At 36.9% G+C, this 144,179-nt stretch overlaps 4 protein-coding genes across 10 annotated transcripts; 2 read left to right on the top strand and 2 right to left on the bottom strand.

The window, feature by feature from the left end:
* Positions 1-35,903: 35,903 nt before the first annotated feature.
* On the top strand, positions 35,904-36,652 carry LOC127810182 (uncharacterized). Its single transcript, XM_052349504.1, has one exon. It carries the CDS (start codon positions 35,966-35,968, stop codon positions 36,482-36,484), a length of 519 nt encoding a protein of 172 aa, XP_052205464.1. The 5' UTR covers positions 35,904-35,965; the 3' UTR covers positions 36,485-36,652.
* An 802-nt stretch (positions 36,653-37,454) lies between these two features.
* Positions 37,455-47,383, bottom strand: LOC127810607 (peptidyl-prolyl cis-trans isomerase FKBP16-3, chloroplastic). Of its 2 annotated transcripts, XM_052350169.1 has the most exons (8): positions 46,451-47,225; positions 45,888-46,173; positions 43,066-43,136; positions 41,376-41,459; positions 39,939-39,988; positions 39,267-39,315; positions 38,535-38,609; positions 37,455-37,918 (listed from the first exon to the last, which is right to left on the bottom strand). In XM_052350169.1, exons 2-8 carry the CDS (start codon positions 46,018-46,020, stop codon positions 37,799-37,801), a joined length of 582 nt encoding a protein of 193 aa, XP_052206129.1. In that variant the 5' UTR covers positions 46,021-46,173; positions 46,451-47,225; the 3' UTR covers positions 37,455-37,798. The 2 variants fall into 2 exon arrangements, with proteins under 2 accessions (XP_052206129.1, XP_052206128.1); XM_052350168.1 differs by lacking the exons at positions 43,066-43,136; positions 46,451-47,225 and adding an exon at positions 47,241-47,383 and having other exon boundaries at positions 37,458-37,918; positions 45,893-46,173.
* Positions 47,384-51,117: 3,734 nt separating this feature from the next.
* Positions 51,118-75,751, bottom strand: LOC127810709 (protein FAR1-RELATED SEQUENCE 5). 6 transcript variants are annotated; one of them, XM_052350321.1, is made up of 5 exons: positions 75,582-75,751; positions 75,170-75,243; positions 74,522-74,940; positions 52,290-52,506; positions 51,128-51,553 (listed from the first exon to the last, which is right to left on the bottom strand). In XM_052350321.1, coding segments are annotated over exons 2-4 (624 nt in total). In that variant the 5' UTR covers positions 75,171-75,243; positions 75,582-75,751; the 3' UTR covers positions 51,128-51,553; positions 52,290-52,302. The 6 variants fall into 6 exon arrangements, with proteins under 6 accessions (XP_052206283.1, XP_052206281.1, XP_052206282.1 ...); XM_052350322.1 differs by lacking the exon at positions 75,582-75,751 and adding an exon at positions 75,360-75,423; XM_052350324.1 differs by having other exon boundaries at positions 51,135-51,553; positions 75,092-75,243; positions 75,582-75,750.
* A 59,946-nt stretch (positions 75,752-135,697) lies between these two features.
* LOC127809149 (receptor-like protein CLAVATA2) lies at positions 135,698-138,259 on the top strand. Its single transcript, XM_052347861.1, has one exon. The coding sequence runs from the start codon at positions 135,890-135,892 to the stop codon at positions 138,134-138,136; it is 2,247 nt and encodes a 748-aa protein (XP_052203821.1). The 5' UTR covers positions 135,698-135,889; the 3' UTR covers positions 138,137-138,259.
* The last annotated feature ends 5,920 nt before the right edge of the window (positions 138,260-144,179 follow it).

Raw genomic sequence — 144,179 nt, 5'->3', positions numbered from 1 at the left:
TTAGTGGGGAATAGATTGTCTCCCACTCAATGCTGTCTTTAAGTGCAAGTATAGCTACAAAGGCTGTATGTTTCTAAACATGAGAAGTATGTTTCAAAACCTAAGTGTAAAATTATGATGTTTCGAAACCAATATGCTACGTTTCGAAACCTACTTTTTTGTCTTGTCTTTAACAGTTATAAAATGACTAAATTTTTATCTCTTGATATAAATAGCAAGTGTTTGAAGACAAGAACAAGTAACAACAAGAGAGCACACACAAGAGACACATACACAAGAACAAGTTTTGATCAAATCCTTTATTCAAGCTCTCAAAGAATATCCTCTACAAATCCTATTCTTGTGCATTGTGAGTGAAAATGAGAAGCAAGCAAAAACTGAAGTCTCATCTTGTTCAGCTCTCCTCACCTCAAGTTAAGAGGTTTGTCTAGCCATTGGTAAGATATTTATTGCTATACATTCTATTGGGTTGTTGTAATACCCCAAGAGCCCAGAGAAGTTAGTATATATCGAGGATAGTGTAAGGAAAGGAAACAACACCAGCTGGATACCTTTTGGGCTGAATGTAGGACAAGAACTCCAAGGTTAAGCGTGCTTGACCTGGGGAAATTCAAGGATGGGTGACCCCCCTGGGAAGTTCTCGTAGGCCCATCAGGGTAAGTTGTTCTGGTCCTTCCTATCGCTCGATACGGGATGTTTCAGCTATAAAGATAAAACTCTATTTATCTTGATTGTAGTAAGGTTTGAGTTGAGCCTAAAACTCATTATGGAAAAGGTTTAAGTTGATCCTAAAACTCACTTGTTGTAAGGTTTGAGTTAAGCCTGTAAAAACTCACTTGGTGAAAGGTTTGAGTTGAGTCATAAAAACTCATTGTACAAGGTTTTGGGGTGAACCGTGGTAAAATCCTTATTGTAGTTGATCACTAGTAAAAGTGATTGGGATTGAAAAATCCTTCAACTGGGTAAACTTAAAGGTAGTGGACTAGGCTGGGTGACAACCCACTATATATCTTGTGTGCACGAAATTTATTATTTTGCTTGCTTGTTATTCATTGCTCAAGCTTTTAAAAGAATTGTTTTCAAAAGCTAAAACAAGTTTTCTTTGAAGCACAAGAATTGTCATCAAAGTTTAAAACATATTTTTCTTAAGCATAAGTTTTTTCATATACATAAGTATCTATCTTTGATCTCAAACACCTTTGGTATATTCTTACTTATGTAAATCATCTTTTCAAAATCATTATTTTGAAATACAAGCCAAAAGATTTTGAATCGAGCAAAATAGAAAAGTATATTTCGAAACATACAATCTACATTTCGAAACTAGCAAAACAGTGAGGTATATTTCGAAACATATATAGTAGGTTTCGAAACCTACTTAACAGAAAGGTTTATTTCGAAACATATATCCTATATTTCAAAATATAGTATTCTGCTATCAATCATTGTTTTAATTATCAAAAAATTTATACGAATCCCAATTCACCCCCCCTCCATCATTAGGACCAACATGTTTAAATTAAGCCAATAAGTTGGGCTCTAAAGAAGCCCAATAGAGTTGGGTCCTATATCTAGTCTAATGGTGGACCTAAGGGGTCACACACTTAGATCGAGCCCATTTTATGATTAAAAGAGAGAACTAGCCCAATATGATTAAGGCCCGATCCTAAAACGTTTAGGGTTTTATTTTATGGCATGATTAGGGTTTCTTTCTCTATAAATATGCTATTTCATAAGATAAAAAGATGCAAAAAAATTTCGTGGTCTCTCACTCTAAAACGATATAAGGTTGCTAGCACAATCGGGGTCATTGTGAAAAGGCTGATCATGTGGACTATCTTGGAGGAGGTCGCGCTTGCGTCTTTGTGGATCAGAACAAAATAGTGAAAAGGCGTTGTTAGCATGGTCACGGTTTTCTTACAGTGGTATCAAAGCTTTTAAGTTATCTCGAACTTTGAATAGTTTTGTTATCTATGTTTTTGATTCAGTTGTCATTTCTGCTAGTAACGAATCTGCCACTATTTCAATTCTGCCATTATTTGATGGATTATTTATGTATCGGATCAGTGTGCTATGATGGTTTATAATAAATTTAGTAATTGATTTACAATAAGATTGAAACTGATGCGTATAAACTATTTTGATATTATTTTATTGGGTTATTCATGCATCGAATCAATGTGTTTTCAAGGGATATGATAAGATCTGTAATTGGTTTTTAATAAGATTGAAACTGATGCATATAATGGGGTTGATTTATAAGAACAAAGTGTCTATTCGGACAACAACGTTTGATATGATCAACTCGAAATAATAGTGTCTGTTCAAACAACAACGTATGATATGATCAACTCAAAATAATAGTGTTTGTTCAAACAACAACGTTCGATATGATCAACTCAAAATAACAGTGTCTGTTAAAACAACAATGTTTTATATGATCTAATCGAAATAACAGTGTTTGTTCGAATAACAGCATCTTGATATGATCTAAACCAAACAGCATTTTGTTTGCTAGGTTTTTTATGTGATTTAAGCTCGACCTCGTTAGAGGCGATGCCCCCGAACCCCCGTATCGTATGGTTCATAATTTGTTTAAGGTATTATATTGCAAGAAGTTGTAATTTGATTGTATGCATGCTAATCTATGTTGTATTCAATTATTATGAATGTTGCATGAGTTGGTTTTATGATTTCTAAGATGCATGCTAATTACAAGATAATATCATTATGTATGAGATGCATGCTTTACGATAAATTAAGTTCCTTAATGTGTTAGTTACAAATTGTAATACCCGGGAAATTATTAAGAGTATAAATGATATTAGATAAAGGGTATAAGAGGAATTTGCAGAAAAATAAGACTATGGGGTACACTAATGCAGTTTTGGACGACCGAATTAGTCGGAGGGAGTACCCCGGACCTTAGATAGCTAAAGAAAATTGTACAGTATCGACAAGTGATTTGAATTATGATTTTTAGTGATGAAATAAATTGGATCAGGAACAGTTTTCGGTACAGCTGTTGACTGGGCTGAGAAAACCGAATCGACGTAGGAGACATCCGAAAAATCAATGGAACACGTTAGGGACTAATATTTTATGTATAGAACAACCCTTAAGAGATTTTGGGTTAAATTGAATGGATTTAAGGTCAAATCAATCAGTCGGGCCTAAGTGCAGTTTTTCTAAATTTAACCGAGGGAGGTCAAAACGATAATTTTTCGGAAGTTTCAAGAATGAAATGAATAGTACAAGACTTGTGGTCCTTAGTGGTATATTTGAAAAGATCAGGGGTGTATTGGTAGGGGCTAAAATGTCAAATGAAGAAATCAGGGGGTGAAAATGCAATTTAGCAAAATTTTGCAATGTGAACGCGAGGGAGAAAACGGCCGCCGCACTGCCACCGCACGTGGAGGCCGTTTCCGGCGATGGGACGGCCGAGGCTTGCTTGGGGAAGGTTGTATACGATCGTGGGATTCTTGGGGAGCAAGGGTGGTCGGTAATTGGCTAGATTTTGGTCGGTTTTTGGGTATAAAAGAGAGGCCGAGGGTTTCGACTTTTTGGAGCTCAAATCGGTCGTGTTAGAGGATGAATTGATGAGAATGGATAAGGGGCTTTTGATCCTTATGAAACGGAGAAGATTTTGTGAGTAGTTTGAGGGATTTTGGTGTTCGTTTAAGGCCGTTTGGGGTTTGGCCGATCGAAGGTGGCGGACCGCCTTCCGCCACCTGCAACTGGCCGTTTGGGCCCTTTTCCGGCGAGCTTTCGGCCTAAAAATGGTGCCAATGGGATCGACTCATCGAGGGCTTGAAGGGGGTGTGCTCAGATCGGTCATCGGAGGGGTCGTCGCCGGCGGGTCTTGAGGAAGAAGACGACGCGCGTGGCTGCACGCGCCAGCCTCCACGCGCAGCCACGCGCAGGGCGCGTGAGAGCGCGTGCGAAGGGCTATTTTGGTAATTTTAATTCCAATATTTTTATTTAATTATTCTAGGAATTACTGTGTTGAAATATTTCGGAAAATAATTGAAGAAATAATTATTTTGGAATTAACGAGGAGAAAATTGGGAGAAAATAGAGAAAATTATGGAAAATTGAGGAAAATGGATTTTAATGCTTCCTTATAACTGTTTTATTTTAAAATATTGGTGCATGGCGTGTAAATTTTCATATCATTTGGGGTCAAGTTTAATTGCATCGTTGGATCTGTATGGGGCGGGATGGGGTCTACTTGAGATTGGGATAATGATAATCCAGGTGAACGGATGTCACACTGGGGCACTCGAGGGAATAATGTTAAACCAGGTGAACGAGTGTCACGACGGTGCACTCGAGGGATTAACGTTGGACTAGGTGAACGTGTGCCACAGTAGGGCATTCGAGGGATTAAGTATGTCAAGGTGATATCTCGAGTTAGACATGTCTTGCATATTTACGTTTGTCTGAGTATGCCATGCTCGTGTGTCTCTCATACATTGTATGAACTGTTTTATGTCGTCACTTAGATGTTTATCATCTAACTTGGGCTATGCCCCTGGAACGTTTAATGTTCCAGCCAGGAACTGCTGCGAGGGCAAGGATGTGGCCGGTTGAGGCCCAATGGTGCTTAGTTTGTTAAGTCGTTGTAACGATTGGAGGATTTAATATGCATTTCAGGTTGTAAATGAACAGTTGTATATAGCAATTTTATCATTTGATCTGTATTACGTATTTTGCTATGGAAATAAAATGTAAGAACTACGGTGTTTGGTGTTAGTGTATCCGCTGCGTTGTATTAAGACTCGTTTAGTTTAAGATTATCGATCTTGATAGTTAAACGGGCAAGACTGGGGTTCGCGGGGTTTTGTTTCTGCATGTGAAGATTGTTTTTGAAATACCGCGCGTGTTGAACTTAAAGAGGAAAAAAAAAAGAAATCCCGAGAATACCCTTATAGTGACACGCTTGGCGAGACGGGGTGTTACACAAATCTTGTGTTCTAAATGAAGGGTTAAAAACCCTCACTTAAAATTGTTTTAAGAATATAAATTTTAAGTCAAAAGTGAGAAATTAAAAGAGTTTGATTTCACCATAGTCTCCCATCATTGGTATATAATATGAGGAATTACCATATTTGGTATGCATCGCCAATAATATTTGGGGCATACTAAGTATGGAAACCTATATTATATGTTTTGCATGGTGATGCACATTAGGTGATAAGTAGCAATACTATCGTCAATATTATTTGGGGGTATTTCTATTTGTCACACTGGTGGTTAATGATGGTTGACTTAACATGATTTGCATAAGAGCATCAATAATATTTGAGTTTATGTAAATCTAAGGCCAAATAATTTGAGGGTTACATTGGATGTAATTAGTAAGAGTTACCTACCTTTTAAACTTACTATAAGAGGGTCGATATTATTTGAGTCTATGGTAAGTTTAATTGGATCTCAAACCTACTAGAAAGCTTATGTAATAAATAAAGCTTTCCGAATCTTATCTTGAGGGTGCTAAGATTTGACTAAAATAGTAGGAGTATCACTTATGACAAAAAGTCCTTAATCATATGTGAATGAAATTGAGTGAATGTTTATATGTATGATTATGTTTATCTTTGCAGATTTGTGAAATAAAAAATAGACAAGAATCCAATTGCAGGTTTACTAAACACAAACAAATTGACTAGTTCCAACTATATGAATTGGCTAAGGAATCTCAAAATTGTTTTCAATTATGAGAAAATCACATATGTGTTGGATAAGTCTCCACTTGAAAAGGTTTCAGAGCAATCCACCCCAAAGGAACTGACCACTTGGAAGAAGTGGAAAGATGATGATCTACAGGCCCATTGCTATATGATGGCCTCGATGACTAATGAGCTACAAAAGCTGCACGAGAATATGGTACATGTTGTAGAAATCCATTTGCACCTATAAGAGTTGTATGGTGAACAAACCAAACATGTGAGATATCAGATCTCAAAAGAGCTTTTTAGAGCCCGTATGACGGACTATGATTCAATCAATGATCATGTTTTGAAGATGATCAACTTAATAGAAAAGCTCAAGTATTTGGATGTTGTTATGGATAATGATTTACATGTAGATCTTATGCTAGAATCTTTTCCTAATTCATTTGATCAGTTTGACATGAATTTCAACATGCATAAGCTTTAGACTTCACTTCTTGAGCTTCTTAACATGTTGAAAACTACTGAGATGACAATGAAGAAGGAAAGACTTGTTATGCTCATTGGTTTCTCCCATTCTTCAAAACCAAAGAAAAATTGGTCTAAGCAAGGCAAAGAGAAAGGTTCTCAGAAAGGCAAGATGAAGCCTAAAGGTGGAGTCAAGAAGCCAAAGCCAAGTCCAGTTGAAATGGGAAATTGCTTCTATTGTGGAAAGCTTAGGCATTGGAAAAGGAATCGCAAGACTTATTTTGTATAACTAAAGTAGAAACGTTTTGATTTAGGTATGTACTTTGTTGAAATTAACCTTTCAATTAATGATGTTTCTTGGGTATTAGATACCGGATGTGGTAGTCATATTTGCAATGATTTGCAATTGATGATAAGAAGCAGGAGACTAAATAAAGATGAGGCATCTCTATCGCTTGGGAATGGAGCAAGGGTTGTTATGGTAGCCATAGGGATAGTTTATTTAGTTTTAGAATCTGGAATAAAGTTAGTTTTGAATGATTTTTTTCATGTGCCAAACATTATCAAGAACATTATTTCTATTCCTATTTTAGATAATGAAGGTTTTAATTTTATAGTTTTTAGTGGAGTTTGTTCTATTTTTAAAATAGTGTTTTATATGGTACTGGTGCATTGTCAAATAATTTGTATACTGTTCAAACTAATGATTCCATGATATGTTTACAACAAAGTAACAAAAGAAAGGTTGATGATCAAAATTATGCCTTTTATGTGGCATCTAAGGTTAGGTCATATTTCCAAAGATAGGATAAACAAGTTGGTTAAAGATGGGTTGTTGAACTTATTTGACTTACAGTCACTTCTAACTTGTGAATCATGTCTTAAATGAAAGATGACAAAATCTCCATTTATGGGACTAGTGGAACGTGCATCTAATCTATTGGATTTGATCCATACAGATGTATCTGGACCACTAAATGTTAATGCTAGAGGTGGTTTTTCTTACTTCATTACCTTCATCGATGATGGTATGGCTGTGTGTATCTGATGAAGCACAAGTTAGAAGCCTTTGAAAAGTTCAAGGAGTTTAGGTATGAAGTAGAAAAACAGTCCAGAAAAAGTATTAAGGTCCTTCGATCTTATCGGGGGGGGGGGGGTGGAGAATACTTGAGTACAACATTCATTGATCATCTTAAAGAGAATAGGATTCTCTCCCAGTGGACTCCGCTAGGAACACCACAACTCAACGGTGTTTCTGAACAAATGAATCGAACCTTATTGGATATGGTTAGATCCATGATGAGTTTCGCTGATCTTCCTTTATCCTTTTGGGGCTATACTCTTGAAATAGCTGCCCATCTACTGAATAGAGTTCCCTCTAAATCAGTGCCTAAGACTCCATATGAGATATGGTTTGGTAAGACACCCAGTTACAAATATTTAAGAATATGGGGGTGTCCTACCTATGTCAAGAAAACAGTGGGAGACAAGTTGGATAATAGATCCATTAAGTGTAAGTTTGTGGGATATCCAAAAGAATCATTTGGATATTACTTCTATCATCCCTTTGAGCAAAAGGTGTCTGTTTTAAGGAATGACACTCTTCTACAAAATGAGTTCCTATTAGATGGGAATAATGAGAATATTATAGATCTTGAAGAAATTCAAGAATCACAAACTACTATCCCACAGCAAGTGGAAGTAGAAAATATCATTGAACCTCAAAGTACACAATATCCATGGAGATCCCAAAGGATCTCAAGACCTCCTAAAAAGTATGGTTTCTTAGTTGAGGGTAATGAGGATAACCTTCTCTTGGATGCAGAACCAAGAACCTATAAGGAGGTGATATCTGATATCGACTCGGGAAAATAGATAGAAGCTATGAAATCCGAAATGGATTCTATGTACTCTAACAAAGTGTGGACTTTGGTGGATCCTCCTGAAGGTATTGTACCTATTGGCTGTAAATGGATCTACAAGCGAACTCTTAGAGTTGATGGAAAGATGGATACTTATAAAGCTTGTCTGGTGGCAAAGGGTTACACTCAAAGCCAAGGTATTGACTATGAAGAAACTTTCTCACCAGTAGCAATGCTTAAGTCCATTCAGATTTTACTTGCCATAACTACATATTATGACTATGAGATATGGTAAATGGATGTGAAAATAGCCCTCCTCAATGGTGATATTAAAGAGGATATTTATATGGAACAGCCAAAAGGATTCATATCCAATGGAGATGAGCAGAAAATCTACAAGCTTTAAAGGTCTATTTATGGACTAAAACAAGCTTCCCAGAGTTGGAATATACGTTTTGATGAGACAATCAAATTGTTTGATTTCATCAGGAACATGGATGAACCCTGTGTGCATAAGAAGGTCAATGGGAGTGCAGTCACTTTTCTGGTGCTATATTTTAATGACATACTACTCATTGTGAATGATGTAGGTATGTTGTAAGCAACAAAAGCATGGTTATCTACTAACTTCTCCATGAAAGATTTGGGAAAATCATCTTATATTTTGGGGATTAAGATCTATAGAGATAGATCTAAAAAGATGCTTGGTCTATCCCAATCGATGTACATAGATAAAATGTTAAAAAGATTTAACATGGAAGGATCTAAAAAAGGATTCCTTCCAATACGCCATAGGGTTTCCCTCTCCAAGTCAATGTCTCCAAAGAATCCAGAGGAGAGGAAAATGATGGTATCTATACCCTATGCTTCTGCTATAGGTAGCATAATGTATGCTATACTATGTAATAGACCTGATGCCCCACATGCTCTGAGTGTTACGAGCATATATCAGTCTAATCTAGATGAGGAGCATTAGAAAGCTGTGAAAGGGATTCTTAAGTACTTGAGAAGAACGAATGATACTTTCATGGTTTATGGAAGAGGTGAACTAAAATTGGAATGTTTTACGGATTCTAGTTTTCAGTCTGATGTAGATGACTCAAAATTTGTGTCTGGTTATATATTCACCCTTAATGGTGCAGTAGTTTGTTAGAAGAGTTCCAAACAAGAAACAACTACTAATTCTACCACTGAAGCTGAATATATTGTAGCATCAAATGGTGCAAAGGAAGCGGTTTTGATGAGAAATTTTATCTCAGCATTAGGAGTGGTTCCTACTATTGTTGATCCAATTCTAATGTACTGTGATAACAATGGTGTTATTGCTCAAGAAAAGAAACCAAGGTCTTATCAAAGATCCAAACACATATTGCAGAGATACCATTTAATCCGCGAGATAATTGATCGATGTGACATTCAAATGGAGAAGGTTGCATCAACAGAGAATGTAAGATCCCCTCACAAAACCATTGTCACAACAAGTGTTTGAACGTCATCTTGAGAAGATGGGCTTAAAATACATGGGAAATTGGCGTTAGGGCAAGTAGGAGATTGTTAGTGTTATACCCCAGAAGCCAATTATATTTATGTAATTGATCATATTTTTCATTAGGATTCTTTTCCTCAATCAATTGTTATTGCAAGGCATTATGTTTTATTTGTCGTTGATGATTGTTGTCATTATTTATTGAAGTCTATAATTAACAAAGTCAATAGATCAAATAGGCTCACGGAATATGGTCGTGCATAGAGATAACCATCATGAAACATATTCCTTATAAGCCTTGATATTAAATGTTCCTAGTCATAGAGTTATTAGGAATGAACACTAATAACTCGGATATACTAGCACATATGATGCATGCTCAATCGGGAGAATGTCTTGTTTCATGGGGTTTGGTGTGGGGACACTAGTGCATATATGTGGGTGCTTACTAGAAGAATAAGTACATTGAACTGACCTGTTATAGAATTCCTAATGGTTATTAGTCAATGTTGAATTGGAATTCTTGTGTTGCAATTGTGCAGACTGGTCCTTAGACTTGAGACATCATGGTAGTCTTATATTTGACTAGTTATGCCTTGGTGTTGTTTGGATTCTAAAGGAATCATTGATAGATTGTCACTGTGCATAGCCTTGTCACATATGAAGACTTATGAATGTTAATAAAGGATCCATCACTTATCGTCGAGATAAGAGGATGTGTAATATCCAAATTTTCTAAAGGGCTTAAGAGTAATTTTAACTTGGGCCATATGTGAAATTTTCAAAAGATTAGGGACTTAAGTATAATTTCTTATAGTTATAAGTACCGAATCGACTACAGGGAATATCCCAGAGTGTAAATGTCTAAGGAAAATGATATGGTCTCGATGAGCGTTTTGAGATAGGATTTGTAGTATTAAAAGAAATCAGAATTGAGACGATTTTTAGTATAGTTAAAATACAGCTTCGATTCAAGCTAAAAAATTGAATCATCGTGGGGGACTTTCGAAAAATAAATGGAACCCTAAGAGGACTCCGGTTTCATGTAAGGATCAATCCTGAAATGGTTTAAGGACAAAACAAGGGCCCGGTGAGGACACTGGGGCGAAATAAGTCTTTATCAAATAATTGTCGGTTATTAATTTCGAGGAAATTAATGTTTTGAGTGGCTTGATGATAAATAATTATGGCATTAGAGGGTCAAAGTGCAATTAATAAAACCCTCAAGTAAAATTAATGAGAAATGGAGGGATTAATTGTGTAATATATATATATATTATATATCTAGGGCATGCGGGTGAGGCGTGGGGAACAATTGTGCAGCATTTTGAGCATAATGAGTTGATTCCCCATTGGGCTAAGGAATTTCAAATGGTTGAAAGTTGATTGTCGAGAGAAAGAGTGGTGCCCAAGCTGCATTTGACTATAAATAGAATGCAAAATGAAGAAGAATGGAAGCAAAGCGAGAGATGGTTGAATTCGACCATGGTATAGCAGCTTCAAGCTGTTGTTGCAGTGGCCGAGCATGGCAGAGAGTTCAGAGAGGGAGAGAAATGGCTGAGAGAGTGAGGGTAGGGAGAGAGCTTGGGGCTATAAATGGGATGGGATTCGAGAAGAAGGAGAGAGAGAGCACCCGAAAGCTTAGAAGGAGAAATAGGAAGTGAGAGAAAGATAGATAAATGAGTGGGCAGCCATGGTAGCAGCAGTCGCAGGCAGTGAAGTTGTTGTTGCAACAGCTGGGTGGCACGATGGTAGCGGACTGGCAAAGTAGGGGTGGTCGATGGGCTAAGCAAAGATGACTGGAGGCGCGGGCGAGTAGCGGCCAAGTTGCTGCGTGCAGCGCGACAGGTTGCGGTGGAGCTGGGCCAACGGGGTGTTGGTCGTGGCGGCGGTTGGTGGCAGTGAGCCAGCGACTAGCGGAAGCTAAACAGGGGGTGGCCGACAGCAATGGCTGTGTGCTCATAGGGGCTGCACGCAGGAAGGAAGGAAATCTTAAGCAAAAGATTTTGAATGAAGCACACAAAAGTCATTACATTATTCATCCAAATGTTGCGAAGATGAACCATGACCTAAAGCGATAGTATCAATGTAGCTAAATATGTTTAGCAGTGTTTAGTATGCCAGCAAGTTAAAGCAGAACATCAGAAACCCGTAGATTTATTACTTCCATTGCCTATTTCGGAGTGGAAATGGGATAATGTTACTATGGATTTTGTGATGGGTTTTACCCAGGATGACTAGAGGTTATGATGCTATATGGGTTATTATTGACAGTTTGACTAAATTAACCCATTTTCTGCCTATTAAGGAGACTTACCCATTGAATAGGTTTGCAAGAATTTATATTGAGGAGATCATGAAGTGACAGGGTGTGTTCCATCCAGCATTGTATTAGATCAAGATCCTCATTTTACTTTTTATTTTTGGGGAGCTTTGCATGATGCATTAAGATCTCAGCTGAAGTTTAGTACATAATTTCATCCGCAGACAGATAGTCAATCAAAAAGGACTATTAGGACTCTCGAGAACATGTTGAGAGCTTATGTTCTAGATTTCCAAGGTAGTTGAGATGAGCATCTACCTCTAGTAGAATTTGCCTACAATAATAGTTTCTATTCAAGTATTGGAATGTTCGTATGAGGCTTTGTATGGGCGACCGTCTCGATCGCCGATATGTTGGGAAGAGATTGGTGATAGGGCTTTATTAGGTCCTGAAATTATTGAGTAGGCGTCAGAAAAGATTCGAGTTATCAAAGCTAGAATGAAAACAGTCCAAGACAGACAGAAGAGCTATGCAGATAAGCGATGTCGAGACCTCAAGTTTAAGGTAGGTGACCATGTTTGGTTGAGGGTCATGCCTATTAAAGGAGTTTGCAGATTTGGCATAACAGGGAAGCTTAGTCCTCGTTACATTAGTCTGTTTGAGATTTTGAGACGGATAGGGACTTTGGCATATGAGTTAGCTTTGCCACCTCAGTTGTCCCATGTTCATAACGTGTTTCACATTTCGATGTTGAGGAAGTATGTTCTAGATCCTCAACAAGTAATTGATTTTCAGACTCTTGAAGTTAGAGAATATGTGTCTTATGAAGAGATGTCTATTAATATTTTAGAGCGAAAGGAAAAGATTTTAAGGAACTGATCAATTCCTCTTGTAAAAGTGCAATGACAGCGACACTTGTCAGAAGAGGCGACGTGAGAATTAGAAGAAGAGACGAGGCGTCTTTACCCCTCTTTGTTTGAGTGACCAAGTATGAATTTGGAGAACTAAATTCTTTTGAGGGGAAAAATTGTAACGACCCATTAGAGGGCCTAGTATTTATTCAAGAATTATTTAATTAATTGTTGAAGTATTTGATTAAAAAATTTTGCCAATTAATTATTTATTGTGGCAATTTAGAGATTTTGAAGGAAAAGAATAGCATTTAATTCTATTTAATTTTAGAGTTAAAACAATTTGCCAAGGTGGCAATCTAGTAATTTTACTTGAGATAATAGTATTTAAATAGCATTTAATGGCATTTTTTTTGTAGAAATTAAATGCAAGAGCATGAAGGTAATTTTGGAGTTTTATTATTATTTGAGAGTTTTAATAATAATTTTTGTATTGTTATTAATTAAGTGAGATTATTTATTTAAAGAAGAATGAGAATCCATGTATGAGATGGATTTGGATTGAGAGTCTCCTAGTTAGATTTGGAGAAGGAATCCAAGTTGTAGAAAAAGTGTGATCTAGGGCTTTATGTCTACATATAGAGCCCGTTAGCTTAGCTTTTCTTCACGCCGTGTGAAGAACAGAAAGGCCAAGAGATAGCAAAGGCTTGCTAGAGTTTTCAGGATCTCTCCAGGGTTCAATCAGAGAGTTCTATCAGGCAAGTATCCTTCCTATAAATCCGTCATTTACAGGTTTATATCAGTGTTTCCAGATTAAACAAGTATTCTTGTTGAGTTTCAGTTTACAGATACTTATATATATATGCGTTTACAGTAAGTTCCATGGCAGTTCGGGCATGATTTAATAGCGATTCAGTCAAATATATCAGTGAATCATCCTTAATGTTGTTTCATATCAATTGGGATTTGATTTCCCAAGATTCCTTTCAGAATGGTATAGTTTGTTAAGATTCATTCAAGATCAGAGTCTCTATGAGCGTTCGTTCTAAGTTTAAGAGTTGCAGGTATTCGGATGTGAGCCTTAATATTCAGATAAGTTTTTCCAAGTTTGTGAGGTGATATCCGAATAGGCTAGAGGCTATCTGGATGAGTAAAAAGTTTTATCTGAGTAACATCTGGATGTCCTATGTGCATATCCAGATGGCTTGTTCAAGTTCTGTGAGTGACATCCGGATGAGCCTTCTTCATATCCGGATGGTTTTAGTGATATCCGGATGCTTTGCTTTCGTATCCGGATATGCCAGTATTAAATTGTGAGTGATATCCGGATACATCGTGCCGTATTCGGATGTCTCTATTATAAGTGATATCCGGATACATTGAGTCGTATCCGGATGTGTTTAGTGAGATATCCGGATGCCTCATTTCATATCCGGATCAGTCCTCTAAAGCTTGTGAGTAAAAATCCGAACACCTCAAGTCGTATCCGGATGCGTCCAGTGCTTATCAAGAGTCATATCTGGATGTATTGATTCATATCCAAATGAGCTTCAGTGCCTTACGTATGATATTCGGATGTTTCTTCGAACATCCAGATAACTCATATCCAGATGCCCTTTCTTCTATGCGAATAGGTCTAGTATATCTGAATGCTTCCTTCAGTATCCGAATGCATCTCTCCAAAGTTGATTTTTTCATTCGACTAGTCTCCAGTTATATCTGAATGCATCAGTGAGATATCCGGATGACCATAATCATATCCAGATGTCCTAGTTCATATTCGAATACATCTCAGCATATCCGAATAGTTTCTACTTTGAATGCCAAAGTATCAGGATGAGTCTTCTTCATATCCGGATGTCTTTCATCATATTGAATATCACTTCTGATATCCGGATGACTTTTCCAGAAACCTAATTGAACTTCCAAAATAGTTTAATTCAAGTTTTAATTAAGTTAAATTATTCAATAACTTCCAGTAATGAGTTTATATGCCAAGATATAACAAGTTAATCATGCCCATACCCTAAGTCATAATTCATAGAATCTTTGTATTCCAATATATAGATCAAGATCATATTATGTTCAGCATTATTTTATTATGACATGATCAGCATTATTTTGTGAGATTATGTGCATATATTTTGGTATGAGCATTGAGCATGACTTTATATGGAGCACTACATATCGTGTGCTAGCATTTATGTGAGTATTGCATTGCATTATACCCGCCAGGCAGCTTATTCGCGAGGATCCCATCAGTTTTAGTTTCATCTCAGTTTATGAGTTGCCTGCCTGGGGGCCACCAGGGGGTTAGGGGCTTATTGCCCATAGTATGTGCTTATAGTTTTTTCTGTTTACGGGATTCAGATCAGTCAGGTATGTTTTATCAAATGATGTGGGCCTATGAGCCAAAGTTGCATGCCTGCATTTTATTTACAGTTTATGTGCATTACATTTTTATGAAGGTAATCAAACAGTGATTATTCAGTACAAGTTCAGTGAGTTATTTATCAGTATCGATATTTTTCGATTCAGCTTCAGTATTCTTTCCAGCTTATTACTTGCTAAGCTTTGTAGCTCACCTTGTACTCTTTACCCCTCTAGGTTCTAGCGGGGGAGTACCAGATGTGGGGCCTAACAGCAGTGGTCTATAGTGTGTGTACGTGGAGCCGCTCAAGATAAAAGATGTCTGGGAGTTTGTTAGTTTATAGTGTTTGTCAGTTTAGTATTAATTTTCAACTGAGGGATTTTTCCTTTATACAGAGTTTATGGTTCCAGTTTTTGTTGACTCAGAGTTTTTATTTCAGTTGATTGAGATATTCATTTATGATATCAGATTTCAGTTTATCAGCTAGTTTTATTTTATTTTCCGTAACAGCTCTTCTCGAGCAGTTCTAGGAGAGGGGGGTGTTACAACTAGAGACATCTCCATATCATATGGCAAGTGACTCACCACATTTACCATCAGTAACTCATACTAATCAAGGTAGTAAACTCTATGCTAGTCCATACTCAGCTAATTAGAGTCCTCATCTGATTAATCTAAGGACCAGGAATCATTTAAGAAATCCTTTCACCAGAGAATCTCATCACATATTCTTAACACCTTAAGAATAAGACTCTCATACAAAAGATCTAGGGACTCATTCATATAACAAATTGGAGAATTTGTGAATGAAGATAAACTTTCTTTTTATTAATATATACAAAGATATAACAAATGTATTTATTACAAGCCCATTAGACACCATTTAAATCTAGCATTAGGGCATACTATACTAATAGGGACATAACCTATTGATAGTGATTTTTCACAAGTGTACGGATCGTACAAGTAATAGAGTAGTGAGTAGAGTATCGTCCCCACGAGAATCAGGTGATAATTACCAAAATTATATTAACCCAAATATTATTTAAATAATTGATTAAGGAGAATTAATTTAAGAAAATAAAATAATAACATAAAATGTAAATATGGAGAATTTCAAGATTTGGAGAGCACTAGAGTATTTCGATTTCACCTAATTAATCCAATTTAATTTAAATGGTTGACAATCCAAATTTAATTATTCATGTAATGATAATTAATCACACAAGTCAAATTTTTACTTTTGTTCCAATTATATTCTTGTGGTGTTTATTATTTAGATTAAGTTATAATTTTTTTCTTCCGTCTAAATCTATATCAACATATCAATCAAATATTAGCCAAGTATTTGATAGCATTAAGCACAATAATAAACACTTACATGAATAAAGAAAATCAATCCATGAAAATCAAATTATCATATTTAAGTTACATCAAAACACCCTAGTTAGAGTTTAGTTCATATTACAAATGATAGAATCCATAACAAAACAAATAAACATAAATATAGAATTTAAAGGAAATAGAAGAAGAGAATAAAACTCTTTTGATCTGTAGGATTTCTTCTCCAAGAATGTTGTCGCCAATTCTTGAAGAAATCTTCCACCAAGAGTGCTCCAATTCTCCAATCCTTTAAGCTTTCTCACCTCCAACTCTTCCAATTTTCCAACATTCCTTCTCTATTTATACTCATCCATTTCTTCTTTTTCTTAATTTTCTCCTTAAAACATGGGATACCCTACCTCCATAATTTCCTCCTCCATGTTTTCTTCCTTCATGTTTTCCTCTCCATGTTTCATGCCACCCATGTCCACTCAAAATTTTAGGTCTCATATTCAATACAAAATAATCCCTTAAAATATCAATAATCCCTTAAAATATCAAGATTTACAATTTAGGAATTTTTGTAAGATGTGGGCTTAATTCAATACAACTTTTATTTTAGAATTTTTTGACATTCCAATTCGTACAATTTTTATTTTTAATCGGACCCTTGAGTAGCGAAAAGCCATAACTTTTTCTCTTCTTTCTCACTTTTCCTTCAAATCCTGTTAACATGATAAATTACCTAAAATTAATATAGAAAACATATATAAGCATAAGAATTAAGTTTAAAATCAAGTAAGAATGGTATAGAAAATATGTAGAAAATATTAGCATATCACTGTAACGCCTAAGATTTTTAAACTAAAATATAATATAATACTTGGGATTTTTAGCTTCGAATACTTGAGGAAATATGTCCTTTCAAGGAATTATAAAAGCCTTGAAACAAAGGTTCAGTTTCTGAGCTAGTGGCAAAATCGTAAATATTGAAGTTCGGGTAAAAGTGTAATTTACCTAAAATCTTGGGGTATTAGCGTAATTTATCCTTTCTTCAAGGGCTAAAATGCAATTAAAAAATAGCCCGGGGACTAAGTTGCAAGGGCCTAAATGCAAATTATCCAAAAAGTTTGGGCCAAGGTGTAGTTCTTGAAACTTTAAAATATCTCATCAAAATATCTCAAACTAAGTAGTTAAAGTAATCAAATATAGCTAACTAGTTAAAGGTGTAATGATGGGAAATGTAGAAAAATCAATTAACCGTGTGGGAGTAATGATGGGAAATGTAGAAAATCAATTAACCATGTAGGAGTAATGATTGGAAAAGTAGAAAAATGAATTAAACCACATAAGATGTAATGATGGAAGTGTTGAAAATATAATTAAGCATGTGAGGCTCAAAATATCAAGGACACATGGCAAGCTTCCATTGGTCATTAGAAAGATAAGATAAGATCACATGATGGCTCATAATGACCCCCCTGAGGTGGCATCGCGTGATTGGCCAAGGAAAAGCTTACTTAACCTCCAAGTTTACAAAAGTCTCCAAACCTTATCTTAAGGACATGTGGTAAGCATTTATTGGCCACACATGGAAGGTAATAATGAGGCCTCATGATGATAGGACACGTGGCAAAACATGATTGGTCGAAAATGTCTATAAATAGGCCTTAAGGTAGTTCACAAGTTTTAGGTAGAATTTGGGCAAGGTTGAGATAATCGGAAGAGAGAATTTTGAGATAAAGAGTAAAGGGAAAATTCTGCAAAAGGAAGGAGCAAATTTGGTGTAGAAACAGGAGCAAAACAGCCTCGCCGAAAAAGTTAGATCATTTCCAACCAAGTTAAGGTAAGTATACTATGAACTATCTACGATGTTTAGGTATGCTCAAGAATCATGTTTATGTGGTCCCTTATGTTATGTTTCAAGCAAGTTTCATGTTCTCAAGCGAGTTATGGGACCGGGGTTTAGTAGCGCTACGCACGGAGGTTCTTACCCCTGCAAGTTGGTAGAACCTATCATGTCCCCTTATGTTATATGTTCATGTTGCAAGTTTATGTCATGTTTAAATACGTTTGATAGTTCTCTTGTACTTACTAAGATTTGCGTAATCTCACCCCTTATGTTTTCTCCCCCCAAATGATCATGAATAAGGAGATCGGAACGTGGACGTGGAGCGTGGTGGATCATTGAAAAAGAATTTTTTAAGAATTTAAGTTTTAGTTTCCTTTTTGAAACAAAGTTCTTGGGGTTGAACTCTTATCTTTTCTTATTTATATGCCATAAAGCATGTCTTGGATTTTTATTTAATTTCAAGGAAGTATGAGTTTGGCTTTTACCTCCGGATATTTTTATATATGTTATTGCTATAAAGCATCTTCGCGAAGTCTTCCTTTCTTTTGTTGAAACCATGTTTCCATGTCAAACTTTATATTTACACAAAACGTGCTTTGAATTTTATTATGTTCGAAACTTTACTTAAGTTTATAAAAGTTTGGTTTCTCCAATTTTTCTGCGCTAAACCTTAAAGTTCATTCGAATATTATTATTTATTGTTAAGTACGTAAGTAAGTTACGGGTGTCACATAGTGGTATCAGAGCAAAGTTTACTTTCCTGTAGACTCAAATTGTTTTAAAATAAAATTTTTTGCTTTTAGTAAAATTTGTAAGGAAATTCTTTTAAGGAAACATGAAAATCCACCACATCCCGTTCAAGCTTCTGATCACCGGGTAAGTTATAAGAATTACTATGCTTATTCTTTATGGATACTATGCTCATGCAAGCCATATCCCCCTTAACTATGTAGTTATTCTCTCAAGCTATATTTATGAGCATATGTTGTTATATGTATGCACACGTATGAAGCTCATGTTGGAATAAGTATGTGAGAGATATGATTCTTATTTTCCATTAATTAGTATGCATTTTTTGCTAGTGATATTGCTCCAAACTCAATAGTTCATGATTATAGCGGAAATACTTGTTTAGGAAAGGCTTATTAGAATGAAAACAATTAGGAATCAAGTCCATCAAGAAGAGCTTTCATAATGAATCGTAATTAAACACGAATCTATTGTTGAGTTTATTGATATGTGTGACCGTGCTAAGGGCTTTGTCATAAAGACCTAAACTGTCTAAGGTGAGCTTGGGACTTAAGTGGTCCACGTGACCCCCTCCTTACCTGGAAGCTCTTTAGTTACGTGTTATACATATTGGTAGATGAAATGATGGACTAACAAATCATAGTTAACACGTAGTTCCACAATAGTACTCTTAATCCTGAGGATTTGGGGTCAGCATGGGGAATTGCACGGGGAAGCCATGGACAAGAAGGATCAGGAAGATGGCGCTACGAAATCCGACGCAGAAGATGATGTCATCAACATCAGTTCCGATAAGGAGTCTCGGGAGGATGATGAGGGACCCCCGGTGGAATTTGACAATGATGAGGATCACAGGGATTCATGGATCTGGAGGCCGAAGGACTAACTAGAAGGGGCCGAAGAGATAGCTGAAGGAGGGAGAAATATATAATATAATAAGATGTTATGCTTATTTCCTTTTCTATTGTGTTAAAGTGTTATGTTTTGTGAGATACTGTTAAGAAATAAAATTGTCCCTCCTTGTAAAGAAATGATCTTGTCTTGTGCATATCTCATTTCCACGATTCACTCTAGATGGTGAATACACAACGACTTCGAGATGCAGCCCACGATGGGAATGGGGGAAGGGAGGAAAATAATCCCAGAGATCAGGGTGATCGCAGGAATCACTCAGGAGGAAATAGGAGGTATGTCGGGGAATTGAGCTCTAGCGAGGATCGGTTCAAACGGATGGACCGATTCTTAGAGAACATTCTAACCTACGTGAGTCGAGAGGAACCTACTCCGCACATGACCACAGCATTGAACGATACCGACATTTAAGACCCCTTGTATTCAAAGGTAGGACTTGCGATGATCCTAACTCAGCCGAGTACTGGCTCGAGCAGACGGAAAAATTACTCCAACACGTCCAATGCAGCGGGGAGGAGAAAGTAAGGTGCGCAACCTACATGCTAGAGGAAGAAATGGGACGGTGGTGGTAGTCTATCGAGCGTTTAATGATAAGATCCCAATAAGAGCGCGAGGAAGAAGATGAGGATGTTCCAATCTATACTTGGGCGGGATTCAAGGAAGAGTTTAACGACAAATATTTCCCCAAAAGCTAGAAGAAGGAAAGGATCTGGGAGTTTATAAAGCTCAAGCACATTGATGAAATGTCTGTGAACCAATACGATAACCGATTCACTTAGCTGATTAAATATGTGCCCATATATGAGACTGACGAGAGTCAGAAGGCACATAATTTTGTTTCAAGGTTACAAGTGAGTCTCTAGCAAATTCTGAGCAGGTGGGATATTGATTCCTACAAAGAAGCGTTGCACCGAACCCTAACCATTGAAAGGAACCTGACGTGAGTGAAAATAATCAAGTCTGAGGAAGGGAGCAAAAGCAGTGAGTCAAGAGGTACAATGACCCAACCTAAGGATGAGGGGAAATGCCCTCGATGTAAGAGGAAACACCCTGGGAAGAGATGCGTCGTAAGATGCTATGGATGCGGCGAAGAAGGTCACATCAGGAGAAACTGCCCGAAGAGCAAAGGAACGCCTCAAGTTAGGTACTAGGGAAAGATTGTGTGCTACAACTGCGGATAACCGGGGCACATCTTGCGAGAATGCCCGAAGAGGCAGAAGATGGAGCCACCAAGTGGAGGAGCACAAAATGTTCGTCCAGGCCGAGTGTATAATCTGACTTGTGAGGACGTTGAAGCTGATCCTGTAGTTATTGAAGGTACACTATTCTTTTCGAATATTCCAGTTTATGCTTTAATAAATCCGAGTGCTATGTATTCATTTGTTTCGCATGCATCAGTAGATAGTCTTAAGTTACAACCTAGAGAGTTGGGTTATCAAATGGTAATAGCTACTCCTACGGGTTCAACCCTAGAAATTGCGGTAGGATGTTAGGAATGTATTTTCAATATGGGAGGGGAAAGTCTCAAGATGGACTTAGCAGTACTGGGTATTCAAGACTTTGACATGATCATAGGAATGGATTTCCTATCGGTACATGAGGTTAAGGTAGATTGTAAGAATAAGACAGTGAGCTTACTCAAACCTAGTGGAGAATGGATTACGTTTCAAGGCCAGAATAACGAGAGTAAGAGAAAACACGGCGTGACTTTGCAAGCATTGCAATCAGCCACACCCGAACCAAGTAAGAAAAGTCTCGAGTTGGAATCAGTGAGGGTCGTGAATGAGTACCCTGAGGTTTTTTCCGAAGATTTACTAGGATTACCTCCCATAAAGAGATTGAATTCTCAATAGACCTTGTATTAGGTACGCAGCCTATATCCATACCTCCGTACAAGATGACCCCAGTTGTGATGAGAGAATTGAAAAAGCAATTATAGGACTTGACCGACAAAGGATTCATTAGACCAAGTGTATCACCTTGGGGAGCTCCGATTCTTTTTGTAAAGAAGAAAGATGGTACCTTGCGAATGTGTACTGATTACCGGCAGTTGAATAAGGTAACCATAAAGAATAAGTACCTGCTACCTAGGATTGAGGAACTGTTTGACTAACTTCAAGGAGCTAGGGTATTTTCAAAGATAGACCTCCGGTCAAGGTACTACCAAATGAAGATCAAGCCGGAAGATGTACCTAAAACCGCTTTTTGATCTCGGTATGGTTACTATGAATATTTAATGGTGCCGTTCGGATTGACAAATGCACATGCTGCATTCATGGACTTGATGAACCGAACTTTTAGACCTTATTTGGACAAGTTTGTGATATTGTTCATAGATGATATCCTGATATACTCTACAAGTGAAAGCGAGCATGAAGAACAATTAAGGATAGTAATGTAAACCTTAAAGAGCCATAAGTTGTATGCCAAATTCTCAAAGTGTGAGTTTTAGCTTACTCAGGTAGCATTTCTTGGACATATAATTTCTGTAGAAGGAATAGCTGTTAATCCAGCAAAGATTAAAGCAATTCAGAATTGGTAAGCACCCAAGACTATCGGAGAAATTTGAAGTTTTCTTGGATTAGCTGGATACTACAGAAGATTCGTGGAAGAATTCTCGAAGATATCTGCTCCACTTACCCAATTGATGCAGAAGGAAGTCAAATTGAATAGGACGAAAAGTGTGAGCAAGGCTTTCAAGAGCTTAAGACATAATTGACTACGGCACCGATTCTAGCAATGCCAACAGAGTTCAGAAAGTATGTGGTATACAGTGATGCTTCTGGGATAGGTTTGGGATGTGTTCTAATGCAAAACGAGAAGGTAATCGCTTACGGATCCCGACAACTGAAGAGGCACGAGCAGAACTATCCAACTCACGACTTGGAGTTAGCAGCCATAATTTATGCCTTGAAGTTGTGGAGACACTATCTATATGAAGCATAGTTTAAGATTTTCATGGACCACAAAAGTTTGAAGTACATATTCTCTTAGAAGGAGTTAAATATGCAACAAAAAAGATGGATGGAGAACCTGAAAGATTACGATTTGTTGGAACGGGAGGTGCTATGGCACACACCAAGAGGGGACGTGAATTGGATATTTTAAAATTCTTGATAGAATTTGAAAACTTTTTGACTCAATTGAGGTTTTAGTGATTTAAAATATAAAACATACGAAATGATAAATGTAAAGCAAGAAGAATAAATAACACAAAGGATTTATAGTGGTTCGACTTAAACCAAGCCTAATCCACTACCTTAGCTCCCACTAAGGATTTTAAACCAATTCACTAAAACCTCCTACTTACACAAGTAGGCCCTCTAGCTACACAAGCTAGGAAATACAACCTCCTACTTAAACCAAGTAGGCCCTCTAACTACACAAGCTAGGAAATACAAGAAGTATAACAAAGAGAGGATCTAAGAGATAAATCTCTTAGTTACAATGTCTCTCAAAAATGATATAAGGCTTGAAGTGAATAGTTACAAGTGAAGATCAAAGCCTTGAAGAGAGAAAATTAAAGCACAGAGGATTTTAAATACAAATTAGAATAACAGTAGGCTCAAATCATTTCATTTTCATCCATTAGTCTTTTCTTGATCATTCTTGAGTTGTATTTATAGGCTTCCCAAAAGATTGAAGAGAAATGTAGCTGTTTGTGACCGTTGGAGTTTAAAAAACTAGCCGTTGGAAGCTTTCTGCAAAAGATATAGTCAACAGAAGAAAATGCATAGTTGACTATTTTTACAAGTAAAACAAAACATAGTCGACAAACAAGAAAGCATAGTCGACTATCTTCTAACACAAATTTTCCATAGTCGACAGATGTAACAATATGAAGAAGATTTTGAATTTTATGAACAAAAATAGTCGACAGATGAAAAGCCATAGTCGACTATCCTTACATGATAGTCGACATATCCAAAAATAGTCGACAGATCAAATCAGCATAGTCGACTATCCTTATGCATAGTCAACTATCCTTAACAGCATAGTCGACTATTTTCAGGCATAGTCAACACAATAAACCACATAGTCGACTATCCATTTGAAAAGATTTAAAACTTAACAACTCCTCATTTTGATTCTTTTGAAAGCAAGTTGAGATTATCAAAAATATATTTATTTTGAATCTAAACACGCTCAACCACACTTCAACATTTCTCCTATACAAATTTTCACAACTTTGCTTCAAGGACATTTAAAGATTGATTTTCTCATACATATAATCCATATAGTAGAGATTGATTTTCATATAGTCATTATCAAAACTATTTTATTACCAAGAGTAAAATATCAATCTCCCCCTTTTTGATGATGACAAAAACAAATATGAAAATCAATTCATTCTCCCCCCTTTTGTCATAAATCAAAAAGGATATATTTGAAATAAATTTAACACAAGATTAGGAGGGGATTGGGAAAAACATCAATGGGGTAAGAGTACATTTGAGAAAAGATAAATTTTTACAAACTCCCCCTTAATAACACATATCAAAAAGATTTATTCTCCCCCTTGATCAAAGCATAAAATTTGAGAATCATTTTAACACTAAAACTCCCCCTTAATTTTAGAAACTAATATGATTGAAATTTTGGATATACATTCTTAAGTAAAATCATAAAGGCAATACATGATTCAAAATCATTATAAATATCATAATCATGGAGAGTTTAGGGATAGAAAATATACCACCAAGATTGAGTTTAACAATCTCTCTTACTCTTGGTTGGTAAAATAAGAATCTAATGGAGTTGATTTTCTCCTTCATCCCTCTTTTCTCTTCATGTTTGATACATCCATACAAATTTTACTTTGAGATTCATTTGTATGTCAAGCAACCTGCAAAAAGAGATCATCCACAAGCTTTTGGTGTCCAAACCACTTTGGGGTCACCATAGTTAGCATTGAAAATTCCTTTTGAAACCCATATTTGTTTATATCTTGTAGGATGGTTTCTTATAAAGCATTTGTTTACAAAATGCCCACATTGACCACAATAATGACAAGGGATTTTAGAATGTGAGGCAAAATTTTGTTTTCTTTTCACAAAGCCACCTTGCCTTTTTCTTCTTCTATGACAATCTTTTCTTTGAATCTCAAGAGCATTTTTCAATTCTTCTACCATCTCCTACCATCCAGGAAAGGAAAACGTAGTTGCAAATGCTCTTAGCTGAAGAAGCTCAAGAATTGTGGCTAGCATGATGATCAAGGAATGGAAAATGATTGAGGAATTCAGTAATCTGACAATAAGTGTCAAGCCTAAACCAATCAAAGGGTATCTGGCAAATCTGACAATCCAACCTGATGTGGTAAATCAAATCAAGTCATCTCTCCGGACAGACGCAAGAAGAAGTCAATGGATAGACAAAAATGAACAAGTAAAGGCACCTGAATTTAGTTACCGCGATGGTATACTACAGTTTCAAGGAAGGACCTACGTGCCGAAAGATCAAGACTTGAGGCAAATTATTTTGAGAGAAGCTCACCACACTAGGTACACCGTACATTCAAGGTCCATAAAGATGTATAAGGACCTTAGGGAAATTTATTGGTGGCCTGGAATGAAAAAGGATGTGGCACAGTACATGGTGCAATGCGATACTTGTTAGCGTATAAAAATTGAGCATCAGCACCCAAGAGGAATGTTGCAACCTCTGGACATTCCCGAGTGGAAATGGAATCACATCACTATGGACTTTGTTACCAATCTGCCTCGAAGTCCCAAAGGAAACGATGTTATCTGGGTGATAGTGGATCGATTGACCAAGTCAGCACATTTCTTGCCTATTAAGATAGGGCAGCCGATTCATATCTTGGCTCGGTTGTATATTAAAGAAATAGTTCGACACCCACAATTTACATTAATATTTTGGGACAGTTTCCATAAGTGTATGGGAACACAGTTGAAGGTCAGCATGGCTTATCACCCTCAGACCAACAGACAATCTGATCGAACAATTCAAACACTTGAGGACATGTTGAGGGCATGCATTTTAGATTTTTCAGGAAGTTGGGAGAAACATCAACCACTGGTGGAATTCGCTTACAACAACGGGCACCACAATAGCATTGGAATGGCCCCTTACGAGGCGTTGTATGGGTAAAAATGCAAAACACCACTCTGTTGGGTAGAAACCAGAGAAACGGGATTGATTGAACCCGAGATAGTGCAAGCTACCACTAAAAAGATCAAAAAAATCCAGGAGAAAATGAGAACAAGTCAAAAATCGTCAGAAGTCGTACGCCGACCAACGAAGACAAAACTTGGAATTTATAGTTGGTGATAAGGTATATTTAAATGTCTCTCCATTCAAATAAGTGATTCGAGGGAAAAGAAGAGGGAAACGAAGCCCGAGATATATCAGTCCATATGAGATTCTGGAGAAAATAGGATTGGTGGCTTACAAAATAGCTTTACCTGTGGCATTATCAAACATCCACAACGTGTTTCACGTGTCTCAACTGAGGAAGCACGAGCCAGATCCTACTCAAGTATTTCGAAACGAGACCATCGAGATAGGAAATGATCTAACATACCCTGAAGAGCCAGTTCAAATCTAAGATCAAAGAAATCAAGTCTTAAGAAATAAGGTTATCCCGTTAGTAAAAGTACTATGGAGCAACCATGACGAAGAAGAAGCTACCTGGGAACGCGAAGAAGAGATGAAAATTTCTTATTCGCATTTATTTACTGTTGAGAGTAAGTGATTTCGAGGATGAAATTCCTTTTTAGAGGGGGAGGATGTAATACCTAGTATTTAATATCAAGAGTATTTTAGAAAATTACGGGGTCAAAAAATGGAATTTACAATAGTTTCGGGCCAAGGTGCAATATCCAGAATGTTGAGCCAACTTGCTCATATTAATTATGTTTTGATGATTAACAAAAATATTTTTATGATATAAATGTATTTCTTTCTCATATAAAAAAATAAATTTATTTTGAATTAAAAGTGGGTACAAAGAGTAAATTTATTTTGAATTAAAGGTGGATTGTTTTTAAACATATTTTCTTGTTTTAATCATTTATGTCTCAAAAGCTTATATTTGAATTTTCAAATTTTGAATTAAAGGAGAATTATTTTTAAACATGTTTCTCTTACTTATACAAAAAATAAATTTATTTTGAATTAAAGGAGATTGCTTTTAGACATGTTTTCTTGTTTTAATCATTTATGTCTCAAAAGCTTATATTTGAATTTTCAAATCTTGATTTCTCATGCAAAAAGTAATTTTATTTTGAATTAAAGGTGAGATATGTTTTTTTATTGTTTGAGAAAATCTAAATATTTTTTGAATTTCAAACTTCATATTAATCATTTCTTTAGTGGCTAAAATGCTTATAAATACCCCCCCCCCCAAACTCATATTTTGAGTATCCAAGTACTTCCATTACATATCCAAAGCACCCGAAAGCTCTTAAACGCTCTCAAGCAAAATATCCAAACAATCTGAGACTCTCGAAGCATTATTGCACATCCATCGAAGAGCCACAAGGCAAGAGGAGAAAAGTTCTTCAAGTCTTCTATGGCAAATCCGAACTTCTCCATTTGAGGTTATAAATTTATTTATTTATTTAAATATTATTGCCTTGTATAATTTGTTCTTAATTGCTTATTTGTGTCCAAGTGTGGACAAATTATTTGTAACATTTAAATTATTATTGAGAATTGTATAGGTTTCCTAGATCTATTAAAATCTAGGTAAATCTAGTTTCCAATGTGAGCTAGGGAGAAAATCTTGGTGTAGTGGTTGCTTAGAATCCATTGTAATCTAGGTGTGTATCTAGTTTCCAATGTGAGCTAGTGTAGAAATCTTGGTGATTTTGATTCAGTGGAACCCCAAGGGTGGTTAGACCTTGGGAGACTGGATTAGGTGTATGTGAAGACACCAAACCACTATAAATTGTCTTGTGTCTTATTGTATTTATTTTTGTTATATCTTGTGGCTTACATTTATTATTCATCTCAAATATAATTTATTATATTTATCATATATATATATATTTCAATAAAAACATTAATCAAGAATATTTATTAAAATTGAGAAAAAATTTTAATCAGTCAATTCACGCCCCTAAAAGACCAACACAAAGCATAAACGAAAGGCGAGGGTCGATGTTAAAACAAGACAATGAAGGAAAAATTTCCCAAATAAGTGATATTTGACAAAACCAAGAGATTGGTGAATGTTTGAGATGGAAAACGCGCGATTAGGGGCATCCAGGTAAAAGTGCAGATTTCGTAAATTGTCCGAGGGAGGTCGAATCGACGAGTTTTTCAAAAATTCTTGAGGAAAATGAATAATTTAGAACTTGTGTGCAGTAGTGGAAGTGTTAGAAAATCTAGGGGTAACAAGGATAGGGGTAAAATGTAATTAGAAATAACTTGAGGGGTAAAAGTGCAAAAAAATAAAAATGGTGGTGTGAAACCGACCTGTCGCCTGTGGCCGCCAGCCAGCCACTCTGTGGCATTGGGAAGCTTGGTTGGAGGCTTGGGGATAGCCTCCAGGTGATGATGAAGCAAGTAAGGGTCACCATCGGCCGGAAATGGCTGCGAAGTATTGGTTTTATTGGCGGAGTTGACCAACATTTTGATCAGATTTTTCGAGGCATTTTTCTCATGATTTAGGGCTATTTGATGGGATTAAAGGCTAGATTTGGGCTTAAGGGATAAGAACGAGCAAGATTTGGTGGGAAATAGCGTCAAAAACACTATTACTCCCATTTTGGCTAGAATCGAGCAAAGAGGTTAGAGGGCTTTTGTTCTCTAGGTTGAAAGAAGCATTTCTGGAAAGTTTGGGAGAGAATGGTGTGCATTTGATAGGGTTTTAGCAAGTTGGCTAAAAAACTGAAGGCCGTCGGACCGCGACCTGCAACTGGATTTTAAACCCTTTTTTGGTGACTTTTTTCAACGGGTGAAGGGTCCATCGAGTTCGCCTCAAACAGATCTTCAAGACCTTGTAGTTGTTTTAGCCAAATGAGGTCTTCGAAAACTTGCCATCGCCGGAGAAGACAATCGGAATTGGCTGGGTGTGGGCTTCACTCCCCGAGGCTTAGGGTGGCGCGTGAGGGCACGTGAGGTGATGTTTCCTTTTGAAATTAATTTTATAATTTTGCTAAAATTATTTTAGGAATTTTCATGAAAAAATATTTTGTAAAATTGGGTGTTAGGTATTTTTTATGAATTTTCGAAGATAAGAAATGTTTAAAAATAGAGAAAAAAAAAAAAGAAAAAATTGGGCAAAAATAGAAATATTAATTTCTAAGGTCATAATGGTAAATAGGAGACGGCTAGGTTATCGGAAGAAAGGATTACAAGTTTTTTTAGTCATAGGACGCATTTCGAGGTAAAAACTGATCTTTTTCGAATTGAGGTGAGTGGTCTGATTTTAATCTTATCCTTGCTTGAAAGTGTGTTGGTGTGAGTCCAGTGGATTCAGGTGAACGATTTTACCTTCCCGATCTTAGGTTACACGTGATTGAACCACTTCAAGTGAGCGGTTATACCCTCCAGAACTTGGGATGCTATGCATAGGCGTTTACTTATGCAATTGTGGCATTATATGCATATTAAACATGTGGTATATTGCATCAACTGTTTTTACTTGTAAAACAGTCGATGCATGGCGTGTGATTTTTTATATCATCGGGGCATTGATTTTTGTGTCGTTATTATGTCCGTGAGGGACAGGATGGGGTCTTCTTGAGAACGGGGCAAGATTAATCCTAGTGATCGAGTGACACGGTAGGGAACTCGGGGATTAAGTATGTTGCGGCAAGGTCAACCCCAAAGGTGTGTGGAATGGATTTTTCGAGTATATCAGCGAGATTTCTCAAGTTAAACGTGTTGTATATTGTTGTTGTCTGTATATGCCATGCTCATATGTCTTTCATGCATTCAGTAGTATCATGCCATCACTTAGATGTTTTATCATCTAATCTGGGTTATGCCCTGGAACATTCAACATTCCAGCTAGGGATTGTTGCGAGGGCGAGGACATAGCCGGTTAAGGGCCAATGGTGTTTAGTTTGATAATCGTTGTTGTTGTGCCATGAGAAAATGGAGGAGAAAATGAAAAATTTTAAGGCACACCGCGAAGTGGCCTCGCGGCAAGAGGATGGCCGCAAGACCTGCGGTAGGAAGCTGGCCGCGAGGATGGCTCGCGACAGCCTTGCCGCAAGCCAGGCTTGCGGCAGGAAAATGCCGCGAGGGCTAGCTCAAGGCAGCCTTGCAGCGAGCCAGCCTCGCGGTAAGAGCTGGCCATGAGGTTTCGCTCATGGTCGTGTTTGCTTGCGACAGTCTTGCTGCAAGGCTCGCGATAAGAGCTTGCCGCGAGGCCCATCTCGCGGCAGCTTACTGTAAGCGGCCTAGTAGCAAGCTGGCCGCGAGACCTAGCTCGCGGCAGCCTTGCCACGAGCAGCTCGAGGCATGAGGCTGGCCGTAAGGGCCAGCTTCGTCCCCCCTCAATGAAACCTAAGTCCCATTTACAATTCGCCACATGTTGGCACCAAACACCCTTGGGAATCATGCCCTATAAATACCTAGCTATAGGACATTGATGGGGACTTCCAACTTCGGTAAAATCTAGACACTTTGAATGCACTTTTACTATTTTCGTGAATAGTCATTGGGATCCGAGACTGACTTTGGCATCGGAGGGTCTTCACGGGAAAGATTCCTGCAAGCCTTCTAACCTATTTTTGAGCATCAACAGGGCCAAACCCTTGCGACAAGACCTAGTGGCGAAGGCTAAAGCTTACGGCGAGGCCTTGTGGTAAAGGCAAGAAGCTTGCGGCGAAGGCAAAAGCTTGCGACGAGACCTCGTGGCGAAGGCAAAAAGCTTGCTGCGAAAGCAAAACCTTGTGGCAAGAGCTAATTGCGAAACCTTGTGGCAAGAGCTAGTACTAAAAGCTAGTGGCGACACCTTATGGCCAAAGCTAGTGGCAAGAGCTAGTGGCGACACCTTATGGCAAGAGATAGTGGCGAACACCTTATGGAAAGAGGTAATGGTAAACCCTTGCGGCGAGCATCCTAGTGGCAAACTCCCTTGAGGCGACATCTCTTATGGCAACCTAACTTCACCTGACATCGAGCTCGAGTGGACACTATATCACAAATTTTAATTGTTGTATTTTGGCAACAACAATTTGGCGTCGTCTGTGGGAAAACGCAACAAAAAGCCAATCTTAACACAAGATGCAAAGAGGGACAAGATCAACCGGTTGGGCAAACCTGCTTAACCCTGCCCGAATGAGTGCTCGTACTAGGACGGGAGCAACGAAAGGCCCCCATCAGGTGCACTCTACAGCACTAGAATTTTCAGTAGATCACCCTAACAATGAAGTGTGCTCAGGGAACTTTCCAGTGCTCAAATGCAACCATACCACTGGACTGGGGGGCATGGAGCGTTCAGAACAAGGGGAAGCACACGTAGCTGGATTGAGGAGATATGCGACAGGGCGAGAGAAGCAAGTCCCATATGCAGCACCTGCTAGTCAAGAACAATGCTCATTTGGATAGTCTTCAATTCCAAATGGGAACCTCATGGGGACTTCAAGAATAGCTTCACCCACAGTCTTACTCTCAGATTATGAACTATTGCGGAAGAATTTTGAGGAGATGAAGCAACAAAATGATGAACTCAGGATGAACAATGAAGAGAATATGAGAAAACTGCAGGAAGTCACTGCTTTATTAAGTGAACTAATGCTGGACATTCACATTCCCCACATGGGACAAATCGACACAAGGGCAGAACATCGGAGATCCCAATACAACCCTCCAAGGGCCCCTCGGCAGGGGATAAGAATCAGAACTCCATGGCTAAATAGTGATGTACCGAAAGTAACAGGCTCGAGAAGAAAAAATGGCAAGAGGGCAAGAAAAGCTCCCACGCGTAGAGAGACAGCAGAAAACACCTACTCAGGAGTCCCTTATGACCCATCTCTTTGCTGAAATGAAGCAAAACAGGAAACACTCAGCGTATCTGACATCAAACACCTCATAGAAGAGGTGCTAGAACAAAAGCAAGTAATGATGGTACCAAAGATAACTCCCCCAAAAGGGTTCCCTCTATCGGAGGAACTCCAGAGGCAACTAGGGTTTGAACCGCCACAGCTTTCAGTACACTCAGGAAGGGAGGACCCCGAGAAACATTTACAGCATTTTATCGCAGTGGCCGTGTTACACGGATGGAATGAGGTCACTAGGTGCAGGGCTTTCCCACTTTCCCTAGCAGTACAACCTCAACAGTGGTTCACTGAATTACCAGTAGGACATATACAATCATTCGAACAGTTGAAGAAAGAATTCCTAAATGCATTCTCCATCTATCTCCCGAAGAAGAAGAGTGTCATATATCTAATAAGCTTACAACATAAGTCGAATGAATCCCTAGAGCAGTACATCGAGCGGTTCAGAGCCACGATGCAGGAAGTAAGGGATCTCCCAGTCGAATTGTCAGCGTCAGCCATGCTAAATGGAACTACATATGCCCCGCTTAGAAGATCCTTAACCTTCTTTGAGCCAAATTCTATGACTGAGTTGTTCTGCCGAGCAGAACGATTTATCATCCAAACGAAAATTTTAGAGGCAGGGGAAGGTAATAGAAGAGGAAAGGAAACCCAGCTCGAAGTACGAAGGACCTTACAAAATTCAGAAAATGTTAGGCCCCAACATGTGCATGCTACCGACACAACAAGGTGAGGCGATAGGAAAAGCCTGAAACACCGTGCACCTCGAGAGGTACCTCCCAACTTTAACGCAGGGGAAGGGACGAAGAGCGAGACGTAGAGTTGAGCTTGTCACCAGAAGCGTTATTCGATCCAGCTGGAGGCCGAAATTGTCTTTAATTTTTCATTGTAATAACATTCCTCGATAAATAAAAGAATATACCCCCTGTATTCCCGTGGAGTAGGCAAAACTATAAGTCGAACCACGTAAAATCTCCATGGGCCTAGATTATTTGTATGTGTCATGAAAGTATGGTAACTCAAGCACAACCCGCTTCCAAAGGTTAAGTTGTCTAGTGGCAATCTGGTGCCGATAACCATAGCTTGGCATGGGATTACCAAAACATCCGATGCCTATGCCTGCAAACTCACCCAGATCCCTCGTTTGAGTGTAGTGCTATACCTTTTTTAGCTAGACCCAACTCCTTGGTAGATCTGGCGCCTAGATCTCCCGGCAAACTCGGAAGTCTGGTAGGAATCTTGCGCCGGACCACTGGCCAAACTCAAATTCCCTAAGGTAGACTGGCCTTAGGAAGGCGGAAAAGAAGTGAGGTGATCGCATAATCTCTCTAGCATAAGACCGCTCCCAAAGGTCTCGTCGCCTAGTGGCAATCTGGTATTGATGACCACAAGCTGGCCCGAGATCACCAGAGGATCCCATGCCTATGCCCACAGACTCACCCGGATCCCTCGTTTAAGTTCGGTGCTATACTTTTTTAGCTAGACTCAACTCCTTGGTTGATCTGGCGCCTAGGTCTCCCAGCAAACTCGGATGCCTGGTAGGAATCTCGCGCCTGACCACTGGTCAAACCCAGATTCCTTGAGGTAAACTAACCCTGAAAGACAGACATGGAGAACAAAATAGCCAGTGCGCTATGATCCATCCTAGGATCACTGGACGCTCCGAGGACTATGCCCGTAGGCTCGTCGAGATCCCTTGACTGAGTCCGATGCTATGCTCCCAAGCTAGACCCGACTCCTTGGCTGATCCGACGCCTAAACCTCCCGGCAAGCTCGGAAACCCAGCAAGAATCCCGCAGTGGAACCTATCTCTCAAGGGCATGGTTGCCTAGAAGATAATTTGGTACCTAAGCCCCCGGCTGGCATAAGATCTTCGGGTATTTTGGAACCCCTGGTTGAGTTCAAGTGCTAGATCCGGCTTCTTGGCTGGTATTTTTACTCTTCAATTTTACCTAAAGATAAAACAGAAGAGTGGGGGCCAATTGTTGTGCCATGAGAAAATGGAGGAGAAAATGAAAAATTTTAAGGCACGTCTCGAAGTGGCCTGGCGGCAAGAGAATAGCTGCAAGGCCCGCAGTAGGAAGCTGGCCGTGAGGATGGCTGGCGGTAGCCTTGTCGCAAGCCAGGCTTGCAGTAGGAAAATGCCGCGAGGTCCGGCTCGAGGCAGCCTTACCGTGAGCCAGCCTCGCGACAAGAGCTGGCCCTGAGGTTCCGCTTGCGGCAGTATGGCCGCGAGCTGCCTCGTGGTAATCTTGCCGCCAGACCCAACTCATGGCCAGCTTGTCGCGAGCAACCCAACTCGCGGCACGAGGCTGGCCGTAAGGGTCAGCTTCGTCCCCCCTTAATGAAACCTAAGTCCTATTTAGAATTCGCCACGTGTCGGCACCAGACACTCTTGAGAATCGTGCCCTATAAATACCCAGCTACAGGACATTGATGGGCACTTCCAACTTCGATAAAATCTAGACACTTTGAATGCATTTTTACTATTTTCATGAATAGTCATTGGGATCCGAGACTGACTTTGGCATCGGAAGGTCTTCACGGGGGAAGATTCCCGCAAGCCTTCTAACCCATTTTTGAGCATCAACAGAGCCAAACCCTTGCGATGAGACATAGCGGCGAAGGCTAAAGCTTGCAGTGAGGCCTCGTGGCGAAGGCAAGAAGCTTGAGGACAAGAAAAAAGCTTGTGGCGAGACCTCGTGGCGAAGGCAAAAAGCTTGTGGCGAGACCTAGTGGCGAAGGCAAAAGCTTGTGGCAAGAGCTAGTGGCAAGGGCTAGTGGCGAGAGCTAATGGCGAAACCTTGTGGTCAGAGCTAATGGCAAGAGTTAGTGGTGACACCTTGTGACAAGAGCTAATGGCGAACACCTTGTGGCAAAAGCTAGTGGAGAATCCTTGCGGCGAGCATCCTAGCAGCAAACTCCCTTGAGGCGACATTTCTTACGGCAACCTAATTTTACCCGATATCGAGCTCGAGTGGACCCCAAATCGCAAATTTTAATTGTTGTATTTTGGCAACAACAGTTGTATCATTATAGAGGTGTTAGTATTTATTTTGGTATATGTATGAACGATTGTATGATAATGTTGTTATCATTTGGTAGTCTTGTAATACGTATTTCAGTGTGGAAACACCTTATCTGAAACTCATGGTTAGCCATGGTATTTTGATGTTAATGTATCTGCTACGTTATATTATGTCTCGTTTAGTCTTAAGATTATTGATTTTGTTGTTAAACGGGTAAGACTGGGGTTTTCGAAATCTTATCTGCATGTGACGATTATTCTTGAAATCATCGCGGATACCCGCTTTTGTATGTGTCAGACATGTTTTCTGTATGTGATGATTGTTCTTTGATACACCATGCGTGATGAATTTGAAAAAAAAAAAAATTCTAAAAATTGCCTTATAGTAACACTCCCATGTAAGGCGACCTAGCCTGTGCAACTCCCAAGGTTGAGATCCTAAGAGAGTGTGTTTCTCTTATAACTACAATTTTTGAGATGCCAACCCCAAGACCTGGATCCAAAGGTCAAGATCTCAAGGCAACATATGATGATTAGCCACTGAATCATCTTATTTTTATTATATTATTAGCATGATATATATATATGATTTTTGTTATACATCCTTAGGATTTGAGTGTGGATGTTTTAATATATTATCTATATTTTAATACATCTTTAGGATATGGTTTACTATATCCTTAGGATATAGGAGTCACCTTATCTTGGATTAATGCTAGTCATGGATCCACCACCAAAATATAAGTCGTGATAAAATGGTGTCAATAGCAAATTTTATACAAAGTGATGATGTGTTAGTCGCACCTTCAAGAAATAGGTCCCAAGTTGAAAGAGGTTTATACTGCAAGTCCATCCATCACAAGTCTTGGTGTTGCAACAAAAATGAAGAAGACTTGATTTGGTGGGTGTCAAAACCAAGGATGGGTAAACAAGAGTGTGCACATAATTAATTCATTTTAAAATTTTCCAATAGATTAATATGAAAATAGTTAATTAATTTCACAAAAGTGTGTGTCAATTTCTATTTATGTAATTTTATAAAATTAAGTGATATATATATATATATATATATTGCTCCTGCAAAATATCAACTTTCTTCCCTTGTCGTCACCGGTGAGAAACCCTAGAGAGAGAGGGGGGGACATGGGGTTGTCCTTGTCGGCGTCGAGGCGAGTCTCTAGATGCTTCTCCGACTCGCCGGACTTCAACTCGGCCTGTGACTCGGAGTTCGAAGCCTGCCTCAGCCTGACCCAACACGCCTTCCAAGGGGTTCGCCCCTACCAGCTCCACTCCGCCGCGAACCGCCTTCACCGCTCTCTCCACGGCACCCACCCCCTCGTCAGCCACTGGCTCCCCGCCCCTCCGACTCGCTCCCAGACCGACCGCGCCTACGTCGCCGTCGTGAGCCGCCGCTCAGGCAAGGAACCGTCTGACGACGAGAGCCTGGGGCGGGCCGAGTTCAGGGCCTTCGCGGTGGAGGTTTTCACGGAGGCCGTGGTGGCCAACGCGCGGAAGGCGTTGCTCCGGCGAGTGCCGATCGGCGTTGCGGGGATTGCGGGGATCGGAGTCGTGAGTCGGTCCGGGAAGGATTTGGTTGCGGCGGCGATTGGAATTTACGCGCTGGCTGTTGCGACTAACGTTTATCTCAGTTTGGCTGCATAGTTGAGCAGGTTTCTTGATTGAAGATGGTTCGGTTCAGTTACTTGTATATGAATATGATTTTCTCGTTTTTTATTATTCAGTTAAATTGTATTAGAACTCGTCCCATGCAGTCGGGTCATGTGTAATGAGACGATTATTATATCTTCAAAAATGTTTATGGTTTATGAATTATGTATGTCAATGTATCTATCTATTATGTATTGGAGGAAAAAGTGGAAAGAGTGGAGAGATGATTGAAGGAAAAAGTTCTTCCCAAAATTGTGTTTTTTCTAAATTTCATATATATATATATATATATATATGAAATTATTTATATTTTTGTACAAAATTTTAAAATGGTCGTCACCAACCAATGCTTCTTTATCTCTTTTAGTTTATCTATTTACAGAATTATAATTTTGGACAAAATTAAAAATTTAATAATTTATACATGATAAATTGAGGCCTAAAAATGATTTTTGTTATAAAATATAAAACTAAGGGACCACTTATATTATTTACCTTATTAATAGAATATATGAGTGGCAAGGATCATTCATCTTTGGCAATTTTAAAGGTGTAAAAGACTTTTTGATTTAATTTTTTCTCTTTGATGAATGATGCATGCCTCAATGCATTATATTGTATGGTTATATATATAAGTATAGTTTTGTGCTTTCCCACGTAGTGAACAAACTTGCTCCCACAGTGATGTTGAGAGGGATGATGAACTTTTATATGGCTTGCATGGTTTCTTATTGGTTATTTTCGTTTATCTTTATACACCATCACCAGCTTATATAGAAAGGGACAAAAGTGACCACTAGGTCACCTGGCTAGCTCGAGGAGTTGGCCTAATTTATCAGACTAAATAACAATAACATTATCCTTTGACAATAATAGCAAAGAAGGAGGGCTTCCTTTTGTGATCCATTCTTGGCCTTCCAAAAGATGTTGCAAACAGAATAAACTGTTTTGGCCCCCCAAGTAATAGAATAAACATTTGCTAAGGGGTCTTTTGTATAATTTTTTGAAAATTCTGTCAAATAGTCTCCTCCATTTCTCAAGGGTCCAAAACTTGACTAGCAAGCATGTACGGATCCAAACTGAACAAGCAACTGATGAGGGAGTTTACTCGAGAGATACAGAATGCAGCAACAGTACTGCTTCTCTACAAAGTCAAAAGAATCAACTAATGAAGCGTGTGCATATATATATATATGTATATAGATTACAAGTTTTTGCTTTTCGGCTCTCTGTCTGAGCTCCTGTGATTGGAGCCCAGGACCGACACAGAGGGCGCGCATTTCATCAAGCAACGGCGTGTATCATCCGCTATTCTTCATCTGATTCGAGGCCTGGGATGTACTCCAAACTCACATCGAAAATAACTGGGCTGCTGGGAGGCACTCTTGGTCGTCCGGGAGCTGAAGTAAGCCCTTTTGGGAATGCCAACTATAATCAAAGAATAATGCGGCGGCAGCAGGAAGAAGCAGAAGTTAGAAGTGTGTGATTGATCACAAGTTTGATTTGTTTCCATTAGGGTGCAAGTCTAAAACTGCAGCAGAAGATACGTAAGGGATGCATGTACAGAGAAAGATCATAATGGTTCTCTCAAATAAGTCACTTGAACAATGGGCAGGTGCCAGGAGCAGTGCCAAGACTACCCACTTTGCGAATGTTAAAGAGACGTCATTTTTGTAGCCAGCCTTACTCTGCAAAGAGGCTGTTTTCACGACTGGAACATGTACTCAATCTTCCAGCCACAAAGGACTGAAGGAGCAATCTTAATGTTGCTACTCGCTACCAAGGCTTGCCCTCAAATAAGTCACTTGTACGAGGCAAGGAGCAAGGAATACATAGTTTATATTTGGGAAGAACAAAAGAGAGGACAGCAACTGCAGGCTCACTTTGGGAGGAAACATGATCTGGTAAGAGCCCTAATTTTCTCTATGAGGGTGATTAAGAGCCCTAGTTTAAATGCCTGGAAACATTTTCTATTGTTGATTTTGTGAAGTAATGATATAAACTCAAGGGACACAAAAATGTGGAGATTAGGTGAATAACTTACTGGCCCAGGAATGTAGAGTCGGCGTTTTCCTCCAATTTTCATGCCCAGTATCCCTTCATCAAGTCCCTTGATCACCTATTCTTGCCATTTTATTAGTCAGTGTGGTAGTAAAGGTCAGGTAACACATATTACAGAGTTCATACCCTATGTTGCTAAATTTAGTAGCTTAATCTCACTAATCATGCAAAGTACCTCTTTTTGTTCAGAGGGAATTGGCAAATTATTCTTTCAAGTTTTAGACTTAATCCAAGATTGGATATGTTAAACATTTACTAGTAGAATTATACACTAATGGGATCAATTCATTACTTATTTTAGAACTAAAGGAATTTAAAGAATAGTGTTTTAACTTCTAAGTTCCATACATATTTTTATCAATGAACTTCACATGCAGCCAGACGTTTATAAACTTTAATGAATTTGAAGTTAGAAGAAAAAAATTCCGATGTTCTTCCTTGCACAGCAGTACAATTACAAAAATGATCCAATTTTTTATTACAAGTTGTTGTGATCACTAAGAAGTAAAAGTCTATTTTAGCGATGATTTATTCAGTGATTCCAATGGGAAAATATTACAGCCCAGCAACTAGTTTCATGCAGATCATAAGCAACAGAATTCTGTAAATATGCTTCCCCCACCAAGAAGCTGGATGTAATCCCTTGCATGTACTTATCTCATAATAAAAGAAAATTCTAGTAACTGTGGGTATACTAGGCAGATTTCTAGCTCACCTGACCAGAGCCAACACGGAAGAGATAAGGCAGACCTTTCTCCAGTGAACTGTAGATTGATGAAAAATAACTTCAGTGTCTAGCCAAAAGCAACGTAATTATGCATTAATTGAATCAACTTAGAGACTAATGACAGCTCTGCAGCACCGTTCTTGTGTAAGGACCATCAGAAGAGTTCAACTTTTAAATCATTAGTGCAACATGTCACTCTAATTAGGTCTCTTCCTGTTACACATTAGCCACTATTCATGTGATGCCATCCCATTACACATAAACCACCAATGCATTTCTACTTCCTGGAGACTTGAAGGTGGCAAAGGTGATACTGAATATCAGAAAATTTAATATCATTAAACTGGCCAAAACTGCTGATACACAGTCAGATATCTGTGGGAAACCATATATTTTAAGTCCAGATCATCCAATTTGAAGACATATATAGCAGACAGAAAATAGGAACCACCAGCAGTTGTCATTCCTATGCATACCACAACAACAAGAACAACAGTAACCAAACGCCTTAATTCTCCCACTAGGTGGGGTCAGCTACACGAACACTAACAGTTGTCACTTCTCTTTATGTTGAGAAACATAATAATTATGAAAATTTCCAATATGATTAAAATATGTATCCATACATAGAGTAGACTACAGAGTAATTGACATAATTACCTATCAAATATTTGTCCAGATGGAACCATGGCAACATAATTTGCAGCTACCTGTAATAAATGATAGCATCTTAGGGAGAAATAGAATGAAGAGCTAAATTAACAGCATAATTCATTCAAGTAATAAGCATAGGGATGTAAGCTAAGCACAATAGCCGCTCCTATTTGTTAAGTTCTAAATAGATACTGCTTAAGAAAACAAGAAAGGGAGGATGATGATAACTGTTCTGTTGTTAGTATTCTGCTCTGTGGAAGTGTGTAATTCAAACAACAGACATTCATGACATGCATAAAATTGTTAGTAAGTTAATTCAATAGGTTGGCTGCTCACCGCAATCAAGAAAATGCAGTTTCTCTTAACTGACAACACATAGATCTTTCACCTAGGAATAAATTAAACATATAAATGCAAGCTTTCAAGATCAGGCAGGGGAGAAGAATTAAGGAGACCCCATGTCTCATGTCATAACTCCACTTATTATTTTTCATTTCCAACTGGTTTTGGAAGTCAAAGTTTTAGCCTCCAAATTTGGATTGGAAACGTTTAGAATTAGGATTGAAGAGTATGTAAAAGTCCATATTCTTTCAAGCCATCAGCACATGCATTGGTGAGTCTTACGAAACTGATAAAGCTTTCTTATAATTATGTGATGCATTTTAACCCTCAAGACTGATTCATAGAATTATGCGATGCCTATAAAGAACGTACAGCCATATTAAAATTTTTAGCCTTTTTCTTTAGCTTGAAACTCATTTAAAATCCCAAATTACTTTCCTTCAACTATTTATCTCTAAGAGATAACATAGACCAAAACAATCACTTATAAGTATTCATTTGTACAGTTTCTAGCAACATGGAACTGCCCTTGAATAACCCATAAAACCTTATCTCATTCATTCTTAAATTCCTGCACTTCCTTTCCAAAGCCTTAAATCTTATATCCTTCTATACACACCTTTAGGCAAAAAACTTTTTGATGTCTGACTATAAAACCTAATTTCTCACTCTTATGTATCAAAAAAATTTGCACCAAATCTTGCAGGATAGTATTCCTACCTACATTAAGTATGTAGCATGAACAATTAGTACTTAGCAAGACCATTAATTAATTATTAGCCACAGCAACATTCTGTCAGTGTCACTTGCATTGATTTAGTCACCAAATTCAAGCGAATTGCGGAATTTATTCCAACATCATCAGGAAATTAATCCTAAATATAAAATAAAATAAATTCATATACAAGTTGATAATAGAGAAAGGACTAGAAATATGATCATGAACTAAAACGAGCAAGGTCATGGCTGTCATTTACAATTTTATTGTAGGACAAGATATAGCCCCTTGTTAACAAACAAACTTTCTAGAGATTCACCATTGGAGTTGTGTTTTCTTTGATTGTCAAAAAAAAAAAAAAAAGATAGATCTGTTATTCATACCTGAAAACCAACTGGGGGAGTCGGGCCTTGACCAACTTTAATATCCTTGTACTGCAATCCAGATTCTGTAGTCACCATTGGTACCTTCATCAATGAATTTTTTTTTTAGTAATTACCTGATCTATCAAAATGATTAATTGGTAGAATCAAATCATTTAAAGTGAAACATGTATATTGATGAATCGTTTCTTACAAAGCGTTGCAAAATGATGCACTAACTTATGCATACGAATGCTAATAAGATACGCCAGATTGTCATGGTAGATGGGGTGCAGAAAAGAATTGAAAGACCCTAGAACTAAACTAGTTTTGACCTCCTTAAGATGGTTTCATTCTGTCCCATAATGGTCTTGGATCAGTTTTGGGCTTCAAATGCTTAAAATCAATTGGAAAGGTTCTTAGGTTAGCATGGTTGGAACCAAACCAAGCCAGGACCGAATCTTAGATATATTTCTTATTGTGATTGTTAAAATCTTGAAAGTTTAGCATTTTGTTCAAAAACATTGTTTACACGTTTCCAAATTGAGAATGTTGAGGATATACTGTTAAAGTATTAACCACCTGTCAGTTCCGGGGATCTGACAAAGGGACTCTTCCAGTGTCATGGAAGAAAGAGAAAGAAGAATGGCGAGAGAGAAAGAGAGAGATAATTGTAACAGAATAGAGAGAGGGAAAAGATCAGTGGTATAATCCTCAAATGATCCCCATCCTCCTTGAGTAGCTTTATCTCTCTTTCTGTTAGTAAACTCAACTGCCCATGTGCAACTTAGGTTACTAATTACAATAATGCCCTATGCTGCTAATTACAGTGGTGCCCTTGGGTCGTGACACCACCTCTTATCTAAAAACTTAAGTTGGTAGATAAAGGGTTAATTTTATCTTTTATATTATTATTTTTGCTCTCAACAGGCCCACATAACTGATCCAAACATGTGCAACAATTTTAAATCTTGTGTTAGCATTGAGGTTTGAACTTATAACCTTTGCTTGCATTGATACTGTGTTGACTTGTAAATAAACATTTTATCTAAAAGCTTAAGTTGGTATATAGAGGGTTAACTTTATCTTTTATATTTTTATTTTTATTCTCAACATATACTTTTGAAGATTTTGTACCATAATAAGCACAGTAAATTCTTCCAAATCAAAATAGGTCGTAGTTAAGTTGAATAGTGGTGCTTCAAACGCATCCACCTGCATGCATAAGAACCAAGCTGACCCAACTTGAACTAACTCTTGTTGGTCTGATTTGATCCTATCTTGAGATTGGTGCAATTTTGGGTCCAAGAATCTAGAAGTAACACAGATCAGTTTGATCTAGGTCCATGATGGGCCATCCTAACCCATGCACCACCCATAGTGGGAATTCAAATTAATCAAGAAGAAGCGCTTGGCATACCAATAGATGTATCAATACTTGATGCTCCACTAGTCTCTATATATTATCAAGTTGGGGGTGATTCAAATATTTGAAGTTCAATCCTGGACAAAAAAGTACAGAGAGTTGCTGGAACTCATTTGAAGTGATTAGCACAGAGAGCATTACATGTGCTAAGAATAATGATCGCATTCCATTAAGTGCAGATATAAATACATAGTGATCAGTAAATGTTTATTTAAATTTTAGATTAGTATCTTCATGTTGATAATTGCTATATGACCAGGAAGCTGAAACAATCATGAAAGGCACCTGGAATTTGGAGCGCATGGCATGAAGGGCCAGTTGTCTAAAAGAGAGTAAGTAATATGCTGCTGAAGATCCTAGAAGTAGATTGAACCCATCAATTCATACAGGTTCTCAATAAAATCCAACTAGGATTATCCTTATCAACACTAATGTAAAATCACACAGTATTGATTCCATATTTTTGTAAAACTAGTCAAAGAAATAGAAAGTACAATAAAAAAGGGATGGTAGCAATAAAAAACTAGAATAGAATTATTCCCTCAAGTACACTGAAAAATCGTTTGGTAAACATGAAACAGAATCTTCTAAGCATAGAGAATATAAGTGGTAACGGATTTAATAACTAACTTCTAGAGAGCTAAGATTTCATTATAGTCAAGTTTGGGGAGGGTTAAGGAAAATAAGTAAAGAATCACTATACCTCATGGAATACTTATTGTACACTCCATGTGATAGAGAAGAGTGTCTCACTGGACTGTCACATAGATCCAAAGAGAGAGAGAAGAGAATAACAAAGAAGGAAGAAAACATCGATGAAGAAGAAAAAAAAGAGAGGAAGAGATCGGTAGTAAATTTAATTCAACTAGGAAAGAAAATGAAAGGAATCAAAATTATTAGACAACTAAACTCTGAAAGTAAATTAATAATGTGTTCTGAATATAATATTCCTTAAAATCTTGAATTCTTTCCCTTTTCCTGCAATAGTATGTATGAAATTGCACTTGGTGATCCTCATCAATTCTCTTGAGCTGAGCTAAGAATTTTAGTGAGTAAGGTACTTCTTTGAAGTGCTGGGTCAAGATGAAGTCATCCCTTGTGATCCAAAGAAGCATCTTTTATGGAAATATGTCCCCATCATATAAGAAAGAAATGATGACCTCCATAAAAAATAAATAACAAAATATCAAAGTCATTTTCCATAACCCCTTAAGTATGTTTGCCAACTGGCAGAAGACTAGGAATATATGCTAGAGCTTAAGGAGCGGAAGGGAATTATGTATCCCTTCAGCTCCTTAAGGGAACTGAATATCATGTATCCCTTCAACTCCAATAAAGCCCTAGGATATGGTGATGAATGAAGAAAGTTCCCTTGATTGTTTTTGGTTAAAGTAGGCTTAGGTGGTCAGTGAGTTGGTAAATAAGACCAAAAAATAACCCTACAGTATCCAAAAAACATAGATCCCAATCAATTAGTTTGACCTGAATCATGTTTTAACCCACAGCCCAACCTCAAACAAGCCAAACCTTCTCCATTCCAGAGGCTTCAGTGATCCATTAAACCAGCTCCTTGGAGAACTGAAACTCACCAGCCTCCACCTAACTAACTCCAGCCCAGAAGCAACATTTCCTTCGAGCCCAAATCCCAAATCATTAAATTAAAAACTAAAGGCATTTAATCAGCAAACCTAACTCTGATACCATATTGGCATGAGACCAAAAGAAAGGAAAAGAAAAGAAGAAAGAAAAAAATAGAGGAATGAAAGAGAGACAAAATAGCATTGTAGAGGGGGGGGGGGGGAGATTGATAACAAATCTCTGTATGAAATAAAATAACAGAATCAGAAAACTAGGAAAGAAAATAAATGAAATCAAAATTATTCAGCAAGAATCTAAGGGGAAAAAACTAGATTCTGAGTAATACTAATCCTTAAATTCTTGGATTCTTTCCTGTCTTCTCCTCTAACAGTAACTATGAAATAGCACATGTAGATCCTTTGTCATTTTTGTTCATCCTGTTTTGTGCATTTTGCCAGAAAGCAGTGTATCACCATTGTAGGCATATTCGCTTTGCTGTTGTGCGGCCCTGTCTGCACATAGTTGTATTGTAAATGGAAAGCCCTTGATTTTTTTAGTTGAAAGTCACAAATCAAGCTAATTCAGTGCATTATCAAAGAATCGGTTAGCCCAAAACATGATATGTATTGCAGAGATAATTTAGATTTCATGTAGTAGTGTATGAAAAATTCAATAATTTCACAAAAAAAAAAAAAAAGATCAAAGGGATGAAAGAAATAGAACGTGGAGATCTAACAGTTCAGGTTCTCTTGGGTGGTAGAACTAGGAAGGGAGATAATAAACTAAATATCAATCTTTCTCAAATTACATTAGGAACAATATGATTAATGCTCCCTAGTTATGGAAGCAAATTACTTAATCAATTTATCTACATTCAAGATAATCAAATGGAATTCTTTCATCATTTATATTTCCTGAAAAGGTCATTTCGACTATATTATTTTCAGGCCACTTTTATGTGTTAAGTTCATTTGTTTGCAGTAAGTGCAAGTTTTGCACTGAGCTCTATAACTATTGATCAGGTTTTAATAAATTATGAATCAGCATTGAATGTCAGTAAGAACAAAAGTAGAATTAACAAAAAAAAAAAAGGGGGCAAGTACTTGCATTCATGCGTCAAGTGCATGTCCCAAAAAGAAAAAGGGTGAGTACTTACATACTTGAAAATCTTTGGCATGAGTATGTACCTCATTTGCATGAATCTTAGGCCAAATTCAAGTTGCTTTTATTAAGGATTGTCCTGAGCCAGTATTGGAAACAGCACTCGGAAAATTCAAATTTTCTCCACATTATGATTGGCATTAGATATTAAAGTTTGATCCCAAGTATTGATACCTTCAAAGAGTTCAAGATAATGATTTACAAAGGACCATAAAGCAGAAGCAAAGGCATGACCTAACCAACTCAAATTTGGGAGGGATCCAACAAATATATATTTTCAAGCTCACCATACTTTTATAGGGATGTGATAAAGGAACTGTAAGAAGAACATGATAAATGCTAAAGATAAGGGAGCTATGTAATCTCACCATACATTTTCAAGCTCTTTCTCACAAGTATCATCACATAGTCTTGGCTTTTCTTCTGGAGGCAATCCAGCTCCTTCAGCATCAAACAAATTAATGAAGAGGCTAGAAACACCGAATCCCAACCCAATCGCATCCCTGCGCTTGATGAAGGTCAAGTCTGCATATTTGGGAATCTTTGGAGCTCTCGCTTTAGGTTCCGAACCTCTGCATTGAGGTACAATAGCCCCGATTTTGTTTCCACAAAGGATATGGTTGTTGGTTGCAAAACATTTAGAAAATGTTGAACCTAGGAAAGAACATATCATAAAAAAGATATATATAGTTTGACAATAAAAATCATAGTATATTTTGAATTCATTCTAATAGCTACTAGCAGGGCCTATTATGGGTTGTTTTTGAATAAGTAAGCACAACATAAAACTGGTTCCAAAAGAAGATTGAACTGAAATTCTTATAAAGTTTGACAAGATGTCAAGCCATTTGCTTGATGGAATGTAAAATCCTGGTTTGTAAGAGTGAAAAGCCTAGTTGGCGTGAACCACTTTTTGGCTTTGTTTACGTACCCTCATCCTAGCGCACATCATATGTCTTGCTAGTTGAATCTCCCAGATTCTCCCTTCTGCTTTAGTTTCAATTGTTGCACAAGTAGTAAAGGTTCAGACTACGTAGCCTGAGAATGCTGGTTGAAGCTTAGAACACTGATATTTGTACTGACTTAAATGCAAAAGAAGGGTAAAATTATATTCTCCCTTCTGCTTTAGTTTCAATTGTTGCACAAGTAGTAAAGGTTCAGACTACGTAGCCTGAGAATGCTGGTTGAAGCTTAGAACACTGATATTTGTACTGACTTAAATGCAAAAGAAGGGTAAAATTATAATTTTACTGTGTGGGACACCACAAATTCGGGCTAAGCCTCTGCACAAATATCATTTTCCTTTAGTTTTTCAGAAGCCGCTTCAAGGAAGTAGCACCCCAGGCATCAATTTGAATGCTAAACCCTACAACTATGCTGCTCTGAATCAATCTTCAACCGTAACCTCTCCGTAAACTTGCCCGGAAATGTATCAATTGTAATGGCGAGAATCTGATTCCATGGCTCCTAATTTTTCAATTTTTGTTGAATGGAGCCCATGCAAATGCCAATCCTTGAAACGTAAAGACTGACATAGTTTGCAAAGCGTTTGATGTCTCCCAAATGCAGAATACATGGTGTGTTGAAAATTCCGAGCAAAAGATGAAAAGAAAGAAAGAAACAGGCAACAGAATTTTCATTCAGAAATTTGAGAATTAACATAAGAAAGCAAAGAAAGAAAACGAAAAAGAGAATTGAAATGATTGATTATAGTAATTTACCAACAAGTGGAAGCAGTAGAGATGAAGAAGCCATTGTTGTCTTCCCGTTGGTACGTTGTTTTGGATTTTGGATAACGAAATCAGCTGCAGTGCGTGCACATGTATGTGTGTGTGTAATCGACTCAAAATACCCAAACGGTCCCCCTACCTTCACATGTCATTACAAGCTATTAGGGATGATATTGGCAACAAATTTTGTGGGCAATTTGTTAAAATTTTATCTTAATGAAAAAAAATTACCTATTAAAAAATATTTATGAGAGAGGATATGAGATATGGGTAAGGAACTTAAAATAGTCTCTTTATATGGGTATCTTTATATGGGGGATGGAAGAAATATGGTCCATGCCCATTCACTATTTTGATATGATATGGTCATATATATCTATATATATATATATATACTAATTATACATAATTTATATATTAAAAAATAAATTAAACATACTCTTAAAAAAAACTTAAAACTTAACTTAGTTATAGTTTCTCTTGCCTCTCACCTTACCATTAACAAAGTAATATAATATTTTTTTACTTAATATATTGAAATAATGTAAAATATTATAATAATTTTGTTATGTTATCTGCGTCGAGCAATATAATATTTATTCAACGAGGACAAATTAAGAAGGTGGTGTGGTGGGGCCCACACACAATCTTCCTTACAAGCCTGCATCAATAACATAATATTGTCCGATATAGACAACATAATAAATCTGAATATTATAGTCATTATTTTTTAACTTTTTTATTGCATTAATATTTATTTTTTTGTTCTCAAATTATTGTAAAGTTATTTAAACTATAAATATAAATATGTTAGAATGAAATATATTTGATATACGAATATTCATTGTGTTAGGAGTATAAAATCGAAGGTTAATTAAAACCACCTAAAAGTATAAGTATAAAAATGAGGACAAAAATAGAAATATAAGTACGAAAATAGGTAGAGAAATCTCTTACACATTTCCTCCCCATTAGCCATCCATACCGTAGATACCATCATTGAGCGGATTATCAATAAATTGACTTGACATTTTCTAAACTTTAGCTCTTTACTCAAAGTTTTCTACATTTTAAAAATTACTCAATCAATCATTTTAACATTTTAAAATTAGGTATGACACTCCCTGAATTAGCAATAACACTCCTTGAACATTTTAAACTTTAGCCTTTGTTTGGAAAGTTGATTTTAAAAAAAGTTAAAAGGGTTGTTCTCTTTGTGTTTCAATTTTTAGTTTTTAATTTTGTATTTTGAATATTTGTTTTGAAATTATTGAAAATATATTTTTTTTGTTTGTAACGTTTTTTGCGTTTTAAAAATTTTGAACATGTTTGTGATGAAAACAAACAAAACTGACTTTTTGTTGTTTTGAGTTTTGTTTATAAAAATAAATATATTTTTATTATTTTAAAAAATTAAAAATTAAAAACGACTTGAAAACATAAAAAAAAAACAAGAGCTAAATTGTTGCTCAACTTTACACTTACAGAACCAATGGTTTGAAAAACCTATAAGAGATTAGCTTTTGATTTCTAAAGCTTTAAAACTAATTTTTGACCTAGTAAAAGGCTTTTTTACCCTCAAATAATTTAAAAATTTCCAACCATGTCCAAAATATCTCTAACCCCAAATCTCTTTCTTCTGATCTCATTTCTCCTTTTTTACGTGTTCATCTCTAACATCTCGCAATCTACCACCAATATGTAGATGAAGAAAAAAAAGTAGCAGCAACAATAGTGAAAGAAAAAAGATGGAGCAAGAAAAAGATTAATCAAAGAAAGAAGACAAAATAATGGTTGGTCGTCAATCATATCTTCGTCCCTCTTTTCATGTCTTTCTCTCTTTTAACGTTCTAAATCTACAATGAGTTCCAACAATCTAGAACCTATTATGTCAATAGGTTCTAGTTAGAACCTCTAGTTCCATGAGTGATGGATTCCACTAGCCACTAAATTGAATTACTAGAAAAACTCATTGTTGTTACATTTAATCAATCTCTCTCATTTCCCCCTCCTTTTTAGTTGTGTTTGTTTATCTATCTCTCTATCTTACTTTCCCTTACTCATGATCAATCACCACAGGTGTAATCACTAACAAACAATCCTATCATCGATGGGAATATAGATATGATTATATGTTTATATTTAAAAATATAAAAATTTATGAAATATAATTATATATAATAGATAAATTTATTCATCCAACATAGATTTAAAGCATAATATATATTATTAGTTTTTCTTTGACCAAACACATAATTTTATAATTATCAACTTAAAAGTACATTTTATGAAAGACACTATTAGCATAAAGTACTCTATAATGAAAGTTTTGAAGGACTTTCAAGGTAAGACAACTAAAGTGATATTTAAAAGAACTAGCCAAATAGCCCCTTAAAATACTGAAAATAAGGCATAGATGATATTAATAAAAAGGGTAAAATTTTAACTTTTACCCTTATTTTAATTTTGGAGAGAATTTTTAATTTTTTGAATAGTAATAGCAAACTTTAAATTTGTTTCATTTTTCATTTTTGACGCTCATTTCCTTTATTAGATTATGAGAGAGAAAACCCTAAAGGGAAGAAGATATATTATTATTCAACCCAAAATGAAACTGATTACAATGTTTTGTATTTATACTAAACTAACATGTTAAAGCTAATACTAAAATGACATCACTAATACACACACTCTAATACTCCTCCCTCAAGCTGTACATCTACAGCTTGATATTACATGTATATCAGAAGTACAACAAAAACAAACTAAGAAAAACAAAACAACAACAAGAACTGCAACAGCCATGAACAGTGAAACACTCCAATAAGTAGATCTGATAAACACGCTAGAAACTGAAATTGATAACAATGGGTTGGAATGGACATCAGCAACCAAACAACCTCGACAAGAAAGTAACAGCGATAGATCTTGAAGCGGCAAAAATGACAGCGGCGGCTATTCTTATTTTGAGTAGATCTGGAAATGACGAACAAGGAAGTCGATTTGCAGATCGTCGATAGAAGGAGACCACCATTATAGAAAAAATGGAACTCTGAAATTGATGGACAAAATCGCAAAATCGACGGAGGAAAAAAAAAACGATGGAAGAAACACAGATCAAAAGGAAAAAGAAAAAAATAACAGGAAGTGAGATCTGGAAAAAAAAAAAAGAACATTGAAGGAAATTTACAATGGAACGAAAAAGAAGAACAGAACACTAGACACAAAGAAACACTAAACTGAATGCAAAGAAACAGAGATTGCAAGAAGCAAAATAGCAAGATCACAAAATAGAAACATAAACGAAAGAATAGAAAGTCGAAAAACAGATCATCGAAGAACAAATCGCGAAAAGAAACAAAATCCAAAGAAAAATAGCGATCAAAGCACGAACAGATGTCTCGATCGAAAAGAAACGAAACAGAGAATACCTCCAAACAAAGGAGGAAACACAAGCGAACAGAGTGCCAAAAGACCAACGAAGCAAGAGAAAGCCGATGGAAAGAAGTCGATAGATGGGCAACAAAAGCTAGGGTTACTCTGATACCATATTAGATTTTGAGAGAGAAAACTCTAGGGGGAAGAAGATGTATTATTATTCAACCCAAAATTAAACTGATTACAATGTTTTGTATTTATACTAAACTAAATACTAAAGCTAATACTAAAATGACATCACTAATACACACACTCTAATATCCTTTTTCTTTAATAAAAATTGTAACGCAAGCTAAAGTTGGATGAGGTGACTGTAACATATATATAAACTCAAACTAAATAAATATATATATATATTTTAAACAAAAATATAAACTAAATATATATGTACATATAAACAAACAAAAGATATAAACTATATATACACACAAATATTTGCATAAACATATAAACGATATAAAATATACAAATTTATCTTAAAATTACAAAAAATACACTGGCGGTGCCCCACCATGGTGGTGGATAGGATCACCGCCGGCATACACAGGCACAGGCATGTGACAAATTTGTAGGGTACAAAATAAATTCCGACTTATTAATCGAAATACAGATGCTCAGATTCCAATGCCAAATGGCGTACAGAGATAACAACAAATCACCGATTTGACTACAATTTCCAAAATATATTCCAGCAAACTAAAGACATGGAGACCTTTGCTTGCTTGCTTGCTGCAAATCCTCAACAATGGCAATTGCAGCTGCTGTATCAAAACAAAAGCTACCAGTTCATTCATATATATACACAAACACGTACTCATTAGTCATGCTTTCCTTTCTCTTCTTTCTTCTATTGCTGCAGCTACCACCTTCAAGTATTTGGCAAAAGGATGTGTGGTTTATGCTCAATTCTTATAGACACTACTTGCTTAAATCTACACAAATTTAAACGCATGCGCATGCATATGCATTAAATCCGTTGACATGATAGGAAGGTTCAAGATGGGTGTAGCAGAGATAAAAGATGTTTTGGGGAATAATGTGTGGCCAAACAAGAAAAGATAGAACAAAAAATGAGATTATTCATAATAAAATTGGAGTAACTACTACTAGTAATATTAAAGACAAGATGTATAAGACATGATTAAGATGGTTTAGTCATATGAGAAGAAGATTGATAGCAGCTCATTTGAAAAGAATGGGATGGAATGAAAGAAGTCTTCAGTGAAGAGGTCTCTGTTACAAAAGGTCTTTGTTGAAAATATAGCCATGGATATAAATGATTGACGAGCCAGAACTCATGTAGCTGACCAACCCCACAACGGATTAAGGTTTGATAAGTTGTTTTATAGAAAAGCACAAGGAGCTAAAGATGTCAATTTTTCCACTTCAAGTATTGGAAAGAAAGTGGCCAAACAAACATATGCTAGTTATAAGACATTACTACATTGACTTGTTTTGGAGGAAGCAACTGACGCTTTGCTCACAGTGACTTGGGATTTCCCCAAGAAACAAACAATGATCCGGGTGAAAAAATCCATAACAAGATGTAGAAAAGAATTAAGGTGGCTGTCTATGAAATCCAGAGAAATAATGCTTACTCACCAGCTAGCAGGGGCTATCTATGATGTGAAAGCTCCATCTCTACAGGATCAAATTTCTTTAGGTTGTTCACTACAATTTGCACCTTCTTTGAGAGTTGGTTATTGTGCTCTTCAACTTCTTTCACAAAAGCAGTTAACTGGTCCTGGTATAATGCGCATAAGCGTCTCTTAGTCCGTAGCTCTGATATTAGCTCCTGTATTTTCCTATCCTTTTCATCCTACAAGAGTTTAACCCAAAAAATAACTTAGATGCATTAGATTAATTAAAAAAAAAACAAGTTGTGATAATCACATATAAAAGTTATGCACACAAGATCACAAATGCATCCCAATGCATGTATAACAGGCATAAACACAAACGGAAAACAAAACACCTGCACAAAAACGCGCAAACAAAGGAACATTTCATTTTTCCATACATTTCCACTTCCAAAGGGGGATTGACAGAGTTCCTAGTCTTTTGGGATCAGTGATTCAAAAAAATAGAGAAATTCACGAGGATGTCACACATAGAATTAAGGCAGGTTGACTAAAATGGAGAAATACATCGAGGGTGTTATGTGATGGTAAAATCCCATTAAAACTGAAAAGAAAATTCTATAGAACAGCTATAAGACCAATTTTGTTGTACGGATCAGAATGTTGGGCAGTCAAATACCAACATGAGCAAAAGACGAGCGTAGCGGAGATGAGGATGTTAAGATGAATGTGCGTCCAAGAAAAGATAAAATTAGAAATGAAGTTATTCGTAATAAGGTAGGAGTAGTGCCAATAGAGGAGAAGATGAGAGAGACTAGACTAAAATGGTTTGGTCATGTGAAAAGGAGACCAAGAGACGCTCCTGTGAGAAGAATGGATGAAATGGAACAATTAGTCAAAAAAAAGAGGTAGAGGCAGACCTAAGAAGACTTTGGGAGAAACATTAAAGTTTGATATGAAGTGTATGAACATCAATGAAGATATGACAAAAGACAGAAATACATAAAAGTCTAGAATTCATGTAGCCGACTCCACGTAGTGGGATAAAGGCTGGATATGTTGTTGTTGTTGTTGTTTAAATTTTCACACACCTACCCTCAATGCAACACTCCTTGACCCTTCCACGAGTCACCAGGGATCTACTCCAATGGCATGTAGATTTTTTTAATACCTTACGTGTAAAACCTCAACACCCATGGAAGCGCATTAAACCATCCAAGAGACTTAAAATCTCAGAATTTTAATCTGTAGAGATTTTTCTCCTAACTATCAACAGTATTTTTTTTCATCAGCTTCTGCCTTCTATATACTGTTGATAGATTTCCTCTTTAACTGTCGACCGTTTTCCCATTTCAAGCTCTTCCTGTTGACCGTATCCCATATTCTGTGTACAGTTCCAATTCCTGTACTCAGTTTCTATCCTTTTTACTGCATACTTTGGACAGCCCCTCCCAATCTATTGACAGTTTTGACACTGCTCTGATTATTCAGCAAGCTTACTTTCTATCTCCCTCTAAATGCATGATTTTTACCCCTTATCCCACTGCACTCCAATGCTTGGCTAGCTCACCCTTCACTTAATGGCCATTCCTTAGCTTACAATTTGGTGCAAGCTTATACCTAAGGGTTAATACCTTCTGTTTTTCTTCCAAGATCTAGGCCACACTCAACTCATTTAGCTAATTCAAATAAACTTTTCAGCATGCTTAAGGTTGTCTTACATCTTTTAACCCTTCATTTGTATTCTACCATTCCATATAATTCACTAATGGCTCATGACCTAGGTTCAATTATGCCCTTTATTTCAACATCTCAATTATTTTGCTTAATTCCCCAGCCTCATCAGCTGGTCCATTAGGTTTCATTAGCCAGGAATCAGGCATTTCTGTTGGCTACATATCAATATAAGTGCAATGTCTTATATTGCTTCATTATATCAACAGCTTGCGTGCACAAATCCATTGAACTTCCATGAAGTACATATCTAAATTAGCTATGCCACAAGTATAAAATTCATGCAATCCCCTGGGATACAAATCATATACACTACATCAAGCAACTGTAGCATATACAGGTTTCATGACATTGCTTGCTTTAGCATGTACAGTTCTCTATCAACTGAACTAACATATGCAACACTTGCAAAATTGTGTAACCATATACACATTAAGGGATTCAAAACTCAGCGATTACATGTCAATTCCTGCAAGCAAAATCTTTGCAAAAACACTTCCAAACCAAACCATCTATCAGTCCGACGGGTAAATCCATATGGAGCTCCTTAGCTCAGCAAAAACAAATGCAATGCATCACATACACATGCTACAGGTCATATGCTCATGGACATGCTCAAAAAATCATGCATTTTCAACTATCATGTTCAGCAAACATAATTGCCAACAAAATACATGCCACTTTTCACATATAGGCTGGCCAACAACAAATACAACCGAGGCAATGTCAGCTCCCAAGGAACTGACCAGCACTTCTTCAATCAACAAGAAGGGAAGATCGAGAGAGAAATTAGGGAGAGAAAGAGAGATAGATAGAGAGAGAGGGAGAGAGAGAATATTTAGAATCTGTTAGAATGATTGCATGAGAAATAAGGTGGAAGGAATCAGCTGTATATATAGCTGGATTCCCTTCCCCATGTGGGGTAACTGCTTACAACAGGGAATGTACAACCTGCCCACAGCAGCAACAAACTTTGTACCACCCCTTAATAACATATTCTACTAATTTGCTAATTCTCCCTTCCCATTACATTTAATTACTATACCACCCCCTTTGCTACTCAGATCATGACAGGCAAAACCAGATAAATGCTTGATGCTTGTGATCTTTAGTGCTCATTTACAAGAACATAAATATATATATATATTCAAAGTTGTAAAAATTACAAACAGATCAAACTAATGAGTGATTGTTTGAAACTTCTGGAGAGGGTGGGTGATTGAGTAAAGGTTACAAAAAGAAATCAAGATTTCAAATAACAAATTTAGCTTCATGCTTAGTAGGTCAACAATAGAAGCTTTTGATGGAATGCTTCTACAGATAAATGAAAGGATTTATGTACAGTGTTCATGGACTAGGAGCAAGCCTATGACAGGACTGCTAGAGAAGTCATGTAACGGATTTAAAGGAAGAAGACAGTCTCAGCTAATTATATAAGGTCATTAAAGATGTGCGTGAGGAGAAACATGTGTTACAACTTGTACAAGAGATAAGAGACCTTTCACTTACAATTGAATTACATTTAAGGATCTAGACTAATCATTTACTTCTTTGCACCAGTGATGGGTGAAACCACTAGACAGATCCAAAAAATAGGTCCCCTAGTGTATGTTATTAGTAAATGATAATTTTTTGATGGATGAGACAAAAGAAAGCGCGAATAGTAAGCTCAAATTATAGAAATATATGAATATAAAATCAAGTCAAAACAATTTTATGGCGGGGCATGAATATATGAAATATAAATTTAGTAAAAATAAAAGTATGAAAAATGTTATGGTGGGACTTGAAAATCAAGTCATTCTAAAAAATGAACAGTTCAAATATATCAAATCAATTGTTTAAAACGAAACAGAAATTAGTGAGAATATAAAAAAATCAAGACATGAGTGCTTCTAACGTTTTATGAGACTCAATTTCTTTTTAAACTAAAATAAAACTTTTATCAGATGGCTATAGGACCAACTTTGTTGTAGAACATGAAATGTTGGGCAATCCAGCATGGCTAAGATATGACTGTAACTGAAACAAGAATATTATAGTGAATGTGTTTCCATACAAGAAAAATAGAATTGAAAATAAACTTATTAGTAATAAAGTTAAAGTGGCATCTATTGAAGATAGGATATTGGGAACACAATTAATATCATTAACATGTGAAAGAAGACAAAATGAAAGAAATTTGTAATAAAAGAGGTAAAGAAGAGTACAGAAGATTTGTTAGAAAACTCCCAGGCATGATATATGTTGAATCAGTTGCATGATTCTTTGAATCCGTTGCATGATTCTTGACAGTATTCTCTATGGTTTTGATGCTTAACAAAACAAAATTTGGTCATTGATTGTATTCTAAATTAGTTGTACGGTATATCTTCTAGAAGGTATATGGCTGTGATTGTATCCTAAATTGTACAGGTTTCCAATTCTGGATTTGAAAACTTCCTATTCTGATTTGGAAACTTCATAGTTTGATAGGCAGCTTTGTACATAAATTCAGTAATCCCATCAAGGGAAATAAGATTGAATTCTTATCTTCAGTCATTCTTGACATAGTATCAGAGCCTTAGGACATCGATCACTGCCCTTTTGTGACTTCGATTGTCGTGGCCTTCATCAAAGTTCAATCTTCTTTCATAGGATAGGATGTCCATTACCCACAATACCATGCTGGATTCGGCTGATTACAGCGGTACAACAGAAGTTCTGTTTGCTGAAAGCAATGGTGTAGGCTCAGGAGGAGAGCTATAGAATATCCAAGCATCTTACCGATTGAATGGTGAGAACTACTTAAAGTGGTCCCAGTTGATCCGCACTTTTCTGAAAGGGAAGGGGAAGCTAAGCCACCTATTGGGGACCAGTCCAGAGGAGGGTGATCCCATGTTTGTAGGCTGGGATGAAGAGGACTCTTTAGTCATGTCTTGGCGGTAGAACTCCATGATTCCGGAGATTAGTGACACTTTCATGTTCCTAACACTACAACCAAGGACATTTGGGATACAATGAAGCTGTCATGAACCTAGGGTTAGCCTAGGGTTGGGTTGGAAATTGGAAGAATTTGATAGAAGTAAGACCAAGGACAAAATAATTGGAGAGGGAAATTGGACAAAATTGGGGGGAAGAATTAGAGAGAAATGAGGGAGAGTTACAACGGGAAACCAGAGAGAGATTGGGAGATAATTCTAGAGAGAGAAATGAGAATATTCAATTATCATTCAACATAATTCTTCCATCCTTAGCTGTGGCTTATATATAGCCTAACAGCCTCCCACTTGCACCCATGTGCAATGTAACAAACAGCCCAACTGCCTATTACAAACTAAAGACAAAGCCCTATAACAGAAAATACAAAAAGAAATGTAAACTTCTACTATTATATTTACTAATCTATCCTTGGGAAATCCTTAGAGTCATGACAATTCCCCCCTCCTTGAGAGAGTTCTTGTTCTCAAGAACTTGCAGCAAGTAGCCATTGCTTCATCCAATTTCCGCCTTCTTTATCTGATTTATCTTTTCTTTCTCCTTCTAGGCCTATTCTTCTTCCTCGTTCTTAAGTGTCCAAGATCAATCCCAGTCGTAATTTGGCCTAGAACTTCAATAGGAGCAACCTAATAGAGTTCAAGTTCAATACACTCATCTTCTACAATAGCTATCCAATCAAAGATTGGTCTCCACTTTAAGAACACAATCAGCCATTGGTTCATCCCACCCTGCAGTAGACAGCAACTTGGATTTTCCAGTAGGAGTAAAAACCAACACAATAGCGAGAGTCTTGTTTCCTTCAGCAAAACCTTCAACTTCTTCAGCTATCCCCCTTAGCTTTCCTCCAACTAGTGCTATTTTCACCTTCTCATTGCCTATTTTAACCCAAGTCAAGGGCGACTCAGCTTGCTTCTGAACCAAAGTCCCATTGAAAGAATGTCTTTTCTCAACCTCCAGCTTCTTCCTTAATGCTGGTCCAAGTTCATCAGCCTTAGAATCAGTTTCCATAGAGCCAATATAAGATTGTTCAGATCCTAATTGTTCAATTAGACCTTCTTCGACCATGTGGACCTTCACAAGGATAGATGTTACAAGCATTGCCATTCTCAACTCCAATATGTTTAATTATTAGATTATCTAATGGGTCCATGCTTTGTTCCAAATCTGATTGTTCCTTAGATTTCGATAAGTTCAAAATCTGAGGAAAGGCTCCAACACCATCATCTGCACCAATGATGGTCCTTCAGTCGGATTTGCCTGCTCCCATACTGTTCCATCAGCATCTCTATCCCTCTGTTTCTTCTTCAGTGCTTCCAATGTTAATTCATGGAGCTTGGCACTATCAACAGCGTGTTTGAGAGTCCTGGGCTAAAGCATCATCACTATTGACCTCAACTCTTCGTTCGAGCCAATTATGAAGCTTGAAACGTATTAGGCCTCTATCAAATAAGGGTTATGATTGAGCATCAAAGCCATAAGCTCTTCAAACCTCAATTGGTACTCCATCACTGACCTTACCTGCCTGATTTTGTTAAACTCTTCCACCACATTAGACAAGCCTCGAACTCCAAACCTCTCCTTAGGCTGCCCCATTTTAAAGGACTCCTCTTGGTTAGAACTTTCGTGATAATCCTCGAAGAATTCAGCAAGAAACTTGTAATGATACTTCTTAGTAAGTATCATTGCAAACTCCTACAACTATTCATGTAACATACATCCGAATTCCTTGCACGTTCCATGTATCCCGTTGTTGGTTTTCTTGTCAATTCAGCTAGACTGGTTTTCTTGTCAATTCAGCTAGACTCATTATCCAACCTTTCCCCAGCCTGATTCTTCTGGCTAATCTGTTCATGATTCCTATTATTGCCAACTGAATATGTAACATTCTCCTGCTGCCATTGAGGCTCTAATTGCCTCATGGGTGCACTGCCTCCCCTGGCTTCACGAGCCGGACACCCTATTGAAAATGCAGCATCCCTCTGCTGTAATTGAGACTCCATTGGTCTCATACATGCACTACTCGTCCTAGACAAAATCTCACAGGCAGGAAAAGCAATAGGCCAAGAAACCGCAACTCTTTCCGTCCTAATTCCCACACTTCCCTACTGTGACTACCTCACAACAGTCATATCTGAAATTGATCCAAAAAGTGGCAAATTGCAGTCACCTTTGAAATTAGTGGCTGAGGGTGACTTGTTGGAACTTCCAATTCTGTTGAATATGCCACTAGATCACCTTCGTAAATCATCATTGGAGATTAATACCTCCAAACACCAAACCACCTTCCAGATGTCCGGAGTCGCTGGAAACACTGCCCAACCAAGTCGCCTTCAAGCCTTCTCAATTTGGACCTAATCACTGAAATGGATTTCCTTGCCTTTAACTCAAACCGAAACCACAACCATGCAGCTATCGCCCAATCACCATCAAGCACCACCATCTTTGCTGTCACTCTCTAAGTTCACCTAGATGGCCGAAATCGGCTCTACTTGTGATTGTTGTGGATTCAATGATCGCCTCCCGCCGACTCCTTCTCACCCAATCACTGACCACGGCTGGAGGACTACCGCACTCCTTGAGTTCACCTTGATCAACAAGTCCTTGGAATCCAATCACGATCGTTATAGGCTCCAATTGCTCCAATCTGCTTCTCTTCAATGCCTTAATCTTCGTCTAAATCGCTACTCGACCAACTTCCTAGCCTAACTTTGGGCCTCGCTCTAATCAGAATTGAGAGATCTGCATCTTCCTCCTCACCTTTTCAAATCCAACTTCAATTCCTCCTTGCACTATCTACCCAAATCAGATCACTAGTGGATTTGCCACCCTATCACCATCTATCAGCTCTGTCAACCTTCTGAGAATCGCTCACCTACGAATCCACCGATTTTGAAAATTGCTTGGTCGGATACGATTTAGCTTCGCCTACAATTTGTCACCTATTGTAGTTCGACAAACCTCAATTTTGAGCCGATGCCTTGATCTCAATCACTCAGAATTGGCCTTGGTTAACTTCTAAGGCTTTTAGATCACAGCCGAGAATCATCGGAATTACTTAACAAAGAGAATTGCCGAGGAGCGGTGGCTCTATTATAGTCCTTCAAGTCGCCTCTGAAGTGAGCCTTGTCCTCGCCTTCAGTAACCTGATTCGCCTTCGATACTACTACTTGAATTTGCTAGAAACGATGCGCAAATGGTAGGCCAAGAGCTTCCAAAAACTGGTAGCTCTAATACCAATTGTCATGAACCTAGGGTTTAGCCTATGGTTGGGTTGGAAATCGGAAGAATCCGATAGAAGTAAGACTAAGAACAAAATAATTGGAGAGGGAAATTGGACAAAATTGGGGGGAGGAATTAGAGAGAAATGAGGGAAAGTTACAGAAGGAGATTGGGAGAGAATTCTAGAGAGAGAAATGAGAATATTCAATTATCATTCAACATAATTCTCCCATCCTCAGCTGTGGCTTATATATAGCCTAATAGCCTCCCACTTGCACCCATGTACAATGTAACAAACAACCCAACTGCCTATTACAAACTAAAGACAAAGCCTTACAACAGAAAATATAAAAGAAAATGTAAACTCCTACTATTATATTTACTAATCTATCATTGAGAAATCCTTAGGGTCATGATAGAAGCTTACCTACTCCAAGGTACATGATTCTGCACAGATCTACGAGATCAGGACTAAGGTTGCAGCTACCAAGCAAGGCTCACGATCCATTACAAAGTATGCAAATTTGTTGCAGACTCTACGGCAAGAATTGGACCACTATCAATGCCTTAAAATGAAGAGTAGTGAGGATGCAACCTTACAAAAGAGATTTGTGGAGAAGGAAAGGACATATGACTTTCTTGCAAGCCTTAACATGGAGTTTGATACAATGAGAGTTCAAATCCTCAGTAAGGTAATTTCTATAGTGCATGCAGAGGAAAGAAGATGGGGAGTGATGCTGGACAACTCTTCTATAGAGAGCTCTTTCCTTGTATACTTAAAGGCCTCTACTCAAAATAAGGGGCCTATGGAGGAGAAGAAGACATTGGACAAGGACTCACTATGGTGCACGCATTGCAAAAAGCCCTGGCACGCCATAGAGAAGTGCTGGAAAGAAAGCCATCCAAGGGAGTGTCATGGGTGCGAGATAAGGAGAGGGTGTTAGTGTAATTGGGCTATACTAAGGGTAGTAAGTAGCATATTAGAAAATATGCTTTAAGGAGTTGTAAATGGTTTGTTGTTGCATTAGGGAGCTAGTATATTCCCAGCAATGGTAATCAGTTACCGCACATGGGACGAGTTGGATCAGCTATATATGAGCTGATCCTTTCTCCAATCATCATTAATGAATATTCTCGGAAGTTTCTATTCTCTCTCTTGTCTCATTTCTCTCATATTCTCTCTCTCTCTCTATTCTTCTCGGTTACCATTCTCGATCGTCCAATTGATCGAGTAAACCAGTCAAATCCTTGGGAGCTAACAGGGAGGACAACTAAAAGGCCAAGGACAAGTTTGTGTGGCCAACAAACATCAACAAACTGAGCAAAGGATTCCAAAACAGGGAGAAGCATTAGAACTTAAAAAAGTAGAAATTGAAAAGTTGAGGAGTTTGTTGGAATCCCTTGACAAGAAAGCTGAGAAAGGTACCTGCTCTCTTGCGCTCACAGGCATCTCTTCCTCTTCTTCTCTTACTCTACATGCTTCAGAAAATGCCCATCCTAATACTTGAATCCTAGACTTTGGAGCCACAGATCACATGACCTATTCCTCCAACCAATTCATCTCATATAACCCTTGTTCAAGTTCCAGAAAAATTACAATGGTAGATGGATCCTTAACCATTGTAGCTGGCCAAGGGGATGTTTTTCTTAACAAACATCTCACCCTAGAGAATGTCCTCCATGTCCTTAAACTCTTCATTAACCTAATCTCTATTCAAAAACTCACTTTGGATGCTAACAATAGTGTTGTTTTTCACCCAACCTTCTGTGAGTTTCAGGAGCAAGACATAAAGAAGATGATTGGGCATGCTAGGGCTAAGGCTAGACTTTACTACTTGAGGAATAGAGTGAGGAGGCTAAGAAGGAGAAAGCTTCCCCTGTGTCATTCCTTGCTCAGTCCAATAAGGATCAACTATGGCTTCACCATTACTATCTTGGTCAACCATTTTTTTAGTTCTTAGAATGATGTTTCCATTCTTATTCAAGGGTCTAGATGTTAGAGAATTCCATTATGCTGTGTGTGAATTTGCAAAACATAAGAGAGTATCCTTTCCTCCTCCTAATAAAAGAACTAATCTTCCATTTACTCTAATTTACAGTGATATATGGGGCCCTTCAACTATTCCTAACATCTCTAGGGCACGTTGGTTTATCTCTTTTGTGGATGATTGCACCCAGGTAGATTGATTATATCTATTAAAAAAATAAATCTAAGGTGGGAAACATTTTTCCTACATTCTACAACATGGTTAAAAATCAGTTTAGGGTTGAGATTAAAAGATTTAGATCTAATAAGGCCAAAGATTACTTCAATCAATCCTTATCAGTTTTCTTTCAACAGAAAGGCATTATCCATGAATCTTCCTACCCTTATACCTCTTAGCAAAATGAAGTGGCTAAGAGGAAGAATGGCCACCTCTTGGTTGTTACTAGAGCTCTTCTCTTCCACCATAATGTTCCCAAAAATTATTGGAGAGAAGCAGCCTTAACAATCACCTTTCTTATTAGCAGACTACCTTCTCAAACCCTTGATTCTTAGAGTCCAATCCAACTTCTCACCAAGACCTTTCCTGACTTCCATATCACTTGCTGTTGGAAGCCTAAAGTGTTAGGGTGTGTCACTTTTGTTCATGTTCCTACTCCTAACAAAAGTAAACTAGATCCTCGTGCCCTTGAGTGTATTTTTATTGGATATTCTTCTACTCAAAAAGTTTATAAGTGTTATCATTCTCCTACCAAGAGAATTCTTATTTCAACAGATGTTACATTTGCTGAGAATATCCCTTATTTTGGCCAACCTTATCCTCAAGGGGAGAATCCATTTCTAGAGAATAAGGATCAGTTTTTTGTTCTTCCTGAGCTATCATCCTCTTCTCTCCCATTAATTATCCCAAAGGACTCACAAAGTATGCTACTAAGGAAGCCTTCAGTATCTACTTCCGGTCCATTGGAGGTATACTCAAGGACATTGCCTATGCAGTGTGGTTAGCTAATTCATACACAATCCAAAAGAAATTCATCTAAAGGTAGTGTATAGGATCTTACACTATTTGAAGGGAGCTCCCGGGAGAGGTATTCTATTTAAAAAGAGAGAAAATATGTCTCTTGAAGTTTACACAGATACTGATTATGCTGGATCTATGGTGGATAGGAGGTTAACATCCAATTACTGCACATTTCTAGGGGGTAATCTTGTGACTTGGAGAAGCAAAAAGCAAAGTGTGGTGGCTCGGTCAAGTGCTGAAGTAGAATTCAGGTCAATGGCTTTAGGGATGTGTGAGTTATTACGGCTTATTATACTATTGGATGATCTTAGAATCAAATAGACAGCTCCTATGAGACTCTATTGTGATAATAAATCAGCTATAAGCATTGCTCACAACCCAACATGATCGAACAAAGCATGTTGAAGTAGATAGGCATTTTATTAAAGAAAAATTGGACAGTGGCCTAGTTTGCACCCCATATATATCTTCAAGTGATCAATTAGCAAATGTGTTGACTAAGGGTTTACCTGCAGCTATGTGTCAAGGTTGATAAGCAAGATTGGAATGCATGACATCCACTTACAATCTTGAGAGAGTGTATGAAAGATATGTAATATATCTTGTCCTCATTATCGGGCAAGACATATCACTTCATTGTTTTCCCTTTCTAAAGATGTATGGTATATCTTCTAGAAGGTATATGGCTGTGATTGTATTCTAAATTAGTTGTATCCTAAATTGTATAGTTTCCAATTCTGGATTTGGAAACTTCCTAGTTTGATAGGCAACTTTGTACATAAATTCAGTAATCCCTTCAAGGGGAATAACATTGAATTCTTTTCTTTAGTCATTCTTGACAGTGTTAAACGCAATAGATCAAGTATCAAAGACTAAACAAATGAAATAATCGAGAATCAAGATTCTAGAAAATCATTACTTGAGTATTTGCCCAAGCCAACAAATGTCACTCAACTAACTTAGGCAAATGCTGAGATGAGTGTTAGACGAACAAAGTCTTACATGAGTATTATTCGAGTATTTTACTAAGAAATTGAGAAGCTTGAAACTTTAATCGAGTATCAAAATGTATCACTTGAGTACTATGTAAAAGAACCGAACGTACTTTGGTTAAAGAAAAGTCAATCTTACTCGAGTATCATATTTATTACTCAACTAATTCCTTGAGAAACGGAGAGTTTCAAAATCTTACTTGAGTAACACATAATGTTACTTAACTAATTAGCTTAAAAACTAAGAATAGTTTCTAAGACAGTCTGAATTACTCGGGTACTGAAAAAAGTATTACTCGAGTAATAAACAAAGAAACATATCTCTAAATTTTACTCAAGCAACGATTAGTATTACTCAACAACAACAACATCATATCCAGCCTTTATCTCACTATGTGGGATCGGTTACATGAATTCTAGACTTCCATGTATTTCTGTCTTTTGTCATATCTTTATTTAGGTCCATACACTTCATATCAAACTTTAATATCTCTCCCAAAGTCTTCTTAGATCTGCCTCTACCTCTTTTTTTGACTAATTGTTTCATTTCATCAACTCTCCTCACAGGAGCGTCTCTTGGTCTCCTTCTCACATGACCAAACCATCTTAGTCTAGTCTCTTTAATTTTCTCCTCGATTGGCACTACTCCTACTTTATTACGAATAACTCCATTTCTAATTTTATCTTTTCTTGTATGGCCGCACATCCATCTTAACATCCTCATTTCCGCTAAGCTCGTCTTTTGCTCATGCTGGTATTTGACTGCCCAACATTCTGAGCCATACAACAAGATTTGTCTTATAGCTGTCCTATAGAATTTTCCTTTCAGTTTTAATGGGATTTTACCATCACATAACATCCCTGATGCATTTCTCCATTTTAGCCAACCTGCCTTAATTCTATGTGTGACATCCTCGTGAATTTCTCTATCTTTTTGAATCACTAATCCCAAATATCGAAAATGGTCTTTTCTTTGTAAGATTTGATCTTCCAATTTTATTATAACATCCTCCACTCTTGCATTCTTACTAAATTTACATTCCAGATATTCTATTTTATTTCTACTTAATTTAAATCCCTTAGATTCTAAAGGAGATAAAAGCAAAATTCGGGAGGACCTAGAGGAACTCGTACAAATGATACCAAGATGAGAGAAAGTAATTATAGGAGGTGACTTAAATGGTCACATGGGTAGAGACGGAAATGGCTATAGAGAGGTACATGGAGGGCATGGATTCGGGGAAATTAATAATGAGGGTAGGTCTATTCTAGATTTTGCTATGGCATATGGGGCTCATCATAACCAAATATACTAGGTTCAAAAAACGGGACGAACACTTAATCACATATAAAAATATCACATCAAGCACCCAAATAGGTTACTTCCTCATGAGACAAGAGGATCGGTTATGTTGTAAGGATTGTAAGGTGATATTGAGAGAGTGTTTGACTACTCAACATAGACTTTTGGTTTTGACATCCAAGTAAGAAATTAGAAGAGAAAAAATCACATAAAACAAAATTCAAGAATTAGGTGGTGGGATTTAAAAGGGGAGAAACAACTAATCTTCAAAGAAAAATTAAGAAATAGAAGAGAATGGAATGAAGAATGACAGACAAACCAAATGTGGAGAGAAATGGCTACTGCCTTGAGAAGCACGACAAAAGTAGTCCTTGGAGAGACAAATGGTAGAGCCCCAAATCTTAAGGAGTTTTAGTGGTGGAATGAAAAGGTACAATTAAAAATTAGAAATAAAAAAACTTACTATAAGGTTGTATATTAGTGCAACAATGAAGAAAACCTAAAAAATTATAAAGAAACAAAAAGAGCTGTTAGTGAAGCAAGGTCAAAAACATATGAGAATCTATATAAACGACTTGATACAAAAGAAGGAGAAATGGATATATATAAATTAGCTAAAACAAGAGAAAGAAAAACAAGGGATCTAAACCAAGTGAAATGCATAAAAGATGAAAACCAAAATGTATTAGTGAATGAGAGAGCGATTAAGGAGAGATGGAAGAAGTATTTTACAAAATTATTCAACGATGGTGGGGACGCAAGAGTTAGGTTGAGACATCTTAGTAACTCCGAACGAGCTATACATTTTATCGACCCATAAGTTCAAATGAAATAAGGCAAGCATTAAAAAAGATGAAAAATCATAAGGCGGTGGGACTAGATAATATACCAATAGAAGTATGGAAATGCATGGGAGAAGAGGGCATCTCCTGACTAACGAAATTATTTAACGCGATCCTTAAATAAAAAAAAAATATCAGATAAGTGAAGGAAGAGTACTTTGGTTCATATATACAAGAACAAATGAAATGTTTAAAACTGTGAAAATTACAAAAGAATTAAGTTAATGAGCCATACCATGAAACTCTGGGAGAGAATAATAGAGTAAAGGCTCAGAAAAGAAACACATGTCTCGAAAAATCAGTTTGGTTTAATGCCTGGTAGGTCAACAATGGAAGCTATATATCTATTGAGACGCCTAATGGAGAAGTATCAGGATCAGCAGAAGGACCTGCATATAGTGTTTATAGATCTAAAAAAGGCCTATGATAGGGTCCCTAGAGAAAAACAGAATATATGGAATGTAAATTTAGTAAAAATGTAAAAGTGGAAGATGTTATAATAAAATTGAAAGATCAAATCTTACAAAGAAAATACCATTTTCGATATTTGGGATCAGTCATTCAAAAAGATGGAGAAATTCATGAGGATGTCACGCATAGAATTAAGGCAGGTTGGCTAAAATGGAGAAATGCATCGGAGGTATTATGTGATGATAAAATCCCATTAAAACTGAAAGGAAAATTCTATAGGACAGCTATAAGACCAGTTTTATTGTATGGCTCAAAATGTTGGGCAATCAAATACCAGCATAAGCAAAAGACAAGCGTAGCGGAGATGAGGATGTTAAAATGGATGTGCGGCCATACAAGAAAAGATAAAATTAGAAATGAGGTTATTCATAATAAGGTAAGAGTAATGCCAATCGAGGAGAAGATGAGAGAGACTGGACTAAGATGGTTTAGTCATGTGAGTAGGAGATCAAGAGACGCTCATGTGAGGAGAGTTGATAAAATGGAATAATTTGTCAAAAAAAGATATAGAGGAAGACCCAATAAGATTTTGGGAGAGACATTAAAGTTTGATATGAAGTGTATGGGTCTAAATGAAGATATGAAAAAAGACAAAAATACATGGAAGTCTAGAATTCATGTAGCTGACCCCACATAGTGGGATAAAGGCTGAATATGTTGTTGCTGTTATTGTTGTTGTTTTGTTATAGATCCTTGGCTATAGGCAGTTATGCTCATTGTTGTACTGCACATGGGTGTATGTGGGAGGCTGTTAGGCTGTATATGTGCCACAACTAGAGGATGGGAAGGCATGTTTTGGAATGATAATTAAATTCTCTCATGAATTCTCTCTCAATTTCCCTCTGACCTTTCTCCCAATCCCTCTGATTTCTCTCTAATCTCCCCCTCTTTGTTGTTTTGTTTGTAATCCTTCCCCATTTCTTACTATATTACCCTATCCAAATAAGACACATTAAATAGTAATTGCTAAATTCCATTCCTTTTGCTGCCCCTTCCCAACTCTTAGGCTATATATAAGCCACAACTAGGGGATGGGAAGGCATGTTTTGGAATGATAATTAAATTCTCTCATTTCCCTCTCATGAATTCTCTCTCAATTTCCCTCTGACCTCTCTCCCAATCCCTCTGATTTCTCTCTAATCTCCCCCTCTTTGTTGTTTCATCTGTAATCCTTCCCCATTTCTTGCTACATTACCCTCCCTTTCCCTATCAAATCCCTAAGTACATGACACCTATCCAAATAAGCCACCTTAAATAGTAACTACTAAATTCCATTCCTTTTGTTGCACCTTCCCAACTCTTAGGCTATATATAAGCCACGACTAGGGGATGGGAAGGCATGTTTTGGAATGATAATTAAATTCTCTTATTTCCCTCTCATGAATTCTCCCTCGATTTCCCTCAGACCTCTCTCCCAATCCCTCTTATTTCTCTCTAATCTCCCCCTCTTTGTTGTTTTGTCTGTAATCCTTCCCCATTTCTTGTTGCATTACCCTCCCTTTCAGTCTAATTCCCCCTCGATTTCTTCCGATTCCCTATCAAATCCCTAGGTACATGACACCTATCCAAATAAGCCACCTTAAATAGTAACTGCTAAATTCCATTCCTTTTCCTGCCCCTTCACAACTCTTCCACCCCACTAATTTCATGAGGTGTTGGAGATATGGCTTGCAAATAACAATATCTGGGATCTAGCTTAAAAGGTCAGTCTTTTGTGGTCTATCCAATAAGCCACCCCAAACAGTAACTACCAAATTCCATTCCTTTTGTTGCCCCTTCCCAACTCTTCCACCCCACTAGTTTCCTGAGGTGTTTGAGATTTGCCTTGCAAACATAGGCATTGACTTCCCACCTTGTTGGCCTAAGATGAGGGTGCCAAGATGAAAGTAGAGGGACAAACGATCCCCTACCTTAGTCTTCTCTAAGACTTAAAGAATTAGATAAACTCAATTTCCATCTTCATTTAATATAATTACCATCACCATTATGGGTAATTAACTTCCCACTACTTCACTTAAGGTAGTACATGTTTAGCACTAGTTATTACCAAGGTAGCTATTTGACTGAGGAAATGAGAAATACCAACTCCTAACTACTAACAGTAAATAAGAAGAAAACCCAAATTAATCAACACATGAGCTAATATGTATGTATGCGACTATGCACCCTTTACTCTTCATAATTTAAGTATATTGGATGAACCTCCATTAGTTTTCACTAGTCATGTTGGGGTTCTATGTGGCCCATATTTTTAACATGGCATTAGAATAGTTAATATATGATTTAGGTCAATTGTATGAGCACTCCCATGTGGATTAATTTTGTTATTTGGGTTCCTATGATTTTTTTTCTTTTTTTTTTTTCGATCAACCCCATTTGGTAGTTTAGCACCCAGTGGCATTACCAAACTTTCCTAAAGGACCTAAACAATATCATTTTAATAAACACTATTTGCTCTCTTTATCTTTTCACCATCATCATTTTTTCACTCCCTACTTTCTTAGCAACTTCTATACATTTTGCATGGTAAAAACCTTCATTTCCAAAAGCAAAACAACTCACAACATTATGCTTATTGGTTTTGACTAAGAGGATTATATTCTGGAGTCTGGTAAAATTTGAGATGGTCAGAGAGAGAGAGAGAGAGATTGGTTCTAAGGATGTAAAGGAGACTACTCAACTGAGATCCTCCACACACAAGGACTATGTATAAACATTATTAAGCCTTGGATAAACAACCAACAAAGTTCAAAGTCCAACCTTCCCCCACTAGCAACCAAATACAAAAATCAGACAACTCCAAGTCACCACCCACCTTTGTGCAATGTATATCATCATATGTTTCATCACATAAAAAACTTCTCTACTTCATTTGGGTGGCTGTTAAAAGAAAACTTCTTCTCTAATTGCTGATTCTCCCGCTATATTGAGAAAATCTTGTTGTAAGTTTATTTTCCATTCAATTGTCTATATTTTGCTTTTAATTAGTAAAGATTTTGCTGATTGGTAAAGTTTTTGTTGTGAGTTTTTTCCATGTGATTTCCCAATTCTCTCTCTCCCCCCCCCCCCCCCCCAACATATCCCAGTCATCAACCCCATTGGTAATTGGGATTCGATGACTCTGTTACAGAAACGGTAGAAATGAGCGTGAAAGTTGAAGAAAAGGAAGAAATAACCGAGTTTGTTTCTACATGGAAACAAAGACCTTCGAGAACAAATATCAAAAAGGACAGAAAAAATAAAAAGAGAGAAAGTAGAAAAGAAGTTGTAGAGCAAGTAGAGAGATAAAGAAACAATGATGGAAAAAGTAGAGAGATAAAATAGAGTTTGTTAAACTACCGAACTACCAAACCAGTTTAGCAACAACATTTAGGAAAGTTTAGTAACGGCATTGGACTCAAAACTGCCAAATGAGTTGATTAAAAAACAAACCACAGGACATGAGGGGATTGTTCATAAAGTTGACCAAAACCATGAGGGGTTTAGGTTGTAATTTACCCAAAATATATACAGATGTATGCATATTTGGTGATCCAACCTCATTGCCTTGGCCCAATTGTAGAGAAAGATTATTATTTCAATATAATATAAAATACATTAGTAAAATATATATTTGTAACTGATATAAAATATTAGCGATGAATGCAATTATCAAATGATATGGTATAATTGTGACACATATTATAATATATTTGCAATTAAAATTACATATCCATAAAATATTAAATTTTTATATGGCCTAAGTGCAATATAATAATTTAATCATAATATCAATATAAATTTATAAGACATTAATATACATAGTATACTATAATATATTAAGTTGCCAAAATGGCAAAAGAGGGAGAGGAAGACTAAAAGAAAAAAATGGTGCAAGACACTTAAAACATGACATAAATATAGTGGCCTTATAGAGCATATGACTATGAATACAGATGGTTGGAGATCTAAAATTCATGTAACCTAGGATTAAGGCTTGTGATTGTTGCTAAGTCCTTGTTATTGAAAGTTGTTAAAATGGGGGTAACCATGACCCGTTCATCCCTAGACTATCAAAGGGTATATGGTATACCACTAATTTCTCCCTAGGGGAGATATATCATCCAGGAATCTGTTCTCTAAATTTCTGGGGCTGAGGGATTATATCTCCAACCCCCTTCTCCACATTCCACAAACAAACACAGCCTTATAGAAATATTCAAATGCTCCATCATAAAAGCATTATATAAATATGCATTACAAAACACTAACTTCATCAAAGAAATGATATATAAGTTAGACCATGGGTGTAGAGCATTGAAGCCACTGGTGAATTCAAAATGCTAAAACAATCAAAAAGCATTCCATTGGCAATCAAGAGAAGACCATAATCATATAGCCAGGTTAGGGCTCACTAGGAAGGTAAGCCTGCTCAAACACTAATTGATGAGAACAACTATATACATATACATGTGTATGTATATATATATAAGGGAGGGAGGTCTAACACATCCTCAAGCATGCATAGTATGCTGCACTTAATATTATAATCATGGAGAATTAATTTCCTCATAATAACTCTTTGTCAAACTTATAGTCAGCCTGCGACATAATACATAGATAAATAAAACAAAGTACAAAGAGTAAGCCATATGAGTTTTTAGAGAACAAATCCGAAAAACTGAAGTGGTAATCCCTATGAGTAATTTAATTATCTTACATGTAAGAACCAGAATGCATAAAAAAAGATGAAAAATCATAAGGTGGTGGGACCACCGGATAATATACCAATAGAAGCATGAAAATGCATGGGAGAAGAGGGCATCTCCTGGCTAACGAAATTATTTAACACAATCCTTAAATCAAAAAAGATGTTAGATGAATGGAGGAAGAGTACTTTGGTTCCTATATACAAGAACAAAGAAGATGTTCAAAACTGTGAGAATTACAGAGGAATTAAGTTAATGAGCCATACCATAAAACTTTGGGAGAGAGTAATAGAGCAAAGGCTCAGAAAAGAAACATATGTCTCGGAAAATCAGTTTGGTTTCATGCCCGGTAGGTCAACAATGGAAGCTATATACCTATTGAGGTGCCTAATGGAAAGGTCTTGAGATCATTAGAAGGACCTATATATGGTGTTTATAGATCTAGAAAAGGCCTATGATAGGGTCCCTAGAGAAGTAATATGAAGGGTTTTAGAGAAGAAAGGAGTCTGAATAGCCTATATACAAGCCCTTAAGGACATGTATCACGATGCAAAGACAAGGGTTAGAACATGCGAAGGGGATACTAAACCGTTTAAAATTACAATGGGACTGCATCAAGATTCTGCACTAAGTCCATACTGTTAGAGTTATGCCCTACAAGTCAATTATATTTACATGTAATTGATCGTACTTTACATTTTTTATTCTTTAGGAACAATCAATTATTATTGCAAGGCATTTATGTTTTTGTTTGTCATTGATGGTTGTCATTATTTATTGTAATTCATTCTTGACAAAGTCCATGGATCAAATAGGCTCATGGAATATGATCGTGCATTGAGATGACGATCATGAAACATATTCCTTACAAGCTTTGATCTTAAATGTTCCTAGTCATAGAGTTATTAGAATTTGACACTAATAACTCGAATAGACTAGCACATATGATGCATGCTCAATTGGGAAAATATCTCATTTCATGGACATTGGTGTGGAGACACTAGTGCATATATGTGGGTGCTTATTATAAGAATAAGTACACTGAACTGACCCGCTATAGAATTCTTAATGGTTATTTTTAATGTCGAATTGGAATTTCTATGTTGCAATAGTGCAGATTGATCCTTAGACTTGAGACATCATGGTAGTCTTATATTTGACTGGTTACGCTTTGGTTCTTTTTTGGATTCCAATGGAGTCATTAACAAATTATCACTGGGCGTAACCTTATCACATATGAAGGCTTATGAATGTCGAAATAGGATTCATCACTTATCAATAAGATGAGAAGATGTCCTATGTATTCCGATGATTTCATGATTGAGGAAATCCTTGGCCAAGGTGAGGTGAAAATTAAAAGATGTTTTGATTTCACCTATCAAGTCATAAATTTGGAATGGATACATAGTTATTGAATGATTAGGGTTTCGTCATAAAATCATACCCTAAATTCAATCGGGACATAGATTGATAAAAGGATTTTACTGCACGGTATTTGCAATTGAAAAAGTCCGTATTTTTTCATCGTTGGCTAGGTATTCATGGCATGTTGCTTGACGTTAACCATGATATGTAGGATTTTAGAATTAATTTGATTAATTCTAAAACTATTAATTAAAAAGTTTAATTAAAAACCCCATAAGATGTGCTAATTAAGAAGGTCATAAGTTTAATTAATCTAATGAGCTGGGCCTTCATATAGCCCAATAGAGTTGGCCTACATCTAGCCCAATGGTGAACCTAAGGGGTCACACACTTAGGTCGAGCCCGTTCCACAATTTAAAAGAGAGATTCGGCCCAATATGATTATGGGCCGGGCCTAAATCGTTTAGGAGTTTTCCAAAGACACAATTAGGGTTTTTAACTCTATAAATAAGCCACTTAAGAAGCTGGAAAAGATAGGAAAATTTCGAATCTCTCAAAGGCGCCTAGGGTTACTAGCATTACTCGAGGTGTTCATGGAAACGGTCGATCGTGTGGACCGACTTGGAGGAGTTCGTGTTTGCGATTCTACGGATCAAACAAGGCATAATCAAAGCTTCACGATTTCCCGGTTCCTAACACATACTTATTTGCTTTAGTAATGGATAAACTAGCTAAACACATTCAGACAGAGGTGCCATAGTGTATGCTATTTGCAGATGACATAGTGTTGGTGGATGAAACAAAAGAGGGAGTGAACACTAAACTTGAGTTGTGAAGAAGCAATTTAGAATTTGAGGGATTTAAATTAAGTAAAAGGAAAACATAATATATGGAATGTAAATTTAGTAAAAATATAAAAGTGGAGGATGTTACAATAAAATTGGAAGACCAAATCATATAAAGAAAATACCATTTTCGATATTTAGGATCAGTCATTCAAAAAGATGGAGAAATTCACGAGGATGTCATGCATAGAATTAAGGTAGGTTGGCTAAAATGGAGAAATGCATCAGGGGTGTTATGTGATGGTAAAATCCCATTAAAACTGAAAGAAAAATTCTATAGGACAGCTATAAGACCAATTTTGTTGTATGGCTCAGAATGTTGGGCAGTCAAATACTAGCATGAGCAAAAGACGAGCGTAGCGGAGACGAAGATGCTAAGATGGATGTGTGGCCATATAAAAAAAGATAAAATTAAAAATGAGGTTATTCATAATAAGGCAAGAATAATGCCAATCAAGGAGAAGATAAAAGAGACTAGACTAAAATAGTTTTGTCATGTAAGAAGAAGACCAAGAGATGCTCCTACTAGAAGAATTGATGAAATGGAACAATTAGTCAAAAAAAAGGTAGAAACAGACCCAAGAAGACTTTGGAGGAGACATTAAAGTTTGATATGAAGTGTATGAACCTAAATGAAAATATGACAAAAGACAGAAATACATGGAAGTCTAGAATTCATGTAGTCGACCCTACATAGTGGAATAAAGGTTGGATATATTTATGTTGTTGTTGTTGTAAGAACCAGAATGATAAACTTAAAAATAAGAAAGATACTCCAATTAGCAGTTATCAAGAAGTCAAGAAAACTCACCATAGTAGGGCGCACTTCACGAGGAGAAACCACAAGTGGATGATTATGGTCCTTCACAAATCTGGTGACAATCCATTTTCCAAATTTATCGCACTTTACTAGGATCATGGCTTTACATCCTTCTCTTGTACTTTGCCTTGGCTTCCTAACAGAAGCGGATTTACCCCTGCAATAACCCTCCTTATTGCATCCAAGTCGGCGGGCAAGAATTCTTCCATCAATATCTGATCGGCGGCAGCCCATCACACGCATGACAAAACCTGTTCGCCTGGAATACTCATCGTAAAATACCTTTGCAGCTTCTTCAGATTCAAACTCCATACCCTGATATGGTTCTGGAATTGCTTGTACTTCACAAGGAACCAACTCCCCTCCTTCCGGACAACTCTCCGTAGGCCCAGCCCCCTCCTTAGAATCCACTGCAGATAACATCATGTAGCACGGAGAAACTCATCAAATCTATGGGACAAGAAACATTTTTTTAACAAGAAAACAGAACACAAACTAGTCCAACTGCCGATGAGAAGATACAAAGAATGTTCAAAGCAAACTAGAAATGTTGAAAGCAACCTTTTATTAACTATATTTCAGCTTATGATTTTGTTTTTTTCTTTTTCTTTTGCTCTTTTCCTCGTGTTAGCAACCTACTGTGTAGCGTTTCAGCAAAATTTCTTTCCACTGGACAATTTATCCAACAGTCGTTGAGCAGGAACGATCACATGCTACAAGAAGGAAATAACAACTTAGGTTTTGCACAAACCCCTCGCAATATCAATGAATAACATGTACATATTCGCATAAAAGAGGTTGAGTTCATGAAATCTGCAAAATCTATTACATTTAACATCATAGAAGGTCACCAGAAATTGCAAACATTGAAAAACGCAGACCCAACAAATCAAATTCACGACGATAAACCTCGTTCTTTCTATCAAATGTATGACTAAAGGACCATTATAGCTTGTGAGTTCCAGAACCACAGAACAATTCCGTTAACGGCTGTAGATGTAGACATACATATTACATCCATACACAAGAAGAAACGAGAAACCTAACTTACTTTAACTTTTTATCGAAGCGTAAGGAATGCAATAGATCTTTCTACGGAACCGATGTACAGAGAGAGAGAGAGAGAGAGAAATCATAATACTGAAGGAGATTTTGTTTCTGGGTCTATTATCAGTATATAAATAAGACTCGTGATTACGATTTACATAAGATACGCCTCCTCGAGCGGCAGTTCTGTTTCGGCCCTTTTATGGTTTTTAATTTGTTAAACATCAAAATTGTTTTCTATTCTTAAAATACACAGAACGAGGTTCCGTTTTGATAATTAAAATTGAAAATTTTAATTTTTATAAAATAATATTTATATAAAGATGAGTGTGAGTGTTGTATTATGAGTATGAGGTAGTTCCTAAAAAAGACTTTGGAAAGAATTCTCGGAAGAGGGTGATTATTCCTGGAAAAATAATTTCTCTCGAAATAGGTTTTTGGGCTTAGTCCCCCAGAGATTTGTCATGTATGTATTACACTACTCGGTTAAGCAATTCTTCTGGATAAGTTTTTAGGAAGACCCGTCTCCAACATTGCTTTATCCCACATTATTTCACACAAACATGGCCTACCTCGCTTCAAGCATTCTTCCTTCGAGGGATCATTTCTTGGGGAATGGGAAAAGGGAGAGAATTTCTCACCAGTGTTTTTTCTAGCTTAACCATGGGACAATCGTGTGTGACCGAGAGAGTCGTGCATCCCCCTCACATACATGCCATGTGCCCTAGTCGTGCCTATAAATACCCCTTGACCCTTCATGGTTAAGATTCCAATTTTGATTTCTTAATTCTAAGCCCAATACTTCTTGGCTTTTCAGGTGACTTGAACGACTCTTCGACATAATTCTTCAGGAAAATACTCATATAACTAGACCACCAACTGCATAGAGCATCAAACGCACTCTCTTTACTATAAAAGTCTTTAACTTAAGCATCGAAAAACCCGCACAAGAGAAATCCTCACTGCCTTATAACTGTTTTTTGCCTTGTAGATTGCTCCTTTGAAACAATCTCTTCGAATGACCTCTTCGAGGACATTTCTCTACTCTCTCAAACAACGGATTGAGGACCCTTACGGCTATGTTGGATTCTTTTGGACATGCCCTTGTATCCTCGCTCGGATTTATCGACTGTTTGCTGAGTTTTCCTGAAATAAATAAATGTTAATTGTTGGCACTATTTGTGGGAAATAAGCAAAAAGTCAAACTCAATGGCATATGAAAGGTGCACCCAAACTAAGGAACCTTTGTAGCTAGCCCCTGGAACTCGAAGACTTTCCTTCAAATGCTTTATAAAGTCCCCCGAAGACCTCTTCTGCACTCCCTATTTGAGGCTTCCTTTTTCTAGCTAGATTCCATTTTTATTTAAAGAGGTGCTTCAAGGCCCCGAAGAGCATCCTAGGACCCTTATAGGTGACAACTTCTTCGAGCAAGTCTTTTGGTCGTCCAGTCATCGACACATGGGTCCTCTCATGCAATCATTTTTTTTGCAAAATGCAAAGAACAAAGGAAGAGTCATATAGTGATGAAGAAAAGATAGAAGGAAAGCTTAAGGATGCCCGAAGACATCTCACACCCCTTCGCATGACTCCTCCAATGATACATAAGCCTGAAAGTGGAGCATGATCGCTACGGGGCAAACAACGTAGTTCAAAATTTTTGAACTTACCCCGATCCCGACGATTGGATCAACGTCGAAATTAAATCATTCACAAACAAATAAATAAATCTAACCTTTAGATTATCGAGTCATTCGCGGATTCGAGCCGTCCAAGTGTCCGGCCTCTAACTCGTGATATGCGGCACGCGTCCATTGGCAAGGAGAGCGGAATATGAGTGCTAGCTCCTTCTCCTTTGCGGGGCTTGTGTATGGACGGTAAAAGAACATCCACGTTTTAAATCGATGCCAAAAGAAACGGGGAAGAGTGAACGGCAATATGTTTTTCAACTCTTGAAAAACGACACCAAAAACCCTCTTCAATTTTGGGCAACCCATAAAGGGATATTTATAGTGAAATATCCTAAGGTTTCTAAAACCCTAATGGATTGGGCTAGCCCATTAATTCTAATTTAATTAGAATCTTAAGTGGGCTTATTCTAGTCCAACTAGAAATATAATTAAATGGCCCAATCCTTTTATAGGTTAAATAAAATATTATGGCCCAAAACTAATTCAAGCCCAAATATATTTTATTTAATATTTGGCCCAAATCTAATTTGGTCCAAATATAATATTTAATATTTGGCCCAAATCTAATTTGGTCCAAATATAATATTTATTTTAATATTTGGCCCAAATCCAATTTAGTCCAAATATAATATTTAATTTAATATTTGGCCCAAATCTAATTTAGTCCAAATATTAATTTAAGCCCAAATATATTTTATTTCCTATTTGCCACTCCAACAAATAGAAAATTATTAAATTAGAAACTCCTTCCTAATTTAATTAATTGCCATTTTTAGAAAACTCTTTCTATTATGACGACTCCTCGTCATATCGACGTCATTACGTCTATTTGTTCTTTTTCCGTGAGAACCTACGACGGCAAAACTTCTTGCCGAAGTGTCCCACTTAACCATAAGTCCACTCTCCTGGTTTAAGCCAGGGACCGTGCCTATTGCGTATGACTCATTAGGCTTCCGAATATGTTGGCAATGTGTCGGTACGAACACATAAGACAAGATTGGCCTCTAGCAAGGCATCATGCCTACCCAATTATTCAGAATGATTCATAATCCGCAAATAACATTTCACGAGCATGGTTACCGTGTAATTCGATCCTCTTGTCAATGTATCTTATGTGATCTCAAGTATGGCGATGTGTTGCTTGATAACGATCACATGAGTTTTCTTCGGTCTTCTGGATATCTTCACTTAATAGAAAGTAAATCAATAACTCCTTATTGATCTCTTTTACCATGGCCATGGATTTAAAGTGAATATCCACCGAAGGCGCCTTAGATACATCATCCTCTATCAAGGGATAGACGAGTCTCATCTTGGTTATGCACCCATCTCCATAAGTCTCACGAGATGCCCAACGATCGCCCACGTGCAGCCTTTATCTAGGCCCATCGAAACGATGTCAAAGCATATCAGTCTTCTTATGAGATGACCGTGACAACCTCAGGTCCAAGGATTAGTTACACCCATCTCGTATAAGAATTCCATCAACATATAACCAAAATGGATTCTCATGGCGAGTCATGTCCAGTGACACGTTCTCCAACATTGGTCACCTATGTACTTGTCTAGGCATCCCCATGCCTATGGGTGTGAGACCCCCATTGCTATCACATAGCAAAAACATAGCACATACAAGTCTTACTGCAATTGTCAATGTCCATTCTTGACATTGCTATGATTTGGGACGTTTAATGATATCTAGAAACTGTGATGCATCATCTCACATCTTTATAGATTATTCACAGTATACATCATATGGACTTCTATCTAGTTTCATTCGGTTATTACAATAATAACAAGAAACTAATAGAATGACTTCTTGTGAATTTGAACAACTCCTTATTCAAATAATAACATGATTACAATTGTCAGTGTACAACATGCCCAATCTGATTGGGTCTAGAGCACCTACACTAACAAAGCCTATATGTTGGATTAGATCAGATCATAAGTAACGAAAAAAATTAATTTTAGGTATCACATTTTTTTGATTTTACAATTTACTAAACGAGGAAGAAAACAGATAAATACCTTTTTGCTGTAATCCAATTGTAGCGTATGTTCACCCACTGTATAATCCTCCACGTGTAGGATGCCAAGTCCGTTCACCCAAAATCACATTGATCCAAGAGAGGTTTAAAAAGGAAGAAGAGTGGTAAAAACTTTTCTCAAAAGTTTCTATATGATTTTTTTTTATATGATTAGGGTTATGTGTTATGTTCCTATTTATAAGGAACCCATACAAAACCCTATGGCCCATTTGGTTTAGAATTTAATGTGCTAGCATCCAACTTTGAATAATATTAGTAATTTTATTCATAATAAAATTACTATGTTATTCTTATTTCCCTTTTAAAATAAGCACTTCAAAATTAATAATTTTTCTCATCTTGTAAATTGATTTCTTTTGCGTGGGACTTTCTAGGTTCACCATTAAATTGGCAATGAAAATAATCTCCTATTAATTCTCCTAAGTCATGAGTGGCATCTAGCAATATGTCATAACTATCTAATTTAATGTGAAACGATTATAGTGAACCTTTTTACTACGACTCCATGCAATATGATCCTTCTATTATCCTATATCCAGACAAAGTATGAGATCATAGACAACAGGTTAAATCTCTAAATCTTATCATATGACCAAATCCAAAATCTTTCTTAACTAATATAACACAACTCATGGAATACCTCAGCCAAGGATTTATCATCAAATGATTATTGAATTGCATAGGATATCCTCATCGTAAACCCCAAAGTGATAGATTTCATATCTGATGTACACATATCTCATGCACCACTAGATTAAGCACATAGATACATATAATTGTTCTTGATTAGAACAATTATACAGCATCATTGATTTCCTAATCCACCAATGCATAGACATCTATGTTATCTCAGGTTTAAAGACTAGTTTCACATACACAACTAACATGGAATCATTAATCTATAAGTAAGGACCCACGTGATTCGATGTTAATAGTCTTATTCAGTGAATTCATTCATGTAACGAACACCCACTCATCTTCCTTCCATATCTCATATAGCATGGCATGAGACTCACCAACCTTTATCTTCAGCATCTCATACTTAACAAGGAGAAAGATGATGTGCTAGCCTTTGCGAGTTGCTATTATCCACATTAGGAACTTTATAGCTAGGAACTTGTTTATAGCATAATGAACCATGGATTAACCGTCACTCATATCCTTAACTCTTAAAGATGGTATCCATCCCTTATTATACTTATTGTGCCATAGAATTCCCGAGCATTCACCTAAGGGTATTTCAATCATTAGGCGCTTAAGGGTATTTCAGTCATTAAGCCCAAAGTGAGCAGACCTTAGAGGTGGTCCCAAGCTTGGACATGTTTTCCAAGGAGAAATTGCGATTGGCCAACAAAAGGATTAATAGTAATGGGCGTGGGGTGAATATCCAAAGTTTTGGGGGCAAAAGCGGCATAAGGCAAAAAAGGGAGGTCCCCCTATAAAGGGAATAGTCAAAGGGGCAAGAAGGAGCTTCCCTAAATGCTCTCTACAACTCTCTCTCCGAGAGAGGTGGAGTCTCTCGGAGTTGGCTTCTTCTCTTGGAGAGCTAACTCTTCTCTGCAGCATCTCTCCGAGAGGCTTAACCCTCTCGGAGAGAATTCCCTCTCGACAGTCTCCTAGCGGGAAGCCCCCATCGCGGCAGCTCACTCTCGGTAAGGTAGGGCCGCCCTTCGGTGGCCATGGCATCTTTCTCGACGAGAGCTGCCTCTTGTTAGCAAAGCAACAACCCTCTTGGAGAGGGCTGTAGGTCTCTCGATGATGGCTCTCTGTGGCCATGGCATTGCTCTGGTAAGGTAGCAATTCTCTCTCGGTGATAGAGCGCATATTTTCATATTATTTAGCCCTCATATTTAGTCTTTTTGCACGTTAGTTGTGTCATTTTATTTATCTTGATTTTGTTTTATTTCATTTTATAGGAATTGGGCTTCACACTATTTTATTTTATTTTGGGCAGAAGAGAAACAAGGAGATTGGAGACAATGTGCTGACAGATTTGATCTTCTGTGCTTCTTTTAAATTTTTGGCCAAGTTATAATCCCACAACGTGAATGATGTCTTCAGAGATATTGTAGAGGACTTCTTGGACTTTTTGTAATGGTATGGTTTGTCCAAATCCAAGTTCGTTTAGGCCTCCAAACATTGCTTCAAAGTCGGGACCAGATAGCTGGGTTAAATTAGGAAAGCTACACTGGACACTGATTCTTTAAAAGGCCATAACTTGGGCGTCCGATATCCAAATCAAGTGATTAAAAAGCCCAAATTCATTTACTCTTCCTGATCTACAATTTTTATGAAGGGGCCAAAGCCCAAAACGCACGTTATCATATTCGGAATCAGCTGTGAAGTTTCGGTAACCTAGGGTTTCCTCCCTAAGCTCTATTTAAGCACATTAAGAGGCCATTAGTGATAATTCCTTTCTCATGTGAACAGTAGCCGATTTTCCTTTTTCTCCATTGTTCTTGTCAAGATGGAAGGCTAAGGATTTTGTAACCGGTTGCATGCCATACTCCTTATCTGGTTTGAATCTTTGGACGTTTTTGTATATATGTTTTCATCTTTAATCTTATGGTTTTGTTTCTTTGCTTCTTCTCAAGTGTGTATGTATTTTATGAAATCGTATGAATGCATGCATGATGCTTGGGCAGATTTGACTAATAGGCCCAATTGGGGTATTGGTTTGCAAGAAACAACATAAACTTAGTGGGCGATTGTTCATGTCGGTTTCAGATCTGTGTGCTAAAAAAAAATTGAAACTTGTATATTGATTAAGAAGATCTTCTGTGATTTTTATATTTGTTTCGATTTAGTCTTCGGCGATTGTCAAGCATTTTTTTTAGATCTAGGGATTAAAGATAAATAGGTTCTTTATATGGTGGATGATGATACCCAGGTAGGGAGGAAAGGTTGCAACCGGTTGCATCTCGGTTTACTATGTTCTCGTTTATTTTGTTTTTTGTTTTTTTTTTTCATCAAAGAAACAACCCCCCGTTTAGTCTTGTTTTGACAGATCCGTTTGAGGTTTGTTGGGAGACGACTTTGGGTTGCACCCTTGCTGAAAATCCGAATCATTATTCATCTAATCTATCGGTGTTCGACAGCCCGACCACTCGGCCATGACTGTCGTTCCCCCTCGGTGAGCTCCCTCACGACGAGGTCTCTCGGAGAGACCTTTGGCCGTGTGGTCTCTCGGGAAGAGCTACTCTCAGCCACCTCTCTCTTTTTCTCTTCCCTCTGTAACTAACATATAATATATATATATATACATCTAGCATATATGTGCATCATGTATAAACGTGGGAGGCAGCCAAATAGAGAGGCCATGGGTTATGATATGGTGTTGGTATGCCACACTCTTATAATGCACCCTCGGGCCTCCATATCCCATTATATTCACCCACCAGTATATATATATATATAATGCTTAATGACTCCCTACGTGATATGCCTATAGGAGGTAATACAATATGTTTGCGTCCGTGGAATGTAATGTGTCGTTTAAGGGAGTAGTGGTCAAGTAAGCATCACCTCGAGGCATCTCTCACTAAGCTCAGAGTTGTGCCCGGACGAGCCCTCTAGGGGCTAAGACCCTACCTCGGTAGCCCACCATGAGGCCGACCTTATCCCGGAGGGCCCCCTAGGTTGATCGACCCTCCAGGGGGGATTCTTCTTAAGCTCATCTGATTGCTACTAATGTGCAAGTACCTTCTCGGTTTCCTGTAACAGTACCGTGATCAACCCTCTTTAATTGGGAAAGGTATAACTGTTCTATATTCAATGATAGCATGCTTTACTTGTCTATTGTACTATTTCCTTGCACGTATTAACTTAAGCATTAGAGGGCATACGCGGGTGAGGAATCCCCGCTTGCCTTCTAACTTGTTCCTGTGAGTGCAGATATGCCCCAAGCACACATGAAGCCACTTCCAGGTGCTCCCGAGGATGCCCTCAGAGGTCCACCTATGACCCAGTCAGTACATTGAGGACCGAAGCTACCCAACGCCTATCTCCACCAGTAGGCTCTTGCCAGCTATCAACCTCGCTCTGCCTCGGCTTCAGCTTTCCCTCACTATAAATTCTATTGTCGTAGTTTTCGGGCTACAACAATTGGCCTCGTCTGTGGGAAACGGACAAGAAGCTAAAATCTACGAGGAAGACAACCAAGTCTGCCAGCATCAGATATCAGTTGGGTAATACAAGAAGAACCGACATACCTCGTCTAGGGGCCTTGCTCGTCAATTGGGTTTCCTAGTATGAAGCTGTCAGAGATCGTGTATGGGCTTCCAAGAACCTTCAACAGCCCCAAGACAAGGTCCTCCAGTGATTGCAGTTGCCCCATAATCCATGATCGGGCATTAGCAACTGTTTTTCTCATAACTTGTTTTAGCACGAGTGTAGAACTTATTACATGTCTACTAATACAATCACATCTCAATAATCCTCTTTTTTTCCCCACTGTTTGTCTCACCTGGAACGTTGAATATTCTATGGACAAAGTTCAAATTAGAAAATGAATCTTCTAAATGAGGGTTAAAAATATTTTTTATGAATGTATGATGCATGGATATAAATCAACTGACACCCTAGGGTAGCTTTTGTTAGAATTCTAGTTCTGACACGGAAACCTCGACAGTCATCCTGGTAATCCCACATGGCATGGGATACTTTTACGGTTATTCTGACAAAACTCACTTGGGAAAATGTAGGTTACGCTATTAGGGCATCATCCCATCCCACCATGGTCAGCATGGATGACACAATTATCAATATGTCAATAATTTCATATCCAATGAAATATCCCAATTATCGAGATAATATAACATGTACATGTATGACAAGATGCACATAAATCACATATATTTTGGCAACCCTCGTGAAATTCACGCTTAATTTAGGTAAATCATTTCACGTATAAATTTTTAGAAAAAATCACTCACCTCGATCTAGCTATTTAAGCTTCCTCGAAATTCGTGCCCTACCTCGAGATTCGTGCCCTAATATTTTTTATGACCAAAATTTAGAGAAAATTAATAAAATTAAATTCCCTAATTTTTCAAAATGTTTCCATCATTTTTCCCATTTTTGTTCTCTATTTTTCTTTTTTTTTTCTTTTTTTTCTTACATTCGCTCATTTACACGCGCACCCACGTGCCTTGTGCGTGCTTTTCATGCATTTTCTTCAGTTTTCTTCTTCGACCTTCCTCTTGTCGGCCGACCACTAGTTTTGTTTGTTTTCCTTGCTTTTCTTCCTTTTTCTTGCTCTATTCTTCATTCCGAACACGATGGACCCTCCGGTGGCTTGAAAATCCGGCCAAAACCTCCTCGATTTGGCCAATTAATCCTCGACTCCAGTGAGTACTCAATTTTTCGGTGAGGCTTCAAAACACCCTCAAAACTACTCCAAAATTCCTGAAACTCCCCAGAAATTCTCTCCCTTATTGGGAGAACAAAAGCCCTCTATCCATTTTCCTCAATTTCTCCCCAAATGATTGGATTTTTCAACTAAAAATTTGATGAAACCCTTGGCCAAAATCCAGCTATTTATAAGCATTCTGGCCATTCCTTTGGCCAATTAGGTTGCCTCCTTGAATCGAGCGACCTTACCTTAGGCCATAATGGCCTTAAACCCCTTCCCCGACGTCGATTTGACATCTATTGCTGGCGGTAACAATGCGGTTGCCGACAATTTGTAATGTGTTCACACTGCTTATTGTAATTCAACCTCTTTAGCTTTTTCCCTCTTTCACTTTAGCCCCTTGCCCTCAAGTCCTTAAGTTTAAAAAATTACACTTAGTCCCCACAACTTTGAAAAATTACACTTTTACCCCTAAATTTTTTGAAAAATTACACTTTTGCCCCAATACAAATTACACTAAAGTACAAATTTTTTTGGGTATTATAGATGGAATACACGTAAAGTGGTGTAGGTAAAATTTAAAAATTTCTGCATATCAAACATGCACAACATAAGTCATTAATACACACACTGTCCACAACTTAGGTATTTAGACAACACGATATTTTCTCCTATGAAATAATTTAAATAACATACCTATAGCCTGATGTCAAGTGGGTGTAGAAGGCCTAGTCCGTCCACACCTAGCAAGTTACTTTGTACCAAAATATGGTTCTCATCTAGTGTTAGTTTGAGGACTTTGATTCACTTGCACCCTTCCATCTCCCCAAACTATTCAAAATTTCCCCAGCGTAACAATTATGTAGCTATAATATTTTTTTTTTTACAAAAGTAGAAGTAGAAGAAGATAGAGAGAAAAAGCTAAGTCTAACCTTTGTAATTCCTCCTAATTTTTCTACCTCATAAAGCTAATTAGAAACTTCTCAATTTTGCCACCTCACTCTTTAATTATGTGCCACATGTAAGGCACTACATTTGGCTAAGGCGGTATTGGGAGTCAACTATCTTCCTCAAGTTAAATTGAGCCAATCGATTCTCAGTGTTGTTTTCGAAGAAACCACAACCAGTTCATCAACTTTTAACGAGCTGAGTCGTTAACACTTAATGACATATTAAAAATCACCATTAACTATTAATGATGTCTGAGACATAACAGATGCATAGTGCTGATACTAGATGCTATGCTATATGGTGTGTGACTTTTTAGGTTCATTGTCTAATAGCAATCAAATAATGCTAAAACCCTTTTTGACACCAGCAAAATCACCTCGACCCACCACGAGAATCTCTTTATATTTTGGTGAGGTTCTAAGAAGTCCTGGGAAAAGCCTAGTAACGGTTCAGCACAATATATAAGGCAATGAAGTCAAACTTCAAGTGAACTTATTACCATTGATGATTACCATGTAATACAATCCTTCTGTCACTCAATGTCTCGATCGAACGAGAGTCATGGTGTGATAAACTCACAAACTCAGTAACTATGTGTCAGATCTTATCAATGCGACTAAATGACACCTTAGAAAACACTTTCTTAATTAATCATACTGCCCTAGCCAAGGACTTTCCCGTCACACTAACAATAGACCACATTGGACGTTCGCCACACCGAAGTGAGGGTGATAAATCCTATCCCTGAGCACCTACCCCTATGCATCAGCAATACAAAACCACATAGATGAACGTCCCCACCTCACAATTGGATGGTTTGGCGCATTAGCAAATCCTGCTCACTAATACACAAAATAATTATGTCAGTTCAAGTCTAAGGATCAATTATACAATTGCAACTTAATAACAAGATCATTATCCATAATACCATGTGATTTGTGTCACATTCAGTGCGTTGTTCTCCAACAACACCTACGAGTTTACTAGAGACATTCTCATGTCATCTGACATATGACTCACCACCCTTAACCATTAGTATCTCATACTAATCAAGGTAGTAAACATCGTGCCAATCCATAATCGATAATTAGAGTCCCTATCCAATTATTCCAAGGACCAAGAATATTTAAGAAATCCCGTCACCAGAGAATCTTGTCACATATTCTTAATAGCTTAAGAATAAGACTCTCAAACAGAAAATCTAGGAACTCATTCATACAACAAACTGGAGAGTTAATGAATTATGATAAAGCTTGCCTTTTATAAAGATATACAAAGATACATCATATGTATTTTACACACACATTATACGTCATCTAAATCTAGTATTAGGGCACATCACTAACAAAAATATCCATGTATGCAAGCATCCATGGATGTAGGCAAATAAAAATTATCATTGGTCTCATCATCATTTTTTTCATTATATATGCTCTTATTACAGGTATAGTTGAGACTTGTCAAACCATGTTAACAAAAGTATTTACTTGCAAAAAAGAAGGATCTGAGTGGCATATACCCTCTTGAATGTCTGCATGAACACTTACATATGGCAGCCTTATAGTAATCACCTCAGATATTGTGGCGCGAGTGATCCCCCAAGCATTCGTACATACTCCAACATCTCCTAAACAAAAATACCTGCTTATGGGAATCTTCTCAAGCATATATGGCATTCCAGAACTCTGATCGTGGATGTAGACAATGTCAAACAACAAAAACAAAATATTCATGTAGATATTCCTTAGTTGCGGATATAGGCAAAAAACGTCGAACAACCTAGACAAAATCTTGGCACGCCGGTATTTTGGCATTCTGGTATTCTGACATCTGAACACATTTTTGTCATGGATGTAGGCAAGCCGAATCGCGTAAACAAAATTATGGGCTTTTTACTATGATATCTTCATTGTGGATGTAGGAGAAATGAATCTGAACCGCATAAACAAAACCTTGATATTATATTATAGAAGTAGGCATGACACATCGAACCACGTCAAACAAAATCCCAACATTATTCCTATTATCAGGCTTTTCTTCGTGAAAAATGATTCAATTTCTTAGCGACGCCCTATGAATCCAACTACGAGATCAAAAGCTAACATCATTATAATTGGGCTTTCATTCACCAAAGATGTTCCGCTCTCTCGATGGGGTTTCATGGATCCAACCGTAAAACCAAAAGCTAACATTTCATTCACTAAAGATGATCCGCTCTAATGGTGGCATCCTGTGGATCCCAACTGCAAAACCAAAAGTGTGAACAAAACAAAAAAAATTTTTATCGGCAGATCCCCATAAGTGGACTGCGCCCAAATGCGCACCAAATAAAAAAGATGCTCCACCTAGCGACAGTACACCCATCTCAGTGCAACCTCACAATTCACTCCATATTAAGATAAGCCTTCCCATAGATGTAGGTAACCCTGAACTATGCCACCAAAAGCGTGGACGTAGGTAGGCTTCGTTAAACTGAATTACCAAAATTGCCCCCCTAAGATGTAGAGTTGGGGTCACGAACCGTATAACAAAATCACCTATTGAGAAATTTGTTATAACGGCTCGCTTCTCGAAGCATCTGCTAGCATAGATGATCCGTGAAATAGTCGTCACAAGATAGATACAGAAACAAAATTCAGCAAATTAAACCTCGACAACTTATATATATACACAAACATCATTACATACATTTTCTCCGTCTTGGGCTTATTCACCCATATAATACAAGCTATAAAATAAGCAAGACAAGTTACATCAAAATAACAATCATTACTTGCTCTCAAAATAACCCTCGAGGATCTTCAAGTTTGGGGATAACTTTGTACACCACTCTAACCCGACTCAAGCACGGCTAGACTCACCACCCTCATTTGCTTTTCCCTTGTCTTTACCTAGAATGACACAAAGAAGTAATATGAGCCACAAGGCTTAACAAGTTCATATAGCAAATAAAGGCATAATGAGTGAAGCATGATAAACAAAACATGATATCACAATCGCAAGCATAAGAGACTCTTATACCACGAGGGACTAATAATGGGAACAAGATAAACAAGATTAGGTTGAGAAGTTTCCACCATAGCTAATTATTAATCATCATGCCTAATGCCATGTCCTATGTCAATGTATATGTAAGCCCATGTAAGATGCATAAATGATGTGGATCTTCGTCCACCCATGCTCTGGTTCATACTAAATGACATTCCATATTCTTGTTGATCATCATCCACCCACACGTTGGTTTAACACCAGGCGACATTATGGGCCGAAGCCCTCACAATCAGGCACAAGCCTACGAGCATTACTGGGATATCCTTTGTTCACATGCATAATTAATGCCATACAAAATAATTCAAAGTTCACACATGTATGCCACCATATACTATGTATCCTTACTACCGACCACATGGAATAATGCATTCTTAAAATGTTATTAACCCCCATCGTAGCCAAAGATAATTCCATGATAGAACCCCCCCTAACATGCTTTGATATGTTCAAGACACCCTAAAGTTCCCCATGCATAAAAACATCAACAAATGCCCAAGCGTTGGTTAAAAACAACTAGACCTGTTTTGGAAACAAGATTAGACCACCCAAATCTTGGCCAAATGGGTTTATGCAGCTTCTTCGTTCTTCCTCTTATTACCGTATTGCTTCACTTTAATAAATTAATTCTCTAATTTTTTCTTGTAGCTTTCCCAATTAATTTGATTTTTTTTTCTATTGGTTTGTGGATTTCAGCCCATCTAGACATGCACTTGACTTGGATGCCAACTCGTAGATTTTGATCCGGATCTGCCACTTGGATCCGCTCTATATTCGAATTGTTTGTAGTTTGCAGGTCATATCAACTGTCAAAATAATCGAGTATTAAGATGTTTCAATCAACATCATAAAAACATAGTCGAATATGTTCCTATAAAAGTTATGTTTTTTAAAGCCATAATCGAGTATAGTATTTTGTATAATCAAGTATTATTTCTTCACCACTCGAGTAATCTTCTTAAGAAAATCAAGTATTGAAACCTAAGCTTATGTTTTCAATCAAGTAATGCTCGATGAGATTTTCAAAACTAATTGATTATGTGTTTTAGCAAAATCTTTTGCAATTGACTATTAATGTTCTTCTACTCAAGTATATTATATAGACTCTTTGTATTTCTAAAACTAGTTAAGTAAGGAGGTATTTTTAATCGAGTATCTTTTTAGTATAAAAATTCTAAATATCTCCTCAATCCAGTATATCATCCTCATCAATTGACTAATCTATTTTTATAATCGAGTATCTAAGTATAATTGAGTAACCAATGTTAGTACTCGAGTAAATGCTTTTGCTAGTCGAGTGCTTAATGCAAAGTCTCAATGGCTTCTAAGTCAGTCGAGTAATGACTTGGTCATACTCGAGTGAGGCTTCTATATAATCGATTACCTAATATATCTAATCAAGTATGCCTTTATATTAGTTGAGTAAGTCTGTGAGTTAGTCAAGTAACTAGTGCCTGAATTTAAAAATTATAACCATTACTCAGAGATGAAAAAGAGGACAGTTTTGACTTTTAGAGCTTTAATTCTTTATTCTATGAAGTCTAACTGTGTTCTCTTATAAAAGATTGATAAATATCATTTTTCATTGTGTGCTAAACAATTTTATTCATATATTATGCATATGATTTTAACAAATTTGACTGTTAACATAGCCATGGGTGCTGATGTTCGAGCAACATAGAGAAAATCTAATCACAACAAGCCTATTTATTTTCGAGCCAATGTCAAATGCTTGAGTGAGTGTTCTCCATGTTTATTCTTATTCACTCTAAGCTATCATCTGGTAAGGTTTCTTGTAAATCTTCTTAAACCAAATATGATTAAGAGAGTTGAGTGTTTTATTCTGTAGCGGCCCTCTCCCGGATCATCCCGCTAGCATAGAAAATCCAAAAGGAGGTCGTCACAAAATGGATACAAGAACAATAATCACCATATTAATTTTTTTTTTTTTACTTGCTCACTAATCATCAAGAACCAAAATAAAACATCTCCACTTTTGCTCACTATCAATAGGAGCTCAAAATAAATATTACATACCCTCTACATTATCATCTTGGGCTTACCGCCCATACATTTTTCAAATAAAAGGGCACTAAGGTTTTAACAACAATTGAACCCTCTATTTCCTGCCCTCAACATTACACCCATAGATCTTGAGGCTGGGACATCCCTGTACACAACTAAACCCGAGCTCTAGCCTCCTTGGACTCGCCCTTAGCAATAGCTTATCCCTTACCTAGAATGACAGGAATAAGCAAGGTGAGCCACAAGGCTTAGCAAGTATATATATATTGCAACAAATAAAGACAATAGAGTCAAGGCATGGATAAACCCAAAATGGAATAGACCCGACTCCCCAAGTACGAGTAACGTTTCCCATTAGATCCCATTATTTTTATCATTCCCATGCCATTGTCATTATGCATTTTATGCATCATTTCATTTCTTAATCATTATGATCATTTCCATGCCATTGGCATTATGCATTTCATGCATCATTTCATTTCTCAATCATTATGATCATTTTCATGCTATTGGCATTATGCAATTCATGCATCATTTCATTTCTCAATCATTATGATCATTTCCATGCCATTGGCATTATGCATTTTATGCATCATTTCATGCAGCATATCGGCCCTCAAGGCCTTTCATTCACAAGCATGCATACATATACATAGAAAAATCATTTAGCCATTCATTTGGCTTGAGCATCGCCGACCGGGTCTATGGCCACCTTTCCCGCGTCAGGCGCTCTTTAGGATATCCTTTTCTCAACCCGCAGTACGTAACCGTCGCGTAAAATAATAAGTGTGCAAATAATAATACCATGCAATGCTCATGTAGGTTTCAAGTAAGCATATCAAACATGCTACATTATTAGCAATGTTCTCCTCATAATCATCATACGCATCTAGACATTTCAAAATTATCTCCTCACATGAGCCAATGATATTTTCATCATATGATTTGGCATCATTCATTGAGATTCATTTCCATACCATAAATAATAATACCATGCAATGCTCATGAGGGTTTTCAAGTAAACATATCGACATGCTTCATTATTGGAAATGTTCTCATTATGATCATCATGTACACATAGACACTTCAAGATTTCATCCTCACATGAGCTAATGGTATTTTCATCACATGATTTAGCATTATTTATTGGGATTCATTTTCATACCATTTCTCAAGATCAAACAAGTTGATTACATGAATTCACCATTTAAAAACTCATGATTTTCATCTTTAATTCCCACCGTTAATTAACTTCCCTATTTTTGGAACACTTACATATCCACGAGATGATTTTTGAAGCCAACTAAGACATCACAAGAGCTTTGGGGAAGAATTTCAAGCATTAGAAAAGAATCGGACCAAAAAGAAAGAATCATTGCATTCTGTTGGTTGACCGAATAAAAGAGTTAGTTAACCGACTGAGGACTTAGTCAACCGATGAAGGAGAGTTGGTCGAGTAAATAGGGACTTGGTTGACCGAGTAAAAACACTTGGTCGACTAACAGAAGCTTAAATTATCACTTGGTCGACCGACTGAAACACTTGGTCGACTAACAGAGGCTTATATTATCACTTGGTCGACTGACTGAAATCACTTGGTCGACTAACAGCCCACTTGGTCAACCGACTAAAACACTTGGTCGACCGACTGAAATACTTGGTCGACTAATACAGGCTTATATTATCACTTGGTCGACTAACAGCCCACTTGGTCAACCGACTAAAACACTTGGTCGACCGACTGAAATACTTGATCGACCAATCAGAGAACAAAACACTTACTTGGTCGACCGATAAAAATGCTTGGTCAACCAACTGAAGAACAAAACACATACTTGGTCGACCAATAGAAAAACTTGGTTGACCAACAGAGGCCTGAAACTTAAAAATCATTACAACAACCCACAAAAATCAACATCCCAAGCAAGATACACCAAATCTTGCTCCTCTAACATTCCTAATCAATCAAGTGTCATTCCTTTGAGAATTTAGGGTGAACTAAACCCTAATGAAAACTCACAAAAAGACCCATCAATGATAAAACACAAGAGTTAAAGAAATGAGAAAATAATCCATCAATCAATATAGACTCATGATTTGATCTTCTAATAAAATAGAAGATTTGAAGACAAGGAACCCAAGAAAGAAACCAACTTGACCCATGAGAAAAAGAACCAAAGTTTGCATTATCAAGGAGAATCAACGGGAACTTGCAATGTAAAAGGAAATAGAAGATAAACTTGCATAACCAAAAAGAGATGCAAGAAGAACTTGCCTTTGATGAAGAGAAACCCAATGAAGAAGAATGCACCCACCTGCAACTTCACTTCAAGCTTCCATAGACATCAAAATGGAGAAGAAGAAGAAGAAGAAGATGAAGGAGATGGCCGATCGGGAGGATAGAGAAGGAAGGAAAGAAAAAGACAAGGAAAAGAAGAAGGCATGGAGGAAGGGATGGCCGCCCACCAACCTTCCAACCACTCCCTTGGCAATTTACCATTTTGCCCATCTCTTTTAAACACAATCCACAACTCATTAAACCCCTTTTGGTCATTTACCTCTTTTTTCTTTTCTTTTTCATTTTCCTTTCTACTCCACAATATCCATAAATTCATTTATAATAATAACCATTTATGAAATTCCCTAATTGCCCTTACCTTTTTCAATAAAGCAAGGACCATTTGGTCACTTTGCATTTTACAATTCTTTTCTTGTTTTCTTTTAATCCACAAAATACAATTATATATATATATATATAATTTCATTTATTAAATTCCATCTCTCATATTTTACACATGGGCTTAAGCCCAATTCAAAAATCCACTCATACACTTACATGGGTCCAAGCCCAACTCATTGGCTCAATTAATTATAATGGCCCATTTCCAGTAGCCCACCAAAAAGGGCCTCAACATAACATTAAGCCCAATGGGCTTCACAACCATACTACTTGCAATATACAAAATCTCCCATTGGGCTCAACCCAAGTTTCCAAAGACTAATCCATTAATTTAATACATCATTTATTTATATAAATTTTGCCACATCAAGATATGCACACACATATATATATATATATAATGTCCATGCCCACTTTACTAATTGCCTAATTCATTTTAGCCCCATGGGATTTCTCTAAACCCATCACATTCATGGACCTTAAACACTTGGCCCAAATAGGCAACCCAATTCATGAATTTAAATACATAAATTTGGACACTAAAAAAATATTTTCCAACGTTCAATTTATTAGGGCAAATCTCCAAATCTTCACAATTAAAATATTAATAAACTTATAGACCCACTAACGGGTCGTTACAGTTTTATTCATTCATTCTTTCACACTCTCTTTTGTTTAAGAGAATACTGAATGTCATTGTATTATCATAAATTTTTCCCTTGAGAAATCTTTTCGCATATTGTGTGAAACTTGTAAAAGGTTATGCTTGAGCCTTGAAAGGTAGTGTCTTAGTTGTAGCTTAGCCAAGTGTGAAAAAGGCTCATGTAAAGGTTACAGTTGCTCCTGTAAAAGCTGGGGTTCCTACTTAACCCATTAAAAGTGGAGGTTATAGTTGAACCTATAAAAATTATGTATGGGTTATAGTTAAGCCCTAAAAACTAAAATCCCATAGTGGATGAACCACTAGTGAAGAGTTAATGTAGTAGATTAGACATGTTGATCGAACCACTCTAAATTTGTTGTGTTTATGTTGCTTGCCTTTTATTCTTTTTACAACATAATTCTTCATCTTCCATGCAAATATTTTCATACATAAATACAGTTCATAGCATTGTCTTTTCAACTATCATTAAAATGTTTTCTTGGTTGGAATCATCTTAAAAACATATTTGTTTCAATCTTTATTTCTAACATAAATAACTTATCTTCTACCTGCATATATACATTCATCTTACATGAGAATTGAAAATTATAATTTAGATAAACCAGCACGAGCACTTTGTATCTTCATAACTGTTTTTACTTATTCTTGTTTTTAAATGCTGCTCTTCATCTTATACATAAATACTATATGATTGACATGAGTTTTTGTTTTGGTTTTTATAAAACATTCATTTCATGCTATACAATGAATTCTTATTTTATCTCAATGCTTATTAATCATTCTTTCATTAGTTTTCATTGCATATATGAATGTCTTTATATCCTTCCAATTTGAATTTTCATTACATACATATAGAATTCCTAACATTTCTTCTTGCATGTAAGCATTTCAAATATTCCTATATTTTCTATATGAATTGAGAGATACTCAAACAAAAATCTTTTGTTGGCAGCATTACTAGTTTTCTTATTCTTATCCTAAAATAATATTTATACCATATATGAATTGTGTTTGAATTAACCTACATGAAAATATTCTAGTGCATATAATTTCATATTAAGTTGTTGTAATGTTTGCATGTTATGAAAAAGTATATTCCAAATTAGCTTTAATGCATAATTATTTTCTATTATTTCAAAAATATCCAAAACATCCAATTCACCCCCTCTTGGATGATCTTTCTGTTAGTGTTGGTGCCCTAATGCTAGATTTGGATGATATCTAGTGGTGATAATTAGGGGCTAATGATATAAATCTTGCAAATATAAATAAATATGTTTTCATATTTTAAGGTCATATTTTCATTCATACCTCTCCAATAATCATATATGAATGAACCCTTAGATTTCATGTTGATGGTCTTATTCTTAAGTGTTAAGGATATGTGACAAAGACTATTGAACTAAGGATTTCTTAAAGTATAGATTCCTAGTCCCTAGATTTCTCAAAAGCGGGCTATGAGTAATCAATTATGAACTGGCACATGGGTTACTACATTTGATTAGTATGAGATACTAATGATAAATGATGGTGAGTCATATGCCATAATCCATGAGATGGATATAGTAGACATGTGGGTAGATGTTAGTGAAATATCTACTGAATGTGACGAACTTAACAGATCACATGGCTAAGAGGATCTTTGATCTGTCACATGCATTCGATTGTGTTACTGATCCTTAGACTGAAAGCAACATACTTGTCTTGTATGTCGGTGCCTGAGATTTTCCTTTGCTAAAAGTCATCCTGTTACCGGATTGGGATATGCACTGTGTGGTCTCTATGTAGTGGCTTATGGAAGCAGGTGGTTGCTAATGGGATTCGTCGACCTCCAACGCGAGGCGAACATCCTATGCGATCAGTGGTGGTTGTGGTTGTATGAATCTCTGGCCAAAGTACACTTGATTGGAAAGTGTTTCCAATGTCAAAAGAAGTTTCGATGTGTCATCTCGACCACACCATGCTAGATCTTGGCATAGCTATCAAGTGGGTGAGTTTGATTACTCTATGACTCTCACTCGATCAGATGTTAATCGATGGAGGGATTATAGTACATGAGAATCGAAAGCCTAAATAGGTTCTCATTGAAGTTTAACTTCATTACTAGTAGGATCGCCCTAACATAATGCTAGTTGTCACGTAGGGTCTTTCGGGGTACTTCGACGAGATGGAGGGATTCTCGTTGTAGACTAAAGTGGTTGGTCGGCATCAAAGTGTTTAACGCATCTTGATTGCTACTTAGTGGTGAACCTAGAAGGTCACACGCATATCCAAGTGTGGTTGAGTAAGCAATTTTAAAGCTGTGATTAATGTCGTCATTAATGGTTAATGATGACACCGTTAAGAGTTAACGGATTGGGTTCAGAATTAATTAGAGTAACTGTCAAGAGTTGACGGCTTGCCGTTAAGAGTTAACAGATCAGATTTAGAATTAATTGGAGTAACTGTCAAGAGTTGACGGGCATGCCGTTAAGAGTTAACGGGGGTCTCGATTTCATCATGAGATGGTGAAAGTGTCATTAAGAGTTAATGGCGGGGCCTAGATGTAATTTGGAGAAACTTAAAGCAAAGAGAAGAAACTGTCGACATCCTTATATGAACTATCGACAGTTTGTTGGAAATATGAAGGAAACTGTCGACAGTTTCCCTTGAACTGTCAACACTTTCTGTCATGAATGTCACGAACCAGCACATCTCTTTGTTGTTTCTGAGTCGATTTGGATGACGCATGGTTGAAGGCTTCGAAAAGAAGGACGTCTTTCATCCTTGGAGGTCTGGGTGGTCTCCCCTTTGTCCCCTCACCCTCCTTTGTGGTCATTTGTCCATATTAGGCATTTTAGGGTTTTAGTCTTAGATATAAAAGAGAAGAATGAGCAGAAATGAGATAGGCTTCTTAGCATTGGCGGTTGGACTCTTTTCTCTTGGCCATTGTGCCCTTCTTCTTCCTTTTCCAGTGCCTAAAACCCTAGCCCATTGTTTCACTTGTTGCTCCAACCATTTCCTATTTGCTTGAGTAGAAATCCCATTCCAATAAAGACTTTATTAGATTGGGTATCCCTTTGTTTTGAACTTAACATCCAGCTTGAATCACCTATAGGAGACTTGTTTATCACATGGGTCTTTTTATAGGGTTCATCCACACGAGGAGCATGGACTAACTAGGTCTCTCGTATTTTCGGGAGATAGGCTAGTCACCCAGCTTGTTGTTCGGGGCAGTAAGAGACCTCTTGGTAGACCATTCAGGAGCTGTTGAAGGCAAGAGTTGCTGCCATCTTAGGTTTGTTCAACCCCTACATCGAAATCGGCATCTCGATAAGGTATATTTTTAAATGCCCTATGAAATGGTTTCAGTTTTATGCATATGATTGTATGATATCGAGTCTTGCAAGGTGGTTTTGTGCCTTATTTTCGCTGCGCTATTGATTTGTTTTTTGAAAAAGTTTTGAAATCTAAAAACCCTTGCATTTGGTACACAAAGAGTTGGCATTTCCCAACACTTTCATCTCTCTCACGGATGTAGGGTTTATCCAAAAGGATTTATCTGAATTACATCACCAAAAGTATGGATGTAGGTGATGACTGTACTACCTAAATAAAAGGATTTCTAGATTAATCTTGAATGCTTTATTATATATCCACTCTATTATATTTTCATTGTCTCATTGCAGAAGTAGGCAAGACACGCCGAACTATGTAAACAAAGTATTAGTATTCTAGACTCCTAACATTTTCATTGTGGAAGTAGGCAAGACAAGATGAACTATGTAAACAAAATTATGATATCTATGATATTCTTATCGTGGGCATATGTGAGTTTGAATCATGTCAACAAAAATATATACATCTTCTTCTATATAGCTATCTTCTCGTGAATGTAGGCAAGCCCGAACTGTGCAAACAAAAACCTGGTACTCTTACAAACAACATAAAATGCTATGCACTCGATAACATGTTCTTTCTCATCGATACTGAAATGACCTGTTAGTGGGCCTATGTCATTATGCTCGTATTTTTATGTGAGTTATATTTTGGCATAAGTCAAATTAAGTGAAGTTTATGTGTGTGGAAAAAGGAAAAGAAAAATGAATATATGTGGATGTTGAAAATTCAATGAAAAAGGAAATGAGTAGAAAAGTCAATTGTTGTGTAACGAATTGTTAAAGCAAGAATTACGTGAGTGTTGAAAATTTAAAAGAGTTGAGTAGGTAAAATTCAAATGGGTTAAGTGAGAAAAGTCAAAATTAATTGGGGGTTTAATTTGAAGTGGCTATTGGCTATGTGTGTGTGGGTATTTATATAAATGTATGAGAGTAAAATGGGGAAAGGAAAAAGATTTAAAGGTGGGCAGTTGGGACTTGGTGTCCAAGCCATCTTATTTCCTCCTTATCTCTTTCTTCAAGGTTTCATCTTCTCTTGTTCTCTTTTTCAATCTTCTTCTTGATTTGGAGTTTCAAAGATGGGTTTAAGCTACTGTCTCAGCAGGTCGTGTTTTGGTTTCAACGGCGTAGTTTGTGGCTTTCTTCTTCTTTCGGTTCATTCATTAAAAAGTTCTTAAAGGCAAGTTCTCTTCTATTTCTTTCTTTAAGTGCAAGTTCATTTCTTTTTTGCTTCTTATGCAAGTTATCTTCTTTTCTTCTCTCTTCGGGGGTAAATCTTGATTTTTCTCTTCAGTTTGGTTTTTTGGATTGTTCATTTTCAAGTTTCGGATTCTAGAAACCCCTATCTCTTTGGCAAAGAGGGTTTCAACCCTATTACTTGTAACTCATGTAGTTTTCCTCAAATTCTTAGAAAATCACTTTAAAGATGAAAATGGAGTTTTGGTTCACTCCATCTTTTCTAAGGAATGACAAGTCTATTGTTAGAGTTAAGTTGCATGCAAGAATTTGGTGTTTTTGTATGTTTTTTTGCTTTGAAGGTATAATTTTTGTTGCTGTCGATCGATCATTTCTTCATGTTTATTGACTGATTAGGGGGATTTTGCACCGAAATATGGCCTAGGTTGTCTACCGATTGGTGAAGTTGGGGGGTGATTGGGTGAGTGGCGTTCTGGTTGTCGACTGATCACGCCCAATCTGTCAATCGATTTGCCCCTGTGGTCGCCCAATTCTTCTTTTGATGCTTGCAAACCACCCTTGAATCATCATGTTAGCTTCCAAAAAGCTCCTCCACAAAGTATAACCTTGATTGTCGCTCATGAAGGGTGGGAAACATGCTATGTTCTGATGTGCATTTTTTGATTACTATATTATGGTTGATTAATACGGATGTGGAAGGCTATGTTGTGAATGATGAGATGAATAGCCATAAACATGTTAATGGATGATTAATATGTGGGCATGCTCAATTTATATATGCTATAGTTGAAGGCATGTGCATGGTATATATATATATATATAAATTAACACACCTATTATTTTGCACTACGACTATGTTGTGTGAGGAAAAGAATATCCAAAAACAAGCTCGATAGGTATTTGCCTAAATGCTAGCATGGGATAAAACCAGAGCATGGGTGAATAATGGTTCACAAAGTAATGGCATGGTATGATAACGCATTGATATATATATATATATATTGTGGTAGAGCATGATGATGGCTTATATAATTGTTGTGTGGGAAATTCTACTCTACCTTATCGTTTGTTGTTCATGCATTTGATTCATGATGCTATTCAATTGCTTTGTTATATATATACTTGTTAAGCCTTATGGCTCACCCTTGTTTTATTTTCGTCATTCCAGATAAAGGTAAGGCCAAGGAAAGGGCTGGGGTTTAGTGAAACCTAAGTCTTTTGGGTGTAGATGTGTATAGAGATATCCCAACCGAAAAGATCCATGGGGGTTGTTTTGAGGGTGTGAGTACAGAGTCTTAAGGGATTTTCCAATGTCCCAAAGGGTAGTGTAGGGTAAAGGTTCTGCGGGTGAGTCTTAGAATGAGAAAGGGTAAGGGTAAAAAAAAATCCTTTTGCTATGGAGGAGCCAGGGATTTATAAATTCTTGGTGACCCCTACAAATGAGTCTTCAAATTCTTCTGGGAGATGCATTGGGTAAAACTGGAGGGCCTAGAGATATCTTTGGAGTGAAGGTGCCCCAATGAATGTCTCTGAGTGGACTCAAAGAGCTCTTTACGGCCACCGAGTAACTTGGGCTCGAAAGACTCTAGGGGAGTCTTCGAGTCATGCAAATTAGAAGGCCAGGCCATCCCAAGGACTTCCTAAAGGCCCTGGGGACTCTCGCCTCGGAGACTTTCCAGGGTCTTTGGACTTCAACGGGATACTTTTAGAACTTAGGATTTTCTAGGGCTGCACAATATATGTATGGTCTTTTTTTTTTTTTTTTGTGTGCAATTTGTTTTGCAGGAATAATGATGATTGGCAAGTTAACATAAAGATAGAAAAATCTAAGGCTCATCAAACACAAATGAGCTGAAAGATCCATCGTAATAATTGAAAATTACACGAGGGATAAAAACGGCTCACTATAAACGTCCAGAACATTAAGCATCTAAATAAATCGGACATGAAAAACCTATTTGCTATGGCTAAACCTTGATCAAGTTTATCATAGCAAAAAGATCATCATAATAAGAAGGCTCATTAAGATGTTTGGGGGGTCATTTACATCGATGGACAAATGACAGACGAAAAACCCGTGTACGACTGTATGGAGAATTTTAAAAATTTTATACACATCAGATGTGTGCAGTGGAATATATACACATATATATACAAGCCATACATGCAGCTTGGGTATTTAAACAACATGTATATTCATCATATGAATATAAATACATACATACTTGCCGCCCTATATAGAGTTAATACAAAAACTATTTCTGTACTGAGACCGCTCCACCTCATATTGTGGTGGTCCTAGTCCGTCCACATCTAGCACATTATCCAGTACCATTTCGGTTTCCTCTTCCCAAGCTACGAACAGGGATAGTCGTATCTCTTGTACTCGCGTCTCAAATTTTCTTGCGTAATAGTTACACGTATTTAATTTCTGGCGACTACAGAATTTACTAAAGCAGAAGAAAAAGACAGATGCAAAGTCGTGCAAGCCGTAAAATCTTTGCTTCTCCAATTTATTCTACACACAACACAACCACTACCTCACCCACAACCCCCCTCAAATCAGCCAACACGTGGCACCCAATTGGAGTGGTAAACTGGGTGACCAAAAGTTAACTTTTGGCAAAAGTTAACTTTCGCCTCCCCAAAAGTGGACTTTCATTACAGGAAAGTCAACTCTCTAGGCCAACAAGTCAATGTTTGACCCGCAAATCCTTGAGATGCTTTGGGTACGGTTATCAGACGTGACACTATATGGCGTGTGACTTCTTAGGTTTACTACTTGTTAACAATCAGATAGCACTGAAACCCCTTTCGCTATCTGTCAACCCCTTGACCCATCACCGAAATCTCTCTATATCCCAATGATGATCCAAGAGTTCCTGAATAGCGCCTAACTATGGTTTAAGACAATATAGGTGGAAGTGAAGTCTACGTCAAGTGAACCTATTACGACTAACAATTACCGTGTGCTATAATCCTTCCATCACCTAATGTCCTGACTAAGCGAGAGTCATGGAGTGATAAACTCAATAACTATGTGTCTGATCTCGTTAATGTGACTAGATAACACATCAGGAAACTCTTTTCCCGATATTCAACCGGCCCTGGCTAGGGACTATCCTATCACACTAACAGTAGATCACATAGGATGTTCACCCCATCAATTACTGACGAGGGCGACGAATCCTATTCCCAACACCTGTCTCCATATACCAACAATATGGAACCACATAGATGAACCTCTCCACCTCCCAATTGGATGGTTTGACTCATTAGCAAATCCCACACACTAATATACAAAATAATCGTACTGGTTCAAATCCAAGGATCAACACATCATCGTAGCCTGATGACAAGACCATTATCTACCATGCGATATGATCAGTCATCGACGTCACATTAGGCTGGTTGTTCCCTAACAACCACCTGACTCACAGGTCTACTAGCGACATTCCCATGTCATATGACGTGTGACACACCACCCTCCCAACGGTAACTCATACTTAATGAGGTAATAACCCCTATGCTAGTCCATACTTAACTAATCGGAGTCCCCATCCAAAGAATTTAAGGACTAGAAATAGTTTAAGACATCATGTTACTAGAGAATCCTATGACACAGTCTCAACACCTTGAGAATAGGATCCCCAAACAGAATATCCAAGGACTCATTCATGTGTTAAACTAGAGAACTTATAAATGATGAAAAATGCCTTTTATAAATATATACAAAGATACAATAAATGTGATTAGTTACAAGCTTGCTAGATGTCATCCAAATCTAACATTAAGGCACACAATGCTAACGCTCTCCCATTTGCACTAATGCCAATTTACATCAAATGTATATCTAGTGCTTCACCATCGGCAGGTACTGAATCCCCATCTTCTCAAGATGTTGGTCCAATTGTGACTGAGTCATAGCCTTGGTGAGTGGGTCAATAACACTATCCGCTAAATCTACTTTCTGCAATCGCACGTCCCCACGTGCTATAATCTCTCAAATCAAGTGAAATCAACGTTCAATATGTTTGAAATTTTGATGAGCCAGGGTTCCTTAGCTTGAGGAATAGCCCCAATATTATCATAATACAATGGGACAAGCAACTTGACAGATGAAACCATACTAACTTCCGAAAGAAACTTCTAGATCCAAACAACTTCCTTAGCAACATTGCATGTCGCCACATACTCGGCTTCAATAGTGGAATCCACTATTTCCCATAATTAAAATGCCATCCACATACAAGACTAGGAAGACTATATCACTCCCACTAGCCTTTTTATATACACATGGCTCATTTAGATTTCTCACGTAACCAAACTATTTGATCTCGTGATCAAAACAGATGTTCCAACTCCTTGATGCTTGCTTCAAACCATAAATCGATCTCTTCAACAAACACACATAACGTGAATCAGCGTACTCAAATCCACGCGATTGTTCCATGTAGATTTCTTCTTCAAGAAATTCATTTAGAAAAACCATCTTAACTTCCATCTGCCAGATCTCATAGTCATAGTAAGCAGTGATAGCTAACATCATCTTAATGGACTTCAACATCGTAATAGGTGAAAAAGTCTAGTCATAGTAAGTAGTGATAGCTAACAACTCCTTGACGCTAACGACATCCATTTTCCACCAACTATGCTTTATATGTGGAAACTTGTCCATTAGCATCGATATTTCTTTTGAAGATCCATTTTCATCCTATAGGAATAATTCTTGAAGGTGGATCCACCAAGACCCAGACTTGGTTGGAGTATATAGACTTCATCTCAGATTCCGTGGATATCTGCCACTTTGAGGCCTCGATATCGCATATCGTCTTCTCATAGGTGGTAGGGTCAACTGGCTTGCCACTGTCCTCATACAAGAACAATTCATGTATCTCGTCCATTGATAAACCATATGATCGATTCAGAGGATGGGGAACTCTACCAGATCTACAGGGAACCTGTGGATGATCTACCTGACTCTGTTAACCTGGGTCAATAATCTATTCAGGTATTTATGGAGCAGAAAGCCCCCTCTTCTGTTAAATCTACTTTCTTCCCCATGCCACCCTCCTGGATGAACTCTTCTTCCAAGAAAATAACATGCCTGGCAATCACAATCCTTTGGTTAATCAAAAAATAGATATAATATCCTAAACTATCTTTAGGATATCCCACAAAACGTCATTTCTCAGATCTATGATCTAACTTCTCTATCCTCAACCTTTTTACATGCACTGGCAATCCCAAATCCTAACATGCTTAAAACTTAGCAGTTTCCCATCCCATATCTCATATGGAGTAGTCGAGACAGATTTAGTCAAAACTCGATTTATCAAATAAATTGCAGTAAGAATTGCATATCCCTACAGTGAAATTAACAAATCCATGTAGCTTAGCATAGATCGAACCATGTCCAACAAAGTTTGATTCCTACGTTCAACCACATCATTCATCTGTGGTGTATAAGGAGGAGTATATTCTAAAACTATACCACAAGACTTAAAATAATTAATAAACTCAGTACTCAAGTATTCACATCCTCGATTTGATTGAAGAATCTTAATACTCTTTCTTGTTTGGTTTTCTACTTGTACCTTGAATTCCTTGAACTTTTCAAGGACCTCAAACTTGTACTTCATTAAGTACACGTAACCATACCTAAACAATTTATTAGTAAAGGTTACAAAGTAGATATAACCACCCTGGGCCATAACATTTATGGGCTCATGTACATTTGAATGTATCAATCCTAATAGTTCAATAGCCCTTTCCCCTTGTCCTACAAAATGTGACTTGGTTATTTTCCCAAGAATACATGACTCACAAGTTGGTCTGGGTTCAGGACATAAATCACAAATAATACCCTAATGAGCCAACTTCATAAGTTTACTCTCGTTGATATGACCTAGCCTAAGGTGCCATAACTATTTGGAATTTATATGATTATCTCAAGAACATTTCTCATTTACCATGGTATTAGGTTTAGCATCCATTTGTTAATTATATTCACATACATGTGTTTTAAAAAAGTACAGACTGCTTACCATCACATCTTTTCACACACGCACATTATTATACAAAATATGACATTCATTACATGCAAAGGAAAATATATAACCATGCCATACAAGCTGTGGAATAGATACAACATTTTGAATTGCATTTGGAATAAGTAAACAGTCATACAATACTGACTCAAGCCTAGAAGGTAAAGATACAAAAACAGTCCCTATGGCTAATGCAACAACGCTTGACCCATTGCCAACCTTTAAGACCACCTCAGGCTTCCCAAGCGCCCTACTTCGACTGAGATCTTGTGTAGATAAACAAATATGAGAAGTAGCACCAGAATCTACAATCCAAGAAGTAGGGTATCGACCAATCATAAGATCAGTTTCAATGACACACAATGAAAGAATCGTACATTGATGCTCTACGCGCTTTCCTTTCAAGCTCCTCAAATAGTCGGGGCAATTTCTCTTCCAGTGTCCCTTCTGTCCACAAAAGTAACAGTTACCTTTTCTTGACCCTCTTTACCATTTGTCTCTGATTGCTTACTTCCTTTCCCAACTTTCATTGCACTTCTCTTCCTCTTCCTAGACTTAGGATTTTTCTGATAAGAGGCAGAGATAACTAGGTTCTTCTTCTTGCCCTTTGATTAGTGGTTAATTTTGTAAAATTTTGTTATAATTATACTCTTATTTTAATCTTAAAATTGGTCTTAATTGAATATTTTGTGATTATATGCAAATTTATAAGAAAAATGAAATTTAAAAAAAAATAGGAGTGAATTAGAAATTTTAGAATAAGAAAGAATATTTCCTCTTTAATTTTTTACAAAAGAAATTAAATTGAAAAGAATTTGTAATATATATATATATAATATTTATAATATATAATACATAAACATAATACATATACATGCATGCGTGCATGCCATATAGATATATAATATAATATAACACATTAAATCACTTTTGGCAGCCATACGTGAAGACCAAATCAAGGGGCAGTGGACTTGGAGGCCCACATGTAAATTGAAGATTGAAATTGGAATGCAGCATGCGCATGTGCACCTGAAGGCCCAAATTGGGCAGCCCATTTGAAGAATTAAATTAGAATTAGAAGGCCCAGCAGCTGGAGTCTCTTCTCAGAACAGCAGGCGTGGTAGCCTCTAATGCGGTCCTTGGGCTGTAATTTTATTCAACTTCAAGGGGCAATTTTAGGGGGGCTGAAACTCGGACAGCAACACTGAGAGAAGGGTGCTGGAGCGCTGGGAAATTTGGGGAAGGAATTGAGCGCACAGTGAGGGGATTCTCGGACAACAGCAAGGAGAAGACAGTACACTGTGCGTGATATATATGTATATATATGTATGCGCATAGCACAGTGGAAGAAGAACAGTGCGCTGGAAGGAGGAAAATACACGGAAACAGCAGGGAGTTTTCTTTAAATCACGCACAGTAGAGGTGGAAAATGATTTCAAGAAAAATCTTCACGTTTTTTAATTAAAATGAAATTTGAATTCCATATAATTGAAAAACTGTTTGATAGAATTTTTTAAAATTTATATAAAATTTAAATTTCACCTTCATTTTTCATCCCCATTAAAGACATAGTTTTAACTTTCCAGCCTTAAGAATACTGTTTTGATTTTGTTTCTGTCCTTAATTACTGTATTAAGATTACTGTTCTTATTTTTATTTCTGTCGTTGCTTACATTCTGTTAAAGATTTCAGTATTAGAGTTATGTTGATGCCTTACATTCTGTTTTATTTTTATTTCAGATGCTTTTAATTTCTGTTATCTACTATATACTGTTATTAAATTCTGTTGATGCTTATCATTTTAATTTACCGTAATTAATTTCTATTCTTTAAATTTTGCATTTTAATTTTTATAATTTAGTTTCAACATTTTAACTTCTACAATTTTAATTTCTTGTCATTTAATTTCCATCATTTAAATTCCCATTATTTAATTTCTATCAGTTAATTTTTATATTGAGGTGTGAGACTAAGTAAGTTTTGGGCCGAAGCAAGGACACTGTCCAATGCCATGAATAACCCATGTAAGCCGAACTCCTTTGCTTAGTTGAGGTTTTGAAATTATATAAAGAATTTTTGCCAAAATATTTAGATTTGGATTAGGGTATATGCCTAACTCGGAGCTCTCATGCCAAGTATGTAAGTTGCTCAAATTGAAAATAGCATCATACCATACCCAAGTCTAAGTGTAATATATTTGCATTTTGATTTATGATGATTGTTTAAGTTAGATCTTCTCATGCCATGTATGGAAGATGCTAGAAATAGAATCATCATCATCCCAAAATGTAATTAATAGCAAAATTCTATAATCTAATTTTCAAATCCGATGATACTATAATCTTATGTTTGCTTAGGGAATGAGTGGATCGGCATTGAAATTGTCTTGTTTCTAAGATATTCTATTTTCAGTGTTAATTCACTATCTCAATTTCCCCTATATCAAATCAGACTAAATTACAATTTACTTTTATGCACTATCTTTATTTTCTTTTAATAATTGACTTCTCTATGGATTCGACGTAGACTTACTAGTTTTAAATTCTGTACTATATAAACCTCGTAAGCTAATGAGTGTGACCCCCTTATGTGTGTGCCTTTAGGGTAGTTAATTTTTACGCAAGGGTAGGAGTTGAACACCCTTTGTCTTTCATCTGTGACTGTGTAGTTATTAACATGTTTAATAACTCTAGAAAAGAACACTCGATTTTATTCATATAAAAATAAGTAATGAAAGAACCAAAAGACTCCAACAACGATTGCAGGATAAGGTTGACACGAAGTTGAGGATTCATTGAGAATTCGAGGGCATCTAGCTGACCAATCGCATTGATCATTCTGATGACATGTTCCCCAACATCTGAATCTTCAATCATCCAGGCCTAAAACAACTTTTTCAATATCTCATACCGAGTTGTCCTACTACGCTCGCCAAAAAGGTTCCTGAGATGTTGTATCATGCTCGTAACACTCATAATGTAATGCCCCATTTCTAAAAATTCACTATGATGCTAAATTAAGCTAATACCACACACATGCATTATGGAAATCCTTACTTATGAAAGCGAATGATTGAACCTGAAAGCTAACTAAAGCTAAATAACAAGGATTTCCACTATGTAGTCTTGGTATAAGTACAACTACGGTACAAAAATTCCAAAAAATCCAACAAATAAACACCTAGAATCACAATAGCCTCCTTATACGATGTTCCGCAGTGCATCATTCGAGATATTTAGTAAGTGATTGTGACATAATCCTTAAAGAATAAAGACAGACCCGAGCTTCATCTCAGCCCTTGCTGGTATAGTATTGGTAGTACAACGCTTACAAGTATGACCCACGTCCATCTAAAATTTAACAAAAATGATAGGAAAGCCCAAAGGTTACAATAACTCCTTTTATATACAAAGATCCGTACTACATGAATAACAAAAAGTTAAACTAAACTTCGACCACCTCTTAGCCTTTTCTCTTGCTTGTCTTCAAGGTACCTGACATGTTTGATATACCTGAAATGTTGAATATTCCAAGAATATAAAACACCTAAGTTATATAATTACATCTAAGTGAGATGGTTTAAGGAAGGAAATAGTGTGTGCATATGCAACATGCAAAAATATCAAGAAATCTCCCTGTGTCATCATCTTCCCCAGTAATCATCACGTCAAGCTCCAACCCCACACTATGGGCACGTGATTGTTCCCCGATCACCATGATGACCCACCAACCAACCATAAGATACCGTGATATGTGCACAAAATAGAAAGAATATGCTTGAAACAAAAGAAACATGAGATGTAAACCACATATCACACACAAATAAAACAAAAAATGATCAAAATGAAGTAAGAAACATGCAAGAACCACTCACAAATGAAACAATAGATGGCTAAGATGAAGCAAAGTACATTCAAGAACAATTTACATGCACAAGAACCACTCACTTTATTGTTTTACCTTTCGAATATACTTTTCACAGTAAGTGGGCCTAGGTTTCTACAGAAAACACCAGTTTTTTTTAACCCAAACAGCAAATATTTTTACATAATAATATTTTATTTGTATTAATTTATATTTCGAGAAAATTTCAAGGGAAAAAAAGGCCTTACACCCCCGTATCAGTTACCAGAAGAGGGCCCATGCCCTTGTACACATAGCCTCTTCTGGCCCGTGTACTGCACGTATCACTCATTTTCCGATGATGACAGACCTGCACTTCAATTTTTTGCTTGTTTCTCCCTCGTTTTGACTTCAATTTGACCCCCATTTGTTCCTATGGCTCCCTCTCCCTCCCTTTTACTAGACACTACAAGAGGATTGATTTTTTCCGGCAGTTAAAAAACCGCCGGAAAAAGTAAAAAAACCGCCGGAAAAACTTTTACCGGCGGTAATTTATTCTGCCGGAAATACGTCCGTCGGAAAATATTACCGGCGGTTTTCAACCGCCGGGAAAAAAAATTTACCAACAGTTTTGTTGAACCGCCGGTAAAAATAAGAATTCCCGGCGGTTACTCAACTCCGCCGGTAAAGCGAAAAAATTTCCGGCGGTTTTAAAACCGCCGGTAATGAGATTATTATCGACGGTTTTAAACCGCCGGCAAAATAAAAAAATTTCCGGCGGTTTAAAACCGCCGGTAATAACATAATTACCGGCGGTTTAAAACCGCCGGCAAAGTTTTGACATTTACCGGCGGTTTTAAACCGTCGGTAATAAGATTATTACCGGCGGTTTCAAAACCGCCGGTAAAGGTGAACCGCCACAGAAAGACAAAACACATCAGCTAAAAATTTTTTTTTTTACAACCTGTACCTGTATAACATTAATCAAATGCAATCAAAACCGGTATAACAAAAAACTACCAACAATTTTAAAAGATTCACCCACTACACACAATACGTATAATAATTATATATAATAAATCTATTTAAATACCATTACAATTTTAAAAGATCAATCTTGACTCATCTCATTACACAATATCATTTTTGCACATACAAATCAACCCTAAACTAAAACATATCCAAGTGACCTCAAATAACCCTTGATTACCACCATGCTGCTTCAACCAAAATTGCATATCATATTTTTTCAATCTGCATTGAAAAACAATAGATCTATAAGTATGTACATTAACTATGAAATTGCATAAAATATGTTCAAAATTGCATAACAACTATATACAAAAACACTTACATCTGAGACCCTCCATGGTATCGTAGTTTTACTGTTATTAGCATCCCTCAAGACACGCATCCCAGAAAATTGTCGAGGCAATGGATATAAAGGTTTCAATACTTTCTGAATACTAATTTCAACAAATTCATTACCGAGCTCTACTCCCCCTACAGACTTGGTCGGATCAATGGACACAATGATTGCCTCAGCAACAATGTGGCGAGGTATTCGTCTATTCATCAAGTGTACAAATTCACTAATCTGTCATATCATACAGAATAATAAGAATTACTTAGTATATAATATCATGAGTATCCATGAGAATGATAACAAATTGACTAATTTTTTCATATTAATTTGGTATCTTTTGGTATGAATTTTGCATGACAACAAGACAAAACCATTTCTTTCAAGCAACATAATTTTGATTTTTTTGGAGCCAACAAGAAACAGGATGAGAGACACCAGTTAAAATTGTAAATACCTATCACATGCACAAAAGAAAAAAACGAAATGGCTTTAATAATATTCAAACAATTACAATAATAGCATGAGAGACACCAGTTCCGAGAGAGAACTCTAAAACGAAATGGCTTATTGCCTCCTCCTTTGCTTCACTTTACCAGGCAGTCCCTGCCTCATGTGACCCACTCAGAAATAGAGAACTCTAAAACTCTTATAATTAGTATTTTTGAAATAATTTATTTTGTTTATATGGTTTGTATGACATTTTTGTACCAAGTTTATGTCTATATAACACGAATCGGAGGGGATAAATGAACTTTGATTCTTTGATTGTGTGGTAATTAATTAAATAGGTCAAGAACACTTGATCTGCTGTACACTTCCATGCACAAACACAGAAGTTGAGATCTATACATATAACTTATTCAATAGAAATGGGTTTACTTATTTTTAACAATAATATAAACAAACAATTAATTTCAAATCTTAAACTCCAAAATTCAAATATTAGAGTCACATAACTCTGTACAAATGAAAGCAAAGATTTTTAAGGAGTACTCTTATTCCATGGGAATATTATTGATCTTGTGACTGTACTAGTGTGAAACACATTCTATTCTTCACGTGTGTGTATTGATTCATCAATAGTCCCACAGATAACAAGAATATCATATACATTAAACTACATGGTTAGATTTCATTTAAGTGGCACAACAGTAGCCTCACTTTTTCTAGGTTTTGGGTGGGAACGAGGAGGGGGGGGGGGCTCAATGTAGAAGTATCATGGTTGTAGGTTGTGTCTGATTCCAAATCCAAAGATGAAATTTTTGCCGACTTTGAAGTCCTTTTAAACTTTTCCTTTAGCCTATGATTCTCACTGCTCGCTGAAAGAGGGTTGCTGTGGATGCTCAATTGCTTCAACCATTTTCTCTTTTCCTTGAGAAAGCCACAAATTAAATTGCCTCTTTTTGGGAAAGTGAAAAAGAGCCGATTACTACTGGATCAACTCTTCTTTTAATGGGTATATATACTATTCCCAAAAGAGAAGTCTTTTTGTTTATTTTTAGAAAGAAACGATGACTGAACTAAATTCTGCATATATTTTCATGACCTCAAACAAATATAATTAGTAAACATGCAGAATTATATTCTTTGGAGTCGCTAAAAGTTGGCAACTTTTGGTGCATATCTATATACATAACTTAGTTGTTTGCCTCTTCGGATTATACCTACTCTTACTAGGTATGTTTGCAACTACCATGTTAGGAAAGAACAAGAAACTTGAAGTAAATCAAATTGCCTTGTATCTTCGTAGGGATGAATATGATTTTTTTAAATTCAATTTTTTTAAAAAAAATTCCAGCTCCAAGCAATAACTAGCATAGGAGATATATAGTATTGGTGGCCAATATTAAGTGATTTTATAACCTTATGGTACCCATAATTTGGGTTCATTTTTGTCAAGAAATTGGGAACATTTGGCATAATTTATATTAGGCTTCATACCCTCTGCTAGCTTGGAAATATTGTTTTAGTTTTCTAGCTTTCTTGAAGATTCGCGTTTGAACATCTACAGCAATCCCATGAGATTGGTACTATGATGATTAGATATATATACAGCACTAGTTAGCTCACATGTTGGAGTCTGGTAGTTAAGGAACAACTCTATATTCGAATTATGTATAAGGCTACTCAACTCTATATTCAGACTTATACAGAATTTTCCTATATATATTTATGTATAAGGCTACTCAACATAAGCATATCCAGTGTTTGATCCAGGAACACGCTCTTACTCATGAAAACAACATTGATTGACATCTTGTTCCTCCTAAAGTATGTAATCTAAAAACAACAATGTGTGTCTTAATCATATTATGTGGGGTCAGCTACAAAAAATCTAGCTCTCCAATCATTTCTATCTATGGCCTTATCATCTCTAAGGCCCTTATAACCCATATTCACACCTAAGAGTCGTTCACCAAGTTTTTCTTAGTCTTCTCTATCTCTTTTGCTAATCGCTTGTCTTATAACCTGTGCAATATAAAAATAAGAAAAAAAAGACTACAACTTCATAGACTACTCAAGGTTTTAACTTAGAAAACAATCATGCAGAAGGTTTGGAGCAGGACAAGGTAATAGGGAATTTTAGAGGACCTCAATGATGGCCACAGATAGTGAAGCTACTTCAATACTATCAGGCGGTACCCAGTAACAAGTTAAGCAAGCCAACATGGAAAGATCTCAACAATTTAAGGATGCTTAATTAATAAAACTATCAAACCCCATATTTTACTTCATATCGCAACCAGAGAGGGAGCAAGGAGAGAAAGGTACACCAAACACAACCATTCACTCCTTGCTTTAAACACAATTGTAATTACCTCTAAATGATGATCACATTCTGGTGTCGATAATCCAGCGCATTCAGCTTCGGGTGATGGTGTGCTTGTATGTGCAGCAGAAGCACTAGCATATGAGGATGGCTATATTTCAAAATAATTTAGTTAATATATATAGTAAACATGTAATTTTAAATCACGAAATGCACTAATGGAATGACATATCTGTCTCGGTTGTGGTGTATTGTCTCGAGCCGGTGGTGTATGTCCCATTGCCTCAAGTATTGCACGAACTTGCATTTGAACTTGACTTTGGATTTGGGCTTGAAATTTTTCTTCTAGTTCGGCAGTAATTTGCGCACGCATTTGGTCATACTGTTCTTGGGGCACTTGATACTGTTGTCTTTGTCTTACCTTAGTTGGGCATGTTCCAAGTCCTCCCATCCGTACCCTGCCATGCCCATCTTTGCCTAGTATTTGAGTAAAGACATCCTCTAGCGAATCTGGGGTTTGTTCATCAGCAGGTATTTGTGACAACCTTTCATCCATTTGTTCCTCAAGAAACATTTCACAAGTTAATTACATAAATCGACAAGTAAAAGAAATAAAATATATCTACAACTTTCAAATTTTAGAAATACATACGATTATATATGAAGATGTAGAGTCTACTATCTCTCCGCTCTTTTTGGTGTGTGTCTGTTTAAAAATCTTGATTCTATCTGGCTCATCTCCACTTTCAATAGTCATCTAAAAACATATATAAGATATGAAATATATTAAATGTTTAAATTTTAGGCATTACTAATTAAATTATCAATAAATATATATAACTAATATCCATTCTATTCTTACCTGGTGTCTAACCTGAGGATGTGATCGCCTACCACTGGTGTGACCCATCTTTTGCTTATCTCGATTGGCACGATTTGTCGCACTACGTTCCTACTTGTAATATGATATTAGAACTAGGTATAGAGAATCCATTTGATATATCTACCATACATAAATCATACATACCTGTGCTTACTCACATCCCCAATACTCCACAAGAACCTTCCACTGTTCCGGGTCCACCCCAGGCGGTATTTTTGATAGACGAGCCGCATCTGTCTCATGGCAATCATAATGCCTCTTCAAGGTGGCTTTGTACTCTCTCCACTTCTTGGAAGCATGTTGCAAGCAAATTGATCTCCATGTTGTGGGCACATCAGTGTTATCCTGCAATGATACACTTATTAGAGTATAAAAGTTTAGGGTCAAATAGATAAGAATCGAAGACGTTATTTACTCACCAAGACCTCTTTCCAGATACGCTCCTTATATGGTTCCATCCCTGGTGATCTCCAATCAGTAAATGTAAGGGGAGCAATACTCCTTACCATCACACCTAATTGGGTTTCCAACTTAATTGCCATCTCCCCAATTGGTTGTCCTTCAGCATCAAATTCAATATGAATCTTTTCCTTTCCCCACTTTGAAATTTGTCTTGATATTCCTCTTCCTTTCTTGGCAGTAGATGACATAGAGCTTGTACTTGCTAAAACATAATAACACAATAAATTCACATTGAATTAGAAAATAATAATAATTTATGCATATTGAATAAATTTTTGGTATTTACCTTGCTGATTATGTGAGTCTTGGGGGTTGGATTGTGAGTGGATCAAGTCCTCTTCAGGATGCTGGGGATGTGACGGGACTGGGTTTGGGGTTGGATGATGGGATGAAACTGATTGTGAATCATTGTGGTGTGAATTTGTACTACGTGACATGGATCCAATTGGCCAACGAGTCTGCCTCTTAGGTGCCATCTGTTAGCATATCAATTTAGGTTAAACAAAAATAACAAATCAAAACATAAAACTACAGTTTTGAAACAACAATGTATTGACTTCATTATTAATAAATACAATGGATGGGCTGGAAACCTTTCAAGGTAAGTTTTTCTGTTCACATAAATAGCATATCATGTTGGGTGGCACATTTGATACGTATTCTATTTTTATAGATAACTTATACAAGCGATTATTTCCAACACCTTTATGAACTTGCTGTGGAGCTAATACGAAGGGGCCATGCATATGTTGACCACCAGGTTTATGACTTGACACCATATAAAGATAAACTGTTAGAACATTCCAGTTCACCCATTATTTTAATACCATGTTCATCCTTCTGTCTTAATATGCCATGTCTCTTTTACGACCCTTCCTTGCTTTACATTTTGAGCCCAGGCTAACAGTTTCAACATGATAAATTGATTGACATTCAATGTGTAGGGTTTGCCATTTTGGTGCTTTTACAGATTCTTATGAATTAGGTGAATAATAATAATAACTGATTCAACGGCCCATCAACAGTTTAATTAATTATTTGTTTGATTATAAGGTAATTTGATGATGTAATCGACTTTGTATGCATAAAATAGAATTTAATTGAATTGAAATTTTAAAAATTTGATTCAAAGAGGGCGAGAGAGACAGAAACTTACCTGATGATTCAAAGAGGGCGAGGGCGAGAGTGACACAGAGGCAGTATGCAGGCAGCGACGCTGACCGCGACTGAGCGAGCAGCGAGGGCGAGAACGAGCGAGCGAGACTGAGCGTGAGCGATGGCGAGAGCCACTGAGTGTGAGTGATGGCGAGAGCGACTGAGAGTGAGCGATGGCGAGGCGAGGCGAGCGAGCGAGGGTGATCGAGGGAGGCAGCGAGGCGCGAGCTAGAGAATGTTAGGGTTTGCAGCGGGGGATTTTGGAAGAGATCGAAGGGGGTGAGGGGAAGAATTGGGCCGGGTGTGCGCGGGGGAGAATGGGGTTTGGTGCGCGCGGACCTTATATAATCCTATCCCCGGCGGTTTTAAAACCGCCGAGGATAGGTAAACACAACCAGCGGTTTTATTAAACCGCTGGTTATGCTTCGAAAAACACCGGCGGTTGTTAAACCGCCGGTAATTTTGGTGTTTTCCCGACGATTATTAAAACCGCCGGGAAAACTTCGCCGCCAATGCCCCTTTTTCTTGTAGTGAGAATATAAACTTAGATTGGACTTACCTCGTTGTTTTTTACCGATTCGGGCTAGGATTCCAGCGATGCATAGTTTTTCCGACGAGGCTTGTATCTCCTTCGTTTTTGCTCCAATCTCCCTATTTCTTTTTGCAATTTTTTCCCTCTTTTCTTAAGGACAAATCCCTCACTTCCAATCCCTCAAATGGATCTCAAATTTGATCCAAAATTATATTGGAATGCTTGGCCTTCAATTCCCCCCCCATGGCTATTTATAGACTTTCTTGGCTAATCACATATTGCCATTTTCCCTCACTTTAAACATCTATTTCAATTAATATTTCAAAATTTTACTCACAAAGCATTAATACCCAAAATACCAAAATAATCTAGGCCCATATTCAGGTCATTATAGTTCCTCTCCCCTTTAAAGAATTTAGTCCCCCAAATTCTTACCTAGCTAGTCAAACAGTTAGGGGTATAAACATCTCATTACTTCTTCTCATTCCCATATAGCCTTATCCAACGAATGCCATTGCCACTGAACTTTAGCTAGCAGGATCGTTCTATTTCTCAAGACCTTCTCTTTCCACTCCACAATACACATGGGTGCCTCCTCATAAGATATATCCCCCCCTACCTTAATCACGTGATAATCAATAATGTGCTGAGGATCTGACACATACTTCCTCAGCATAGACACATGGAATACACCATGAACACCGGATAATTGGGGAGGTAAAGCAAGGCAGTAGGCTAAAGACCCTACCCGCTCCAATATCTCAAACGGACCAATATATCAAAGGCTATGTTTTCTAGAAATCTTGAATCTATGCACCCTTTTAATGGCCATCACCCTCAATAATACATGATCCCCGACGGCAAACTCCAAGTCATGTCGTCGCTTATTCACATAGCTTTTCTGATGATCTTGAGTCGTCTTCATTCGAGCTCAAATGGTCTGAATCTTTTCTGTAATCTGTTCAATAATGTCCGGCCCTAATAACATTCTATCACCCATTTCCTCCCAACATATCGGTGACCTACATGGCCTGCCATATAACGTTTCATAAGGTGGCATCCCAATACTGGAATGGTAGTTGTTATTGTAGGCAAATTCTACCAAAGGTAAGTGGTTATCCCAACTACCACCAAAATCCAATACACAAGCCCTCAACATATCCTCTAGGGTTCGAATAGTCCCCTCAAATTGCCCATCGGTCTGTGGGTGAAAAGTAGTATTGAACTTCAACTTAGATCCCAGGGCATCATGTAAAACTCCCAAAAAATGTGAAGTGAACTGGGGATCTTGGTCTGACATGATACTAGTGGGAATGCCATGCAAACGCACCACCTTCTCAATGTATAACCTCGTCAACCAGTGTAGAGGATAGGTCTTCTTAATTGGTAGAAAATGGGTCGATTTTGTCAGCCCGTCAACTATCATCCAAATCGTATCATATCCTTTCACTGTCCTAGGTAGGCCTGTCACAAAGTCCATAGTAATACGCTCCCACTTCCACTCTGGTATTAGCAATGCCTATAACAAACTAGCTAGTTTTTGATACTCTACTTTGACTTGTTAGCATACTAGGCACTGTGAAACATATTTTGCTACATCATTTTTCATTCATTTCCACCAAAATTGACGTTGGAGATCTTTATACATCTTTGTAATGTTAGGGTGAATCATGTACCTAGATTTAAGAGCCTTAGATAGAATCTCTTGTCTAAGCTCTTTATTATCGGGCATACAAATCCTCTTCTGATATAGCGAAAGGCCATCGCTTCTTTGATCAATATCCCAATGGAGCAAATTTCTCAAGGTCACTCAAAACTAGTACCAACTTCTCATCATTAGACTATCGAACTTGAATCTAATCAAGTAGCTCAGACTGCATCCTCATGTAAGCACAATTTATCATAGGCCACTCTCTGAAAGAAGAGATAAACAACTCTCCTATCTACTCTAGCAACCTCCACTCTTGTACCATCATGGCCGCCACGGATGCGCCACATCTACTCAAGGTGTTGGCCACCATATTGGCCTTCCCTAGGTGGTATAGAATCTCATAATCATAATTTTTAAATAGCTCCACCCAGAGTCGTTGCCTCATGTTTAATTCTTTTTGGGAGAGAAGATATTTCAAACTTTTATGGTCCGTATAAATTTCCACCTTATCACCATACAAGTAGCGTTCTCCATATCTTAAGAGCGAATACAATTGCTGCAAACTCTAAGTCATGCGTGGGATAATTAAGTTCATGCTTCCTCAACTGCCTTGAGGCATAGGTGTTAGCACACCCATCCTGCATCAATACATATCCCAGTCTCGCATGCGAGGCATCACTAAAAATGGTGAACTTCTCCCCTCTCTTAGGAATAGCCAATATTTCTTTTTTAGTTCTTGGAAGCTATGCTCACAAGCTTCATCCCATTCAAATCTAACACCTTTCCTTGTTAATTTTGTCATAGGCGAGGAGAGGCTTGCAAAACCTTCAATAAACCTTCGGTAGTATCTAGCCAATCCAAGGAAACTCTGAATCTCTATTATAGTAGTAGGTTTAGGCCAATCCATCACAACTTTAATCTTTTCAAGATCTACTGAGATGCCATCACCAGAAATTATAGGACCTAGAAAGCCCACTTGTCTTTGCCAAAAATCACATTTGCTTAACTTAGCGTATATATATAGTTGCTTTTCTCGAAGTCCTTGTAAATCCATTCGAAGATGAACCTCTTGATCTTCCAAACTCAGAGAGTAAATCAAAATGTCATCTATAAACATGATCACGAAGCAATCAAGATACTCCCAAAATACCTGATTCATCAAATCCATAAATATCGCTAGGGCATTTGTTAGACCAAACAACATAACCACAAATTTAAAATGCCCATACCGTGTTTGAAAAGTTATCTTTTGGATGTCTTCTTCTCTAACCCTTACTTGATGATAGCCGGATTTTAAATCAATCATAGAGAAGATTGAAGCTCCTCGAAGCTGGTCTAGTAGATCATCTACCTAAGTGAGAGGATACTTATTCTTCAAGGTCACTTGATTCAATTGTCTGTAATTTATACATAATCTTATCAAGTCATCCTTCTTCCTTACAAACAACACTGGCGCACCCCAAGGCGAGGCACTCGGTCTAATAAAACCTTTATCAATCATCTCCTATAATTGAACATTTAATTTTTTAATTCGTTAGGAGCCATTCAATATGGAGCTTTAAAGATAGGCTGGGTGTCAGGCACTAACTTAATCTGGAATTTGACCTCTCATGGGGGTGGTAAACTTGGTAATTCCTTCAAGAACACATTTGAAAACATACGAACCACCTGTATATCAGACAATTCTAGCTTATTCCCCTAACCTGTTGTCACAAACGCAAGATATGCTTCACAACCACGCTGTATGAGTTTCTTTACTTTCATTACCAACATCATATGAGTATAACTTACTGGTTTAACTCCTTGGTATATAATCACTGGCTGTTGGGAAAGTTCAAATTGAATCACCTTTTGGCGACAATCCACTTTAGCATAGTGATGTGCCAACTAGTCCATACCCAAGATCACGTCGAAATCCTCAATGTCCAACACCACTAAATCACCAAGTAGTGCCCACTCATAAACCATAATTTCACAATATGTGCAAATCTCTCTTCCCATCATCACTTTACCCCCTAGCGTAGTTACCACCAAATAATACAATAAGGAAACCTGAGGGATGGGGATGTGGCATACCGCCTAAGGCGCTATGAAAGAATGAGTGGAACCTATATAAAACAACACATGTAAATCAAAACCATAAAGAGAAAGGATACCTTGTATAGTGTCATCCCTCCGCTCAGCCTTTGTTGTTGTCAATGCGAACACCTTTCCCTGCACATGGGGTCTATCAATAGCAGTTGGACGCTAACCCTGTGGTAATGCTGATGGTCCTCCCTAACCCCTAGAAAAAGAAGTTGTAATACCCAAAAAATTTCAAAGGACTCAAGATTAATTTTAACTTGGGTCATAGGTGAAATTTCAAAAGATTTGGGACTTAAGTATAATCTCTTACAATTATCAGTACCGAATTGACTGTAGGGAGTGCCCTGGAGTATAAATATCTAAGGAAAATGATATGGTATTGACGAGCATTCCAAGACGTGATTTATGACACTGAAAGCGGTCAAATCAGAGATAGTTTTCGATACAGTTGTAATTCAGGCTGAAAAACTGAATTATTGTAAAGGACCTCTGGGAAGTCAACAGAATCTTGAGAGGGCTCCGATTTTATGTCAGGATCAACCCTGAGATGGTTTTGGGATGAAACAATAGCTCGGTAAGGATGCGGGGGCAAAATCGTCTTTATCGAGTAAGTCATGAGTTATTAATTTTACATTTTCAGTATTGTAATATAAATTAATTTAATGTTTGAGGGTGTAATTGTAATTAGAGAATTAGCCAAGTGAAATTAAGATGAAATATGGGGTTTAAATGTGTAATTTCTCATATATATTGGTGTAATATATATATATATATACACACACACACGTGTGTGCAAGGTGGCCAGCTTTTGTGAAGCTTCAAGATTGATCTTCTTCAAGCTAGGTGGCTATGTTTGCTTCAAGGAGTGGTGGCCTAGGCAGGTTTGAGGCAGTGGGTTTCTTATAAATAGGGGAGCATTTGAGAGCAAATGGAGAAAATGGAAGAGAAGAGGAGAGAATCGAGGGCAGTAAGCAAATGGCCGAGAGGTGGTCGAGAACTTGGAAGGAGATCGAGAGAGTGTTGAGAGCTGATGCTGGTGGTTGGAGGCAGCCGAGAGGGTGGCCTAATGTGGCCAGAATGGGCAGCAACAACAAGCGACAACCATGGCTGCAAGCTATTGAGGTAGGACAACAACTAGTAGGCAACCAGCAACGGCCATGATGATGGCCGCAGATGCGCCAATGACGGACGAGGCTGGCGATGAACGGTGGAAGCCCAAGCGGCGGGCAGTAAAGGCCAGGCGACAGGCAATGGGTGGCTGTGCGCAGGGCTCTGTTCATGTGCAGGAAATAGGAAGGAAGAAGTAGAAAGAAAGAAAAGAAGAAAAGAAAAATATAAAGAAAAAGAGGAAATGAGGGAAAATAGGAAAAAAAATAGGGAAGAGCTTCCGAAAAACTCCAAAAAATTCTAGGAATTAATTTGGAGCTAGATGAGCATGTCAAAGCCAGGAAATTATCTGAGCACACATTTTGAGGTTAAGGCACGCATACCAAGGAAGCTTGAGAGGCTAAGTTAAGGTGAGTGGTTCGATCCAGTACTTGGTTTAAGTTTATTATAAATGATTTTGGTGACTCATGGTTTGTTAGTGAGTGGTTTTACCCTCCAAACCTGTGGGTCATGGTTGGTTAGTGAGCGATTTTACCCTCCAAACCATGAATTATGCCTTGTGAGTGCTTTGCCAAATTAATTGATTCAACAGCATATTGAGCATATTATATTCTGTACATAATGCATCAACTGAGAATGTTTCATAAAAACGCATGGCGTGTGGTATTCATGACATTGATATGTAGGGATTGTGTCATTGTCATAATGTTTGGTGGAACGGGATGGGGTCTTCTTGAGGATATCTCTATGTCAATCCTGTCACTACAACAAAATAGCTTTTTTGCTACGATTTTTTTTCTACGTTGCAAATTTCGTAGTAAAATGTTAACATTTTGTTACGAAACTATTAAATTGTAGATAATTCAAAGGAGCTAAAATTTTTCCTACCAAAGATAGTTTTTAACTACGAAAATTTTATCTACGCTATAAGTTTTGTAGTAAAAAATTAATATTTTGTTACGTAATTATTAAATCGTAGGCAATTTAAATGAGATAAATTTTTTTGCCACTAAATATAATATTTTAATACTAAAATTTTATCTACGATTCAAAATTACGTAGCAAAAAGATAAAATTTTGTTACAAAATTATTAAATTGTAATTAAAAGATAAATTTAATTTTTTCTCAAATTCAAAATAATAAAAATTAAAAAATATAAAAAAAAATGAGCGGCAACATTCCCCCTAAAATATACATTTAAAAAAATCAAATTAATTAAAAATTAACCTCCCAAACTCTCAAATCTTTGCACGGAGTTAATGTGAAAATATTTGATTGTGTAAATCGTGTAAACTCATATTTTCGCGACTGGATTGATTTGGGTTGTTTGCCTTATCGATTTTGCAGCGAGGGCTCTCCTGCTTCGATTCAAATGGTCTTTTGATCAATCGATGTGGTTTGCATATGGGTCATTGTGATTTCAGATTCATTTTTGTGTTTTCGGTTCTGATTTCTCGATCTTATGTTATGAATGTCTTTAACGGAAGGATTCTCGGTATATCAATGGTGGTTTCTCCTCTGCTTCGATAAAATCAGAAGTCTACTCACAGATCTGGGCTCTCTGACTGGGGTTTCTCGCTGCTGGATCTCCGTCATTGCCTTCTCATGGTCCTCCCTGGCGTTCTGCAAGTCGACCAGAGGCGCGTTGGAGAGCGTTTCGATCACGTATTGGTTGAATAAGGATTCTTGGATTCGGTCAAAGAAGGTGCTAACATGGAAGGAAGATGCTAGAACCTTCACCATTAAGGTTTTCACCAACCACAACATCGATCCAACCAGGAAATAGATCAAGATCCGGTTAACAATGGCGAGGAACTTGTTGTTGTGGGTTTCCTCTTTGACCATGTCGTTGAACAGACAATGCTAGGCGATCAGAATCAGGCCCAGCCAGATGCAGTTCTAGACGGTCCTTCTCACACCATAGACAAAGTACAGAACGTGTTTTCGCAGGATGAAGTTGCGCTCGACGAAGAAGACGACGATCAGTTCTGGATTCTCACTGATTTGGGTTCTTCGATTGGGGTTTCTGCTCGCAGGTTGGTTCTGAAGCGGGTTTTGAAGATTGTTCGTCTCTTGCTTTGTTCTAGCTAGTCTTCTAGTCTGTTCGTGCAGTTCGGTCTGTAGTTGTTCTTGATAGATTGAAGTTCTTCGTTGCTTGATCTATACCTGTGGTGTTTCCTATCTGTTTTTCATCATATCAACAGTGTTTGTTGGGGTATGTTTATAGAAAAATATTATTTTTTAATAAATAAGATTTTTTTTTTGATGAAATTGAATTTAGTGATATATTAGTTGTATATAAAATTAACTACAAAAATTTAATTTTTGATTATAAAAATATTGGTAGAGAAAATTAAGTTGTTACGAAAATTGGTATGTGACTATCAATTTACTACAAAAATTTGCTACGAAAATTGCTATGTGAAAATTAATTTGCTACAAAAATTGGTATGATTAGCTACGATTTGATATAGTTAAAAATAAATATTTTCTCTATAATTTGACATTCGTAGTAAAAGTTATGTTATCTGCTACGAAAAATGTCATCATTAACTACGAAAATCAGCATAATTAGTTATGATATATATCGTAGTAGAAAATCAATGCTTTCTCTACGTTTCTCTGATCATAGAGAAAAGTGTATTATTTTCTATGAAACGTTAAATCGTAGCTAAATACTATTAGCTACGAGGCTTTGGCTACGATTCATGCTAAGAATAAAATTTCGTAGCTAATTAATTTTTGCTACGAAAATTGAATTTTTAACTACGAAAAATTTCGTAGAGAAAACCAAAATTTATTGTAAAGCGTTAGAGTTGTGGAATAGGTCTCCAAGGGTGACTGTCGATATGCACCTTGGGGATTAAGTATGCTGATGTGTTTTCTCATGTTGACGTATGTGTTGTTTTGTATATGCCATGCTCATGATCATACATACATTATATATAAATTGTTTTTATGCCATCACTTAGATGTTTCAGCATCTAATCTGGATTGTGCCCCTAGAACATTCAAACATTCCAGACGGGGATTGCAGCAAGGGCAAAGGCATGGCCATTTGAGGACTATCAGTAAGCGAGCATGATAGTTACTATTTATATTTTTCAAGTCATGTAATCCTTATTTGATTTAGAAGTCAATATGTTTGAACGATTTTGGTAATCTATGATATTTAAATCTTGTTATCTCCGTTGCGTAATGATATGTCTTACTTGGCTTAAGTTTATTGAACTTGGTAGTTAAGTAGGCAAGACTAGGGCTCTGGGATTTTTGTGAGCATGTGAAGATTGTTCTTTGAACACCCCATGTGTTGATCTTAGGTATGGAAAAAAACATCCTAATAAATCCCATATAATGGCATGCCCGACGAGGCAGGGTGTTACAAAAGCCCTCTAAGCTGATTTATGGTCCTGTATTCCAAGTCTAAACCCTTTAGTCTGAGGTGATGAAGTACATACATTAGCCTTATAGCCTTTACGCCTACAACGATAGCAAATCACCTCTCCATCTGGGGCCACTTTCGTGCTCTGAGGATAATCCTTTCAGATATGCCTCTCCTGTTTGCATAAAAAGCAAACTCCTACATTGGCAAAACGACAAGGGTCTCTATGTCTCTTACCACAGATCTTACAAGTTGGGACTTCTGGAAGGTTTCTCATTGACCCCGCATCCCATTTTCTCTTTTTATTACCATTCCATCCTTCGGAGGATCCTTTCTCTTTTGATGATAGCTGCTCAGTTCTCATTTCCACCCTATCCCTTTCAATAGCATATGCTCTTTGTACGATGGTGGGATAGTTTGTAATCTGAGCACCTGCCAAGGCATATTGAATCTCGACCTGTAAGCTCCGTTGAAACTTCGCTGCCTTATTGGCCTCAGAAGATACCAGTTCTGGAGCAAATCTGGACAAGGAAATGAACTCAGCCTCATATTAGGCTACTATCTTGGTACCTTGCATCAATTTGATAAATTTATACACTTTATGTTCCCACATCCAGCTAAGAAAATAATTATCATTGACGGCTCCTTGAAATCCTATCTAAGTTGGCTCCTTGCCTCCATACCTTTGCCTACCTGTCTCCCATCATCTCTCGACCTCTCTTGTCAATAGAAAGGTTGCCAATCGCAGCCTCTGGGCATCAGTGCATCTAGTAGCTCGCAAATGTTTCTCGACTGATTTCATCCAATTCTCCACCACTATGGCATCAGTTCCTCTACTAAACTTCAGGGGTCGAAGTGCCATGAATTTTTTAAGCAACTGGCCTCCCCCATCTTCACCCAAACCCTGCAACATAGGATTTGGCATTCGACCTTCATCATGCCCAGCTGAATTCCCCTCAGTCTCCTGAGGCACCAAGTCATGCCTAGCTCGATCCGCAATAAGCATCTCTACCACTCTTTGCATTCTAGCTGGACCTCATGCAACTCCACCATTTCCTGGGGCCAATCTCCCCCAGGTTGTTCTGAAGATTTCAAGGCAACTGAAGGTACGGGTTGACCACGGCCTTGACTCCTAGTCATCAACCTTCCTATATGAGAACCAGTACTCATTGTCTTGCACAACCAATGCACTTTTAAAAGACATTTAATACTCAATTCTACTCCAGACTACCAAATATAGCCCTAACTTTACCCAACATCCTATGTGTACAGAGTCCCTTCTTCTCCCAAACCTTGGCTCTGATACCAAAACTATAATGAATCGCCTCTTAAAACTCTAGCTAGCACAGGAGGTCTGTGAGAGAGTCGTCATGGAAAAGGTATAGAAACAAAATCCATAATCAACCATATAATCTCCATCTCATTTATAAGATCACAAAAGAGATACACATATCCATGTAGCTATACATCATTCTCTTGCCCGGGCTTAATTGCCCATACATAACAAAATAATGGGAAGGGTAAAAATAAATACAACTAAAACAACATTCAACACTTCACCCTCAAAACAACCCAAAGGACCTTAGGTTTGGAGTGACTTTGTACATATATCTATCCTCGCTCAAGCATGGCTAAACTCACCACCCTCCTTTGTCTTTCCTTTGCCTGAACCTGGAATGATGCAAGGAAACAACATGAGCTACAAGGCTAAGCAAGTATAAGCAACAAATGAAGGCATAATAGATTAAGGTATGATCAAGGAATAACAAGAATAAAAGAATGTCCCCTATCCCAAGGCAGAACCCTAATGGTTAATACTATAAACAAAATCATATGTGCCATACCCCTATGCCAAGTCATACACCAATGCATTAATGAGTTTACATCATTATCAAGTGTGGAACATTATCCACCCACGCCTTAGTCTATCCTAGGCGGCAATATGAGCCAAAACTCCCACGGTCAACATAAGTCTACCAGCATGATAACCACGATCGGGTATAGACCCATTGGCATAATAACCACAATCAGGTATAGACCCACCAGCATGACAACCACAGTCGAGTACTGAAGGATCATGAACGAGGAAACAAAGCATGCAACGGAAGCGTTTTAAAATAAAAAACGTTCCTCGTATTGATAAGAATCTAGGAGACTTACTTTTGCGGCGGATTACCGGACGGAATGGAGCGATGGGAGCTTCTTCGCGTGGTGGAGACGACGGCTGTCCTGCTAGCCTTCAGCTCCGTCGCATCAGAACTCAAACGCACCCTTCCGATCTTCCGAAGTATGACTCGAACTCGTGGCCTCTCTTCGGTGAAGAAGAATGAAAAACGACTTAGATGAAAAAACAACTAAAGAGAGATATATATAGGGAGAACCATAGGGTTAAAACCCTAGTGGGCTAAACCCTAATGGGCCAAGATCTTTTAATTAATTTTCTAATTGGGTTAGCCCAATTAATTAATTAAAAACCCTAATGAACTATTATTTTATTCTAGCCCAATGGACCATTCTGAATAAAATAATTCTCTCTCAATGTGATTCATCCAACAAGCCAAATGTATTAAAAAATACATGAGTTACATCGAGCTACCCCGGGGACCAAAAGACAAATTATTCACGGCTACTAAAATGACCAAAATATCCCTGCTACCTAGTAGCTATATTTTGTCATTCTAAGTGTTCCAACTATCACCATATGGTAACACTGACCCCACGAATAATTTTGCATATGCCATGTCTTTGACCTACTAGTGTAATGACGAAAATACCCCTCTGCGTAACACCCATCATTTAGAAAGGAATAATGTACTAACACCTTTCTAAATGACTTCTACCATCCTTAGATCACTAGTCCAATAATCCGTGACTACTCGAATGTACTTGCTTATCACTGGGAGCTACCCAGAAGCACACACTCTTAAGTCACGTTCCCAGGGCCCTGGATTATTCGATTATTCTTGGACAATCACAAGGGGGTGAATCATAGAAACTATCTTGTATTAGTCTGTCTTAGCTAATTAGAAACCATACTCCCAACTCAAAAGGATATTGATCTTTGACAGACCTCACCTACAATGAATCTAAGAATATAGCTCTAGGTTCACTAGACCACCAACTAATACTCAAGTATTAGAGTACTCGTCCACGTAGTAGCAGTGATAGACTAGCTCCATGATAATTAGTACTTTGTCATTAGCTTCTATCACAGGTCCACTCTACGCATTCCAAATGCGCTTGTACAATTAGAGTAAACGGACTGTTTACTGGCTAAGGCAAGCCATCCTCCATTAGGATCTATTGCACAATGATCTTATCATGATAGAATGCCCAGTTCTATCAAAAGATCAAGAGTTATATTTTCTTGCTTATTAAGTACCCATGATTCATGCCTAACTGTGAAGAACGACCCATCACATGAATCACTTACTTAATAGCATGGACACCTTTCCAACAATTAAATGCAAATAATATATGTGCCATAAACTGAATAAAAGAAACATCATTACCATAAATTAAACAAAACGTGTCTTTAGGGCATACATTTCCAACAAGTACGAGCCCACTGACATGATAGGATATCCTTATTTACCTCATAACACCCCATTTCCTAAAAGTTTAAGTGTCCACACATATGATCATGTATATAACATGCAATATCATGAATATGCACTACTTTCTTACCCTGAGGGCATTTTATAAAAACATCTCCCCTTGTTATGTTCATATGCATAAATGGCCCCATAACCCCTATAATGCTTCGCTCCCACTTATCGGTGTTACTCGTGAATAATCAACCAGATTATCCACTCGTCACTATAATTATGCTGAAGGGTCGGGCTATATCTCATCGAGAAACACCTAGGTGAGAACTAGGCTTTGCCTTGCCCTTCGCTCCACTCAAGGATTTGGAAATAAACTACCGAATGAACACAGCGGATCCAATCCAATATCCTGAGTGAGCATCGTCCTTCTTTAGCTCGACCAAAAATGAGCCAAGGATGATTGGCCCAGGATCCCAACACAACACTTTAAAGTCTCGATTTAGCTTCTCGAACCTAAGGCCTTGATTTTTAGAGGAAAGATCATAGCTTGGCCCACAACGAACACATTTTCTTTTTCCAAAAATTCATAAAAAATTTCGAGTTAGATCTTATCTTTGAAAAATTCTTCAGAATTTTTCCTCAGTCGACAATTCCAAAATAACCCTCATTTTCCCCAATTTCAAGGGAAATAATCACTTATTTTATATTTTAAAAATTTCAAAATTTTTCCACGAAATTGCCCAAAAACCCCATTATTTCAAAAATTCCTTTGGGACCCAAATTTAATACCAAAAAATGGCCCAAATCCCAAAAATTTCTAATTTTTAATTTTTTTTTTAAAAAAAATTAGCTGGTGAGGCTTGCGAGGCACCCCTGGGCCTGCATGGGGCCCAGTTGTGGGCTGGTAGAGTGTGCTGGCTGCAAGCCGCCCGCGCAGCTGCTGCTTGCCACCTGCTGCTTCAAAACATTTTTTTTTTCTTTTGAGCTTTTAAGCCCAAATTTTCCAGAATACAACTACAATAAATATGCTTCACAATTATTCAATTTTGCCTCCATTTTTTCATAAATAAGGCTTACAAAAAACGCTTGATGCTTCCACAACATATATCAAATACCCACTTTTTCTTTCCACAAAAGCTTACACAATAAAAAAATAATACTCCTTACACCCACTGGTGGTGCTTATTACTACATGAATCAAATACAACAAAATAGGCTTCCATAAGCCATACAATGGTCTTGAATTTTCATTCTCATGCATCCACATGCTATCCCATCCTTTTCTTGAATTTCCCATGCCTTGACAACCTATATGTGAGGGTAAAACCTCATGAGCTATTAAGCTCAGTAAGGGTGCAATGACAATAAGCATAAAGATGAATATAAAATGTGATGCCAATGCATGCAATGCAATAAAGTTAAGGCTTCCACATCCTTACAACCACCTTGGTTTGAGGCTTAAACCTACCCTACCCCACACAACCTCATGGCCATAGGTCCTTGAACACAAACAACATGCCAATGTGCACATATTAGTTCATTAATCATACTTACAACCTTGAGAGCCACCATCCTATGGGACTATCCCTCACCTTTTCCATTTTTTGAAGCCTCAAGAATTTCCTAGCTTAATGTCCAACTCTTCTCCTTAAGAGATCCTTGAAACAAGATTTAAAAAAAACTAAGCCACCATTCAAGAGAAACAAAAGGATTTATATTACATCAAGGTAGAAACCTTACCTTTCTTCATTTCTTCTCTTTTCTCTTCTTGGAAGACAATTCTTCTCTCTTTCTTTCTTCATTCTATTCTCTCTACAAATGGCCAAAAGAAGACAAGTCTTCCTTACTTGCCAATTTATACTAATTTCCCCACTTTCAAGAATGGATCCTAATCCTTGGATCTTTATGGATTTAAGAGAATAAATCCTAGCCCTTCACCAAAATCACAATCCATAAGCTTTAATAAAAATAATCTTGGCCATTCACTTTTCTTTTAAAAATAAATCTTAGCCATTGAAAGAAACACAATCCATGGCTAATGGGAAGACAAAATCATAGCCCTTGGATTTCTTTGGAGATTTAATCTCCACCTTCCACCTCATCTCTTCTCTTAAACCATTTCAATCCACTTGACAATCCATGCCAACTTGAAGGATTTTATCTCATCCCTTAGATCACTTCCAATTTTCAAGAATAATCCTCTACTCTTGGATCATTTTGAATTTCTATTTCCTTTCTCACTTAATTAAATCCCCATATTTTTCAAGCCATTAATGGTGACTAATTACCATTTATTTTGGATTTTCTTTAATTCACCATAATCATATCTCTCATTAAATGCTTGAAAGACTAATATCATTTCTTTTACATTTATTTAAATCTCTCAATTATCTTGGACAAGAGCTTGTCAAATGTCACCTTTAGACACTAACCTTGGCTATCAAGCTTCAATCCAAGCCATCCATGTGGCATCATTACATTAATTTATCAATTTAGGGAAAATCAATTATTTTCTCTCATAATTAAATATTCACTATTTTCTCTATTTTCCATAATTTCATTCTTTTATAGAATTCCACTCCAAATTATTGAAATGCACTTTGTGAATTATTAATCCCATATATCTCCACATAAATTCAAAAATGGGAAATTAATTCACTTCCATACTTAATTCCACATAGAAATTATTTTTAATTTATCAAATTACCCTTTATTAAACTTCACTATACAAATTACCAAAATGCCCCTTTCATTGGGCACCCTTATTCTCAAGGATCCATCACCTTTTCAAGGGCATTTTTAGAAGTTTTTCACTTCCTTTCTCATTCTCTTAACACCAGTAACACGGGGTGTTATAGGCCCATTTTTCCCCACATTCACACAAAATATACTGATAAATGCACAAATATTTGGATCCCTCTCAATTCCCACCCTCCATTAACAATTTTCAAGGCTTTAGATGTTGGAGGGTTTTTCCTAGAAGTTTCCATAATGAATTGGGGGCAATTTGAAAGCTCTAATAAAGAAATCAAGCAACAGGGGAAACAACCAGTCGATAGTTAAAGAGAAACGGTTGACAATTTCAAGGGTTTCGAGAGGGAACTGTCGACAGCAAGGGAAAACAGTTGACGGCCTTTGCCAACCATTTCAATCCACTTGGCAATCCATGCCAACTTGAAGGATTTTATCTCATCCCTTAGATCACTTCCCATTTTCAAGAATAATCCTCCACCCTTGGATTATCTTGAATTTCTATTTCCTTTCTCACTTAATTAAATCCCCATATTTTTCAAGCCATTAATGGTGACTAATTACCATTTCTTTTGAATTTTTTTTAATTCACCATAATCATACCTCTCATTAAATATTTGAAAGACTAATATCATTTCTTTTGCATTTATTTAAATCTCTCAATTATCTTGGACAAGAGCTTGCTAAGTGTCATCCTTAGACACTGGCCTTGGCTACCAAGCTTTAATCCAAGCCATCCATGTGGCATCACCACATTAATTCACCAATTTAAAAAAAATTAATTATTTTTCTCTCATAATTGAATATTCACTATTTTTTCTATTTTTTATAATTTAATTCCTTTATGGAATTCCACTCCAAATTACTAAAATGCCTTTTGTGAATTATTAAGCCCATATATCTCCACATAAATTCAAAAATGAGAAATTAATTCATTTCCATACTTAATTTCACATAGAAATTATTTTTAATTTACCAAATTACCCTTTATTGGACTTTATTATCTAAATTATCAAAATGCCCATCTCATAGGGCACCCTTATTCTCATCACCTTCTCAAGGGCATTTTTGGAAGTTTCTCACTTCATTTCTCATTCTCTTAACACCAGCAATATGGGGTGTTACAACCCTTTTTTTTTTCCCACATTCACACAAAATATACCGATAAATGCACAAATATTTGGATCCCTCTCAATTCCCACCCTCCATTAACAATTTTCAAGGCTTTAGATGTTGGAGGGTTTTTCCTAGGAGTTTCCATAATGAATTAGAGGCGATCTAAAAGCTCTAATAAAGAAATCAAGAAACAGGGGAAACAACCAGTCGATAGTTAAAGGGAAACGGTTGACAGTTTCAAGGGTTTCGAGAGGGAACTGTCGACAATAAGGGAAAACGGTTGACGGCCTTTGCCAATCAGTCGATAGCCTAAAATCACCCTCTCCGTATCTAATTTCAACAACCTCTAAGCGAAGCCTGTCGACAGTTCCTTAAAAATCTATCAACAGCTTGCCAAGAACTGTCTACAAATGGAAGCTGAGAGCTATAGAACACCCCCCAAAAATACATGCATTCTCACCAATTTATGCACGTAACTACACCCTAACAAAAATGCATCATTCATTTTTAAAAACATGGGGATAAATAAGTCTCCATTTAGATGATACGAACGATTAATCAAAAATTCAAAGAAAAAGACACAAGACTCAAACAACCAGATTTCTCAAAAACCCCTTTCCAAAATGAAGGGTTTTCTAACTTTCACCCAAAAGTGGGCATTTCAAGGATTACAATGGAAGGGGAAAAACTCTAAATTTTCCAACAACAAGGATCCTAGGTGGAAACTTTCTATTTAAAGAAGTTAGATGGGAACTTGCCTTTGATTCAAATGGGAGATTTTTAGAGAAGAAGAAGAACCACAAGCTTGGCCTCCAAGTTCCCACCAAAAGCCCCTTAGTTTCAGTCTCCAATTCCTTTCCTGAAGCTCCAAGAAGAAGAAGAAGAACTTAGAAGTAGAGAGGGAGAAAAGAAGAGAGTGATGCGAGGAGAAGGAGAGAATGGCATGACCTTCTCTCTAATTCCCTTTTATATTAACTCATTTTCCCATTTTGCTCTCATGAAACTCACATATGCCCACTTAGTCCTTCGTTCCTTTTATTTTCCTTAATTACTTGAAAAATCATATACTTATATATTTATAACACTTTAAACATCTATTTCAATTAATATTTCAAAATGTCACTCGCATAGCATTAATATCCAAAATACCAAAATAATCTAGGCCCATATTCGGGTCATTACATCCGCTGCTTATTGAAAAGATGTGATTGGTTTTATTTAAGTTTATCAGAGCTTATGTATATGTATATGAAAAAAAAATATGAGAAATTTTCGGTCATTTCAGAAAAGGTTGCGGTTGAGGCTAAAGGGCATGAAGGTACCTTTGGGGATGAGATGCCTCGAAAGATAATCCTTTAGACAAGACTTCTCTGAAAACTCTTCGGAGTCATCGGGAGACCTTATCCGGAAGACTTTTCGGGATGAGCCTTGGGCTTAAGGGGTTTAAGGACTTAAGGCATTTAATGAGACTTGTCCTCGAAGACTGTTCGGAGTCATTAAGAGACTTTGTTCAGAAGAATTTTCGGGCTTAAAGGAATGAATAGCTTAAGGGCTTAAGGCCAGGGCTTCCCCGAAAACTCTTCAGAGTTATCGGAGGACTTTTCCCGGAAGACTCTTCAGGGTCTTCGGCCTTCCTACAATACTTCTTTGGATTTTTAGATTTTTGGCTTGATTTTTCTAGGGTATCCCACAATATCATAGATCTCAAAAAGTTTCATGCCCCTTTATAAATAGATAGGCCCTCATTTCAAAATAGATACGTTTTTTAGATTGATTTCAATACGATAGTTAAGTTTTTAGTGTCTAACTTTTTTTTTTTTTTTTTAAATCAGTGTCTAACTTAGGTATTGGAGTGTTTACACTAGGACCGCCATGCGCCTTCCAATCATTCTCTTTATCTTGCCGAGTTCAAGCGATTTGATAACGACGTTTTCATTTAATACATTAATTATTGTATTTAAGCAACAACACTAATATCATTACTAACTTAAATCTCTTGACAAATGTTATTTAATCATAAGTTGGCGAGACAAAATATCAAGTGCCTACCAAAGAATTAGAAGCATATAGGGATAAGGATTCAAGAAGCAAAGCATCTCAATCATATAAGTTAGTTAATTAACTTACGGGTTCTTTAAAGCATCTCAATGACGAGGAGCTTGAGAAGAAAAGTTATTGCTCTCAAATCTTTCTAAGATGACACCAAAGTTGAGAAGAAAAAGATGATAAGTTAATGCTTGTGATCACGATGAACAACTCTTCCAGGCATAAAATGCATTTGAAGAATTACTTTAGAAAACTTTGACACACCATACTCTAATACTTTTAGCTTAAAGAAAGAAGTAATTTTCATCTACTTTTGAAAATAATTTTCTCATAAGTACAAATGAAAAACTTAAAAAAGAAAACGTAGAATAATTATAAAAAAGAAAAAAGAATTAAAAAAGATGTTTGCTTAATGGATTGAAAAGAAGTTTGAGTAGCAGAGACTTCTAATTAACTTGCAAGTAGGCATCAAATTTTCATGACGTTGAATGTGATTTACATGATTAGATAATATTTAGTGATAATTAATGCCAAAGGAAAGTGTAACGCGACAAAATTTTAGTCTCATTAGTTTGTTAAACTACGATTTATTTATTTATTAAATATTAAAAAACTTAGGTTGTGTTTTTTTTACTATTTTTAAGTCATTTTTAGTTTTTAATTTTTTAAAATAATGAAAACGCGTTTTCTTTGTTGTTTTTAAAAATGCATTTTTGAAAACAAAAAAAAAAAATTGTAAAGAAAACTCAAAATAACAAAAGGTTATTTTGAGTATTTTTATCTAAAAAAAACTCAAAATTCAAAACATATTTATTTATTTATTTATTCATATTTTATTATTGTAATGGGAAAAATATTATAAAATTTATTAATTTTAAAATGTATATATATTTTTAATAATATATTAACATTAAATATTTATAATTTACTTAATAATCAAATTTATTGAATAAAATATCATTAAAAAAATATTTTCAAAATTTCGAAGAGAACGCGTTTTCAATTTTCTAAAAACAGACTACCAAAACAGAAAATTAAAAATAAATTTAAAACTCAAAATTGAAAATTGAAAAGTAAAGAGAACGCATTCTTAGATGTACTAGGTGCACAAGTTGGTGATTATATTCTTGTGCTTTAAAAATACTCTTATTACTCTTTTATGTTTTAATTTTGTCGGTATTCTTTAATAAAAATTAGGAAAAAAAACTATATTGACTATCCTTATTAATAAAGTATATATGAATAAATTATAATTTTCTCTTTTTTAAGGTGAATTTTGTGATTACATCCCTATATAGGTTGGAAACACCCTTCTAAGTTTCCATTTTGTTAATATTCTTTAATGAAAATTAGAATAAGACTATATGGCACATCATTATTAACAAATTATATAAGATTCATACAATTTTGTTTGAATTATATGATAATTATGTATTTATAAGATGTTTAAATTCATTGCATCATCCTTTAACACAATGTTTTATATCTTCTTTTTTTTTCAAAACAAATTAATTATATATTGTTATAGAGTTTTGATCTTCTAAGTAATGTTGTTTAATTTATACTAAACAAGGTTGATGCGGTAGCGTTCATCTATTTAATTTTTTCAACCCAACAACTTAATAGAGTGGACTCTAGATCATTATATTTGAGTTATCATATCAACGTTATTTAGTATAAATAAATTAAATAATGTTGTTTAGGATATTAAAATTCTATTGTTGTAATTAGAATATATATATATATTGACTTACCTCAATTTCTTATAATTAACATCATATCTAACTAATTCTTCTCAATTTCTTTTTTTTTTACCCTATCTTTTTCTTGTTAAGAAAAAAATATTTATTCTATTTTATCCATTTTCCTTCACAAGATTAAATATTTACTTGCAAATTTTATCTATATATATTTTTTCTTTAAATTTATATTTTCAAATATATATATATTAGAGGAGTAACTCATGTGTAAAAAAAATAAAAAATTATAAGTAAATTTTTTTGATCATTATAATTTACTTTTTAATTTGTTTAGACAAAATTTTAAATAAAATAATTTGAATTTAAATAAAATTTAAAATATTTTAAAAGAGTTTAAAATAAGTTTTGTAAAATTTAAATCTTATTAATATAATATTTTAATTTATTATTTTAGAATTCTTTTATGTTAAAAAAGGACATTTGTGAGATTATTAACACCTTGTTTTGTAGTAATTTAGCCTTAGAAAAACTAGTCAAATTATTTTTATAGAACAATTGTATATTTTGAACTAAAAGGGAAAGTCAAAACAAAGTTGACTCAAAGTGACTGTCTTCAGACAGTGAAGAACATTCCGTAGCTCTCCTATTGATTCTTCTCTCTCTCTCTCTCTCTCTCTCTACAGAGCACATCAACAGGGTCAGGTATAGTTGCATGTCGAGCCACTTTCCCTATTGAGCTTTCCTTTCTCTCTTTTCTCTTTTAGCTTCTGATTCACGCACTTCGAAGTCCCCTACAAATCCTTTCTCCAATCCAGTTTCGCATTTCAACCATGGAAGAACGACGGGTCTTAGGTCTCCAAATCTGCAAAAACCCAAGCCTATCTCAAATGCCATTCCTATTCTTTGTAATAATTCCATTGTTATTCTCCTTAACCCTACATTCTGCATTTTCCGCAGCTTCCACCCAGACCCATTTCCTTCACCCAAAAGATCGATCTTCACTTCTGTTGTTCAAATCACAGCTTCAAGACCCAAACCAGAGCTTGTCGAGTTGGGATTCTGCTGCTGCTGCCGGTTCACAGTGCTCCAACTGGACCGGGATCGCCTGCTCGAACCGGACTAGTCGGGTCACTTCACTCAACCTTTCTCGTTTGAACTTGTCGGGCCCGATTCATTCCAGTTTGTGTAAGCTTTCGTCCCTTGAAACCCTAATTTTATCCCACAATAGCTTTTATGGTTCAATCCCTCCTTGTCTGGGTAATCTGTTGAACCTTCGTACTGTAGATCTTGGATATAATTTGTTTAGTGGAGTTGTTCCTAGTACTTTAGCGAGGTTGAGCAAGTTAACTGAGCTTTCTCTTAATCGAAACAATGATTTGAACGGGACTATTCCGTCCTGGATTGGGAATTTCTCCGTTAAGCTTGAGAAGCTTGATCTGGGGCTGAATTCCTTTGGGGGAGAAATTCCTGAAAGCTTGTATTACTTGAGATCACTCCAGTATTTGGATTTGTCACACAACAATTTGGGGGGAAATCTTGGTGATTTTCATCAGTCTTTGATTTATCTCAGCCTCGAATCTAATTCGCTTTCGGGTACTCTGCCTTGCCTTTTCGCCTCTGTGGAATCGATTTCGGTTCTCAATTTGGCTAACAACTCCATTGTTGGAGGAATGCCGACTTGTATCTCCTCGCTCCGGGAATTGAGGCAGCTGAATCTGTCCTCCAATGGGTTGAGATATGAGATTTCTCCTACTCTCATATTTTCGGATAAGCTGGTTGTTTTGGACTTGAGCTTCAATTCTTTGTCCGGACGGCTTCCAAGCAAAATTGCACTTCCCTCTGATAAGTCCGGGCTTCTACTTCTTGACCTGTCCCACAATCAATTCTCTGGTGATATTCCCCTGCCTATAATGGAGTTAAAAAGCTTGCAGGTGTTGTTTCTTTCTCACAATCTTCTCACTGGTGAAATCCCAGCAAGGATTGGCAATTTAACCTACCTCCAAGTCATCGACCTGTCACACAACTCACTGTCGGGTTCAATTCCTTTGACCATTGTTGGTTGTTTTCAACTACTTGCACTGATACTGGGCAATAACAATCTTTCTGGTGAAATTCAGCCAGAGCTTGATGCGTTGGATAGTTTGAAGATACTTGATATTAGCAATAATGGGATTTCTGGAGATATCCCGCTAACACTAGCAGGCTGCAAATCATTGGAGGTTGTAGATTTTAGCCATAACAATCTCTCAGGAGCTCTGAATGATGCAATTGACAAATGGTTGAACCTCAGGTTTATCTCACTCGCTCATAACAAGTTTACTGGGGCTCTGCCTACTTGGCTGTTCTCATTTGAAGCAATTCAAACATTGGACCTCTCTGGCAACAAGTTCTCTGGCTATATACCAGATGGCAACTTTAACATCAGTTTGAGGTTCAATGATAGTAACTCAAGCAGAACAACGCCTGCCAGACCGTTGTTTACATCAGAGATTCTACAAATAGAACTTTCCGCGGTTGTCTCCGATATCAATCAGTTAAGCTTCAGTTATGATCTATCTTCAGCAGTTGGAATAGATTTATCTGATAATTTACTACTTGGAGAGATCCCAGTTGGCGTGTTTGGATTAAATGGTTTAGAGTATCTGAATTTATCGTACAATTTTCTTGACGGTCAGATTCCAATGATTTTGGACAAGATGTGGAGTTTGAGGACCTTGGATTTGTCACATAATTCATTGTCTGGTCAGATCCCGGAGAACATATCCAATCTTGGAAACCTGACAGATCTGAATCTTTCGTATAACTGCTTTTCCGGAGTCGTTCCTAGAAGACAGGGATATTGGAAGTTTCCAGGAGCATTTTCTGGCAATCCAGACTTGTGTGTGGAGTCCCCCAGTAATGGGTGTCAGACGAAAAGCCTTCCTGCATTGCCAAGGAAGACCTTTGAAGAAGAATTGGATGGACCAATTTCACTCTGGGTATTCTGTCTAAGTGCATTTGTTAGCTTTTACTTTGGTGTCATTACTCTCTTCTGTTCTGCTCCTATTAGAAACTACATTCTTCAAACAAAAGTTTAATGTGTATATCCATGAGGGAAAATCTTTTTGTACATTCCCTATTTCGGGTTTTGTTGCTTGATTATCATTTTATGACTCTTCGTGCTCCTCTAGTTGTATAAAAATGGAAATCCTTTATCCTTATTATTGGTGATTCTATTATCTGTTGGAGACTTGTAAATTATATCATCATGCATCAATATAAAACTTTCTGAGTGGCTGTTGAAACGTGCAAATCTAATGAGAGTTTATATTCAGCTGGAGGAGAGTTATTGTGACAATCTTTTTGGTGTACTTATATCAAGTTGTCTCAATGAGGCTATTGTTATATATAAATATATATATTAATATTATCATTGATAGTTTTATGATATATATATATATTATAATCTATTCTTTGATTTACTTTATTTAAATAAAATGGTAATTATGGGACAAAAAGACATGTCTTTTGGTTAAAATTTAAAAAGACATACTTTTAAATTTTAAAGTCTGTCTTTTATATATTGAATAGTTGTGACATTTTTAAAAGATAGATTATTTCTTAAAGAGACAAGATTTTTTAAAAGGTTGTGTTTTTTAATTTTGTATTTATTGGCAGACACTCTTTCATAGTTTATAAATTGATTTGGACAAACAAAGTGCAGTGTATGAAAACAAACTCTTCTATTCTTCTTTTGATCAGCGCTATCTATTTTCTTTACTTTCTTATTGTTTTCAATTGATGGGTTTGACTTCTTGGTAGTAGTAGAGAGTAAAAAGTGCAATTTTAATTACTTAGTTAGGCATTATATTTTGGGATTAGAATTTCCATAAAACTTTACACCTAGTGAAGGAAATTACTAAGATAATTTCCTAAAAATGACTAACCTAACACAAACATTTTTCTACTCTGTTTTTGTTTTGTCTTTTTTTATTTTATTATTTTTTCTTGTATTACTGGAAGAGTTATAACTCTAGATGCGTTTAAATGGTTTGACTTTCTGTGGGTTCCCCCATTCTTCTGCTACATTCGCAATCTTTATGTTTATTTCTTGAGGCAATATATGTATTTATACATATATATTTGCTAGGTTAGACAATGTATGATAACAATTGAAATTTTAAGCATCTTATTATTTATTTATTTATTTTTTTGTTGTTGCCATTCGAACACAATTGATGCGTTATCAGCAAAGGCCCACTATGAGACAAAGAAGCCCAAATACCCAAACAATAACCCAAATACAATTTTCGGGAGGTTGGAACGTCTCTTGAAAACATGAAATGGCTCCAGGAGGGCAAGTCTCACAGAGATAGAAGTAAGCCTCAAGAGGAGATTATAATCTCTCGGAGACTATAATCGATTCCCGAAAGCTTTCCAATAAATCCCTCTTGGGGAGATCCCGAATGAAGTGCAAATATGATAACTTTGATATCTAAAAATTTCTTTAAGAATTTTGTAAACGATAGGCGTGATGTATAAGAGTCGTAATCCTACTTAATCTCGAAATACCAAGGATGTTTATCATGAACTCCCATGTTCCTTTATAAATAGATGAACCCTCGTTACAAAAAAAACATGTATTTGATATTATTTTTAATACTGCATCTAAGTTTTAAATGAAACATAATGTTTGACTTAAGTATTAGAGTGTTCGCGCGGGGACTGTCTTGTGCCATTAGATTGATCTTTTTCTTGCAAAATTTGAGTTAAAGACAATGTCTCCAATGAATAAATTTATTATTGTGTTCAACTGACAGCAATTGACGCTGTTTATTGGAAACATTCCAAAGGCCTAAGAAAACAAAAATGGTTCGCACGAGATCTCAAACTGGGAGTAACATGCATGATGAAGAGAAGAGAAGTAGATATGTCAAAAGGGCCAGCCCAGCCCGGGTCGGCCCACAGGCTTTTTAAACAGGCCGGGCTGGCCCTTTTACTAAAAGGGTTGGGTTGGGCTCGACCCTTTTTGCTGTGGATAGGGCTCAGCCCATGACCCCCTATAGGAGGGCCGGGCGGGGCCAGCTCGTGGGCTAGAGGGTCGGGCCGGGCCCTTGGCCCACAAGGCCTAACGGGCTGGGTCCGGCCCATTTTTTTCTTTTAAATAATTTTTTTAAATTAACACATATAATATATACATATATAAATATCAAAATAATGCATATATAAAAATCATTTTTTTTCCTTTTTAAATAATTTTCTATCTTAAGTTTTAAATATTATTTCATCATTTTATATTTTAAAATTCTATATGCCTTATAGATTTTCTTGTGAATTGATATGAAAAATAATGCACATATAAAAAGGAGAATGTTTATTTATAATTTAAATATATAAAAAATTTAGCTTGATGGTTATTATTTATATATATTGCGAAATGTAAATTTTTTAGCATCCAATATTAATAATTAATAAAGAATAACATAATTAAAAAAATAAATGAGCAAGGGACACTGCAATTTATAAAGGTTCGAACCATTTGATAAACAAATGGCCTACTCCTCTCTCTTCAAGCCATTACTTGAAGAAGTTTAATAAAATAATTTTTTTACCTTTTTTACATGAGCTAACAACCATCCCTAATAATCCTAGTCTCTTTTTAGAGGTAGGAAATTTTTAAATCTATTGCTGTAGCAACATCATTATCTTACGGCTAGCAAAAAACTCTCATAACTCAAATGACGATTGCCAATACTGATTGATGAGGGAGTACATTAGTTAAATTAGATTTATACATCTTTTCGATTAAATAAAATAAAATAGTACAAAATTGCAAAGGTAAAGTGGCTTTAGCTAGTCATCAACATCATTTTCACTTGATTCATCTACTAACTTGATCTTTTGTTATTCGAACTCCACATCGAGCCAATCTTTAAAGCAAACACACATTTTCAATATTTTTGGTGATAATCTTGATCTTTTTGGATCTAACACCCTGTTACCTGCAGAAAAAGCAGACTTCGATGGTACTGTGGACACCGAAGGAGTTAGCACATCACGGGTCATAGCAGCCAAAACGTGATATGTGTGTTGGTTTAGGCGCCACCAGGCCAAAATATCAAAATTATTTATTTCATCACTAGAAAATTACATATCTCTTGTAGGCGCCCTTAGTCAGGGACCCACAACAAGATGACATAAATGCCAAAACCCATTAAAATATTACACATCCTCTTTGATATTAACAACAGAAGCCACACTCATACATTCTTACTCACAGACAAACATAATAGTGTTCACATGCTCGCATAATAATATTAAACATAATAGTGTTCAATAGCAACTCAATATTACACACCACATTAGGGTCCATAAACCCACTATATCCCCTCAGGGTACAATCTAAAACAAAAACAAGCATAATTTAATATTACACAACACAAAACACCCCTAGGGACCTTTAAATGAGACGGCTCTGTACACACTACTACCCTATGGATCCTGACTCACTTGGCTCGCCCTCTACTTTAACCTTACCCTTACCTGGAATGATGCAAGTAAACATGAGCCATAAGGCCCAGCAAGTTTCTGGAAGAAATCGAGCATAAGAGTCATGGGTATTAAGAAGCAAAAGAGACATGAATGCCATTTACAGTACTTTCACATGAAAAAATGATGATACATGCATCCATGCTCATATACAGTACTTTCACATGATGATACATGCATTTATGCTCATATACAATACTTTTTAGAACTATAAACATGGGACCGAAGTTCGAAACCTTGGGACCGAAGTCCATAACATAAACTTAGGACCAAAGTCCATAACATAAACTTGGGACCAAAATCCAACTTTGAGCTCAACACTTTCTTTGCGGATATATCTTGCGGATTTGTCCGCTGCGCGCATCATGAGGCCTTTACACATTTGTTTAAAAACCATTTTCATGCACATGCTTCATGCATCCTCAAAACATGCATATTTGCAATAACTTCTCATATATAATTGGCATGCAATTAACGAAACAATATGCACAATGGGCAACATTCATGCAAGACAATATCAAACTCTTGCATGTCCACAATAAAGCATCATTCACAAGGAAAGATAGGGTGATACAAACCCTATTTGAGATTCAATAGGTATAAGTGTAAATCATGGAATAATTTATTGGCAAATGGGAAATAACGTGTAAAATAGAAAAATAACATGGAATTTAGAAATTAAGTGGTAGGATCTTGCAATGACAAGAGTTATAAAATAGAACTTGTAATTTAAAACATAACTTGAGAAAAGATGAACTGAACTTGTAAAATAGGAGAAGAACTTGCAATTTAAAAGATCAAGAACTAATAGCTTGCATATTAATAAGAAAACTGAGATCGTGCCTCTTAAATGGAACAAAGAGGAAGAAAAACTTGCCTTAATAGGAATAAGAACTTGCAAAAACTAGGGAGAGAACTTGCCTTAAATATCTTCTTAATTCTCGCAGCATATCGGGGTTGCTATGCCGTAGCACGGACATAATTTCCCTTAATTTCTCCAAATTTCTCCCCAAAATCTCCCCAAAAATCTTCTATTTGATAGAATTGAGCTAATGTGGTATCCACTAAGAGGGGGGGTGAATTGGTATATAAAAAAAAATTTCTTTTGGAAAGTGAAAATATTTTTGTGTAAAGAGGAATAATTATGTGGTCTTATTGATGATTACACAAAGTCAAAAGTGCAACGATGCAAGCTTAAAAGAGAAAGTATAAAGAGTAGTGAAGACACAAATTTATAGTGGTTCAGCCTTCCAAGCTTAATCCACTACCTTAGTTATCCACTAAGGATTTTAAAACCAATATCACTATCAACCCCTACTCAATATGAGTAGGTCCTCTAGTTCTTGACTAGGCAATGTACAACCTCCCAATTTAATGGGCCCTCTAGCTACTGCTAGGAAGAAATACAAACAATGAAGTAGAGAATCTAAGAGTACAACTCTTTGTTACAATTTTCTCTCTTTAAATAAATAAACGAGGCTTAAAAGTAATAGAACAGTATATATCAAAGCCTCTTAAATGAGAGTACAGAGAGAAAAAAGATGAAATTCAATGTAACAGTGAAGGCACGATCGTTCAAGATATTCAATGGTTTTTCTAGCAGCCTTTAATGCATCTTCAACCACCTATTTATAGTTGATGGTGGGTATGTTTGAATTTTGGACCGTTGTGGGTGGTTGGCGAGCATTTAATGCAACAAAAAACTAGCTATTATAAAATCTGTGAAACACAATAGTCAACAGAGAAAAAGATTAGTCGACTATTTTTACAAGTAAAATTAAGAATAGTCGACAGACATAAACTGATAGTCGACTATTTCTAATACAAAAATCTAATAGTCGACAGACATACTTGAATAGTCGACAGTTGCTGAAATGTGAAGAAATTTTTGAATTTCATGAACAAAAATAGTCGACAGATCAGAAGGCATAGTCGACTATCCTTACTCGATAGTCGACAGATGCTTGAATAGTCGACAGAACAATCAAAATAGTCGACTATTTCAAAGCATAGTCAACAGAATGAACCTGATAGTCGACTATTCTTTTGAAAATCTTGAATTTTTAATACATCCTTATTCGATTCTTTTAAAAACTCATTTTGATCATCTTGAAAGCAAGTTGAGATTATCAAGAGTTATAATTTGAAATAAATCAATCTTAACAAGCATACTCAATATTTTATATCTTGCTTTAAGATTTATATACTAAAAATACATTTTCTCATTCATATAATCCATATAGTAGAAATTGATTTTCATATAGTCATTATCAAAACTATTTTATTACTAAGAGTGAAATATCACTATTTTACTCAATGTTATGGTCTATTTATAGGCCAAGGGAAGGCAATAACGTAGGGCTTAAGGGGTGCATAAAAACTTAATTTTTGGAGGCAATTGGAAAGCTTGGCATGTGGTTGGAGGAGCCAGCCATGTTGATGAGAATCATGGAGGGTCGACTAACAATGATGCAATCGGACAAGTCAACCTAGTCAACCATGTCGGAATTGGATGATTGACAAGATTTGTGCATAAAAAGGAATGGTTGTTGATTGACTAGTTGATGGCAAGATTTGGGCGCATGATTGATT

Source organism: Diospyros lotus, chromosome 9, assembly GCF_014633365.1.
Source record: "Diospyros lotus cultivar Yz01 chromosome 9, ASM1463336v1, whole genome shotgun sequence".
Lineage (NCBI taxonomy): Eukaryota > Viridiplantae > Streptophyta > Magnoliopsida > Ericales > Ebenaceae > Diospyros > Diospyros lotus.
Note: the sequence above shows the minus strand (reverse complement) of the source record. Positions and strands in the feature narration are given on the sequence as shown.

Excerpts from the sequence above, each read along its gene's own strand:
- LOC127810182 (XM_052349504.1), top strand. The coding sequence starts at position 35,966 with ATGGGGTTGTCCTTGTCGGCGTCGAGGCGAGTCTCTAGATGCTTCTCC.
- LOC127810607 (XM_052350168.1), bottom strand. The coding sequence starts at position 47,274 with ATGGCTTCTTCATCTCTACTGCTTCCACTTGTTG. Across the intron at positions 46,174-47,240 it reads TCTACTGCTTCCACTTGTTG|GTTCAACATTTTCTAAATGT; the intron begins GTAAATTACTAT and ends GTTCTTTCCTAG. Across the intron at positions 37,919-38,534 it reads GACTCTACATTCCTGGGCCA|TTGGCATTCCCAAAAGGGCT; the intron begins GTAAGTTATTCA and ends CTTTGATTATAG.
- LOC127810709 (XM_052350321.1), bottom strand. Across the intron at positions 52,507-74,521 it reads GTGAAGTGCGCCCTACTATG|GATGAAAAGGATAGGAAAAT; the intron begins GTGAGTTTTCTT and ends AAACTCTTGTAG.
- LOC127809149 (XM_052347861.1), top strand. The coding sequence starts at position 135,890 with ATGGAAGAACGACGGGTCTTAGGTCTCCAAATCTGCAAAAACCCAAGC.